Source organism: Squalius cephalus (assembly GCF_949319135.1).
Source record: "Squalius cephalus genome assembly, chromosome: 23".
Taxonomy (NCBI): domain Eukaryota; kingdom Metazoa; phylum Chordata; class Actinopteri; order Cypriniformes; family Leuciscidae; genus Squalius; species Squalius cephalus.
This window is the reverse complement of record NC_137144.1, coordinates 8,510,259-8,632,154: the sequence shown is the minus strand read 5'-3', so window position 1 is coordinate 8,632,154 and position 121,896 is coordinate 8,510,259. Positions and strand designations below refer to the sequence as shown.

The window sequence follows — 121,896 nt, the reverse complement described above, 5'->3', positions numbered from 1 at the left end:
CTGCAAAGTTTTAATTAGTTTACTTTTGTAATGATGTTACTCAGTTACTAACTCAGTTACTTTTTGTGAGAAGTAACTAGTAACTATAACTAATTACTTACCCAACACTGGTCATGACAACATATGTTTTTACATTACTTTAATTTCACAAATAATTTAAGCAATTTCCACTTTCTTTTAAAGTTAGTTTTAATTTAAGTTGAAATGACTTGAACAGCCAATCAATTATACTCAATTTAAAAAAGCAACAGAACTTAAGTTAAGTTGAAATAAGTGGACATTTTTTTACAGTATAGTTTTTATAGGTCGTTTGTTGTTGTTTCCTGTTTTGAAACTTTGACCTTTAAACAGTGCTGTTATATGTTTTCCTGGTAATTTGCCGTGCAGTTTTCATACTCTACACTTTGCCCTTCCTGTTTTATGAAGGCCCAGCCCCTTGAACATGTCTGGCCTCGCCCCTGACTGAGACTAGCTGTTTTCACATTCCTGTGTCAGACTGAATAGGGTTTTTGCCAGTTTTGACAAGATAAAGTAACTTAAAAGTAAGTATAAGTTATGTATTTACATTTATAATGTATTTTGTAATTGTTTTATTTTTATTTTACAGTCATTGTGCCATAATCATAATATGTTTACTTCTGTTTTTCTTTAAAAATTATGATTATTATGTCTTTGTGTATTATGTCAATAACTTTGAAGTATCTGAGGTATCTGTTTTGATTCAATCTAAAAGTATTTTGGAGGGTTTGTAAGAAAAGTTGGGCTCTGCTTTAGAAGTACCTGTTATATAAGCTTTTAAATACAAAGACACAAGTGTACAAAGGCTGGAAAGGATTACCAGGACAAAGTCAACAAAGAAGTCTAGATTACTCCTTATAAAATGTTTAGGCATGAAGGGAAACATGATTTTTAGCTGATGATGTGCTGCAAATGCAGTGGCAAGCTCAAAATGAAAGGAGATTTCTCAACGAACTTCCTGTTTGTGGTTTCTGCTTCATGCGATTGTGAAAGTAACTTTGGTTTACTGGGTTTCTTTTCTCATTTTAACATGCAGTAATGAAGTAGTTTTCAATGATAGTTAACTTTCTTCAATTATTTTTTGGTAGTATACCTTTCATTGGAAACTAGGGGAGCGCGGGGCACAACGTAACACGGGGCTAGTTGTAACACGCTTGTTTTAAATACTTCCGCACATGCTAGGATGACGAAACTTTGTGTATTTACTAGTTGCCATATCAACACTATATAGAAAAAAAAAAAAAAAATTTGGAAGATATCCATAGACATTTATTAAACCATAGCAAAAGTAAATTTCTTACTTAAGTTAATTTTTCATCTCTATTTTTTGTGTTTATTTAAAATAAGACAAATCTGATATTATTTTAATCTCCAAGATGTCATTTAACAGTTGAGATAGTTATTTAATGCTTCGCTAACTAGCAGAAGACACTCGCAGGGTTTAAATCCCATTTGTGCAGGCGGGGCATGTTGTAACACTGCGTTACAATGTGCCCCTATTAGAAATATGCTATTATATTCTATACTTTTATTAATTTTATTGAGAAAACGTGAGAAAAAGGTGAAAAAAGACTGAGAATCAATGTTCAGAAATTACTAATTATTTATTTGTTTTGAACTATGTTGTATAGCTGTGTTTTCATGTGTTCGTAGTCAAAACTCAAAAATGAGTTTATATTTAATTATAAAAAATTGCCATTATTTTATATGAAAAAGTTTTTTAATTGTATTTTATTTAGAAAATATTTTAGTTTGTTTTGTATATTTTTTTATTAGATCAGATAACATTTTAAGCTGTCATATGTTATGTTACAATGTGCCCCTCACATGTTACAATGTATCCCACCTATGGGGCATGTTGTCACATTTCACTTCCATTCTTTCAGGGTATATCAAGAAAAAAGTATATACTGTATTAATAAAACAAAAACACATAATTGTACTAGACATGTGGGAAATTAATGTGGGAAAAAATAAATACTCTGAACCATAAGTAGATTTACACAAACTGAGAAAGTCAAAAAGCGTTACTTTGTGCCCCGCTCTCCCGAAACATTTATTATGACAAGAATAGTGCTTCTAACAGGAACGAGAAAATGGTGCACATTGATTTGATTTTTTAAGTTTCACTTCTCCTTTCATTATAATGCATATGAGGAATAGATGCCATAAACGTTCTACGTTTTTGACATGTATTGCCTTCACTTTCCTCTGAAGTTTGTTTTTCCATGATTGCATTTGTTTAATTTCTTCATTCAGAAGCAACAATGAAAGCCATTAAACAGGTATTTAAAATTTAACCTGCTTTGATGCCTCCTGTATAATAAAACTGTAAAACCTTTACACCCTATGAACCTCTGTTAGCTATATAGACTGAAGCTGTCATGTGAAAATATAGCTGTAGAAAAGCAAAGGAGAAGTAGGTTTAAAGGTAATCTGAGAAACATTTGATATCTGGAAAAAAAAAATCTCTAGTTATTTTCACTTGGAGGAGACCAGGTCTAGTTGTCATGGGGAGATTATCATGATGGATATATTTCCGTATATTCAGTTCCCTATCAGTCAGTCACGTTCGACGTTATGTCAGAACTGAACTGAAGAATTGAGAACTCGCCTGAGAGCCCAATTACCTTCGAGTGTAAACTAATGAGCCATCATATTGGCGTGCGAGATTTGCATTACGCACCATGTGAAGCGGGTATGTAACGAAGCACTGACAGTCACGATCGCTGCCTAATGTGTCTGGGCTTAAAGCACACTGAGGTGGATTTTGTGGATGAGTCATGTACTGCGGGAAGATGACCATCACAATGTTGCGGTCGAGACTCGATTACCTCAGACGAGGTGGAGTCCCCTCTGATATGCCCCGATCTAGTTCCTCTGCTGGCCAACAAAGGGGCTACTTCAAAGAATACACAGGGTGACCTGAGGATTACAGTGGGGGCTCTCCCGCCGAGCCAATCTCTGTGGGCCCCCCACTCCTCTAGCCCCCTCCCCCTTCAATAATTATCTATTCTATATAAAATCTATCTATATATAACCTAGTCTATAATCTGTTTTTAATGATAGATAGATAGATGGATAGATAGATAGATAGATAGATAGATAGATAGATAGATAGATAGATAGATAGATAGATAGATAGATAGATAGATAGATGAGAGAAGACAATTTTAGAGAAAGAACTAGAGATTCAAGAGTGCACAGGACAACGTTCGAGTGCGCACACATAATATCTGAGTGAGAGCCATGAGACCACTGCATATTTGCGAGTGCACGAGTGAAAGAAATCCGCCTGCGAGTGGAGAGATTTGTTACATGGGTGCTCTCTCGCGTTACATTAATGCGCTCTTGACTTTTGTCATTAAAATAATGCCATAGAAACAGCTTCAAATTAACTATAAAAAACAAGAAGAAAGTCGTGTCTAAGGGTGTTTTCACACCTGAAAGTCCGCACCAAGGTCCGAACCAAAGTTCATGTTTTGATACATTTTATACATTCGGTAAGTTTTGGTTTGGTTTCACATTGCAGTTATGTGAGCGCACTAAAGAACTTTACATGACATACTTGCGTAATGTCATCATCATCTATGTGGGCTGCTTCTTGACATTGATTTGTAAACGGACGTGCGTCTGACGTCAGCGTATTGTCAATTCGGCGGGTAACTTTGACAAGAATGAATGAACAGACGCATATCGTTGCCACTATACTGTTATTATTACGGCATTACTCCCTGAAGCACCAACTATACTCGAGGCTACTTCAAATTCTCCAAATGAACGTCCTCGTTGTACAAACATTTTATCGTCGCCGGCAGGAAAGGAGGAGAAGACTGCAAGCAATCCTGCGAGAACCACCGGAACTTCCTGTAAATGGTCTGAAAATGAATGGAGAATATCTTGTGTTTTTCCGTTGGTGCTCGACCATTTCCATGGGTGCTCAAGTCCCCGAGAACCCACGGGATCACCACCTATGTCTCTGACCCAAACAAATTAACTGAAATCCTCACTGAAGTAAAGGCCTTATTGTTGTTTCAGTCAAGTCAAGTCATCTTCATTTATATAGCACTTTTAACAATGTAGATTGTTCCAAAGCGGCTTTACATTGATAATAGGAAATTAAAGTAACAGAGATTGTTTTGGCTTTATAGCAGCTCTAGAATAAAGTTATTGTCCAGCTAAAGTTAGTTTGATTGATTCACTTCCGTCGCAACGTTCATTAGTTATTAACTTAGGGGCCGCTAACACGACACCGTTGTAACAGAAAACACTTTAAGTTCTTTCTGCGCAAACTTCAAAAACGCGAACCAGTGAGAATGCGGATGGCGTGCACATGCATATTATGAGTTCAGTCTATAGGTATGCGAGTTTGAATATATGTTCGCAGACGTGTAGTCCTTCCCTACAAACCAACCCTCAACAAACTACTTGTCTGGCCTTAAAATTTATAATACAGAATTTTTATCGGTTCCGTGTAGCCACGCGAACCGGAATTATCCCGACAACGTTTTATCTGTAGAGAGGTAAAGGGAGGGGAGGGAGGCCTTCACAGGGGAGATACTAGTTGACATTTCAGGCCTGCGCTGTCGTCGCGTCCAGGCGCAGGTCCTTCATCAGATCTGGATACAGCCTGGATCCGTTGGACTGCAGTAAACCTCGGGATAAACAGAGAGACTAATATTAGCGTAGACGCCATTCTTCTTTTGATGTAACGAGTACATCAGGATTTATGGGAAGTGTTCCCGGTTCCGGCTAACCTAATCTATGCAGCCTAACATTGAATTATACAAGTCTATAATGTGTTATGTGTATGCTAGGTCAAAGAGATGTGTTTTTACTAGTCTAGCTTTGAACTGACAGAGTGTGTCTGCTTCCCGGACAATGTTAGGAATACTGTTCCAAAGTTTTGGTGCTAAATAGTAAAAGGATCTACAGCCAGCAGTCGATTTTGATATTCTAGGTATTATCAACTGGCCGGAATTTTGAGATCGCAATAGACGAGAAGGACTATAATGCGTTAAGAGCTTGCTCAAGTACTGCGGAGCTAAACCATTTAGGACTTCGTAAGTAATCAGCAATATTTAAAAATGTATACGATGTTTAATCGGGAGCCAATGCAGTGTTGACAGAACTGGGTTAATATGGTCATACTTCCTGGTTCTAGTAAGAACTCGAGCTGCTGCGTTTTGGACCAGTTGTAATATGTAGCCATAATAGCATTACAATAATCTAGTCTTGATGTCATGAACGCATGGACTAATGGTTCCGCATTTGTCAATGAGAGCATCTCATTTACAGATACTAGACACGTGACTTTCAAATGAAAAATTGGTATCAGAGAGCACACCCAGGTTCCTAACCGAAGACGAAGACTTGACAAAGCAGCCATCAAGTGTTAGACAGTATTCTAGATTATTACGTGAGGATGTTTTTTGTCCAATAATTAGAATCTCTGTTTTTTCTAAATTAAGTTGTAGGAAATTACTAGTCATCCAATATTTTATATCACCTATGCATTCCATTAATTTTGTGAATTGGTAAGTTTCGTCAGGGCGTGAAGAAATATAGAGCTATTATCAGCATAACAGTGAAAACTAATTCCATGCTTCCTAATGATTTCTCCCAAGGGTAGCATGTACAGAGTGAAAAGCAACGGTCCTAGTACTGAGCCTTGTGGTACGCCATACTGAACTTGTGATCGATGAGACATATCTTCATTTACTTCTACAAACTGATAACGGTCAGATAAGTATGATTTAAACCATGCTAATGCAATTCCACTAATGCCAACATAATTTTCGAGTCTATTTAAAAGAATGTTGTGGTCAATAGTATCAAATGCAGCACTAAGTTTGAGTAACACTAATAGCGAGATACAACAACGATCGGATGATAGAAGCAAATCATTTGTGACTCTAATGAGAGCAGTCTCAGTACTATGGTATGGTCTAAATGCTGACTGAAAATCCTCGCAGATATCATTTCTTTCTAAAAAGGAACATAGTTGTGAGGATACCGCCTTTTCTAGTATCTTTGACAGAAAAGGTAGATTTGAGATCGGCCTGTAATTGACTAATTCTGTATGATCAAGTTGCGTTTTTTTAACAAGCGGTTTAATCATAACCAGCTTAAAAAATGTTGGTATCCTAATGACAAAGATAAATTACTGATATTAAGAAGAGGATCTATGACCTCTGGAAGCATCTCTTTCAGTAGCTTAGTCAGTATAGGGTCTAACATACGATTGTTGTCGATTTAGATGATTGAACGAGTTTAACGAATTCTTCCTCTTCTATAGCAATAAATGAATCAAATTTTTCCTTAGGGAGACTACAATGCACTGCCTGATGCGATACTGTAGTAGACGGTTGCATAGTAATAATTTTCTCCCTGATGTTATCAATCTTATAAGTGAAGAAGTTCATAAAGTCATTACTGCTGTGCTGCTTGGAAACTTATGGGCTTGAAGCTTTATTTTTCGTTAGTTTAGCCACTGTTTCAAATAAATACCTAGGGTTTTGTGTATTTTCCTCTAATAGGGTTGAAAAATAAGCAGATCTAGCAGCTTTTAAGGCCTCTCTGTATGCAACCGAGATCTCTTTCCATGAAATGCGAAATACCTCTAGTTTTGTTTTCTTCCAGTTGCGCTCCATTTTTCTGGCTGCTCTCTTAAGGGCCCGAGTGTGCTCGTTGTACCACGGCATTGGACTAAACATTGTTCAATGCCCTTGTTCCGATGAGGGAACATGACATTCGCATTCTCAACTATTTTGACGACTGGCTCATACTGGTCCACTCGCGAGAGCAGTTGTGCAAACACAGGGACCTGATGCTCCAGCATCTCAGCCATCTAGGAAAAGAACAAACTCTCACCCGTGCAGAGGATCTCTTTTCTCGGTATGGAGTTGGACTCGGTCAACCTGACAGCACATCTCACGAACATACTGAACTGCCTGAATTCGTTCAAGGTCAGGAGAGCTGTTCCACTTAAATGTTTTCAGAAGCTCCTGGGGCATATAGCATCCACAATCAACCTCTCACATTGCTTCATATGAGATTGCTTCAGCACTGGCTTCATGGCTGAGCCCCGAAATGGGCATGGCAACGTGACACGTACTGGCACATCAACTGCCTCGATTTGCTAGCAGTATGGCTTGCTCTGCGCCACTTCAAATCGCTGTTACAAGGCAAGCACGCTCAGATCGGAAAACACTGCGGCCGTTGCGTACATCAATTATCAGGGTGGTCTATGCTCGCGTCGCATGTCGCAACTTGCCTACCATCTCCTCCTTTGGAGTCAGAAGCATCTGAGGTCGCTTTGCGACATTCACATCCCGGGCGAGCTCAATCGTGCAGCCGACGAGCTCTCACAACAGGCCAAGATCCCGGGAGAATGGCGACCCACAGACAGTCCAGCTGATTTGGAGACACTTCGGGGCTGCAAAGGTAGACCTGTTTGCCGCTCTGGACACATCCCATTGCTAGTTGTTTTACTCCCTGTCTGGGGGAACCCTCGGCACGGATGCGCTGGCACACAGCTGGCCTAGGGGCCTACGCAAGTATGTTTTCCCCCAGTGAGCCTTCTCGCACAGACACTGTGCACGTTCAGGGAGGACGAGGAGCAGGTCTTGCAACCGGACCTGGTTCCCAGAACTAATGATCCAGTAACACTTTGCAATATGGTTCATTAGTTAACAACAACATGAACTAAGAAGGAACAATACGTCTTCAGCATGTATTAGTCTTAGTTAATATTAATTATAACATTTACTAATACATTATTAAAATCAAACGTTGTATTTGTTAACATTAGTTAATGCACTGTGAACTAACATGAACAAATAATGAGCGGCTGTATTTTTAACTAATATTAACAAAGATTGATAAATACTGTCACAAATGTATTGGCCATTACACTTCCCATAACACCTGATGTACTTGTTACATCATAAGAAGAATGGTGTCTATGCTCATATTAGTCTCTCTGTTTATCCCGAGGTTTAGCATAGTCTTCCAGATCCAGGCCGTATCCAGATCTGATGAATGATTCCAATTTTTAAAGAAAAGACTATGTGCCTGCGCATGAATGCGCAAGAAAATATGCATGTCTACGCCGTCACCATTTTCACAGATTCACATTTTTGAAGTTTACACTGAGATGATAAAAGTTTTCAGCATTTTTCAAAGCGTACACCTTGGAACGAGCCACCAAACACTGTTTTCTGTTTTCAGTTAAAACTATGTTGTGTAAGCGGCCCCTAATTTAATAACTAATGATCTTTGCAACAGAAGTGAATCAATCAAAAACTAACTTTAGCTGAATAATAACTTTATTCTAGAGCTGCTGTAAAGCCAAAACAATCTCTTTTACTTTAATTTCCTATTATCACTGTAAAGCTGCTTTGAAACAATCTATATTGATAAAAGCGCTATATAAATGAAGGTGACTTGACTTGACTTTTTACCAATGATCCTTGTGACAGAGCTGTGCTTTCCTTACTGCAAGAAGGGCTGGAGCGAAGGCTTTCTCCCTCAACCCTGAAAGTGTATGTTGTCCGCAATCGCCGAACATCATGATGCAGTAGATGGTCAGTCTATGGGAAAACCTGACCTGATCATCAGGTTCCTGAGGGGCCCGAGAAGGTTGAATCCTACCCACCCTCACCTTGTACCCTTCTTGGGACCTCTCCTTGTTCTTAGCAGCCATGCAGGGAGCACCCTTCAAACCACTGCAGTCAGTAGAGCTTAAAAGCCTGTCCTTTAAGACAGTACTAGTGACTGCATTGGCTTCTTTTAAGAGGGTAGGGGACCTGCAAGCATTTTCGGTCAACGAATCGTGCCTGAAATTTGGACCAGCCAACTCACTCATCTTGAGACCCTGGCCCAGATAAGTGCCCAAGTTTTTTGTGCCCAAGTGCCCAAGTGCCCAGCCCTTGCTGTGTCTGTATGTGGACCGAACACAGACCTTCAGGACCTCAGAACAGCTCATTGTCTGTTATGGAGTACAGTGGAAGGGAAAGGCTCCAGGCTACCAAGCCCAAGATCAGCTATACCCCTTGGGGGTGAGAGCTCATTCGACCCAGAATGTTGGAGTCTGCATGGCGCCTCGCTAGTAGACATTTGTGGAGCTGTGGGCGACACACAACACATTTGCGAGGTTTTACACCCTCCGTGTAGAGCCTGTGTCCTCCGGTGTACTTGCCACAAGTAGCCAGTAACGCTTTGGACCCGCTCGGTGTCTCGCTTGCAGCGCCATTCCCCTCTTAGGACCGGATACGTGCACTTATTTGCTCTACAGGTGAGTTCCCTGGCGAACCCAGCATGGAGTTCCTCCAGCACCCTCAGCGGTCAGACATGGCGGAGGCATCCGATGCTAGTTCTAACACTCATGTGTATGCCCAGAAAGTCAGCCCCTGTGCTAGACTAGGTGCCCATGTGTTGTGATTCCCCTACAGGCGATCCCACATATGTATTCTTCCAAGGAACGGCTTCCCAATCAGCAATTCTGTGTCTTTCCCTTGGCAGAGCACACTCTTCTGTCTCTGCTTGGTATTGACTTCACCCTAGCTAGGCTGAATCTACCACAGAGACCTTCATATGTAGCACTCCATATGTTGAGTATCTACACTCTCAGAAAATAAAGTACATAATTGTACCTTTAGGGGTACAATGGCTTGTCACTGGGGCTGTACCCTCAAGGGTACAATATTGTACCCTTGGCATAGGATACATATTTGTACCCTTGTGATTTGTACCTTAAGAGACCAATCTTGTACCTGTGGTGACAATTTTGTACCTTTATTTAACAATACAAAAATGGACCCTTCAAAAATGGTACAAAATTGGCTTTGACAGGGTACAATCGTTGACAACAATGATATATATATATATATATATATATATATATATATATATATATATATATATATATATATATATATATATATATATATATATATATATTTATATTTATATATATTTATATTTATATTACACACACACTGAATTAAAATCAGAATTTATTAAACCCTTTTCATTTTCACATTTTCCAACATTTCATTTTAAACTCAATGTCTAACTGTGACATATAAATTATTATCATCCGAGTAAATGTCATTTGCCTGAAAGTCCATTTCATGTCCTTTCATCTCTACGTCGGTTACTTCTATGCCTGCTTCTGGTATTTTCTGAAGGACCTCCTCGGTTGAAAGTCCTGTAAGAACCATGAATAACCGTGCTATGACTTCTTCTCCACCGATGGCCAAAGAAAGAAAGACCCGGAACTGGACATTCTTTTAAATTGAGATTCAAGCAGCCAATCAGGGCTGGCTCTACATACACTCTCAGAAAATAAAGTACATAATTGTACCTTTAGGGGTACAATGGCTTGTCACTGGGGCTGTACCCTCAAGGGTACAATATTGTACCTAAACCTTTAAAAGAAACGGTACATATGTAACTTTTAATGCTTTTTGATCCTCAAAAAGTTACATATATGTACCTTGAGGTCCAACAGCAAAAACTCCAGTGTTAATTGAACTCTCCTGGGAGTTTATATGACTCCAGACTCAAGAGTGTTAAAGTTAATGATCTAATTAAGTGATTCATTGAGTGATGATTGACCATTATTGAAGACACCTGATGTTAACAAGCAGAATCACGGAAGGAGAAAATTGAATTTTTTAAGACACCGTTATGGAGATAAGTGTTTGCTTTAGTTGGGCTCTTGACCCTTAAATCATTAACTTTAGAATTTGTTTGGCTGTTGTATCTGAGTTATAACTGCCAGATGAACAAAGAGAAAAGTTGATCAGGTGGTGTTGGTTATGTTTTGACATAATCATAATTTAACCTGAATCACTGAACTCATTTAGAATCTAATCTCAGGCTTAAATGTATATTGTTGATTACAGCATCATTGTGATTCTACAGTTAGAGGTTTTTAGCGCAATTTTCCACCGGACAAAATTGCGATTGTTAACTCATGATTTCTGTTCTGTCTGTGCGCATCAATCTTGCACTTCTATCTACTCCTCAACCAGACCACCTAGAGACTTCGGGTTTTCGGCATTATGTTAAGGAAGGTCTAATCTCGGGAACGCACAAAAAAAATCCAGGAAAAGATTTACTATCTCTTAGTGTTGTGATCCCATGAGGTGAGAAAATTGCGCTAAAACACTCACTGAGTTTTTATTACTTGTTTTTTTCTTTATCTCTTCCATTTTTGTTTAACAAATTGGTTGTGTTTAATTTTTACTGTTGACATTATTGCAAATTTACCAGTTAAATAATCTGTACTGGATTTGTTTGCTTTAGAGCTTATTTTATATTTCAAAATAAAGCATCTTTCACAAATCAGTCAGTAAACAGTAGATTTACATTGTGAAAACTTGACATCATGCTTCCGCCATCCAAGACACTTAACCTTAGAAATATTTATTTTTAAATTTATTTTATTTCCAGCTACGATGGACATCATAGAACCAATTCTGGCCATTGCAGAAAAACTGTACGCCCTGTGTGGGGAGGTCCAAGCCAACAAGAAGCGCTGCAAGCGTTTAGCCAACCGCGTGTCCACTCTGGCTAAGCTGGTGGAAGCTGTGAAGGTTCATGGCTTTGGGACTGAGCCTGAACACGTTATAAATGGACTTAAACAACTTAAACTCACTCTGGAGTCAGCAGAGAGCGTGGTAAGGAAATACACTTCCTTCAGCTATATTAAACGTATCACGAAAGCGTATGAACTCGGCGAGGAGTTCAACGGCCTAAATGAAAGGCTGAACGATGCGGCTCAGTTACTTTCTCTAGCGCTTCAGGTCGAGCACAGAGGGAGTATAGAGAAAGTGTTTCAAGAAGCAACGAGGCGACGGGAAGATGAAGACGACAGGCAGAGTGATTCTCTGGAATTTCGGAATTGTAAGTTATAGGCTACTTAAAGTTGATGTTGTATGGATTTGAATTGGATTGAAATGGCTACTTTGTAGGATACAACTACGTATTACATGGTATAAATTTTCCTTCTAATAGTGCTCCAGTCTTTAGTCCAGGAGAGCAACAAAATGAACACAACAGTTGATGCTGTGCAAAAGACAGTTGACCAAACGCAAAGAGATGTTCAGGGCATTAAAGACATCCTGGAGTCATGTAAGTACAAACAAATTGGTCAATACAACTGTCCACAAAAAAGAAAGAAATGTATGTATGTATGTATGTATACACTGTATATCATTAATTATTAATTCATAAATATCAATTAAGAGTCGGACTATATTTTATTGTCATAAAATATGTTTCAGCAAACTTACTGATCCAGACACACATAATTTTATATTTTGTTACTTTTGTTTGCATGTTGGTTGCACCACTTGACTTTGATTTGGGAGGTTTTTTTAAGAATTTCAAGGCGTCTATGAAACTTTCAGGAATGTTTAGCATTGTTGAATTAATATTTAGAATGGTTGCTAAACTGAACAGTTTTATTTGTCATTTGTTGGCAGTTAAAAAACCCTCCCTTCATCTGCAGGACATTAGAGAGATTAAACCAGAAGAGCTGACCTACAGTTTCCCTGCTAAACCACTTCTGAAGTGCAGCCATTCTGAACTATACAAAGGGATGTACAACAAGTTCACTGTGGCTATCAAAAGATACTCATGCCCGCTGAACACCAACCCCAGCCCCAGGTAGATGGTAATGGCAGACTCTGGTTATGGGAAACTGTTCCATAATAGTAATAAAATTCGACTCGATAAAATTTTGTGGTCAAATGTTATCATGTCATTACATTTTTATTATGAGTGAGACCAGTCTATAGGGGCATTCGCATTTGAGGAAACTAACTCTATGGACACGGAAAACAGTGATAGATGGGCCTCTTAACCTTTACGCTGAGGATAAAATTCAACGCAACTTTGAGGGGACCAAGCTAAACATGATAATTTATTTCTGCTCAACTAGCAACACTAGACATCAACCACATGGCATCCACTAATAACTTTTCATTTACTATCTACTTTCTATGTATAACAGTTCTATCTAATAACGTGTTAGACAGATCGTAAACTAATGAACACGGAGAATGCGAGCACTGTTTGTTTGCTCAGGCTCAGTCATTCTCAGCGCCGTCAAAATAAAAGTCACAACAACGAGCGCGGCTTACGTCACTTCAGAGTTCCTACTGGCAGTGAGAATGCAACCAGAAAACGTTCCTGGGGGAACCATTAGTTCTTTCTCGGGAAACCACTCCGGGTGGTTAGTTCCTAGAACTAAGTTCCTTGAACTATCGGGTGCGAAAGCCCCTTATATGGTTGCAATCATCATCTTGACTGATTAAAAAACTAAAATTTATTTGTTGTATTTGTTCATTCTCTCCAGTGATTTGAGGAGTCTCTTTAACAAAGAGGTGGAGACCATGAAGCGCTTTGAGTCACCAAATATCTTAAGAATGTTTGGTATCTGTGTCCAGGATGAGAATGGTATGCTAATCTAATTAAAAACTATTTTCAAAGATCGAACTTTTGAGTTAAATACATCTGATTGTCATTGTTTTCTTACAGGACCAAATCCAAGTTACTTGATAGTCATGGAATACTGTGAGAAGGGTAGTCTTCGACAAGTCCTGGACAGTAATAGCAATCTGCCCTGGGATAGAAAGACTCAAATGTGTCTGGATGCAGCACAGGGGCTCTACAGGTACAAATCTAGTTAATTTATTCTCATTTATGTCTCTTGACTAAAAACAAAGTTCTTAAATACTATAGTGAAGGAACTCAATCACATTATGTGGTTATCCTTTGCACAATACAGATTGCATCAGTCAGAAGAAAAGTTTAAAGTGCATGGTTCCATCAGCAGCTGCAGTTTTCTAGTGGCAGCTGGCTACAGAGTGAAGGTAATTTATTTTCTCTTTCACAATGTTGCCATAATATAACCACAACATGTTTTTGTTAAACATAACTCACATCCCACTTTAACCCTGGATTTAACCCAAGTCCGCCATTACCATCTAACTGGGAATGGGATTGGTACTCAGTGGGCATGAGTATCTCTTGATAGCCAGAGTGAACTCGTTGTACGTCCTTTGTATCGTTTGGAATGGCTGCTCTTTGGAAAGGGTTTTAACAGGGAAACTTTAACCGCTGGATGTACACAATAGCTAGGTAAACTGGCTGCGTCTACGACACTTTGGGGAACGCCCTTAGCGTAACGCATCTGAAGTATGAATGAAACTAATCCAATCCTGATTGGTGCTGCGTCATGACGTAACATATAACGGCATACACGGAAGCTACAAAGGGACGCCGACACACAACAGAGTTAGCTTTTTGCTCTTCAGCAAGTGCTCTGTGTCAAACTGTCTGTCCTATTTGGTGTTGTTTGTCCCATAAGAATTGTCCCAACTAAAGGTCAGCATAGCATTATTTTTTGACAGATATTTATTCAATCAAACTCTAAGTGTGCTGGACACTTAACATAACCTAACCTAAACCTAAAGGGAATATTACTTGTTGGGGTTTCATCCTAATTTTTATGTTATGTGTATTTGCTCATTTGTATGTTTCTAAAGTTGGGAGGTTTTGAGCTGACAAGAACAGAAACTTCTCTTCAGAAGAATAAATCCAAAAAGAACAGTGCTTTCCATTACAGCTCTCCACAACAGCTTCAGAATATCAACCATCCTTACGACAAGGCATGTGAGATCTACAGGTATGGCACACTAACTCAAATATCAAATGTGTATCTTATTAAAATAAAGAATGACTGTTACTTACTGTACATGCTCTTTTTAGTTTTGGCATCGTCTTGTGGGAAATTACAACACGAGAAGTTCCTTTTAAAGGTGTGTATCACTACTACAATCAATTTTGATAAAAAAATAAATAAACTCTTCTGTTTATCTTTTACATATTTGTGTTTCCCTATACATGACTTAAATGTTCTGTGCCTGTGTTTTTAGACTGTTCTTCCCACAGTCAGATCTATCAAAAAGTGTGTGTAGAGAAGGTCATGGAGCCACTTCCTACAGATTGTCCCAAACAGCTAGAAGAGCTCATCAATGCATGCCGTTTATTTGAGCCCTTCCAAAGACCAACGGCAGGAGGTAAGACCCTATCACACAAATAAAGTTACATAAAACAAGTGGGCCATCACCTCATCCTTTAATTCTGTGATTAGTGATGCGTAACGTTACATGTAACTTTACATAAACAGACTTTTAGGAAGTAGTGAAAAAGCAGCATCACTTTCCCTATACCAGCAATGGGCAACTCTGGCAACTCGATATCCACTTTCCTGGAGGCACGACGCAAATGTTTTTTGCTAGTTTCAGCCCGGCGCAGTTGTTTAAATAGCAAATGCATTCACGCCCATCTGTTCGCCCATGGGCGTGCTGGTCTGAAAACAAGGTGTGTTCAGGCTCATTGTTGGCGCGTTGCTATTTTGAGGCAACTGAAATAGACTGAGGCATTGGCCAACAAAAACCTGGTCTAAAGTAATTGGCGCAGTATTATTATTTTTTTTGTTATTTAAAGGGCGCACAATATGCGTACACTCTGCTTATTACACACACAGGGCCGCTTGAACCTTGCGCACAAGCAGATCCGTTTCCTCTCTGGAGAAGTACATGCGCTTTTGACCATGCGCTTAGATCGTTGAAATAGGGCCCTTAGTGTTTGTCAGTTCTCGTTAATGATAGCGTCAGTGTATATGTATGTTATGAGAGGACACACAATGTTATTTAACAACTATGTCTTTATTGAGCGGACTGCATCAACTACACCCTTTTGTGCACTTTGAACTTCCTTTTCTAAAACTCCCCACTCCCCTTTTCCCAGGCCCCACCTACATCCGTTCATGGGGTCCAATAAGCCCATACACAATAAGGCTGATTCACACATCTCCCCCCTTTTGAAAAAGAACATTTTCTTATCTCTTTTCATTAACACATAACAAAATAAAATGTAACACAATGAAACTACCTCATTATGGTTGTTTGTTTTTCTTATACTAAATGAAGACATTAAAGAACAATATGTGATATAGCATTCATTGTCTCGTTTTCTACATTAACTATCTTCTTTCCTGTTTGTTTTTAGAAACCAGAACAATAGAACAAAACCACATTCTTATCAGACTTTGTAAACTGATTTTAGTCTAAGTATCGTGTTGGTGTTTTCACAACTCTTCTGCTGGAAGTTACAACTGGTGTTGCCTTCTCAGGTGCAGCGGGAGCAACTGCAGGATTATTTAAATGTACAGTCTCTGCAACAGGAGGGCCTGAATTCCTCCCTCCTTGAGGTTCACTGCACCCAATAGAATCTGGCTGCAATGGCATCGCTTGCAGATGTTTACGGTTCCTGCGTAGGACAGCTCCATTCTGTGTTTGCACCATGTAAGATCTTGGTTCAGATGTTTTGTTCAGCACAACAGCTGGTGTTTTCCAGCCTTTCTCACTGTCCATTTTAAAAAGAACTTTCTCCCCAGGCTGAAGTTCTGAAAAAACACGAGCTGAGTGTCTCCGATCATAGAAGAACTTGTAGGATTTCTTTGCAGTTTGATCCTTCATCTCCACGGCTTTATAATCAATGGGTTGAGGCTGGTGTTTTTCCTCAAGCATTGGCAGGTTGGTTCTGATCTGTCGACCTGTCATTATCTGGGCCGGGCTTAGACCAGTTGCTGTAATGGGTGTCGCCCGGTAGCACATCAGTGCCATATGAGGGTCAGGTTGGCTGAGAATCCGTTTTGCAGTTTGAACTGCTTTTTCAGCAGCTCCATTGGCTTGGGGGAAATGAGGACTTGAGGTTGTGTGTTGAAAATCGTAGTCTGTACTGAACTGCTGAAATTCAGCCGAGGTGAACTGAGTCCCGTTGTCAGATATAAGCTCTCTCGGAATTCCCCATCTTACAAACATGCTCTTCAGTCTGCTGATAACTTGGAAGCTGGTTGGCGGTTGAATGTGGGCTATTTCGATGTCACGCGAGTAATAGTCTACAACTATCAAGTAAGCTTTACCATTCAACTCGCATAAATCAGCTGCAATTTTGCACCAGGGACCAGCAGGCAAGGGGGTATTGATTAAAGGTTCTTTCCTTTGTGTGGGTTTGTGGGCCAGACAAAAGGTGCACATTGAGACCCTCATGTTAATGTCATTACCTATTGCAGGCCACCAAACTGACATCTTTGCCCTCTGACGGCACTTGGTTAGACCTTGATGTCCTTCATGAATTTGAACACTTCCTCCCTCATCGACTCAGGAATGACAATTCTGTCCTCATACAGGAGCAGCCCATTGACAACTGCCAAGGAAGCCCTAGCGGTATGATAGCCGCTCAGCCGGAAGGGTATCTTGCTAGGCCAACCCTTGTTGAGAAATTTTATCACTTCCTGGAGATCTTCATCTTCTTCTGTGGCCTCTCTAATAGCATCTAGATTTGAATGTGAGACCTCTTTGGATGTGACGACTGCTTCAACATATGCTTTCACCTCATCCTCCATCTCTGAGTGGCAGTGCCCTTTCAGAGGATTCCGAGAAAGTGTGTCCGCCACCACTAAACATTTACCAGGGACATGAACTGCTTTCACATTGAAGCGCATGAGGCGCATTAATAACCGCTGACACCATAATGGGGCACGATCAATATCATAGGAGTTAATGAGTGGGACCAAAGGCTTGTGGTCTGTTTGCAGGCAAAATTCATCCAAGCCTTGAAGGTAGCGGACAAACCGCTCGCATGCCCACACACCAGCCAAGCACTCCTTTTCTATTTGGGAGTATCTGCGCTCCACTTCAGTCAAAGTTCTGGAACAGAATGCGACGGCACGTGCTGCATCACCATGGACTTGGAGCAAGGCAGCTCCTAACCCGAAACTACTCGCATTTGCACTAACTATAGTGGGTTTCTCAGGATCGTAATATGCGAGAGCAGGAGCTGTGGCTAGCTTGCACTTTACTTTGTCCAGAGCCTGCTCGTGGACTTCTGTCCAAAACCAGATAGCTTCCTTCTTCAGCAGAGCTGTGACTGGCTGAAGCTCTGTGGAAAGATCTGGCACAAATTTGCCTAAATAGTTGATCATCCCCAGAATTTGCCTAAGCTCTGTCACATTAGTGGGACTAGGCATATCAGTGATTGCTTTCACTTTGGTTGCATCAGGCTTGATGCCTTCATGGCCGATTGTGTGGCCAAAGTACTGCAGCTCAGATTTGTTAAAGTGACATTTATCACGGTTCAGTTTCAGTCCTGACTCTCTGATAGTTCTCAAAACAGCCTCAAGATTCGCATCATGCTCGTTTTGGTCCTTGCCATAAACAAGTATGTCATCCATGACAACTGCAGTGCCTTTGTGTCCAATTAGAAATTTGCTCATTTCTCTTTGGAAAATTTCGGGCGCCGAAGTAACCCCAAACGGTAGTCTATTAAAACAGAATCGTCCTACTGGAGTTATGAATGTGGTCAGCTTCACGCAGCTTGAATCCAAAGGGATTTGCCAAAACCCTGAAGATGCGTCCAAAGTAGAAAATACACTGGCTCCTGAGAGTTTGGGGGCAATATCCTCTAATGTTGGGAGAATAAAGCGCTCACGTTTTACAGCTTGATTCAAACGTTTGAGGTCAACGCAAATCCTGACAGAACCATTCTTTTTTACAACGGGAACCATTGGGGCACACCATTCCGTTGGTTCGGTGACTTCAGAAATTATCCCTAAGGACAGCATGCGCTTCAGCTCCTGTTCGACTTTAGGCAACAGGGGAAAGGGAATCCTACGAGGGCTGGCAAGACTATAAGGAGTGGTATCTGACTTAAGTTCAATTTTCACTGGTTCACAGTTGAGCAAGCCAATGTCTCCATAGACATCATTGTGGTCTGTGATTTCATCCACTCTCTGTACTAGGCCCATCTTACAAGCCGTGCTTCGACTGAGCAAATTGTTAGCAAATGGCCCATCTACAACAAAGACCCACAATTCAAAAAATTTTCCTTTACTTTCTGTATTTGCTAGGAATTTTCCCATACAGCTCACTTTTCCCCCAGGACTTTTCACATTTATACTGGTTTTGACCAGTGGAGGGCGCCCTTGTAAGCTCTCATATGTAGAGCGTGACATGATGGTGATGTCAGCCCCTGTATCAATTTTGAACTTGACTGACCTGCCCTGTATGGGGAGAGTAATGCACCACCTGTCCTCGGAAGCAGACTCATTCATTACAGACCCAAGGAAAAATGCATCACTAGTCTCAGTGTCACACACTACCAGTTCTTTGACATTTTTAGTTTTGCATGCAATGGCAAAATGTCCCAGTTTATTGCATCTCCTGCATCGCTTATTTCGTGCGGGGCAATTATTCTCTGTGTGTGTGCGATTACAGCGTGTGCAGTCTATGGCTTGTTTCCTCTCACCAGCCCTTTCCTTATTTGGTGGTCCCGTAAAGCGCCTCGTGCCTTTCCGGTGTCCATGAACTGCGTTCACTTCAGCAGCCGTTCCCCCGCTCGCATTTTGGGTCTTAATGAGCTCAGACTGCCACGCGATCTGGACCGCTTTGTCCAAAGTCAATTCAGGTTCCATTTGTAACCTTTGGGAAACGTCACGATCTGCAATCCCAATGACGACTCTGTCCCGTATTTGTTCCTCTTTGCTCGCACCGAACTCGCAGTATTCAGCCAATTCATAGAGGCATCTCACAAAAGCCTCAACCGTCTCTCCCAATCTCTGCGCACGCTGGTGAAAACAGGCCCTCTCATGTATGACGTTCCTCCGGGGAACGAAATGTACATTACATTTTCCAACAACAGTCTCGTAATTATTTGCATGCGAAGCTTCGGCAAATGTGAATGATCCGAATATCGCTTCGGCATCTTTACCCATTGCATAAAGCAGGGAATTGACTTGTACTTCACCGTTTTCCTTGTTCAGCTTCGTTGCGATGCGAAAACGGGAGAATTGCTGGATCCACGCAGGCCAGGTCGCAGGCTGTGCGAAGTTGAAAGCCTCAGGTGCGTTGAACTTGGACATTATACCACTCAAGACGAGCCGAACTTGTTCGTGGGTGAAACTTGCTCTTCTGACACCATGTCATGAGAGGACACACAATGTTATTTAACAACTATGTCTTTATTGAGCGGACTGCATCAACTACACCCTTTTGTGCACTTTGAACTTCCTTTTCTAAAACTCCCCACTCCCCTTTTCCCAGGCCCCACCTACATCCGTTCATGGGGTCCAATAAGCCCATAAGGCTGATTCACACAATGTGTATTTCTCAGTTTCTCATACTTAGTGGTGCACATACATTACTGTCGGATCCAATATAGTCGGCACAGCATCGTCTTTTAGTTTCAATGTTTCTGAAAATCCTGCGTCGAATTGTGCCTTGTTTGTAAACGAATCCACAGTCTGGAACTTCATTAAAAATAAAGTTCATCCACTCTTTCCTAATGTTGGAATCAGAAGGAAGGCAATGCAAAGACTGTTTTTTTAATTTCTCAGTTCTGGACCCCTTTAAACATACATCACTCAAAACATGACGTCGCAATCTGTTAAAATGCAGGTGAGAGCCAGTAAGCATTTTATATCACTGCCATCAACTGGATTTTACGTTTGTGGTTTTTACTGAGAATGGAGATGAAGATTGCTGAATAAAGAATTAAATTTTGGTCTATTCCTCACAATTATGGATTCTGAAGACGTGGTTTACAGCGCACGAATATAAATGTATTACTTTTGTGAATTTATGTTTTTGGCATATTTTATGATTCTATTGTCAGTCCCAGCATAGGACTATACTGAGAAAACGCCTATTGTGTTCCACAGCAAAAAAAAAAAAAAAAAATATATATATATATATATATATATATATATATATATATATATATATATATATATATATATATATATTCATGATAAACAATGGTTACACAATTACAGAAATGCTATTCATTTTAAGGTTTTAAAGTGTAGACTTTTTTAACATGTAATCTTTCAAAACGAGTTTGCAGCAGAAGTCACAGAGCGGAGCGAAATGTTATTTTTATAAAATTAAACTGCATTTAATAAATGTGATTGAAAACAATTTAATTTATATACAACAATACAATAGAATCAAAATAGTACTGTTACGATTTTAATATTGATATTAAATAAGGATTCATACATAATTTTGTCTAAAAGTTGCTCATACATAAATAATTTACATTTTAGTAGAGCCCGACCGATATGGATTTTTTGAGGCCAATACCGATATTAGGGAGTAAAAAAGCCCGATATCGATATCGGCCGATATTATTTATTTGTATATTATAATACAGTAGCAATATTATTTATGTGCATATTATAGTACAGTACCAGTCAAAAGTTTGGACACACTTTCCCATTCGTGTGTACAAACTTTTGACTGGTACTGTATATAGAATACAGTATAGATACAGAATATAAAATATATAAACACATTTTTTGCAATGATCACTCAAATGTGGTGATCAAACACTTGTGTGACAAAGATATATAATGGAGGCAGGGTGAATGATAGAACCAGAATTATACATTTGAGCTATAACCAGACTAGTTTGCATTAAATACTGTTGCATAATCTTCACTAATGACTTTGTCTTTTTATTTAGTCACGTTATATAAAAATAACTTGTATCAATAAATATATCAAAAGTGTCACTGGCAAAACCTTGTTATCTTCTATTATTAGTCTTAATTCCTCTGGTCTCTACCAGTGGAGGAAGTAGGCTACTCAGATCTTTTTACTAAAATAAAAGTAATAATACCATAATGAAAACATTAATTTTATCATCATTTAATTATATATGTACAGTACTTTTACTTAAATACTATTTTAAATAGGCCTAAGTAAGTAGTCAGCAAAATGTACTAAACGTGAAACTACTCATTATCCAAAATGGCTCGTGTTATAATTATATAAATTATTGGAATATTGCTTTGTGTTGTATGTTATATGCAGCATGGGCTCACACTGTGTTTACCCTGGATGTGAAAAAGTGTCCTTTACAAAGCAGAATGAGGCATCAGTTTACTGTCTGAGATTTGTTGCTCGCGTCGTGCCGCATCCAGTGTTGACAACATCACTGATTATAATGGATTCAACTGTCTTTTGTCGCATCACGCCGCTCACGTCCGGTGTCTTGTTCAGGCAGCAGCAAGAGCGGTGTCTTGTAAGTAAGTTGCTTTTTACCAGTGCGGTGGTGGCTTGAGTCTGTTGAATGGTGATTTAACGCTACGTTGTCACCTAGTTGGTGAGACGCTATGCTATAGAGTAAATAAACAATGTCCCCGTCTTTTACTCTCACAACGTTTTCTACATTAGCTAGCTAGCCATGTTTCATACCTGTCAGTGGGAGTGGAAGCTAATGTGTGCGCATCTTACACCGTGTCTGAAGAGACCTCTTTACTGAAGTGAAAGGGTTGGCTGATGTTACTACAGTAACCTGGGTCGCCATTAGCAAACAATGGAGCGCCCTCTGCTGGACAAACTGGACAAAAATTCTTATCGGCGGCATATCTGCGTCATCAACACCGATACCGATATATCTGCAACAGGCTCATATCGGCCGATTAAATCGGCAGACCGATAAATCGATTGGGTTCTACATATTAGTGCTGTCGAAGAAACAGCGATGTGTTGAAAACATAATAAATGTACATATGGTAGAACCACACTTTATGTAAAAACACATTGTCACGATTACTAGAAAGCTACAGGCAAATGAGTCTGATCACAGTTATAAAACTAAACAGGAAAGTGGATCTCGAGGGCCAGAGTTGCTCAGGATGTGTTTTTCTGCAAACAACTTTAAAACTGCATATTGTTACTTTATTGAGATTTTTCTATATTTCTCATTCTATAAGCAACTTAACACAAAGAATCTATTGTTATATCCCTTTCTCTGTGATATGGGCCATTAGTTTAGCAATTAGTTTGAATTACCAGATACAATTAAAATTGGCCCATTGAAAGTAAGTATGATTGTGTTTGTTGCAGAGGGAGAATAAATCTGGTCTGACTACAGAACCAGCTGATACAAAAAAGGGCAGTGAGCTGTTGAACATTTAAATGTTTGACTCAAGACAGGGCACACATAATGGCTATAAATATTTATGATTATACTGTATACACAGAAATGCTAATTAATAAGCAATGAACCAGTAAATAAAAAAACAAGAAGGGGAAATGATGACGAGAGACAATTCAAAATTAAATACATGAACAATATGACTCATTAAAGCAAACCAAAGGTCAACATATCTGTTACACCTACACAAACTTTTGGTGAGATATTTCAAGAAAGGACAAACAGCCTACAATGGGCCAAAAAAGGCATAACCTTACAGCTAATCTTTACTCTTACTCAAAAAGCACAAAACTTACCTCATTATAAACAAGATGATTTAAATAGATAATGTGAATATGTGAAAAAGAACATACAAATTATAATTTTTGATGGTAACAATGGGAAATCTGAATTTTAAGAAAGCGTTATTTATGGTCTCTTTTTTTAAGTGTTGGTGGACATGCTCCTTAAAATGGTGGAAGAGGATTGATGGAGCACCTCTGCAACTCTTACCAAGCCTGCATGCTGGCAAATTGTCCACATCAGATTCTAACGATACAATCTATTACCATCTACCTGGGGGGTATTTCCAGAAAGCAGGATCAACTTTACGTCACATAAACCCTGAACTCTTGGGGAATGCCGGTTCCAGAACACCTGTGAGGAATTCAATCAGCGTCCTATTGGTAACCTAGAGTTAACTCATGCACAAAAAGACATTATCTATGGATTGCAGATTTCAGGAGTCAGCATGGAATCGGAATTTAAGAAACATTCTATACTTTTTTTTTTTCTGTTTAAAGTCGACATGAAATGAAAATTCACTATTTCTATTTTATAAATACATATTATGTATCTTATTGTGAACGATTCATTCTTGCATGTTTCACTTTTTTAAAAACCTTGTAGCTTTCCTGGCCTTAAAACAAACCCATTGTTTTCTGTTTCTGTTTAAGAATTTTAGATTTACTGTAAATCTTTAAGAATGTTAAAATTGAAAAGTGGAAGAAGAATACTTGGTTTATTGAAGAAATTTAAACTATTAGAAGACCCGGATGTATATATTTTTTCCTCTTTTTTTTCAATGGCAGCATCCGAAATTGAATACTTCCCTACTTAAGTAGGCAAAAAACAGTATGTGACAAAAGAAGTTTGTCCGAATTTACAGTACTCATAAAAGAGTAGGCAAAAAGTACCCGGTTGACCTACTTTTTCCGACGAGATTCTGAAGTGTACATATGATGGAGGATGCTAGATCCTTTACTAGAGGATTTTGAATGCCAGTGAAAGCAAGGTAGCTGACGCTGGTAGATCATATGATAATGGCGGATGTAGTACGTCCGGATTACAATCATACATAGGGTTGGAAGGGTTACTTTTAAAATGTATTCTGTTACAGTTACAAATTACTTCATGAAAAAGGTATTCAGTAACGTAATCCAAGCACCACAATATGAAAGTAATGTAATCTGATTACTTTTGGATTCCTTCAAGGTCACACATGTAAATAAAGTTAAGTAAAAGCAATATTTACTGTTCTAACGTCAACTGATTTGCTGTTAATATAAATCATCCAATCGCGATCCACTCGAATCCATGATTTTCTCTGATTTAGATATCCGCACCCGATCATCACATTACAATTACAATTATTCAAATTCTCAGCGTTAAGCATAATAATATTGTAACATATTACACTAAAGTAGGCTGATTTAAAGTTAACAATTAGCCATTTCAAGTTAACATTCTTCTTTGGCAAAATTGCATTTCCTTAATAGCCTGAACACAGGCTTTACTCCTTTCAAACATAAATTGACACTGTTTCAGTCACTGCAACTTCCTGAACACAAGCAAGAATTTAAATACGTTCATCCGGGGTTATTGTGTCAAAATACTAAATTTAAAGTGAAACCATTGTAATCCTGAAAATATTCCTGTATTCCCTTAATTCCTGTTTTCCCTTGTTGCATTGTCTACATTATTTATTTCCATAGTTACCCTCATTTTGATCAGCCCCTTTTTAGCCTGTTAGCCTTTATGAATTTATAGCCCAGTGTTTCTGATGTTCGAGTCTTTTTCCTACATGGATGTTTTGTTTGGTGCACTTACCTGGTTCTCTGTTCTTTGTGTTTGGTGTTTTTTTTTTTGTTTTTTTTATCAATAAAACTCACTGAATTTGGATTCAGCTCCCCTTTGTTTTTGAGTTCAAAATATTCAAAATACTCGAGAGGATGCGATTTCTGTCGCAGCCCCTGTATATTTGTTTTCTGTTTTCTTTTTATAGAGTTGTGCTCTGTTATTTAGTAATTTTAGGTGATTTTTTATTGCCTTTTTGTAATTGTGTTTTCCTGCAAAAAAAAAAAAAAACCTCATGATGCTTCCTCGTTTTTCACTCCTACGTCAGCGATGAACAAATAAGAAATGAGAAGCACCCTAAGAATGCTAGAGAGTGCAAGTACAAGTCTGCAGCCAGACTCTATTGAATGAGCTAGTGAGTGACGCTCTGCCGCCATTTAGTGGCTGTTCTTGAAATTTCATGTTATTTTACTTTTAAATGTGTTTTTTTTTCCAGTAGATGGCAGCAATCTTCCACTAAACATTGAGTGATATTACTGAGAGTGATGTTTGTTTGTTTTTTAAATACATTAGGCCTATTTTAAGCTGCAAACATTCCAAATAGTTGTGAGCTCTTCAGTTAGCAGAAATAATTTGCACTTGCATTCAATTGCAGAGAGCAGCTTCTTGGTGTAGCCTACCTCACACGCACACACGCACTCTTAGTGATGTCATTAAAAGGCAAGTGGGAAATGTTATGATGGACATGTTATTATGGTCATGTTTATCATTGATTTTTATATCCAGTCCTTGTTGCCCATTCAGTAATAAAACATATAACTTTTATCCAGAGAGACGCATGAAAACACAGGTAGGACCTACATAATGTATACAAACTCTGTGTTATACTGTAGGCTACATGATCTCTCAAGTGCTAGCCGAAGCTTCTTTTGCAGCAGCACTAATTATGTGTCCAGCAACATATTTATGCTATAAAAGTCAGAGTGGTGGTTCGCGTGGTGAGATTTGGCAGTGCCGTACTGACTCTCTCTACCTGACAGAATATAGGCTGTAGGCTACTAAAGATGAAGCGGTTTGACCAATCAGATTAAAGGGGTGTTTCAGCACCGCCCACATGTGCTGATAAAATATCAAACCATAAATCAATTTGCAAACCACAAACGAAAAATGAGAAATCGAGCCAAAATCTCATTTTTCTGTTGGTTTGTTAAACTAAACTAAACGAATAGACGAGCTGTCCTTTAATTTCTTATTATTCCATTCGAAATAGGAAATTAATTCATTAAAATGGAACCGGGTCCGTGTAACGCTTCACAATTCACTTATCAGACCATACAATGCAAATGCAAAAATGAAAAATTGAAACCAGACATTCATTTTTCTTGTTTTTCCAGTTACATTATCAATGGATATTTGCCTTTTTCTCCCCTTTTTCAATTTTACTTTTGCTAAATTGTGACTTCAGAAACAAACATTTGAATAAATGAAATCTAACCGATTTTCTATTTTTCCATTTTTCGTCTTGTAATTTGGACTAACTTTACTATCATTTCATTGATGTAATAACTGCTTTATTTACACTGCATGCACGTTTGAGGAGAAGTTTAAAAGACGGAACACGGGACGACATTTTTCACCATCATTTTTATTATTAATAGTCTGTGCTAATTTATAAGGCAGTCTCGGACCGGCCATCGGGAGCAGCCGGGAAAAGTGAAATCCCGGTGGCCTGGGTATGATTTGGCACATTGCCCTTGTTTGTATTTACCTATTCATTCTTACTTTATTTTATTAATATATAGCTATATCCTTGTTGTTGTTCATTTTACATGGTAGCCTACAGCCTTGGCAGCCACAACCACGAGATCCCAGACAGTTCATTTTCAGTGCAGCAGAACGGGGGTGACTCGCGAGCAGCAGCGCTTAAGATCCTTCACGGGAATCTAGAACAACGATAAAAATTATAGCCTACTAAGCAAAAATATAGAAAAAAATAAGCATATTTTCCCCCCCAATTTTTTTAAAGGTTTTTAGCTCTCGTTTGTAGGCTAATACAATATTTAATGTCTATAGTGCTGATTCATTATCGAATGGCGAATTTAATGTGCTCGAATAAATAAATAAAAAACAAGCTGGGCAATGTGCCAAACGTAGCAAGGTATTTCTGTTTATTTATTGAAAATAAATAAATATTATTGCTCTTGATTTGCAGCATAGTTAGCTATAGCCTAGTATCGCCTCATATCCCGGCGAACTGCTTCTATTGTAGCCTAATGAACAGACTAGAGTTCTACAACTGTGCTAGATTTAAGGGCACGGGAACGAGAAGCGGTGTAGAGCTAAAGCACACAGAAGCTCAAGCGGATGCCGTGGTAACGAACAATGCCCGCTATAGTGAAAACATCTGCATCTTTATTGTATTGTAGGCTATTACAAACAAGAGCTAAAAACCTAACAAAAAAAAGAAGCTTTTTTTCTATATTTTCACTTGGTAGTATTTTTATTAATAAGGTCAATACAAACAGGTAGGGCAATGTGCCAAATCATACCCAGGCCACCGGGATTTCACTTTTCCCGGCTGCTCCCGATGGCCGGTCCGAGACTGCCTTATAATTTAGTAGCCTACACGTAGACTATTAGCCTAATAATACAAGTTATGGCACTTCGGGTGAAAAATGTTATCCTGTGTTCCGTCTTTTAAACTTCTCCTCAAACGTGCATGCAGTGTAAATAAAGCAGTTAGTACATCAATGAAATGATAGTAAAGTTAGTCCACGGCCACACCCCCGTGCTAATGGTACCGCCCACGGCACAAATTACAAGACGAAAAATGGAAAAATAGAAAATCGGTTTTCATTTATTCAAATGTTTGTTTCTGAAGTCACAATTTAGCAAAAGTAAAATTGAAAAAAGGGGAGAAAAGGGCAAATATCCATTGACAATGTACTGGAAAAACAAGAAAAAAGAATGTCTGGTTTCAATTTTTCATTTTTGCATTTGCATTGTATGGTCTGAAAACTGAATTGTGAAAGCACGTGCAAAACCTGATTTTACCAAATGCAACATGTTCCTGGATCAACATCTTTGTTAGCCTGACTTCGTCATACTCCGGTATATTCTAGTCAGAATGTGAGTCTGATACTGCTCCATAGAGATTTGATTATGGGGCGTGTCTCAACCGAACCAGGAAAAAAAAAAAACTCTGCACTCAATTGGATAGACCTACAACCAATCAGAGCAACGGAGTAAATGAGCATGTTCTTCATTCATATTTTCAACCAACAAAATGTCCCGGCTCTCTGTTCCTCTTTTAAAATGAATGCGCTGTGGATATCTTCTATAATAGACGCGATAGCGGAATCTACACATGATGTTTCATAAACAAAGTTCGGGAGGAGCACGTACAAATAATCAATCCAATATCAACTTGTCATCAAACAATAGGCCTACCATGTCTAACGTTACCCTATATCAGCATGAGGAAGCATATTCACTCTGTCAACTTACCTAACACTCCTTGACAGTTTTTCAGCATCCCTCCACCACCCTGAATCCTCACTCTTGTCTTGTTCTCTCACAACCAGGAATACGGGGGGAGTATGGCTACCGAGCCCACAGCCCTCTCCTCGGACAGCACGTCTATACGCATATCTGACTTATTTGTGTGAACTCGTGAAATCTCATATACGCATTTATTCTATCTGACTTATTTGTAAGTGTGAACTCGTGAAATCTCAATTCTCCACCTGCAGTCGTCTTTGTTGTAAACTAATTCAAATCAAGCGCTCTTTGGTGACGTGGGTGATTACGTAACCGCAGATCATCTGTCCATCATCGATTAAAGCCCGCCCTGGCAATTTGATTGGCTCGGCCTTTTGGGAGCCGGGCATAATTACTCCTCAACGGATCGAGTCCAGACCGAACTTCCCGACCAAAAAATGTTGTGGGCGGGGTTCGGGCTGGCACCCAGGCTACATCTTTGTTGATCCTGGAACAACAATCCAATCAACCAATCAGATTTGAGGGTTTACAGTGTATGTCCAGTGGGAGCAAAATACAACATGCTTCCATAATTCGTCTCTTGATTGCAACATTTGTTGGTGGCCGCGAACGAAGCGAGACATTGATGATTACTGTAGTGTAGGAGATGCTTGATCTGCATGAAAGCAAATGTGGGGAATCCTGTAAAGGTGCGAATGTCACATGCACCTAGACCACATGGACACATGTCCAAATTGATTTCACAGGACCTTTATCACCCAGTGGAGGGTACAAATACATTATAGAAATCATGGAATGATTTACTAGGTGGGTGGAAGCATTCCCTACGAAAACTTGCACTCCTGAAGCAGCAACACGAGTAATAGTGGAAGAAGTTTTTCCTCGCTGGGGTCTTCCATATGAAATTGATTCTGACAATGGAACTCACTTCACTGGAAAACTGATCAAGGAAGCAATGAAATTGATGGGGATTAAACAGAAGTTCCATTTTCCATATATAAGAACAGTTCACTGAAAACAGCTCTTACCAAAGCCATTCTGCAGACTGGCCAAGGTCGGCATAAATTATTACCTGTTATTTTGTGGAAGACAAGACCGAGTCCAAAAAGTTTGAGTCCGAGTCAAGACCGAGTCCAGGACAGGAAAAAAAAAAGTCTTATGCATGACATAATCAAGACAATCATTTTTGGTTATTATTTGTTGATCTAAAAGCAAAAACAGTTTCACAACACCCAGGATTTTTAAGTATAGACATTCCCCTTGATATCATATAATCTTCTAATCAAAAGAAAACAGAATGATGACATATGGTGATACCTCATAATAGCAACTTGGCATCTCGGAATAGGCATTTAAAAGAGAGGCAGATTATGGAGTGATATGACTCAGAAATTACATCGGTAATGTTCAGATGTCATTCAGCGAGATGTTCAGAAGAACGCAAGAGCTAAACTTCTTCAAGCTCAATAACATCCACATCACAAAAAAAAAAAAAGAAAGTAAGAATAAAAGTCGGAAAACTTTGCCCATTAATTAGATGTGCAAGGCAAGCAGGCAAGTTTTCGGGTTGTTATTTTTTTAACCCTCTACTGCATGCATTTTGATGGCACATGAGAAAAATTATTTCACATCATTTCTTGGCTCATTTGGGAACATTTTATTGATTTATTGAAAAATATCCCTCCCCCAACCCCCCCACCCCAAAATATTTTTTTGTTGCCTGAGGGCAACGTTGTGCAACAATGGTAAAGAATCATAGAGAAAATTATCATTATACAATTCTCAGAGAGCAATAAAAAAATAAATATAAAAATAAAAAAATGTCAAGAAATCATTTAAGTAAAAAGTAAAAAACACTTGAAACACATCAATATATTTGATTTAATACAGACATAGGTTTGTATCATGTAGTGCGTCATGTCATATCATGTACTTCATGTATCCTAATCAACCCCATATACACTACTGTATATTGACAAAAGTATTGGGACACCCCTCCAAATCATTGAATTCAGGTGTTCCAATCACTTCCATGGCCACAGTTGTTTAAAATCAAGAACCTAGGCATACAGATGCTTCAACAAACACTCTCAGGAGCTCAGTGAATTCAAGCGTGGTGATAGGTTGCCACCTGTGCAATAAGTCCATTCGTGATATTTCCTCACTACAAAATATTCCACGGTCAACTGTTAGTGGTATTATAACAAAGTGGAAGCAATTGGGAACAACAGCAACTAGGCCACAGAGTGGGGTCAGTACATGCTGAGGCGCACAGAAGTCGCCAACTTTCTGCAGAGTCAATAGCTACAGACCTCCAAACTTTGTAGAGAGCTTCATGGAATGGGTTTCCATGGCTGAGCAGCTGCTTCCAATCCTTACATCACCAAGTGCAATGCAAAGTGTGGGATGCAGTGGTGTAAAGCACGCCACCACTGGACTCTGGAGTGACCAATCACACTTCTCTGACTGGCAATCCAATGGACGAGTCTGGGTTTGGCAGGAAAACAGTACTTGCCTGACTGCATTGTGCCAAGTGTAAAGTTTTGTAGAGGGGGTATTATGGTGTGGGGTTGTTTAGTGGAGGGGGGATTATGGTGTGGGGTTGTTTTTCAGGGGTTGGGCTTTGCCCCTTAGGTCCAGTGAAAGGAATTCCTAATGCTTTAGCATACCAAGACAATTTGGACAATTTCATGCTCCCAAATTTGTGGGAACAGTTTGTAGATGGCCCCTTTCTGTTCTAACATGACTGTGGATGCTGCAAATTAGTGTCACTTTGGTGACTTTGGGCGTTCCTGTGCACCCAGGAACCCTACATCTTCCCTACTTGTAACACATTATTTGCCATATTGTCCAAGACATCCTTGAAAAGTACCCCTTATCGCACAACGTTGCCCTGAGGCAACAAAAAGAAAAACTGAATTTGTGAACATGCAAAATAAAAAAAAATTAACAAAACCTGCCACAAGGCTTCTCTACACCTTCATACACACACACATATTTTTTATGTACAGTTCATGTCATTTTAAATATGATTACTAAAGCAAATAATCTTGCTTTCATCTCACACCATGTGCTCCTGTGACCATGTGTCAGAAAAGGACATCCCGCCTTCAAATGTTGCTTGATAGTGACTCCCAAACCTTATTGGACTGTTCTTTGATACTTTTTCAAACATTCTAATTGGTTGCAATCATTTAAAGAAAAATGTACTGAACATAGGGCTTAAGAAAACTTTCCGTTGCCTGGGGGCAACGCTATGCAGTAGAGAGCCGTGTGTGAGTCAAAAGAGCCGGCTCTTTTCAGTGAGCTGAGTCAAACGAGCCAGCTCACGAAAAAGAGCCGAAATGCCCATCACTAGTTATTAGGTGGCCAGTGTTTCACTTTCCCTCCAATATCATTATGCTCCAACTGTTCTGCTGGAGATATTCATATATCATAGTTCATATATCGTTTATCTCCTCCATAACATCATTTGAGCAGAGGAGGACTTGTATTTTATTACTCTCAGTATTATCAGTGAAACTGTCATTTCAACTGGATTTGATTTAATTTATATAAGATTTTGATTAAATTTTTTTGCACTTGTCTCATACACGTCATGTGTTCCTGAAAAGAGATCGAAAGTCTGAAGCTCAACAGACGCTATGTGAACAAATGCAAATGAGTTGAGAGAAAGTTTCTCCGCAGCAGGTGCAAAATTACTTCAAACCATGAGAAACTGCACAAATTGAGCTGTTGCTTACTTACAACAGCTGTTGCTACACTTACATACACAGACACACATATCGATGCGCATCAAAAAAGTCACGTGACTTTGAGACAGGATGGCATAACTGGACTAACCAGCGGGCCGATCTCGTGGCACAGAATCTGAAATGCCTGAGCAAAAGTCTGTCATCAAAGTTGCTTGGTATAATTCCCTCCAGAACTGTCTTACACGACTGCGTTCCCAAACATGCATCCGCCTCCGAAAGCAAGATAACTTTATTGTACTTCGACTGCACGAGGTGCAAGCAATTTATTATAAACCCAATTATTATATATAGTGGCTTCTCCTTCTGCACCAAATTCAATCTTTCACGCACACATACGTCGCCGCAACGTATGTGTGCTTACTGGGAACATAATAAAGACACCTGGACTCGGTCGAGACCAAAAGACCAGTGGCCGAGACCGAGACAAGTCCCAAGACCGGACTCGAGTACTACAGTGTGTAATGTTGCTGTTTGAGCTTGAAAAAGCTCCAGTTCTTCTCTATATCAGTGTCAGTGTTTCTGAACTCCCTGAAACGCCTCCATTGTAGTCTTGAGTTTCTTCCGGGAACGAACACGTCACAATATTCCTCATTATAATAATTCATACGCAGAATAAAGGGGCGGGGCCTGGTTGAGTTAGTTAGTAGTGTGTTAAACTGGTGGTTATGGTAAGACCGGTTCCCAAACACACTCGAAGCGCTCCACTAATCACAACACACTGATCCATCCAGCCGAGCAATCAGAGCACAGTGTGCTTTTCAGAAGGAGGGGCTTCATAGAGACAGGAACTAAACGAAGCGTTACTGACCGACTGGGAAGAGAGGAGCTGCAACAAAGTTGTGAATTTAAACTTGTGCGCAAAATTGGAGCCATTGAGCCAAAGTGAACAAAACTGTTACTTCCTGATAAACTGGCGCTAAATATCACTAAGAAAGATTGAATTTGGTGCAGAAGGAGAAGCCACTATATATAATAATTGGGTTTATAATAAATTGCTTGCACCTCGTGCAGTCGAAGCACAATAAAGTTATCTTGCTTTCGGAGGCGGATGCATGTTTGGGAACGCAGACGTGTAAGACAGTTCTGGAGGGAATTATACCAAGCAACTTTGATGACAGACTTTTGCTCAGGCATTTCAGATTCTGTGCCACAAGATCGGCCCGCTGGTTAGTCCAGATGTGTGTCTGTGTGTGTGAGTGTAGATCTGCAACAGCTCAATTTGTGCAGTTTCTCATGGTTTGAAGTAATTTTGCACCTGCTGCGGAGAAACTTTCTCTCAACTCATTTGCATTTGTTCACATAGCGTCTGTTGAGCTTCAGACTTTCGATCTCTCTTCAGGAACACATGACGTGTGTGAGACAAGTGCAAAAATTTTTTATCAAAATCTCATATAAATTAAATCAAATCCAGTTGAAATGACAGTTTCACTGATAATACTGAGAGTAATAAAATAAAAGTCCTCCTCTGCTCAAATGATGTTATGGAGGAGATAAACGATATAAGTAGTATATATGACGGACCTTATGTCAAAATGATTGATGGCTTCCGGTTGTCATTGCCCTTCCGGTTGACCTTTCCGGTCGCCCTTCCGGCCTGTATTGTTATGGATTGACCTATTGACCCTCCCTATCCATCGATCATGTGGTTTTGACAGTTAGTTTTGACCTACTGACCCTTCCTATCCGTCGATCATGAGTTTTTGACAGGTTGGTCTTCCGGTGTCTTTCCGGCATATGTTGTTATGGTTTGCCCTATTGTCCTTGCAAGTCTTTGATCATGTGGTTCTGACAGAAAGTTTTCCCCTATTTGAACCTTTTTATCCCTAGATCATGTGTTTTTGAAGAGGATGTTAAAATAATTTATGTATTTGACAGAAAGTTTGAAGGCGCTGTTATATATATATATATATATATATATATATATATATATATATATATATATATATATATATATATATATAGGATATGTGTGTCAGCATTTCTTCCACATTCCAGGGTCCATTGTGGGCCTTGTGGAAAGTGAGAAGAGTGCGTGTGTGTTTGTGTGTGTGTGCGTGTGTGTGTGCGTCCTCTGACATGATACCCTCCACATTCCTGAGGTAACAGTGAAAGTGAGAAAAAGAGAGTTACCCTAATAATGTTTTATATTTCACACAAATAATATACAATAATATCTTACTAAAAATCTACTGAAACCATTTAATTCAGTTTTAGTTAAACAAAAGAATAAAAAATCATATTACATAAACATTCCGTTCTTTAGGCCTATAAGTGTATAAAATAAAATAGTTATCTTGCTAATTTAACTAAAGTTGAAAACCATTCAGTTCTTTATAAAAGTATATAATGAAATGCTTATAAAATAAATATCTTATTGATCCAATTGTTTTTGATAAACAAAAGAATAAAAATCATATTACATAAAACATTCCGTTCTTTATAAGGGTATACATTAAAATGGTTATCTTGCTAATTTAACTAAAGTTGAAAAACATTCTGTTCTTTAAAAGTATATAAAAAAATAAAAAATAAAAATCTACTGAAATTTCAGTTTTAGATAAAAATAAAATTAATCTAAGTCTGCTGACTGAAGATTTCATGAAGCACCAGACAAATGGTATGTGTGTGTGTGTGTGTGTGTGTGTGTGTGTGCGTGTGCGTGTGCGTGTGTGTGTGCGTGTGCGCGCGCGCGTACGTGTCTGTGACAGGTTCCGGTAAATTAGCGTGCCGTCATCTTTCTGAATTTATTTCAAAACATAATCGTAAAAGTTTAAATATGATCTTTTAAAATTAAAAGACTTTTATAATTAAAATCTTTAAAGTTTGAATACATTCATATCTTCTATTTATCTTTTAGAAGATTACTGTAATGATTTTGTTTAACGGTGACCTAAAGTATAATTGTTATTAAACAATGTCTGTCTGTTCAAAAACTTTAGATTGTAGAAAAACTGTACTTTTTAGTCATCTTAAATCTCATTTATTTGAAAAGATTCATTTTTTTGTCCATGCGGGGTTTCAATTTTTATGGTGGGGGCTTTCCATAGCTATAATGAATTTTGTACCGTACACCTAAACACAGAAAACTACATTTGTACATTTTCAAAATGAAATAAATAAATAAATAAATCATTTAATAGCATTTTGTGCACACACACGGTTCTAAAAAATGAACTAATCTCTATTTTAAATGAAATTAATAACATATGTTGCTAAAATGTAAACAAAGTTTTAGCTAAATAAATATATAAATAAAAACACCTTACAGCCCCAGATCCTTCAGAGATAAACCACAGTGTGAACTGAAGCTTCAGGAAAACAGAGTATCAGACCAGATGAGTCTCGGGGACAATGTCACAGTAAATCTAGTCTGCTAACGCCTTTTCAGAGTACATCCAGAGTTTATACTAAATTCATTTAAAAGCATAACCTTAAAAGTTTAAATCAAATCTTTAAAGTTTTATTAAAATCATATCTTCTATTTATCTTCTAAGAAGACTTATGTATTATTTTTACTAAACAGCGTCTGTTCAAAACGTTAGATTGTTGAAAAACTATGCTTGGGCATCTTAGATCTTTTGTCCATACAACATGTTGTCAAAGTTTTGTTGTTGTGTTGTTTTTAAGAAATCCGAGGACTCCACGTTGCTCTTATTTAGACATTGCTAAGTTGTATCATTTGGAAAATCACTGACATGGCATAAGTAAAGTTGGTCTTGAGCGAATATTTAATTTTACTCGTCTTAATTCAAAGTATAAGTATAAGATCGTATAAGATCATTTTTACTTGCATCACCCGAACTATCCTTAATCAGTGTGGAAACACACAGGGTGAAACCCTTTTCTGAGAATATCGGTTATCTACTCAAAATATATGTAGAAGCGTAAATCGGTGTTTAAAATCTGTCTGGTGGCCGCATGAATAGACTTTGGGGAGAGCTGATGATACTATCTATAGCAGGAAGCATGCCCTTTGACCTCCTCGATTGTGGAGGCTTTTTTTTTTTGTTGTTGTTGTTGTTGTTGTTAAAGACCCAACTACAAGTTAGTTCTCCCAAAAGAATTTCTCCCATCTAGTGGTTCTCCCATCTACTCGCTTTTTCAAATGCGTGTTGCAACTGCGGTAGCCGTAATGTGTCAAGAAGCTATGACAACATGGCTTCCAATAGCGCTTCATTGAGTTTAATGATACATGTTCTACTGTTATGGCAGCTATATAATGATTTACACAACCAAGCAATGAAAAAAGCTTGTAATTTAGACCATACCTTTGACTTACCTGTCGAGAAGAAATCAGGCAACTTCCCTTTCAAAGTCTTTCTCCTTCATTAGCTCTTTCCACATGGGGAAAAGCTATCCCGATATTTATTTACATACCGATAAATTAAATTTTAGCTTTTAGGCGATGAGGATTCCTTCTCCCGTGGCTCGGCATAAGTATGATCCTGCATTATAATGTACTGTGCAGTGCAGCCTTTCAAATGTGCCGGGGCAGTATCATTGCCTCCCATATGGTCTAGCGGTTAGGATTCCTGGTTTTCATCCAGGCTGCCCGGGTTCGACTCCCGGTATGGGAAGACAATTTTTTTTTACATTGTCAACAAAATTCAAGTTATTCAATAATCATTTTTAGTTATCCATAGTCTTAGAGGCCTACACGAACTGCAGAAACAAGCAGAAGATACGTAAAAACTCATAAATGCTGTTTCAGTACTGAATCATTTTCACAAATACAATTATATAGAATTCAGAAAATTTCACTATGGAATATTTACTTTATCTATCATAATTTCAATTTAGTACATCATCATTTAAACTTTTCATCTCATAATTATGACGCATAGTCATAATTGTAATTTCAACTTTTTGTTATACTTATTTCTTAATTCAGAATTACAATTTTTGTCAATTACGCCTTTTTAATGTAATACTTAAAACGTTTTTAAGGCATAATTTGGTTGTTGACTATAGTAGTGTTGATGATGAAACGTGTTGAGTTAGGCTAGCGCTTTTTGTCCCTCTCTGGTATTATAGTGTTTCAAGATGGCGGAACGACACGGAAGCATCCTTGGACTTACCCGCCCCATGTAAATAAAGATAAGAAATGTTTCGCTTACGAGGATAAGTCAGATCATTGGCAGAGGTCATTTTACACCCATGAGGACATATTTTATGAATACAGACAATGATTTTAGCTAATAAAATAAAAAAAATTCACAGAGCGAATCTACACATGAGAGGGCTTCAGAAGTCATAACTTCAGGGGTCAACGGCTTAGGCCCATTGGTTCAGGTATTTGTAAAAATCAAATACTGTATTACACTTTTCAAAGTTACAATAAAAAGACCTGTTGTGTTCTGACACAAGGCCATTAACTTGTTTTTATAAATGTATTTTGCTTATTTCTACAAATATCGACCTGAAAAATGAAAATCAGAAAAAAACGAAAAAAAAACAGTGTTTTAAAATACAACTAAACCATGATAATGTTTAGTTTAGATGTTGATGACTAAGCTTCTGGCATATAGTGCAACCACGCAACAAGAAATCTAATATTGGTGTAATCTTTGCGAGGTCTCACTCACGACGCACAACTTTAATTAAATATTATGGAAGTCATTGTACTGTAATTTAACCATATTTTTTTATTGATTAATATTATGGCTTCATGTTGATTTAAAGTTTTTAATTGTTATTAACTAATACCTTTATCTTTTAACATCCGGCACAAAATGAAAGAGATGTATTATTTGAAGAAAAAAAAAAAAAAAAGGAAAAAAAGGAATGTTCACAATCACTATGTGTCAAAAACAGTATGTGTGTAAATAGTTGTGCAAAGTTCCACACACTATGGACTAACTTTAAAAAACAAAACAAAAATACACATACAGTAAATAAATATATATATAACATCCACAAATCATTTCTTAACTAAGCAACTGTTTCTTAAATTATCAGACACTCACCGCACTGATGTTACCATCACCATATATTGTGTTTTCTACCATGATTGTAGTAACTATTGTCCCACCATTCTTCTGGGCAATTGTTAAGTTAAGCTGATTAGGGTTCTGAATTAATGGCTGTCCGAATGATGTAGAAATATTATGCTGTCGTCGTTGTGGAAGGTTGTTAGGCTGTTGAACGTCAACATCTGTTAAAAAAATTAGCAATTAAATACACAACCAAAACCATGTAAACATTATAGTAAAGCTTATTGAAGATTGAGAAACATATTGACTACTAACAAAGTAAATTATACATCTTTCCTACGTTTGATATTCTTTTTTCTGATTTTTTTTCACTATGGACTTATATTTATATGGACCATATTTATTCTGTAGTTCCTCTACTGTGTCTTCCAACTTCCCTGTTGTTCTTCTCCAGCTGGGCTAACCAAAGACAAATAGTTAGAAGAATAAAATGTATGTACAATAGCAAAAATAAAGTTGGCCATTAGTTGTTAGCGTTAGATACACCTGTAGACACATTCATACACCCGTTCGCCTGTTTTCATTTAGCATACACCAGAGTTCAAACATTCACTTTTTCAAAGGCCGAAAGATTGCGCGGTCAAAATTTCTCTTTTTAACGTAAGAGTTAAAAAAATGTACATGAGTCACGACGCATTGCATTATGCACCTGACCTGCCGGCTGATGAAGTATTTATTACATCAAGAAAACATGAATACAACACACTGTACTTGGATGAATACATTTATTAGATTTATTTAATAATATTATATTATCTTTATTAAAAAATAAGACAATAAATGATTTTATTTTTTAAATTTGACTGCATTCTTTACTTTTTGATTTATGAATTATAACAGACTGATGGGAAAAACATTATTTTGCTGTTACTTTTTAAAAATTTGTTTTATTATTCAACTATTTCTTTCTTTTTGTTAGTTTTTATTAGTTGTAATTTTATATAAACATTTAACTTTTAAAATAAAGGTTTTACAACAACATCACCATCTTCTGTTATATTTGGGCCTCCATGCTCATCTACTGTACAGTATATGATATTGGTGAAGGGGGGCCCGCATGAATATATTTTTTAGGGGACCCCCCAAATTCTCTAGCTACGGCCCTGTTCACATCGCATCGTAAGCGCATAATATCACCTGCTCAAGTACGTCTTGACGAGTTTCTTCTGTATTAAACAGCGAATCTTCTCAGTCAGATCGTCGCAAGATCTCAGGAATCCTCTCACACTGCTCGTGTTCACGCGCTACATCGCTAACGATTCAAACTTCCATAAAGTGCGCCAAAACAGCAGCGCGGAGATGTGACGTCACGTGTCGAGCGGACGCTCGTAAAAAGCACATCTTTGCATTTCTTCTGAAACAACAATTTTTAACATCACTAGCGCAACACTTATCGTATCGCCGGGTGTGATTGTAATGTTTTGTATGCCGTTTTCTTTACACTCTCCCCGGATATCTGTTTCCTACAGTTAGCTGTAATGTTAGTGAACTCTAGGTCTTCTCTTTGTTCATATACGACAGTATTCGAATGAATTGGCTTGATTTGATAAAATTATGTTTTAAACCATCATCTTCACTTGAGACATTTACATTATATTATATACCGTCCTATATACCGTTATACCGTCCTAGTTTTTAAATAGCGCTAAAATGTATATTTTAACCCTTTATGCGGATATGCCGCACAAGGTTCTCTGTTCTCTGGTTCTATGTTTTTAAAAATAAAGACAAGGATGCCTCTTTCTATAAGCGACCCTCAAAATCTGTGCATACAACAAAACACGTGTAGGTGTACGATGATTTATCAGAAAATTACTTTTGTTTGAAGAAAAACTTAAATCAGCTGGTGCTTGATAACTATTGAAGTTATTAAACACCCCTGAATTCGGTAATGATCCGTTTAATGCGATATGGATATCACGTTTTAATCTTAACTAGCTTACTTTTCAAATAACATCTTAATAGTTGGTCAAATTAACTTAAAGCCTGCGTAAAATGAAATACATCCTAGCTATTTTCTAAATGTGTGTTACAGAACTTATGGTGAACAATTCACCCATATGTTTTAAACAGATTTTGTTACTGGATTGAGTGAAAATAATAAACTTCTCCTTTGTTTTTATTATTTATTAAGTTAAATGTAAAAACTGTTGTTACTTGGATGATGAATATCTTCGTTTTATGATAGGAAAGTACGGACAGCGCCTTTGACCAATCCTCTACATATGGGGCACTTGCTCAGAGAAGGCGCACATTCTTTGCACACAACTAGGTGACCACAGGGGATGAAGACAATGTTCACTTCCTTATCCATGCAAACTTTGCATGTGCGCTCCTCTTGAAGTCTTCTTAACTGTTCCTCCATAGGCAAGTCTGAAAGATCTTGACTCGGGGATGCAGCTTCATTTGTCTGGGGCGTCGGGCCACACTCAAATTCCATCTCTAAAGCAGACTTCACCACAGGATTGTTCTCTTGTTCTCTCACAAATTCTCTTGAGTCGCTGTCTCCATTAGTCAATAGCTGCTCAAATAGTCTTGGCAATCTTGCTTGAATCTGATGAACAAACTCTTGGCCCTTTTCTTGCAAGAGGTATTCACATCTTGGAAACCACTTGGCATGTTCTACCCATGGATCATCACCAGACTCCCAACATCCGAGTACACCATCGCAACAAAAGCACTTCACGTCAACATTACGACTAACATAGTAAAAACCAGCCTTACCAACCAATTGTTCTGGTCGAACAGTTATTCTTGAGGGCCAGTAGACAAATGTGAGCAACCTTTCTTCACACCGTTGCATTGCCGATACATTGAAAGGGCTAGATAAAGGTACATTATCTGCACGGTCACCTCGAACGAAACGGCAGTTTGGGTAATGCCTCTGGTGTTCTGATACTGCAAGATCTCCCGGTTCCCAGTTGCTAAGCTGACCTCCACAACTGAAGCAAGCCACTCTGTCGCCCTGGCCAAGGTAGTAGAAACCAGCTTTGGCAAGCTCGGCCGGAGATAATGCAGCAGGAGTCCAATTCTTAAAGGTGTCAAGGCGTTCCTGTTCCCGACGCATGCCCCGATTGTGACAAGCCGGAGGGCGCTGGTGAGACATATCCATGTAACCCACCCGCTCCTCCGTTTGGCCTGAAACGGATGCCGTGGTGGTCGATGTTACGGCTGTCACAGGGGCGGAATGAGGATGGCTACGTTGCGCAGTGGGGGAAAAGGCACTTTTGATGAAGGCTCTGGATGAAGACATAAAAATGTGACCACTAAAGCCCTTCTCTCTGCCGGACATCCCATGACTAGTGTCTAGTCGTCAGAACACATAATCTTATTAAACTTATTAAATACCCTCTATGATCCAAGACCCGATGCTAAGAACAAAATCAAATTTTGTTCAACACCACAAAATGTCATTTTTTCTGTTCTGTACACAGCAGGCAATTTAGTTGTATCATTTGAAAAATCACCACACAATTTCAGGTATTCACATCGTGGAAATGGTTGCCGCCTCGGGAATACGGTAATTAAAAAACAAATATTTAAATATTTAATCTTTTAAATCATGTAGTATTTTTTATTATTCTAAATATTATTATTTTTATGTATACTATTTTATGACCTCAGACATTTTTTTTTTAAACCAGAAATTTTTTTATTTCAACATTGTACTTTCAACATACATTGAAGAAGAAATTTGAGTGAAAGACATTTACAGATGGTCTAACCAGAATAGAAAATCTCTGCAGGTGATCATGTCTTTCTCTAGGCTATAGTTGACCAGAATTTCAACTATTTCACCAACGTCTGTTTTTGCATTTTTTGACACCAGTGACACACAGAGATCCGTTACAAATGTCCATATAGCGAGTATCCCTGTGATTCCGAATTCGTCACTACATGCACTCAACACATACAGAACTTTTCTGAGGATCACACCGATCGGCTCTTCGCCGTTAAAAAACATGGGCGTTACATCAGTCCATGACTTTATCAAGCCTCTTACGACATCCATTTCATTTTTGAGATTTGTCACACGTTTGCTATCCTGCGCACAATCTTTTTTCATACCACACGCAGCGTCGATAATCCTGTGCATCAAGCCAACCATTTGGCCTCTAAAATGATCTTTAAACTCTCTTTAAACTTTATTGTCTAGCATGTCTCTTAACCTGTTAACCTTTGCCAGTGCGCCGGCGCACTGAAGCGTTTTTTTTCCCCACTAGTTTAATGTTTATGAATGGATTTAACGTGAAAGAACATCATTAATCTTGGCAAACTATATATCATTTTAAAGGTCTAAGCCTCAAGCATCGATGATAGAGCTCTGTTTTACGATGAAAAGCTTATAACGAATGTATTTCTTGCATTTATGTAAGCAGTACAGATCAAAACACACGTAATCAAAAACGGAGTACATACCATTAGTGTCGTAATAACGAGCCACACACGCATCCACTGCTAAAAGTTCCAGATTGAATGGAAAGGTGAGGGTCCACTGAATAACATCCCATAGAGCATTTTTAGTCCAAAGAAACAATAACGTTGTAATATCGATGTTTATTCCTTTGTTTACATCGAGTTTCTTCAGGGTGAAGTATCATACTTGTCGGTTATGCAATAAAATTATGCATAAAAAACAGACTCCCGGTAGCCAAACGTTATATGGGTGTGTTGCTTAGAGTGTAATGAACAAATTAAGACCGCACACACACACACAAATACAAAGATAGGCAATATATAGGTCAAAATATCCAAACACTGCGGTCAGTTTTTTTGACGTCATGATATGCTGATCCTATTATTTTGTCTTTACAACGAAAGCCAATGAAAGAATTGAAATTATATGACTAATAGAAAATGTAGCCAATCAGTGCATGATTCCAACGATACCCGGGAAGTTTAAATTCCTCGCGAACAAGATGTTTATTTATTTATTTGAATCAGTCACTCTCCATTCCGCTTGAGGAGCTAACCTGCGACGTAGGCTGTGACCACACCCCCGTCATTTGACAGCTAACTAGCCATAGCAAAAAGACGGTTCCCCAGTCAACATCTGTTTTCGCGTCTTTCTTACTGGACGGATTATCTCATCAAATGGATCGTCAGAAGAAGTTTTTTTCTGCTGAAGATGTTTTATTTGAGATCACTCGAAGCAGCGATGACGAAATTGAGGAGAGTGAAGACAGCGACGACGAGGGTGATATGCTTGAGGACGGAAAAGATGATCCAATTTTATATCGGTGAGTTGCTATATACATTATGTAACATGCACACATTATACATGTGTGTGTGTGTATGTATGTGTGTGAGAGAGAGAGAGTGAGTGTGTGTTTGTTTTCCCATTTGTTTTATAAGGTAAATGCATTGTGGTCTGAAAAGATAATGCTACTTTATATGTATTTATTTATCTATTTATATTTGTATATATTGGATAATTGTACAGGTGTTTAGTTGTTTCTGTCATTTTTCCTAGCACACACACACTAGGCTATATATCTATATAACGTTAGTGTATGTGTGCTAGGGAAAAAAAACAGAAACTACTAAACACCTGTACAATTGTCCTATACAGTATAAATATAAATAGACTTGACATTTTTTCTGTAATTTTTCCTAGCACACACACACACTATATAGTGTGTTTGTGCTAGGAAAAATTATATATAGTGTGTGTTTGTGCAAGGAAAAATTACAGAAATAACTAAACACCTATACAATTGTCCAATATATACAAATAGAAATAAAGTAGCATCATCTTTTCAGACCACAATGCATTTACCTTGTAAAACAAATGGCCTGTCTGATGGCCGGCCATCAGTGTGATTGTTGGTTCTATGTCTGACCATCCATATGAATGCTGTCTGTATCATTGGCCATCACCAGCCATTGATTGTTGAATGGGCGACTATCAGTATGAATGCAGTCTAAACGACTGCCCATCAGTTTGATTGTTGATTGAATGGACAAGTTTTAGTATGAATGCTGTCTAAATGACTGCCCATCAATTTGATTGTATGGACGACCTTTAGTATGAATGCTGTCTAAACGGCTGCCCATCAGTTTGATTGTTGATTGAATGGCCAGCCATATAAAAACTATACAGAATTATTTACTTGACATGCGGTGCTAATTATCTTTCCATTCTTTCCCATGCAACAGCCATCAAGTTGAATCTTCAGATGAAGAGTGGCATCCAAGCACCAGCCAACCAGCAGAAAAGAGATGCAAGCTCTCAGATTCTTCAAGATCTGCACTTGCTGTTTTAGACCTGAGTGGCGTGAGTGCAGGATTTGTTCCAAAAAAACTCCTGTTTTTTGCAAGACTTGTTCAACACCATTGTGCTTTCAGCCAAAGCGTGACTGCTTCGCTGTTTGGCATGACCAGCACTGACTAAACAGGACTTAGCATTTTGCCGGAGACAACAGCATTGTTGATTTTTTTTTCTTTGCCTTTTCTGTTGCAAAGAAATTCAGTTATTTTTTATATATTTATTTTTTTAAATATTTCATAATATTTTACTTATATTTTTATTGTTCTGTTGTGCAAATAAATCACTTGTATAAAGTCTTATGGTTGTGTGGATTATTTTATAATTAAAAAAGCATGGAGCAGTGTATATGATGACTAAAATAGCTTGCAGTACCCTTCATAACATTTGGTCATTAGGTTGCTTTTTGAGGTATCCAAGGAGGCTTCTTGGTACCTGGACATAGTCTTGGAAAAAATATTGCAGAAATCTCATTTTTCATAATATCTTCCTCAAATGTGAAATATAAACTGATGAGACTTGTGGCTTTCAATCAATTACCTAACTGGATTCCTCCAGGTTTGTTTTCATTTATTTTTTCATAATATAATAAAATGTTACTTGCAGTAAAAATTATTTTCAAGACACTTTAAATTCTATAAATTTTTGTCTGTGTAAGTTTTTTCAACTTTTACATTTGGGTAATAAACTCTAAAGTGTCTTCTTTTAAAATATGTCTAAATTGTGCATGTAGAGCAAATTGTTCAACAGCTACAATTATTTTAGTTTGGGGATGTCATTTCTGGGGATGTGCCTCAGGCAGGGGGAGGGAGAAAGGGAACTTGACATAGTCTTGGAAAAAAGCTTGCAGGAACCCCATTTTTCATTATATCTTCCTCAAATTTGAAATATAAACTGATGAGACTTGTGGCTTTCAATCCATTACCTAATTGGATTCCTCCAGGTCTATTTTTATATATTTGTACATGAAATAATAAAACATTATTTGTAGTTCACATTATTTATGAGGCACTTCAACTTTTATAACTTTTTATTTGTTTGAGCATTATCAACTCTGATTGATTGTTAGTAGAGTGCCAAGTGTCTTCTTTCCAAAGAGACCTTAATTGTGCCTGTGGTACACTGTTCTCAGGAGCTATATTTATTTTAATTCAGGTATGTCATTTTCAGCTGTGAGCCCCTGAGTGGGGGGTGCAGGTTAACAGGTTAAACGACAGTCTTTGCCTGTGGCGCACTCACACGCCGGATGATAGGTGTGTCCCACATCGCCAGAACTGGACGGGGAGTCGCTCTCCATCAGGTTTTGCTTCGCCATTTTTTCAACTTTTCGAATTTTTTCAAATTTTCCTGGAATGTTCCTGGAATCTCCTGAGTCCTTGCGGCACAATTATCCAAGCCTTGTGTTTTTGGGTCGGAAGTTTGCGTCAGGTTCAGGCAAACAGGACTTTCAACTTTTGTCGCAGTAGCACAGCAGTCCGCGGCTAGTAGAGCTAGAGTAGCACTAGATCGTGCGATGTCCTGAAATATTTATCAGGACAACAGCTCAGCCCACCCTGTTTTGTAGGATGCACGGGGGCTGTCATTAGGAAAGCCGTAAATAACTATGTAAATTAAAGCCACATTGCATCAGAAGTAGCGTCATGGAAAAGTTATGCATATGCCGCCAGAGAGAAGTTTATTATTTTCACTCAATCCAGTAACAAAATCTGTTTAAAACATATGGGTGAATTGTTCACCATAAGTTCTGTAACACACATTTAGAAAATAGCTAGGATGTATTTCATTTTACGCAGGCTTTAAGTTAATTTGACCAACTATTAAGATGTTATTTGAAAAGTAAGCTAGTTAAGATTAAAACGTGATATCCATATCGCATTAAACGGATCATTACCGAATTCAGGGGTGTTTAATAACTTCAATAGTTATCAAGCACCAGCTGATTTAAGTTTTTCTTCAAACAAAAGTAATTTTCTGATAAATCATCGTACACCTACACGTGTTTTGTTGTATGCACAGATTTTGAGGGTCGCTTATAGAAAGAGGCATCCTTGTCTTTATTTTTAAAAACATAGAACCAGAGAACAGAGAACCTTGTGCGGCATATCCGCATAAAGGGTTAAAATATACATTTTAGCGCTATTTAAAAACTAGGACGGTATAACGGTATATAGGACGGTATATAATATAATGTAAATGTCTCAAGTGAAGATGATGGTTTAAAACATAATTTTATCAAATCAAGCCAATTCATGCGAATACTGTCGTATATGAACAAAGAGAAGACCTAGAGTTCACTAACATTACAGCTAACTGTAGGAAACAGATATCCGGGGAGAGTGTAAAGAAAACGGCATACAAAACATTACAATCACACCCGGCGATACGATAAGTGTTGCGCTAGTGATGTTAAAAATTGTTGTTTCAGAAGAAATGCAAAGATGTGCTTTTTACGAGCGTCCGCTCGACACGTGACGTCACATCTCCGCGCTGCTGTTTTGGCGCACTTTATGGAAGTTTGGATCGTTAGCGATGGAGCGCGTGAACACGAGCAGTGTGAGAGGATTCCTGAGATCTTGCGACGATCTGACTGAGAAGATTCGCTGTTTAATACAGAAGAAACTCGTCAAGACGTACTTGAGCAGGTGATATTATGCGCTTACGTTGCGATGTGAACAGGGCCGTAGCTAGAGAATTTGGGGGGTCCCCTAAAAAATATATTCATGCGGGCCCCCCTTCACCAATATCATATACTGTACAGTAGATGAGCATGGAGGCCCAAATATAACAGAAGATGGTGATGTTGTTGTAAAACCTTTATTTTAAAAGTTAAATGTTTATATAAAATTACAACTAATAAAAACTAACAAAAAGAAAGAAATAGTTGAATAATAAAACACATTTTTAAAAAGTAACAGCAAAATAATGTTTTTCCCATCAGTCTGTTATAATTCATAAATCAAAAAGTAAAGAATGCAGTCAAATTTAAAAAATAAAATCATTTATTTTCTTATTTTTTAATAAAGATAATATAATATTATTAAATAAATCTAATAAATGTATTCATCCAAGTACAGTGTGTTGTATTCATGTTTTCTTGATGTAATAAATACTTCATCAGCCGGCAGGTCAGGTGCATAATGCAATGCGTCGTGACTCATGTACATTTTTTTAACTCTTATGTTAAAAAGAGAAATTTTGACCGCGCAATCTTTCGGCCTTTGAAAAAGTGAATGTTTGAACTCTGGTGTATGCTAAATGAAAACAGGCGAACGGGTGTATGAATGTGTCTACAGGTGTATCTAACGCTAACAACTAATGGCCAACTTTATTTTTGCTATTGTACATACATTTTATTCTTCTAACTATTTGTCTTTGGTTAGCCCAGCTGGAGAAGAACAACAGGGAAGTTGGAAGACACAGTAGAGGAACTACAGAATAAATATGGTCCATATAAATATAAGTCCATAGTGAAAAAAAAATCAGAAAAAAGAATATCAAACGTAGGAAAGATGTATAATTTACTTTGTTAGTAGTCAATATGTTTCTCAATCTTCAATAAGCTTTACTATAATGTTTACATGGTTTTGGTTGTGTATTTAATTGCTAATTTTTTTAACAGATGTTGACGTTCAACAGCCTAACAACCTTCCACAACGACGACAGCATAATATTTCTACATCATTCGGACAGCCATTAATTCAGAACCCTAATCAGCTTAACTTAACAATTGCCCAGAAGAATGGTGGGACAATAGTTACTACAATCATGGTAGAAAACACAATATATGGTGATGGTAACATCAGTGCGGTGAGTGTCTGATAATTTAAGAAACAGTTGCTTAGTTAAGAAATGATTTGTGGATGTTATATATATATTTATTTATGTGTATTTTTGTTTTGTTTTTTAAAGTTAGTCCATAGTGTGTGGAACTTTGCACAACTATTTACACACATACTGTTTTTGACACATAGTGATTGTGAACATTCCTTTTTTTCCTTTTTTTTTTTTTTTTTTCAAATAATACATCTCTTTCATTTTGTGCCGGATGTTAAAAGATAAAGGTATTAGTTAATAACAATTAAAAACTTTAAATCAACATGAAGCCATAATATTAATCAATAAAAAAATATGGTTAAATTACAGTACAATGACTTCCATAATATTTAATTTTATTTTATTTACAAAGTTGTGCGTCGTGAGTGAGACCTCGCAAAGATTACACCAATATTAGATTTCTTGTTGCGTGGTTGCACTATATGCCAGAAGCTTAGTCATCAACATCTAAACTAAACATTATCATGGTTTAGTTGTATTTTAAAACACTGTTTTCTTTTCGTTTTTTTCTGATTTTCATTTTTCAGGTCGATATTTGTAGAAATAAGCAAAATACATTTATAAAAACAAGTTAATGGCCTTGTGTAAGAACACAACAGGTCTTTTTATTGTAACTTTGAAAAGTGTAATACAGTATTTGATTTTTACAAATACCTAAACCAATGGGCCTAAGCCGTTGACCCCTGAAGTTATGACTTCTGAAGCCCTCTCATGTGTAGATTCGCTCTGTGAAAAAATTGTATTTTATTAGCTAAAATCATTGTCTGTATTCATAAAATATGTCCTCATGGGTGTAAAATGACCTCTGCCAATGATCTGACTTATCCTCGTAAGCGAAACATTTCTTATCTTTATTTACATGGGGCGGGTAAGTCCAAGGATGCTTCCGTGTCGTTCCGCCATCTTGAAACACTATAATACCAGAGAGGGACAAAAAGCGCTAGCCTAACTCAACACGTTTCATCATCAACACTACTATAGACAACAACCAAATTATGCCTTAAAAACGTTTTAAGTATTACATTAAAAAGGCGTAATTGACAAAAATTGTAATTCTGAATTAAGAAATAAGTATAACAAAAAGTTGAAATTACAATTATGACTATGCGTCATAATTATGAGATGAAAAGTTTAAATGATGATGTACTAAATTGAAATTATGATAGATAAAGTAAATATTCCATAGTGAAATTTTCTGAATTCTATATAATTGTATTTGTGAAAATGATTCAGTACTGAAACAGCATTTATGAGTTTTTACGTATCTTCTGCTTGTTTCTGCAGTTCGTGTAGGCCTCTAAGACTATGGATAACTAAAAATGATTATTGAATAACTTGAATTTTGTTGACAATGTAAAAAAAAATTGTCTTCCCATACCGGGAGTCGAACCCGGGCAGCCTGGATGAAAACCAGGAATCCTAACCGCTAGACCATATGGGAGGCAATGATACTGCCCCGGCACATTTGAAAGGCTGCACTGCACAGTACATTATAATGCAGGATCATACTTATGCCGAGCCACAGGAGAAGGAATCCTCATCGCCTAAAAGCTAAAATTTAATTTATCGGTATGTAAATAAATATCGGGATAGCTTTTCCCCATGTGGAAAGAGCTAATGAAGGAGAAAGACTTTGAAAGGGAAGTTGCCTGATTTCTTCTCGACAGGTAAGTCAAAGGTATGGTCTAAATTACAAGCTTTTTTCATTGCTTGGTTGTGTAAATCATTATATAGCTGCCATAACAGTAGAACATGTATCATTAAACTCAATGAAGCGCTATTGGAAGCCATGTTGTCATAGCTTCTTGACACATTACGGCTACCGCAGTTGCAACACGCATTTGAAAAAGCGAGTAGATGGGAGAACCACTAGATGGGAGAAATTCTTTTGAGAGAACTAACTTGTAGTTGGGTCTTAAACAACAACAACAACAACAACAACAACAACAACAACAACAAAAGCCTCCACAATCGAGGAGGTCAAAGGGCATGCTTCCTGCTATAGATAGTATCATCAGCTCTCCCCAAAGTCTATTCATGCGGCCACCAGACAGATTTTAAACACCGATTTACGCTTCTACATATATTTTGAGTAGATAACCGATATTCTCAGAAAAGGGTTTCACCCTGTGTGTTTCCACACTGATTAAGGATAGTTCGGGAGATGCAAGTAAAAATGATCTTATACGATCTTATACTTATACTTTGAATTAAGACGAGTAAAATTAAATATTCGCTCAAGACCAACTTTACTTATGCCATGTCAGTGATTTTCCAAATGATACAACTTAGCAATGTCTAAATAAGAGCAATGTGGAGTCCTCGGATTTCTTAAAAACAACACAACAACAAAACTTTGACAACATGTTGTATGGACAAAAGATCTAAGATGCCCAAGCATAGTTTTTCAACAATCTAACGTTTTGAACAGACGCTGTTTAGTAAAAATAATACATAAGTCTTCTTAGAAGATAAATAGAAGATATGATTTTAATAAAACTTTAAAGATTTGATTTAAACTTTTAAGGTTATGCTTTTAAATGAATTTAGTATAAACTCTGGATGTACTCTGAAAAGGCGTTAGCAGACTAGATTTACTGTGACATTGTCCCCGAGACTCATCTGGTCTGATACTCTGTTTTCCTGAAGCTTCAGTTCACACTGTGGTTTATCTCTGAAGGATCTGGGGCTGTAAGGTGTTTTTATTTATATATTTATTTAGCTAAAACTTTGTTTACATTTTAGCAACATATGTTATTAATTTCATTTAAAATAGAGATTAGTTCATTTTTTAGAACCGTGTGTGTGCACAAAATGCTATTAAATGATTTATTTATTTATTTATTTCATTTTGAAAATGTACAAATGTAGTTTTCTGTGTTTAGGTGTACGGTACAAAATTCATTATAGCTATGGAAAGCCCCCACCATAAAAATTGAAACCCCGCATGGACAAAAAAATGCCGGTTGAATCTTTTCAAATAAATGAGATTTAAGATGACTAAAAAGTACAGTTTTTCTACAATCTAAAGTTTTTGAACAGACAGACATTGTTTAATAACAATTATACTTTAGGTCACCGTTAAACAAAATCATTACAGTAATCTTCTAAAAGATAAATAGAAGATATGAATGTATTCAAACTTTAAAGATTTTAATTATAAAAGTCTTTTAATTTTAAAAGATCATATTTAAACTTTTACGATTATGTTTTGAAATAAATTCAGAAAGATGACGGCACGCTAATTTACCGGAACCTGTCACAGACACACGTACGCGCGCGCACACACACACACACACACACACACACACACACACACACACATACCATTTGTCTGGTGCTTCATGAAATCTTCAGTCAGCAGACTTAGATTAATTTTATTTTTATCTAAAACTGAAATTTCAGTAGATTTTTATTTTTTATTTTTTTATATACTTTTTTTATTTATTTTTTAAAACAGAATGTTTTTCAACTTTAGTTAAATTAGCGAGATAACCATTTTAATGTATACCCTTATAAAGAACGGAATGTTTTATGTAATATGATTTTTATTCTTTTGTTTATCAAAAACAATTGGATCAATAAGATATTTATTTTATAAGCATTTCATTATATACTTTTATAAAGAACTGAATGGTTTTCAACTTTAGTTAAATTAGCAAGATAACTATTTTATTTTATACACTTATAGGCCTAAAGAACGGAATGTTTATGTAATATGATTTTTTATTCTTTTGTTTAACTAAAACTGAATTAAATGGTTTCAGTAGATTTTTAGTAAGATATTATTGTATATTATTTGTGTGAAATATAAAACATTATTAGGGTAACTCTCTTTTTCTCACTTTCACTGTTACCTCAGGAATGTGGAGGGTATCATGTCAGAGGACGCACACACACACGCACACACACACAAACACACACGCACTCTTCTCACTTTCCACAAGGCCCACAATGGACCCTGGAATGTGGAGGAAATGCTGACACACATATCCTATATATATATATATATATATATATATATATATATATATATATATATATATATATATATATATATATATAACAGCGCCTTCAAACTTTGTCAAATCCATAAATTATTTTAACATCCTCTTCAAAAACACATGATCTAGGGATAAAAAGGTTCAAATAGGGGAAAACTTTCTGTCAGAACCACATGATCAAAGACTAGCAAGGACAATAGGGCAAACCATAACAACATATGCCGGAAAGACACCGGAAGACCAACCTGTCAAAAACTCATGATCGACGGATAGGAAGGGTCAGTAGGTCAAAACTAACTGTCAAAACCACATGATCGATGGATAGGGAGGGTCAATAGGTCAATCCATAACAATACAGGCCGGAAGGGCGACCGGAAAGGTCAACCGGAAGGGCAATGACAACCGGAAGCCATCAATCATTTTGACATAAGGTCCGTCATATATACTACTGATATATGAACTATGATATATGAATATCTCCAGCAGAACAGCTGTCTGTCTCAAATGTTATACATTACATCAACATGTTTAATAATCCAAATGGCATTTAATGCAGATACAGTCTATAAGATGGAGTGAACATCAGTACAACTGAAGAAACTGATGCTGTCATTCAGTAATATATTTCAATTTATTTTTTAGATAGACCACTTCAGCCATGGATGTGGTAGAGCAATGCTCTACTTCAACCACCCACATTTTTCCTACCAGTCGGGGATCAAACCAGCAACCTTTCGGTTACAAGCCCAAAGCCCTAACCAGTAGGCCAGTAGGAAACAACACACATAATGCAGAGTTTTTCCCCTGATTCTTCAGATATTTAATAGTGTGTGTATGCAGTGTTAGACACTGAGTTCTATCTATTGTTTAAGTGCACTCTACTGTTGGAGTGTCACTGTTATACTTGCATCATAAATATTGTGCATATTTTCAATATTTAAATTACTTCAGGAAAGATGTCAATAAAACAACAATAAATCTAATAATTGCACTTAGTGTTAGGTACGTGCCACCTAAATGGCCTAATAGTCCTAGGAAAGCAACTATCTGTTATTTTACATTGCAGTCATTTAAATGTAAGTACAGTATTTATTACAGCTGTGTGTCATAATACAGTAGTGAAATATGGTAGCCTACTGTTGTGTATTGGGGAAAAGGTAGAGGAATTACTATGATCAAAATACATTTTCGATCCTTCTTTAGCAAGCTAAACATTTTCTGACCATATATTTTGTCATATATTTTACATTACATGTTATAAATGTAAATATATTTCACACTTATGTATATTTCACACATATATTTTTGTTATATTTCAGAATATATTTCAAAATGATAAATATAAGTGGACAACGTCAATGTATTTGGAATATATGCCAAATATATTTTTGACACTATAAAATATATTTACATATATTTCTTTTGTGTATGGGCTGTGCGTAACATTCGGAAAGGAAGAGACTTTAAGAACACGTTTAGGCGCCTCAGGTCCAGAACTGGACGAAAACTGCCATCTTTCTTTGGAACAAGGAAGTACGTGGAGTAAAACCCGTCCCTCTGATTGAGGGGAAGAACTTTTTCTATGGCTCCTTTCAGTAACAGTGAATGAATTTCTAAGGAAAGGGCCATTGAACTGGTTACATCTTTGACAACTGTCGGAAAGATTCCTGAAAACTTGGGAGGCCGGCGTCGGAATTGCAGAGTGTATCCCCTGCTCAAAGTCGCCAGAACCCAGGGGTCGGACACTGAATTTTCCCAGTAATGTAGATGCTGCACAGTGAAACGACTGACCGCCGGCCCCATAGCTTCAGGGTTTTTGGCCTCTGCCTTTAGGACCTGTGGGGGGGGGTGCTGACGTGGTCTCCCCTGCTGGTGACGGTGAAAAGGGCGGCGTCCCTGGGCCTCCTTAGCCCCTCTATGCCGCTGTGGAGCCTGAAGCTGAGAAACGTTCTGCTGTCGCACTCGATGCTCCGAGCTCGGATAGCGTGGGTGAGCCGGAGTCAGAGGCATTCTAAAAGGTGGTGTTCGTGGAACCTGAGTCAGTTGTCGTGTGGCTTCTGACAACTTCATTCTCTTTTCCAATACCTCAGAAACATTGGGGCCAAAAATATGTCCTGGTACAATTGGCAGTTCTCTCAGTGTCTTCTTACAATCTTCAGGTAACCTTGCCTGAGCAAGCCATACCTGACGCCGAGCTGTTAGAAGGGTCGCTGAAAGTGTCCCAAGTTCCCGAGTCACATGACCCAAAGTCAACAGAGCCGTCTGTAAGAACTGAGATGCAGAAGCGTCAACGCTCGCTGACTCTAATGTGTTATTGCAGGCAAGAAGCAGCTGGCAGATAGTATTCTCAGCTCGAGTTATATAGGCTACTGCCTTCTTCAAGAAAGTGTCAGTACGTCCACATTGTGCACTCGTGATACCACCAAAGCTGCAACCGGCTGTTCAATTTCAGGTGCCCGTCCTACCCCATTGGAGTCAGCCTCAGCCATTGCTGCAAGAGTGCGGGCTGTCTTTGACCTCCTCCTAGGCACATTGGGACTGGTAAGTGCACTGGAGAATTCTGTCACAAAATCCTTACACGGTGCCATTGCGAACACATTACTATCAGCAGCTTGTCTGAAGAACACATTGGTTTGAATGGGTTGGACAGGTGATTTGTCAAGACCCAAACGAGCCACCGCCATCTGCAGAACCGATAACACATCGTCTGGAGCAGATGGGCCTGCACCCGATGAATGTACAGACCCACCGCTTGAACCACCTGTAGCATATAGGTTAGAAAAAACATTGTTTGGGAGGGTGGGTTGTATGGCAGGTTCCACCGATTCTTCATCGAGAAAATGAGAATTAGACGCGCTCATGGAGAGAGCGTCAAAATCTATATCATGTGGGGGTTGGAAATCACTTTCATCCACTGGTGTGTTCTCAGTATGTGGGGCCGACACTGGGGATTGTAGAGACTGAAGAAGACGTTTCATCTCAATCATTTCTGAAGAGAGAGAAGCTACAGTCTTCGATAACAAGTGTTCTGAACTGTCTTTGTGTGGTACAGATTTCTTCTTGCCAGGCGGAGCGCCAGCAGCTGCTGACGCGCAACGCTTTTGAGCGCGTCGCGGCTGTTGTGCGAGGGTAACAGGCGAGTTACTGTCTAACTCAGCAAGGCGAAGCTGTCTCTCTGACATCGGTAGCATACTACAATGCAAACACGAATCAGTCAGGGCCTCCTTCAGATGTTGAGCGCCTAAACATGATGGGCATCGATCGTGTCCGTCGTCGGGAAGAAGCATATTCGGACACAATTTGCAACTTGAAACGGAGATGAGAGAGCTATGATCCATGACTCCGTCAATAACACGTCCTCGGTTAGCACCGTAGCCACTTAAACTGTAATAGCACCCACTGAGCAGTTCGAAAAAATCTTCGGATAGAACCGAAAATTCTATAACATGACACGCTCTCACAAGAAATGTAAAAGTCAAATCTGCCTTCGGATAGAACCGCGAGGCATTCAATGACTAGCACTATGGCGTGTAACTTATGCGATGAATCGAAGATGATAATACAAATATATATTTATATAAAACAGATATAACGTCATAGGTTTGCGGTCGAAACCAGCCACCGAATAGTACCGTGAAGCACAGAGTATCGCCGACGCAACAACAAATAATCGTATGCACTCACCTAATTAAGAAAAATAATCCAAGATATCCGTCCTGATGATAGTGTAGAGCGCGCTGTCACAGCTTGGGAGGGCGAATCCTCGCAACTCAGGTAAGCTGCACGGGACAGCGTGAAAACAACGACCTATCAAAAGCGAGAAAGCGAAAGAGGCTGGGCACCGAGTCGCTGTGGGTTATATCCTCGCGTCTCAGTCTGCGTCATGACGTGACTTTGTTGTTATATTCTTCTCGATCTATCTAGCTGGCGCAGCGATTATCCACTAGTGCTTTGCACTGCCTCTGGCAGTCAGTAGGAATGAAACAGAACATGTAAATAGGAAAATGTTGCGTTATTTTGTCACTTATTGGGACCAGTATCCTAGCTGGAGCCGTTTACCTCCAGTCTTTGTGCTAAGCTAGGCTAGCGCTGGGTGCGTCAGACAGAGTTAGGGAACGCACAGAGATAAAAAGGTATGTATGGACTTATCTAACTCTGGGGGATACAGTGAATAAGCTAAAGTCCCAAAAAGTCGGCGTGTTCCTTTAAGCAGGAGCAAGAAGAAGAGACGTCACTAAATCAAGAGGCTTGTTTGAGATGCGCCTTGCCTCGCCTGAAATGTATGCGAGAGTAGGCGGCTGCAGTGAGGGGAGGAGTGAAAAAAGAGCAGGCAAGACGGACAGTTCTCTCTTCTCGTAGTGGATCTGACACCTGTGAGATCAAAGATGGATATCGCGGGATTCACGCTCGTGCACAGTGTTGCTAATAAACTGGATGGAATTTAAGTTCTGTTGCTTTTATATTAAAATAAATATAATGAACAAGCAGAACAACACACCAAAAGTAGCCTACTTAATTAATTCCATTCCAAATACATGTTTATCAATCTTTTTTTCTTTAATACAGACATATGTGTTTTTATTATTTATTTATTTTTAAATAAAAATTACATTGCATAACCCATAGAGATCGGACTGTCAGATAGTTTGGGAATATTCACACATAACATATACACATAAAACATGATATCAGAGCTTTAAAATCAAACATTTTAAAAGAGAACAATACATCACGGTTGTTTAAACCAATTAGAATTAAGCTGTGTCGTCAGTAAGTCGTTTCCCATCATGCTTTTGATCAGCGCAGTCAGTGGAGAGCAACTGCGCGCGACTGCAGAATCCGACACGTGCGCCTTGCGGTCGCGAGAGTTTTTTGACATACGTCAGCATGACATCAGAGCAAGGCGGACCGCACTCGGACACATTTATTCTCGCGCTGATCACCGGTGATCGATTCTGCGCAGATTTTGCTCATCTCAAACAAGCCTATTATTGAAGAGGCGCACATAATGGACGACATGACACATATAGGACAGAAATTTGTCTTACTCAAAGTATGAGCTGATTGAACGGATGACAATTGTTTACATAGACCTATATGCTTACAGCACTTGTAGAATGTGACTGTGTTTGTGATTTATGTTGAACATTTTAATGTTCACATGTAAAAGTGTAATGAAGGTGCTCGACTTGTGCCTAATTATTGTTACTTATCAATCTCTTAATAATTTTGAAGAATGCAAAAAGATTTTGTAGTATCGCTATGTTTACAGCAACAACTATAAAATGTATCTGAAAAATGTGAAAATGAAATGCCTAATGTGGTCATTTCATGGTGCAGTGTAACAGAACATGAAAAAAGCACCGAAAGTAAGTGAACTTAAAAAAAAAGTGTATTGCCCTATATTTTGGACTGCTCTGGTTATTGTATTGACAGATTGCAACCTTTTCAATGCCTGATATTTGTCGCTGTTTGCCGCTCTATTGCCTCTTTTTCTACCTCTGTGCTTCACTTTTCTCAATCTTTGCATGTTGTTAATGTGATCTCTCCCGGTGCTTTAATAAACTGAACTCTTTTTTTTTTTCTTTTTTTTTTTTTTGAGATCTCAAGCCTTTCTTTGCTCTCAAGTTGATGCTTCTATTGTTAGCGTTTATACTATTTGGCAAATGTTTCATGTTAAGATTATGCTATTGTTTGTCTCAACCTAAATTGTTCCAACAGTGGAGGATCTTGAACGCAATGATGGCACAGTGGACAGACCATACTTCATGCCAGAGAGACTGCTGTCCATCCTCAAGAAGTCCAATGAGGGGCTGAAACAGACAAGATCAAAAGATTGATAGAATTTTGTAGGGAGAGAAAAATAGAGAGACCTGCCATAATTGCACTGATTTCATGCACCAGTAAATGATGCCATGTCATTACAGCCAAATGTAGGATATTTGTAATTTGTAGTGATTACAATTTAGCTCAAAGGAATTATTAATTAATGTATAGGGAATTCAAAAGAGTCACTTATTACAACCGAGCAAATGACTCGTTCGCGGTTCATTTGAACTGGCTGTAACTATCAACTCTGCAACGGATATAAATATCCGAACTATAGTGAAACACTATATAGTTAGCAAGGTAACTTAGATCAGAAGTTTAAGACATTAAATTTGTAAGCAAAATAACACAAGTAATATTTCTCTTTAGAATACAAACAAGACTTTATTGATTATTCTAACACATAACTAATATCTAACACAGACACACACACATTCATACGCGTTGCAGAAAGAAAGAGAGTAAGGAAAGATTAAGTTTTAAGAGTGAGTTTAGGAGTGAGATGATGTAATCCCAAGTTTCTATGCACTTATAAAACACAACCTGAATGAACCATCAATCATTAGTTTAACCCTTTTATCGTTTCCTAGGTTATTAAATCTGTATCAAATACACCAGTTCAGTTTAAGAGTCTGGAGGCAGTACTTGCTTGTCTTTGCTTTTGGGGATTCCCTTTTTGTTGCGTGAAAGGGGTTTTCCTGGTCCGTTCGTTGGCTGGTCTCCGAGTGCCTGATGTCTGGGTCACGTGGTCAGTCACGTGGCGTGCTGGCGGAATGAAAGTCTTTGTTTGAAGCTGGCTTTGCAGAAGAAACGTGGCTCGAAATCTTGTCGCAAAACTTAACTTAGAACCGAGACTCACAACGGAAAAGAAAGGAAACTAAGAAAAGAAAGGAAATTGAGAAGAGTAGATGATGGCTTGAATGAAGCTGTTTAACCCATGTTCTCAAGATCTTGATTTGGGTTGTTTCGTCTGCGCGTTTACATGGTTCCTAGTCGGTCTTAGATCTTCATCTCCCGCTGCATTTTTGGTTCTGCACTAAAAACTCTAAACTTTGTTCTGGTGTTAAGAGTTTAAACTCAAATGTCCGCCCAGCCTCCTGGATCAGTTCTAACCAATTAGACACTGTCTTTGTTTAGGAGGTGGCGTTCTCTTCACTTCTTATCATAAATCAAGCTTATCTGTGCTCTCCTTACTCTCTAAGCTCTAGCAAAGAGTACAGAGGCCACAGCTAAGACATTATTACTATTATAAGAATCCAAAACATTTTCCACAGATTTCAATCAAGCCATCCTTTGAATTAAGAACATACGATAATATTGATATGAAACACAACACATTTTCATTCAAACATCTAACAATAATAACAATTACATGAATTGTATGGCATCTAAGCATATCAGATACACCCATCTATTGTAGGAACAATATAGAATCATGTCGTTGCATGATGCTTGATCTATAAGTCCATTGAAAATTGTTCTTGAATGATTTTATGTATGTTATAGGTAAAATCTCAGTTCTGTGGTTTGAAACGATTTTACACCCTGAGGTCTATCAGAGGTCCTTAAGGAGGGGTCTGGAATGTTGTGGGCTCGAGCAGCTTCTGCTGTTATCTTGATCGGGCTGAATTGTGCTATCTCTGAGCCAATCATTCTTTTCCAAGCTATCTTACATTGACCAGTTCTTTCTTTAGTTGGGCTCATCTTCTTTGAAGCTTGCATGGCCATAAAGTTCTTAGCTGGGGGTTTTCGTTGGTCAACGGAGACTGGCTGGCTGGAGCCTTCTTTTATGGCTCTGGGGTTGGTGATTTGGTGTCTGGAATGTTCAGTTCTGTGAGAAATTATGTTTGAACAATTCACCTGGAAGATTCATTTGTGTTTGTTTCGCACTCAATCCTACATATCCCCTCTTCGTACGGCGATGTGTTAAGATGAAGACATCGGTGAACGCTGGAGAAACACGGGTAGAAGAAACAGACACATACAAAGCAAACAACAAGACAACACCTCCATGACTGGTCACTGTACTGGTGCAGGGCATTAGATTACTTAAGTATTAAAAGTTCAAGTTCATTCTCTCAATATGGTCTATTATATTGAATAGAGTTTAAATTTTGGGATTGTTATTCTAATTTGTTTCAGTACGGTGATTATTTGATCAAATTCTGTGATTACGTTTGTTTGTTATCTTCTCTTCTAAGTTGTTTTACGTTAAGACGTTTTACCTTTTATTTTCTGGTGACATAATTTGTGGTAACAATTATGTGACCCATCATGCATGGAGCTCTCTGGCTCACATTCGTTTTAAGGCGGCTTACAAGTGTCAGGCGTGGTGCGTCAATCCTACTACCATGACCTTGACCCTTAAGGGGGTAGACATGCATTTTACCTAATAAATGAAGAAGGAAAGTTAAGGAAGAGGTAGAACAAAACAGAGCAATTGTATGGCTTATAACTACTGTTGCGCAGCTAAGGTGTCAGGTATCACAGTGTAAGGAGAGGTGTTCTACTTGTTGGATGGATAGCTACCATGTTTCCTATGATAAGTGTAGCTAAGTTGTTAAGCTAGTTTCTGAAGTTAGTTTCTACTTGTGGGAAAACATGTTTGCTGAATGTTTTCCATGGTAGATGTGGTTAACCTCTACGTGTTAGTGAGCATGTTAGTGGCGTAGTGTAGTGCATGTATGTATGTATGTATGTATGTATGTAGGCATGTATGCATGTATGTGTGTATGGTCAGATCTGACTCAGTCTGTTTTGCTCCCCCCTTTTCTTGAAGGCTTGCCCACGTGCTTCTTGGCTTAGCTTTGATGAGCTTAGATGAAGATTGGCTTGTTGCATCTTTGCCTTAGAAAAGGGATCTTCTATGATCTGCTGGGGGTCAGTCCAGTAAGGCAGGAAGTTCTCTGGCAGACATTGGGAGGCAGTTTGGCATGGATGCGTGAAGCTGTGGTGCAAAACTTTGTCTCCGCTGTTGCATTCCTCTTCTGATGCCTTCTGGTTGTGACAGACTTTCTGACCTTCTGTGCTTACTGTGGTTACTGTAGCACACACGTGGTTCTTGAGTTTGGAGCTTGTGTGATGGTTTCTTTGTGAGTGATGGGAAGCCAGTGTGGTGTTTTCTGGTACCTCTGGGTGTTTGTCAGTGGTTGGCTTTGAGAGACCCCTCTGTTCTGTGTTGTTGTAGAACAGGTGGTCGTCATCTTCATTATGAAGGTGTACCAGATGATCATTGGTCTTCCGTTCCATCGCTAGTCATAGTGAATTTGACTCATCTTGTTGGTCATTCGTGTTCAGCTTGTTTTCTATGAACACTTTCATTTGCCTCATTAGTTGCTCCATGTCTTCTGAGGGTAAACTGTCTTGTTCTTGGGCACACTCAGTGTTGTGTTTGACTGAGTAGTGCCGAGGTGAGTTTCGTCGTCGATTACTCACATTGAATGCTTTTGGATGCGTTGGTTGACAGCCTTTGGATGTCCAGTTAGGATTCCAGTTGTTTCCTTCTTGTGGGTTCATTGAGAAGCGTGGCTGGTCCCATGGCTTTTCCATGCAGTTGGTGTGGTAGCTGTCATTGGCCTGGGGGTCACGTTCTCTGTGCACCTTGTGAAGGACTGTGGTGTTGTCATGCCACTGGGTGTCTTCCAGTGCATAGCTTGTGTCTTGGCTGAAGGAGTTTGACACTGTGGATGTTTTCAAACCTTTCTTTGAGGACATCTTTTGTTTGATGTAGGCTTTGTGCGTCAGGTCACGTAGCTGTTGAATTGTCATTGTGTCTGCGCTGGCCATGACATGAAGATGATGACTCAATCCGGGATGCAGGTTCCTCAGAAAAAGGGTTTTGAAATTCACATCCTCTTCATGTTCAGGTGAGTTATGTGCACCAAAGAAGGCTTGTCGAAAACGGTGGTAGTAGGCTTGAGGAGTCTCTTGTCGACCTTGTTTGGTTTCCAAAGCGATTAACACACCGTGTTCCAACTCTGGGCCTGTGAATTCTTTTATCAGTATCTCACATAGTAGCTGGTAATTTGACTTGACATGAGCAGGTTGTCGGTCTAGGAAGCTTTGTACCTCTGAACTGGATGTCGATCTGAGGAGGTAGAACCTGTCTCTGTCAGTCACATGTGGTCTCACCTCTAGGTGGAAGTTGATATCTCGGATGTGGGACTGGATGTCTGGGCATTCCGTGGAGTTCGGGTTGAACTGAGTGATATTCTTAACCAGCTGGTTGAGATCTTTAAAGGTCATCCCCTGTGCAGCTTTGGAGTCTGCCTGGATGAGTTCTCGTTGCTTGTTGGCAGTGAACGGTTCTGTGGTGAAGGCCTGTGACGTTTTGGATTGTGGCCATTCACTTCTTTCCCTGTATGCCAGTTCTTGGATGGAGGACTCTGTTCTGCTCAGCAGTGGTGATGCTGAGGGAGGTCTCTCCCTTCTTGGCTCTGGTTTCTGTTGGAAAATGTGCTGGAGTTCATCTCTGACCGCGTAGAGCTCGTCGTTGACGTCATCTCGCTGTTGGGTCAAATGGTCAATTTCAGCACTGCACCTTTCCAGGTGGTCTTTCAGAGCATTAATTTTAGAGTTCTTGTCTTTAATGTCAGCTTTAGCTTTCTCTAGCTGATGTTCAGCAGCCTGGAGTTGGTTTACCAGGTGCATCTGGGCAGTCTTTAATTCTTGTTTGTCACGTTCAGTGACTGCAAGGGCTTCTTGGAGCTTGTCAACTTGCTTCTTTGTTTCTTGCTCCACTACATCAGGCATGAGTTTGTCTTGAGCTTTCGTTTTGAGCTGGTCTGCGCAGCGTTGAGTGTGCATCAGCTCTCTCAGGAACTCAGTGGTCTGACGCTTGAAGTCGTCCTGGACTTTCACTTCCAGCTTGTCCATGCGGCTCTGGGCACGTGTCAGCTCCTCCTGAAGGTGGGTGATGTGCTTGTCGCTTAGTGTCAGCTGGGCTGTGAAGGCATTGCTTAGGGAACAGATGATCTTGGTTAGTTCCACGTGGTTGTGGTTCTGATTCTGGCTTGAATCATGTGTCAGGAGTCTTCTCAGAATTATGATTATTATTAAAAATAATAACAGTTCAATTGTCTTTGGTGTGAGGCAGTCTGTGATGCCTCTGAGCCAGGCGTCCATGTCAGAGGGGTTTGTTGTCCGCGACATGTTGGCACGCTGGGGTGAAGAGACTGACACAGATCTGTGTGGGGTGTAAGCCTGTATGTGGTTGAACAGCTAAGTGTCGTTTCAGTGACTGTACAACAATAGTGAAGTGTTGTAATGTCTAAGTGTTGGTCTCAGTGTAGACAGGTAGGCTAGTGATGTGGACACTTCGTCACTCAACTGAGCGAGGGAAAGAGAGAAAAAGGTTAAAACAAATCTCAATTGAAAGGATTTTTTTTTTTTTTTTTTCAGTGGGAGAAATATTTTTATAAATATTTTCTATCAATGAAAAGCTGGTTTAAACTCGTGATGTGTCACTCAACTGAGTAAGGGGAAAAGAGAGAGAGGTTAAAACCAATTTCAATAAAACAAGAAAGAAAATTCTTAAGAAGGAGAAATATTATTTTTCTCGTAAATGCTTCCTATCGGTGAGAATCTGTTTCCAGAAAGGTAAACAATATTATTGTTTATGTTTACAAGGAAAAATAATACAATAATAATGCTGATACCTTTTTTCTAAGTTTGACAGGATTGACACACCTTCAGTTTGGACCGCTTACAGCTCTGCTGGGATGCTTTGAAGGCGACGGTTGCTCAACACTTGTCTCTGTTAATTGATCTTGGATAAGATGTCAAATTGTAAATTGTGTTTACAAAGACAGAGAGAGTATGGAGAACAAGAGAGGGTTTGATTACCAATCAAATACCTAATAATTGTTTTCTTTGGAAAAATTATCTTTCTCTTTCTTTAGACTCGATTGATGGTTCTTCCAGGTTTGTTTCCCACAAATGTGAAGGATGGGAACGCAGGACAGAACAGGAAGGATGTAAGAAGGAAAGGAGGGAAGGAGATTGGATCCACAAATGGCTCTGGAGCCTTTGTCGAACTACGAGTATAGAATTGATAGTTGCCAACAACTAAACATTCAAAAATAAAACTTTGTAAGAGAGGGTTCTCTCTGATTTATTTGAAACTTGTAGTGAGATGCCAATGTCTCCTATTGAGGCTCAGGTGTTTCACTCCCAAGCTAGGAATCAAAAGAAAGGAAAAGGTAATAAAGATGAAAGAAAGTAATAATGTGATGGACAAAATAAGAAAAAGGGGAATTAAATACAGAGGTAAATAAGTAAAATAGAATGGTTAAGGTTATAACCACAACTGGAAAAGGAGGATATACCGCAATAATAAATGAGCAAGCATGAGTCTAACAATATTTGTAATAGGGAAATGTTGGTTGAATAAGTTTACTTAACTTCCAAAGTTTAAGACTTATTCACCTGAAGTGATTAAATCTAAAAGAGAAATTTAGAAATTATGAGAATTATGAAATTAGATTTATTAAAAATAAATCTAGAAATCGTTAGAAATTACCTGTTTAGAAAAATAAAACTTCAATCTTGATTTAATATTTCCCTTTTTTAGATCAAATTAGAATTTGACAATTAATAATCATAAACCAGTATTTTCTTTTCAAGTAAAATGCAGGTAAATTAAATTAATAATTGTGAACCGAAATTTCCTTTTCACAGAAAAATATGGGTAAAGTATGAGACAGGTAAAGTAGGAAAGAAGAAAAGACCAACAGGTGTAACTTAACAGTCGAGGTGTTTAAATGGTTAAATCACTTTAACGTTGTTCAAACAGACACGGTATTTAACCACTGATGTTAATATTAATGATAACCGTAAATAATGCTTAAGGCTTTAGCATAGGTTAGGCCTCAATGGTAAACAACTACTTAGCTTAGCTTTAGCTTAGCTAGCCTAGCCACCAAAGAAGTTTGTTGGGTTCAGAGTTCTTCCGGAAGCGTTGGTTAAGACTTCCGTGTCACGATTGTAACTATGGCGACAAAACAAACTCTAGTGGCAAACATGTGAATTACAGTTTGTAACAGTAATGCATGTTACATGAAATGTCGGCGCATTTCAACAATGTTCAAAGAAATATGCACGTACAGTTGATAATATTACGTGAAACGTCGGCGCATTTCAACCTGTACAAATGGGACGCCACTCGTAGCTGTTTTACGACGTGGGGCTTCACTCAGTTTTTCCTTTTTTTTTTTTAGAGTGAGTTTTAACTTTAAAGGAAGCAACAGCAGCTTTTCGCTGTATAATAGATGGAATAACGATCTCAGTGGATCGTCTCTGTGCAATGTTATCTGAGCACACAAAAACAACAGGGTTTTTTAACTGTTGGTTGAGTTTCAACGTCAAGCTTTACTTGAACACAACTTTAAATAATTCCTATTCAACTATACTCGGACATACGCAGTGTTTACACGAGAATTAATTGAACAGACACAGATAAGCTTATAGTTTATCACGGGATTGCCGTGGGACACGCACAGACAACCTGAGAAACAAAGACTAATCTGTGAGGAGAATATTCGTCCCAGTGGAACACGCACTGAGTGACGATCAGATAAATAAGGACTAACGTTCACGTTAGACGAGGGACACGCTCGTCCGTCCTTTACATGGTTATTTTAATTACTGCAGTTTTAATTTCATTCAGCTCTCTGACTGATACAAACACGCCTAACGTTATAGCTATTTGAAAGACTCTGGAACACGCAGATGTCTTAGCTATAATTAAAGTATTTCAGAATCGAGGGACACGCTCAATTGTTACCTTATCGTTGCGTGGGATCTTATATCTTGGGTTATTTTACTGCAGTTTAAAATAAAATAACACGGGAAGGGAGGCAGACTAGACTAGAGTAGCAGCTCAAGCAGCAGACATCCATTCAAACAGCGCGCGGCGCGCGCTGCATACGTCATACACAGACTCTCAGAGGTTCGGATCTCTCATCCGCATGAAAATGAAAATATAAATTACTTCGTATATGCTTACAATTTAGGTTAAACTGCCCGCATTCTCCACCAATATAATGTAGGATATTTGTAATTTGTAGTGATTACAATTTAGCTCAAAGGAATTATTAATTAATGTATAGGGAATTCAAAAGAGTCACTTATTACAACCGAGCAAATGACTCGTTCGCGGTTCATTTGAACTGGCTGTAACTATCAACTCTGCAACGGATATAAATATCCGAACTATAGTGAAACACTATATAGTTAGCAAGGTAACTTAGATCAGAAGTTTAAGACATTAAATTTGTAAGCAAAATAACACAAGTAATATTTCTCTTTAGAATACAAACAAGACTTTATTGATTATTCTAACACATAACTAATATCTAACACAGACACACACACATTCATACGCGTTGCAGAAAGAAAGAGAGTAAGGAAAGATTAAGTTTTAAGAGTGAGTTTAGGAGTGAGATGATGTAATCCCAAGTTTCTATGCACTTATAAAACACAACCTGAATGAACCATCAATCATTAGTTTAACCCTTTTATCGTTTCCTAGGTTATTAAATCTGTATCAAATACACCAGTTCAGTTTAAGAGTCTGGAGGCAGTACTTGCTTGTCTTTGCTTTTGGGGATTCCCTTTTTGTTGCGTGAAAGGGGTTTTCCTGGTCCGTTCGTTGGCTGGTCTCCGAGTGCCTGATGTCTGGGTCACGTGGTCAGTCACGTGGCGTGCTGGCGGAATGAAAGTCTTTGTTTGAAGCTGGCTTTGCAGAAGAAACGTGGCTCGAAATCTTGTCGCAAAACTTAACTTAGAACCGAGACTCACAACGGAAAAGAAAGGAAACTAAGAAAAGAAAGGAAATTGAGAAGAGTAGATGATGGCTTGAATGAAGCTGTTAAACCCATGTTCTCAAGATCTTGATTTGGGTTGTTTCGTCTGCGCGTTTACATGGTTCCTAGTCGGTCTTAGATCTTCATCTCCCGCTGCATTTTTGGTTCTGCACTAAAAACTCTAAACTTTGTTCTGGTGTTAAGAGTTTAAACTCAAATGTCCGCCCAGCCTCCTGGATCAGTTCTAACCAATTAGACACTGTCTTTGTTTAGGAGGTGGCGTTCTCTTCACTTCTTATCATAAATCAAGCTTATCTGTGCTCTCCTTACTCTCTAAGCTCTAGCAAAGAGTACAGAGGCCACAGCTAAGACATTATTACTATTATAAGAATCCAAAACATTTTCCACAGATTTCAATCAAGCCATCCTTTGAATTAAGAACATACGATAATATTGATATGAAACACAACACATTTTCATTCAAACATCTAACAATAATAACAATTACATGAATTGTATGGCATCTAAGCATATCAGATACACCCATCTATTGTAGGAACAATATAGAATCATGTCGTTGCATGATGCTTGATCTATAAGTCCATTGAAAATTGTTCTTGAATGATTTTATGTATGTTATAGGTAAAATCTCAGTTCTGTGGTTTGAAACGATTTTACACCCTGAGGTCTATCAGAGGTCCTTAAGGAGGGGTCTGGAATGTTGTGGGCTCGAGCAGCTTCTGCTGTTATCTTGATCGGGCTGAATTGTGCTATCTCTGAGCCAATCATTCTTTTCCAAGCTATCTTACATTGACCAGTTCTTTCTTTAGTTGGGCTCATCTTCTTTGAAGCTTGCATGGCCATAAAGTTCTTAGCTGGGGGTTTTCGTTGGTCAACGGAGACTGGCTGGCTGGAGCCTTCTTTTATGGCTCTGGGGTTGGTGATTTGGTGTCTGGAATGTTCAGTTCTGTGAGAAATTATGTTTGAACAATTCACCTGGAAGATTCATTTGTGTTTGTTTCGCACTCAATCCTACACAAAAGTGTTACAAATCTATTAATTTTGTTTTTGCTAATTATAGATTATTGTGTAGCCTATTTTTTGTTGTCATTTGTATATACAGTATTATGCTTTATCAGACTGTTAACTTTTTGAATATCTAATTCTGTGTTACTGAATAACTTTTTGTGTTTAAAATTGTGATATTTCTTTACAATAATGATAACCATTGGCTATAGCTATCTAACAACGTTTATTTATTTATTTTAATAGAATGGAAGCCACTCGTTTTTTATTAGGCCTACAGATTTCGCCAATTAAGCTGAAACATTTAACGTTAAGTTAAAACCTGCTTAAATAGTCAGTAATATTGCGGCAGTAGTGGAATAATAAGTATTTCAATTGTTTTCTTATTATTGTTCTTATTAATCATATACTCTCAAGGATGGCAATATACTGCTCTCCTTGTGTGTTTCCATATGTGTGAACACAATTTAGCAGCAAGCCAAACTCCCTTCAAATAAAGACTGGAGCCAGGATGTAGTTTTCAAAACTCCTGATGTTTACTCCAATATGCTTCAAAGGAGAGTGAAACTATCAAAAACAATACACAAATAAATTGCTTTTAGTAAAAACAATACAAGATACACAATATAAAGGCTGACAGAGCAGAGTTACCAGTTGAGCAATTGGTGTATAAAACAACACTTAATTATTACGAAAATAGCATAGGAAATAAAGGAAATATTCTCAATTTACACATTTTACAATAATTACTTACTGACAATGCTTTCGAAGGCATGAACATTAAAGAAAACTGGAGCGGCAGTCACATGGAACTTAATGCTAGAGAGAGCTGAGCAAACTGAAACTAAAATGGCTGCTCCCTTGCTTAGTCTGGTAATTTTCAAAATAAGAGTCCCAAATGTGAAACCTAAAACAATTAATCCAATGAACATAACACTCCCCGCCTGACATCTATAAAGATGTCATCTATACCAACTGTTTAAAGGAGTTTTCTTATTTTCTAAGCAGGAGAATGACTTCAGATATAGGCCTCAAGAAAGTTTTGCTGGACCCTTCTTTAGTTACTTTAAGTTCAACCTTTCGAACCTTTCCATCTTGACCAGGGAAAACACTTGTGACGAGTGCCATAGGCCATTCATTTCGGGCCACTTGATTGTCCTTTAGTAGTACTATGTCACCCTCCTGGATGTTTGAGTATGGCTCCTGCCATTTGTGACGAACCTGCAGTGTTTGCAGATATTCCTGTTTCCAGCGACACCAAAATTGGTTGGCTAGGCTCTGTACTTGCCGCCATTGGCGTTTGTAGATGTCCTTTTCAGAGAAGTCTCCTGCTGGAGGTGAAAAACCTGCTTTTTGTGTCAAGAGCATTGCAGGGGTAAGAATCAAGGGTGAGTCTGCATCCATAGAAACAGGTACGAGAGGTCTACTGTTAATAATTGCTGTCACTTCCGCCATAAGTGTACAAAGCACTTCATCTGAGAGGTTAGAGTGTCCTTCCCGCATCAGCATTGAGTCAAGAATTCTACGAGCCAGACCAATCATTCGCTCCCATGCACCTCCCATATGGGAGGAGTGTGGTGGGTTGAAAACCCATGTGCATTCCTCGTTATTGATGTATCTTTGCACCTTTGTTTCTTTAATAACTTTGTGGAATTCAAGCTCGTTGCAAGCACCAACAAAGTTGGTTCCACAGTCTGAGTGCAGTTGTTTTGCAGGGCCACGGATCGCGAAAAACCTGCGAAGTGCATTGATACAACTCGAAGAGTCCATAGACATAATGACTTCAATGTGAACTGCACGGGTGCTCATGCAGGTGAAAAGCACCGCCCAGCGTTTACTGAGAGCTTGACCTCCTCTTGTGCGGCGAGCTACCACTGTCCAAGGCCCAAAGACATCTAAGCCAGTGTAAGTAAAGGGTGGTGACACGCTTAGTCGTTCTGGTGGCAAGTCTGACATTTTCTGCATTTCTAGTTTACCACGAAGTTTACCACAGGTTACACATCCATGAAGTATACTGCTTATGCACCTCTTGCCTCCAATAAGCCATAATCCAGCAGCACGAATGGCCCCTTCTGTGAATATGCGGCCTTGGTGCTCCACACGTTCATGGTAGTGCCTTATGAGTAACGCAGAAACGTGATGCTTGCCAGGTAAGATGACTGGGTTTTTCTCTGGGTAGCTTAAATCTGCCAGTTTTAATCTGCCTCCGACTCGGAGTAGGCCGTCCTCATCTAAGAAAGGATTGAGTTTTGAGAGTGGAACTTTGCTGCTCAAGTGTGCTCCCTTAGAGAGTGTTTCGATGTCCTTGCTGAATGATTCCTTTTGCACAGAGCGGATTATCACATTCTTGGCTTTTAACAGCTCACTTACAGTACGTGCTTGTGAACAAAGGTGCCAACCGCTGCATGTGTTGGATTCATTGGTGGATCTAGAAGAGCAAGCTACATGGATGAGCGATGCAATGGCTCTTTGTAAGGATTTCCAAGAGGAGAACCTCTGAAACCTGTCAGAGGTGAGTTGTTTATCCTTCTTTCCTGTGGTGCAAGCTGTCACGATTGGCCTGATTTCTGTATCTGAATCTGGGTCCACAAGCGCAAAGTTGTCTGTCATAATGAAGTCATCTTCATGTGGCTTATGCAGGAATGCCGGACCTGTAAACCAGTTAGATTTCACGAGTTGCGATGCATGGATGGACCTGGAAGCAATGTCAGCAGGATTGTGCTCTGTGGGTATGTATCGCCATTGCTTTGGTTCTGAAAATTGTCTGATTCTCTGCACCCTGTTGTGGACATAAACGTAGAAACGTTTAGTTTCGTTATAGATGTACCCAAGTACAACTTTGCTATCACTGTAGAAGGTAATAGCATCCGGTTTGAAGTCAATCTCTTGAACAATGAGTTCTGCTACCTCCACTGCTAAGACTGCGGCACAAAGCTCTAATCGGGGTATGGTAGGCTGGTTTTTTGGCGTCAGTTTTGCTTTTCCTAAGATGAAGCCAATGCTGATCTGTCCATCTCCATCTACTGCCCTTAGATATGCTACAGCTCCTATGGCTTTTGTAGACGCATCAGAGAAAACACAGATTTCTTTGTGAATTGCCTTTGAATGAGAGATGGGTGTGTAAGGACGAGGAATGTGAAGGTGTTGCAAGTCTTTCAATGAATGTCTCCATGATTCCCTCTCACCACGTTTCTCCTGTGGCAGTGGTTCATCCCAGTCTGTTCCTTCAGTGGATAGCTCTCGAAGTAGAAACCTCCCCTGTATAGTGACAGGAGCCACAAGACCGAGAGGATCAAAGAGACTATTGATTATGGATAGGACACCACGGCGGGTGAATGGTTTGTCGTTGACTGATACTTTAAATGTAAATGTATCAGTCGCAGTTTCCCAATTCAGACCAAGGCTGCGTTGTGTAGGCATAGTTGTTCCACTGAGATCGAGGTCTTTGATGTCTTTTGCGTGATCTTCAGTTGGGAATGCTTTGAGTACTTGTAGACTGTTGGATACAATCTTGTGCAGCCGCAGGTTTGATTCGGAGAGGGATGCTTGTGTTCTCTTTAGTAGGTCTATTGCTTCCTCTTCAGTTGGCAAGGAAATTAGTGCATCATCCACATAGAATCCACGTTCCACAAAGTGCCTGGTGTCTGGACCGTGTTGCGGCGCACCCTTCTCTGCTGCTCGTCTTAAGCAGTAAATCGCTACTGCCGGGGAAGGGCTGTTGCCAAAGACATGGACTTTCATCTTGTATTCGACAATGTCCTTGTTAAGGTCGTTATCACGGTACCATAGGAAGCGTAGGTAATCTCTGTGATCTTCTCTCACCATAAAACAGTGAAACATTTGTTGTATGTCTGCCATCACTGCTACACACTCTTTCCTAAAGCGCATCAGGACACCAATGAGGCTGTTATTAAGGTCTGGTCCAGTGAGGAGCACATTATTGAGAGAGATACCTTCATGCTGTGCGCTGGAGTCAAATACTACCCTGATCTGATCTGGTTTTTTGGGATGATAGACTCCGAATAGTGGTAAGTACCAGCATTCATTTCCCTTTGGTAGCGGAGCTGCAAGTTCTGCATGGTCACTGTCGAATAGTTTTTGCATGAAAGTTACAAACTGTTCTTTCATATCTGGCTTCCGTTCTAGGGTACGTCGTAAGGAAGAGAGGCGGCTCAAAGCTTGATCTCTGTTGTTTGAAAGAACTGGCCGTGGAGACCTAAAAGGAAGAGGTGCCACCCAACTGTTGGAATTATCTTGGAAAACGTCTTTCTCCATAATCTTTAGAAAGACTTCATCCTCGATGGAGAGTGCAGGCTTATTGTCATTCTCTGATCTCTTAAATAGAGTCTGGCCGAGATTGTCTTTGCTCATGTTCCAGTGGGTTTCGAAGTCATGAGCTGTATGCAGAGCTGTTAAGTTACTGGTGATCTTTTCTTTAATGTGTACGTGACTTGTACAAGGAATAAACAGTGAGGGTCTTCCATTTTCTAAGATGTTTGTCTTGAAACTGGAAACACTGGGCTTGTGCACATCTCCTAGGCATACTTCACCGACCAGAACCCATCCTAGGTCAAGTTTTTGGCCAAAGGGTGTGTTATGTGGGCCATTAATTTGTTTCCTCACTTTATGAACTCTGAGTATGTCACGTCCAAGCAAAAGGAGGATGTGGGCTTCTGGATCCAGAGCTGGGATTTCGGCTGCAATATGCTTGAGGTGAAGTTGATGGAAAGCAGCTTCAGGTGTTGGAATTTCATCACGGTTGTTGGGTATTTCATCACATTCAATTAATGTTGGAAGCGCAAGACTAATTCCACCATTTGCCGCTTCAATCTGATAGCCGTTTGCTTTTCTTCCTGAGCACTCAATCAACCCAGCACATGTCTTTTAGGCTGTAAGGCAGGGGTGGGGAACGTCGGTCCTGGAGAGCCACTGTCCTGCAGAGTTTAGTTCCAACCCTAATCAAACACACCTGAACCAGCTAATCAATGTCTTTAGGATCATTAAGGCTACAATCAGATGAGTTTTTATCAGGGTTGGAGCTAAACTCTGCAGGACAGTGGCTCTCCAGGACCGACGTTCCCCACCCCTGCTGTAAGGAGATGCTTTGCTATTGATGTTGAATATGTCGAAAAATCTTGACCTGGCCAGAGATCTGTTGCTCTGATCATCGAGCATAGCATACATCTTTACTGCATTCTCAGGATGTCCCACAGGATACACCTTGACAAGACATATTTTGGAGCAAGATTTTGTGGAAAGGCCGTGACAAACTTCAGTGCAGAGGGAGCTCACCTCTTGTGTTGTTGGATTTTCTCCTGCATCCTCCCCGCCATGCTGTAATGGAGGACTTCGTATTTTGGGTGCCCATGAGGGTGGACCAGGATGTAGAGCTGAGTTGTGACTGTTACTGTTGCACTCATCACACTTTAGAGTGATTTTGCAATCGCGAGCAAGGTGTGATGATGATGAGCAGCACCTAAAGCAGATCCCATGCTCTTTTAGATATGCTTTTCGCTCATCGATAGTTTTCAACCTGAAGCCTCGACATTTCCTTAAAGGGTGGGGTTTGTTGTGTATGGGACAGTATTTGGCTAGATCATCTTTAGAAGGCGTTTTGTCTTGAAAATGCACTATGAGAGATTTCAGTTTTGTGTACCAACACTGGTGTCTTGAAGTTAGAGCAGTTTACAGTGAGTCCTTCATACTGTGAGCGACAACTACTAGAAAAGGCGAAGCTGGGATCGTTACGTGTTTTAGCATGATTGCAAATGAACTGAGTAAAGAACGAGAAAGGAGGGTAAGTGACACCAAATTCTTCTTTGAACTTTGAGCCTTGAGAAATCCATTTCTCTTGTAAGGTATATGGCAGTTTTTCAACGATGGGCCTAATGCCGCGAGCAGTGTCTAAGTAGGCTAAACCTGGTAGATAGCCGTCTTCTTTGGCTGAGAGCAGCTCCATTAAAAGATCTCCAAGCTCTCTTAGTTTGAGGTTGTCTTTACCTGAAATCCTGGGAAAACTGTCTAACTTCTTAAACAACGCACTTTCGATTACTTCAGGTGAGCTGTAGCATTCATCAAGTCTGTTCCAGACCATTTTCAAGGCTGTGTCTGGGTTTCCTATGTGAACTGCCCTGAGACGTCTCACGTATTCTGAAGATTCTTTACCAAGCCACTTTGACAACAAGTCTAGCTCCTCACTGGCTGTAAGACCCAAGTCTTTGATTGTGTTGATAAAAGAGGACCTCCAGGCTCTGTAACTTTCAGGGCGATCATCAAAGCGTGTTAAACCACTGCTCACCAGCTCACGACGTGCAAAATATTTCACTAGGTCCATCATGCCTGAAGTTTCTGAGTGTTGTGGCAAAGATCTGGATACACCACTACACTTAGCCTGTTGCTGCCATTTTTTGCTGAATGGTGTTTCTATCGACTCCTTTTTCATGTTTCTTGGGAGTTTTACTTGTTGCAGTTTTGGTACTCTTAGAGATGAAGATGTAGAACATGCATCAAGTACGACATACTGGTTATCATTCACATGCACTATACTTGGTTCATTTTGAAAAGTAAACTGGTTCTGATCCTTTACTTGGTCTGGTTCAGATTTGCGATCATGAGACTGATCAGCGGCTAAGTCGGCCTGCTCACTGAGATATGTAGCTTGGTCCCTGACATAATCACAAACACGTTTTTCTGTGCTTTGTGCTGATGAAGAGTGACATTTCCTTTCATATGGCTCCTCATCCTCTAACTCTGCTGCTGCTTCTAATATATCTGCTTCTGCACTAGCAGCTGCAGCCTCTTTTTCCAGATGTAGGGCTTCCAAGTTAGCTTGTAGCCTGGCTGAGTCCACCTTAATTGCAATTTCTCTCTCTGAAAAGGTAACTCGTGCACGTGCTGCCTCTGCCTTAGCTCTAGCACGTGCTGCAGCAACACCAACTGAAGATCTTGAGGATCTTGAAGTTCTTATGGAACTTTTAGAGGATGTGTCAGATGTTCTGTTACTTTTACTTTGTATCTTTCCTAATGTGGTGTGTTCTGGATACCTTTCAGCCATGATGCTCACTACTTGCTGCTGTATGCTTCTGCCAAGATGTTCGGCCAGCTGAGGCTGTCATTTCACTATACTGCTCTCCTTGTGTGTTTCCATATGTGTGAACACAATTTAGCAGCAAGCCAAACTCCCTTCAAATAAAGACTGGAGCCAGGATGTAGTTTTCAAAACTCCTGATGTTTACTCCAATATGCTTCAAAGGAGAGTGTAACTATCAAAAACAATACACAAATAAATTGCTTTTAGTAAAAACAATACAAGATATATACACAATATAAAGGCTGACAGAGCAGAGTTACCAGTTGAGCAATTGGGGTATAAAACAACACTTAATTATTACGAAAATAGCATAGGAAATAAAGGAAATATTCTCAATTTACACATTTTACAATAATTACTTACTGACAATGCTTTCGAAGGCATGAACATTAAAGAAAACTGGAGCGGCAGTCACATGGAACTTAATGCTAGAGAGAGCTGAGCAAACTGAAACTAAAATGGCTGCTCCCTTGCTTAGTCTGGTAATTTTCAAAATAAGAGTCCCAAATGTGAAACCTAAAACAATTAATCCAATGAACATAACAGGCAATGTTGTGTTGTAATGTCAGCCTGGAGTTATTATATAGCAAAGTTGCTTCTACAGCTGTTTAATACATTTATATTACTTTTAAATTGAATAAAGAGCTCAATAAAATTGTCTACAGAAAGTTAATATTGCATGACATTACACCCAACTTCGCATGGCCGCTGAATGTTTCTCTCTCTGTCCACTAGAGAGAGACAGAAGCGCGTATTTCGAAAGCTCTCAGTCTGTCATCGAGAAGAACAGAGAAACCATCTTTAAGCTAAGACATGAGAATGAAAACCTGCTCAAGAAACTGGCTGAGGTCAGACATTATGAACACACACACACATATGTAATGTTAAATTTCATTAACATTGAATGTAATGTCCCATATCATTTAAGTCACGTTATATCTGTATTTGATGCATATCTTGTTCTGTTCTTTAGACAGACAGACGAACACCAGCCGCTGCATCATCACATAACTTTATTGTACTGCCTTCAGTAACCAAAACATACCCCCGTGACTCTGGATGTCATTATATCAGATGACCACTAGATGTCCTCATAACCTCATATATGTATAACATACATAATATGTTACATCCCCCTTCTTAAGTACATTCCTTTATACTGATGCATAGAACTTTTGCACAAACTTTTAAACACAACATTTGAGTTTCATTTACCAAACTTTCAGCATAACAACAAAATTATTTAACACATTTTTACAAATGCATTTTTACACAAACTGTTGCATTTCAACTTATTGCACATTTAACAATGCACATACATTGTATTAACTCTCAGTCTTTGTATTTTTCAGGTATTTTTACCCTTCTTCCAGACCTTGTATGGTAAGCTTGCTCTTTCTCTGCACTTTCACTATCATTTCTTTCATTTGAAATGTCTTTACTGTCAAGTGCATTGCTCTGTGATGCATCAACCGACTGCTGACTACCAGTATCCATGTCAACGCTTCTCTCAAATGTTGAAGAGTCTGTTTCTCTTGTTTTTCTCAAATGTCTGCGATTTCGTCTGAACAGCTTTCCATCAGGAGTCTTTACTATAAAAGAACGTGGCTGTTCATGCTTTTCCAGAACAACAGCTGGCTTCCATGAATCTCCCTTTTGCATCCTTATTCCTTCTCCAGGCTGCAAATCAGGTAAGTATTTAGCCATCCTGTCGTAATACTGTTTCTGTTTCTTCTGTCTCTGCTTAAGTTGCTCATGCACTTGCAACATTGTCTCCGTGGTAAGCAATGCAGATGATGTTGGTATCTTCGTCCTGAGACGTCTCCCCATCAGTAATTGTGCAGGTGATAATCCTATCCCTTCCATTGGCGTGTTCCGGTACTCCAGTAGTGCTATGTACGGATCACATTGACTACTCTGCGCTTTCTTTAAGAGATTTTTCAATGTTTGCACTGCTCTCTCGGCTTGTCCATTAGACTGTGCATAACCCGGACTTGAAGTCACATGCTTGAATCCCCATTCCTCTGCAAAACCTGAAAATTCAGCACTTGCATACTGAGGTCCATTGTCAGATACTACTATATCTGCAATTCCATGTCTTGCAAAGATGGACTTCATTTCCCTGATGACTCCACAGCTTGTCGTGTCCCTGAGTAGTTTTACCTCAGTGTACTTTGAAAAGTAGTCCACACATAGGGCAATTCCGCGCAAAACTGTCACATCCATAACACCAACACAATGCAATGGTATTTAGTTGGCGTTATGGATGTGACATTTTTGCGTGGAATTGCCCCATAACAGAAATGCTGAACCACTATGGTAAAAAATGTCCGTACCTATTTTTTCCCAAGGTCGCCCTGGCACATCATGTTGGAACAATGGCTCTTTTTGATTGTTGTTCCTGTTTTCATTGCAGGTAGCACATCTGGAAACTGCATCCTCAATTTGTGTCGACATACCTGGCCAGTACAAAATGTCTCTGCCTCTTGCCTTACATTTGACAATTCCCAGGTGTGACTCGTGTATTTTGTTGATCATTTCCTGTCTTAGCTGATTTGGAACAATGAGCTTATGTGCTTTAGACCATCTTCATGACTGATTTCCTCTCGAAATGTCCAGTATTGCTGTATTGATCTTGGCATCATAGATCGTTCTTTCGCCCATCCATTCAGCACTGCATTTTTCAACATTTGCATTTCTGCATCCTCTGCTGTTGCTTTTTTGAAAGTATCCAGTTTCTGTTCTGAAATAGGAAGTTGTGGCGTAATCCAGTTCACTGCAAGATCCTCTTCCAGCAGATTTTCCTTCTGTTCGTGTAGATAAGCACGACTTAGAGCATCTGCTATGTATAGTTCCTTACCAGGTTTGTACATCACCTTCAGACTGTATCTCTGTAGTCGTAGAAGCATTCTTTGTAATCTCATAGGAGCCTGATGCAGTGGCTTCTTAAATATGCTCTCTAATGGCTTGTGATCACTTTCAACCGTGATTTCCTTCCCACACACATACTGGTGAAATTTCTCACATCCATAAACTATGGCTAACAACTCCTTTTCAATTTGTGCGTATCCACGCTGACAGTCATTCAGAGCTCTCGAGCCATAAGCCACTGGCCTTCCTTCTTGCAGAATCACAGCTCCTATTCCTTCTGAACTGGAATCTACCGACAATGTGACCGGTTTGCTCACATCAAAGAATTTCAAAGTAAGACTTTGAGTAACCAAATATTTCAGTTTTTTGAAACTTTGCTGTTGAGCATCCTCCCAGTGCCACTCTGTCTCTTTCTCCAGCAATTTCCTCAAAGGTGCACTTATGTCAGACATATTGGGAATGAACTTTGCCAGATATTGCACTACTCCAAGAAATCTTTGCAGTTCTTGCTTGCTTTGTGGTGGTGGAATTTCAGCCACTGCCCTTACCTTTTCTTCATCTGGCTTAACTCCTTGAGCACTCAGTATGTGTCCTATGTATTTGATCTCCGTCATTCTTATTTTGCACTTGTTCCTGTTGAGCTTTAAATTGTTTTTTCTTGCACATTCCAGCAGCTTTGCTAGCCTTTCATCGTGCTCTTGAATGGAGTCTCCCCACACCAGCAAGTCATCGATGATATTTACCACACCTTCCAGTCCTTCTATCATTTGCGCAATGGATCTCTGAAAGACTTCTGACGCTGAGGAAATACCGAAAGGTAACCTAAGAAAACGGTATCGCCCAATTGGTGTGTTCATTGTGCAAAGCTTTGAACTTTCATGATCCAGCTTTATCTGCCAAAACCCTTGATTCGCATCTAGTACAGAAAAGTACTTTGCATTCGGCATTCTTGAGACCACATCTTCTACTGTCAACATTGGATAATGCTCTCTTTTTATTGCCAGATTGAGATCTTTAGGATCCATACAAATGCGCATTTTCTTCGATGTTACTACAGTAACCATGCTGTTGACCCATTCAGTTGGTTCAGTTTGCTTTGCGATGACCCCCATCTGCTCCATTCTTTGTAGTTCTTCAACCACTTTCTCTCGCAGAGCTACAGGTATCCTTCTTGGCGCATGCACAACTGGTCTGATATTTGGATCAATTTGTATGTGGTGTTCTCCTGGTAAACAGCCTAATCCTTCAAATAGATCGTCAAAATCCTTGAGAATGTCACTGCTCTTTTCAATTTCGTACAGTCTTTTAATCATGCCCATTTTCTGACATGCAGATCGTCCTAGAATGACAGGTGCATCATGCTTCATTATTTCAAACAGGATTTTATATTTCTGTCCTTTGTACACACAATTCAGTGCTTTCTTGCCCAATGGCGCCATCTTGTGTCCAGAATATGTAACAAGTTTGCAGCTTGATCTCTGCAGTCTCCCTGCTATGTTTAGCAACTTGTACACTCTTTCTGACATGACATTACATTCAGCACCTGTATCCAGAGTCACTTTTACATCATTCTTGTTTATCTGGATTGTCTCGACCCATTGTTCATCCTCCTTACTTGAGTTGATGGAGAGTACAGCTCTTTCTTTTTCCACTGTTACTGTACCGATAAACATGTTACCATCTTGTTCAATCACGTGCATTCTTTTGCTCTGACTCTGCAGGTCTTTGGTATTACACATCTTTGCAAAATGATTTTTCTTCTGACAAGACTTGCATGTTTTCCCGTAGGCTGGGCATTTTCTGTACTCGTGCTTGTTGCCGCATCTGCTGCATTCCTTTCTCATCACTGACGTCTGCTCTGATTTGGTGTCTCTTTTCCTTGGCTTTATGGATTCAACTTTGTGTACATTTACTTCATCATTGAGTGCTTTCATTTGACTCGACGTGATCTCGCTGGCCCTGCAAATGTCTCTGGCCTTTTCCAATGTGAGATCCGTTTCTCTTAGAAGTCTGCCTTTTAGTTGATCCTCTCTTATGCCACATACAATCCTATCTCGAATTAAAGAATCGTGCAGATCACCAAACTCACAGTCTTTTGCTTTGCTTTTCAGATCAGTGACGTACGTGTCGATTGTTTCTGCAGGCCCTTGCGATCTCGTGAAGAAGACATGTCTGATGTACGGTAGGTTTTTTCGAGGCTCACAGTAATTTTTAAACTTGTCTTTTAGTATTTGTATTTTATTTCTCTCCTCTGCTGAGAACTCAAATGTATTACATACTTTTATGGCCTCTTCCCCCGCCACGTGCAGAAATGTAGCACACTGCACCGTCTCAGACTTCTCTGCTACTCCACTAGCTAGCGAGAAAAGTTCGAACCTCTGTATCCAGTTCTTCCAATTTTCCGAGAGATTTCCTTGCAGAATCAATGGCGGTGGTGGCTGTAACTGTGCCATCCTCTTTTTCTGCGTTTTTATCAGTTTTTATTCTGACACCATGTTCTGTTCTTTAGACAGACAGACGAACACCAGCCGCTGCATCATCACATAACTTTATTGTACTGCCTTCAGTAACCAAAACATACCCCCGTGACTCTGGATGTCATTATATCAGATGACCACTAGATGTCCTCATAACCTCATATATGTATAACATACATAATATGTTACAATCTTGGTCATGGTTGTCCAGGGAGAGGAACAAGTAATCAAGGATGTTTTTCAAGACCGTGGGATGGAGAAAGCATCATTCAGAAACATGTCTGTTAAGGTCTGGTTAAATGAACCTTTATATCAGTTATTTAAAAACCTTTTTTCACTTCTTTCACTTGTACTATCCAGTTGAATTCATAGGAAAAAATAGGGGCGGCAGTGGCTCAGTGGTTCATGTAGGTTGTCTACAAACCGAAAGGTTGGTGGTTCCACCTGACCAAGTGTCGAGGTGTCCATGAGCAAGACACCTAACCCCAGCTTCTCCCGACGAGCTGGATGGCGCCTTGCATGGCTGACACCGCCGTCGGTGTGTGAGTGAGTGAGTGAATGGGTAACTTTGTAAAGCACTTAGGTGGCCATAGGTCTGTGAAAGCGCTATATAAATGCAGTCCATTTCCATTTCCATTAAATTGCCCATGATTACAGAATCACCTGCATATCAGATGTGGTTGACAGTAATTTTTGTTGTGCAGTCAGCTCAGACGGTGCTGGAGAAGGAGGTGTGTGATAAACTGAAGAAGCTGAATGCTATGAAACACACCACTGACACAGAGGACAGTTTGGAGGACTTGAAGCTCCAGTACGAGAGCATGAAGCCACAGAGTAGAAACCCTCTGCCTGACAACCAGAAACTAGAGGAGGAAAAGGTAGAAACTGTCTTTTTTTTTTTTTTCTGTGCATTTTGAATGAACACTGGTGAATCTTACAATTTAAGAATCGTCCAGGTTTCCTCCCAAAATCAAAAGGAAAAAAAGCAGTAAGAATATTGAGCCTTTATTCCAGTCAAATCATTTTTGTCCCAATTTCGCCTTACTGTAATTTTTTTTAAAAAAAACTGAAAATTGTCCTGTCCAAAACCATGCCCACAGTTTTATTATCACCATTATTATTATACAATCTAAACAGTTCACAAGAATAAGATTTTTTTTGCACATCATAATGAGAATTAGAGTAAAGAAGAGAACTCTGCCATAAGTTTCCCTAAGCTGTCATTCTTCCTATGTAAATTCTCTTCTTCCTTCTCTCAAGTCTTTCGTCTTCCCATCTGTCTTGAAGAGTGTTTACACCCTGTATTGATGAGCACAATTAAATATGTTAGTTCAAGCAAGAAAATGAATGAACTTGTGTGCTTGTTTTATAGAAATTGCTCATTCTGGAAAACCGATTGGAGAAAACGCAGATGAAACATCATGAAGCAGAGAACATAATGCGAGGATACCTCAAAGTGAAGGGCCAACTACAGGTATCTGAGAAAGAACAGATGAACTGGATTCATGTACAGACTGACACAGCACACACACATAAACCCACACAGATGTGTATTATAAAGCATCATACCCCATATATGTGATGGGGAAAATTTTAGCTATCCAATGTATCCAATGACACTACCATTCAAAAGATATTCTTATTCTTATAATAATAAGAAAGGTTTCTTGAGCACCAAATCAGCATATTAGAATGATTTCGGAAGGATCATGTGACACTGAAGAGGAATAGCTGCTGAAAATTCAGCTTTGATCACAGGAAAAAATTACATTATAAAATAGTTCAAAATAGAAAACAGTTATTTTAAATTGTACAGGTGAGCATAAGAGACTTCTTTCATTAAAGGGTTAGTTCAGCCAAAATTGAAAATTCTGTCATTAATTCTTCATCTTCGGAACACAAATGAATATTTTTGTTATGAAATCTGAGAGCTTTCTGTCCCTCCATTGATAGCTACGAATCTACCACTTTCAAGCCCCAGAAAGGTGGTAAAGACATCATTAAAGTAATCTATTAAAAATATGAAAGAGTGCTTTGTTTGCGAAAAAAAAAAAACCCATAATTTACCACCTTAATACAAAATATTAATCTCCAGCATGCGTTCATGCAACAACGTCTGCTTTTGCGTCAACACAACACACATGCTCTCGTGAACGCGCAATGGAGATTTATATTTTGTAAATAAAGTGGTAAATTGTGTTTTATTGCGCAAACAAAGCACTCGTGTCGCTTCATTAAAGGTAGGGAAGGTAGGAATTTTATAAAAAACTTTTTTCCAACTTTGTTTAAACTTTCTATATATATCAATACATAATTAAAATGTAAGTACTCTGAAAAAAAAGAGTATAAAAATCGCGAGTGACTCTAGACCGTTTAATCTGCATTAAACACAGCTCATTATTTCCATTCGGGACGAAACAAAGGATTGGCTTGGGCGACTGTCACTCTCTCGCAACCATGGCAACCACCCTTTTGCCACAGGATCTGCCCACTTGCGCGAACCCGTTTGATTTGAGGAATTCAAGAGGCACGGAACCTAGGAATAGCAAACCAATGGCAGAGAAAGAGCAATCAAAATTCACATTACCGGCATATGCAGTTAGCGAAGGCAAACAAGGCAAAAAAGGAAGACAGTACTAGAAAAGGTAATGAAAAAAAAGTCTTTGGATAAACAAAGAAATAAAACGCGTGTCAATATCCTCGGACCCTAGTTGCACGGTCTCTTGCACGACCTCATCTGCTTCGCCCTCGACCCCGGACCTGTCCTCGAGCTGACGATGCGGTACTTGTCTCTGGAGTGTAGTCCTCATTAGAGTCAACAATGCTTTCATCATGGAAACTCTTACATGCAGAACACCATATATGTTATGAATCTTACACGAAATTCATCTTCATCACAGTGTAACTGATGGTAATGGAAAAACGTGTATCAATACAACCTGTTTTTAGCTTTGCCTTATAGATATAACTAGCTCGTTAGCGAATCAAAAAAAAAATATTTTAAACTTTACCAATATCAATATGCTAGCTTGATAGTGAGTACTAAAATACATCTTATTTGTTTATATTCATAATGATAAAGTTAGATTTTTTTATTACATGTGATTCTGACATGATGTCACTACATGCACTGTGCTCCTTCCTCTCCGCTCGTCTCAGGTAAATAATGCGTCTTCCAGCTCAGCGGTCGGAGTCGCGCGTTCATGTGTTTTGGGGGTGTGGCTTTGGAAGGAGCCCAGAAGGGAGGGGGTGGAGTGAATGGAAATAATGAGCTGTCTTTAAAACAGTCGTGAGAGGTCTACAGACACTCGATTTTTATACTTTCTTTTTCAGAGTACTAACATTTTAATTATGTATTGATATATAAATAAAGTTTAAACAAATTTGGAAAATAAGTTTTTTAGACAATTCCTACCTACCCTACTTTTAAGTTGCGGATAAACCACTGGAGACACATGGATTACTTTAATGATTACTTACTCCCTTTCTGGGGTTTGAAAGTGGTAGTTGTATAGGCTGTCAATGGAGGGACAGAAAAATATCTTCATTTGTGTTCCAAAGATGAACGAAAGTCTTATGGGTTTGGAACCACATGAGGGTGAGTAAATGATGACAGAATTTTCAGTTTTGGGTGAACAATCCCTTTGAGATTAAAACTCTTAGCGACCCCAATCTTTTGAACAGCATGGTAAATAAACATTTATGATTATCCTCTTATTTGTTTCTTCAGGAAAACAGTCTTACATTTCAGCCACAGCTGGACAGGATGGAGGCAGAGATCCACCGGCAGACACAAGTGCTCAAAGAACTGCAGGTCACGAACAGTGACGCTCACTTCTTAAAGGATGCAGCCATGGTAAAGACAAAGCATTTAATAAATGATAAATATTTATTTTAATGAGATAATAAAGCAAGCATACGTGTAAGTGTGCCATGGTAAAGGTTGTGCAAGTAATGCTTCTCGTAAAGGGTAGGGGTGTAACTCCGGTGTCCTGCCCAAATTCCCTCCATTGGCCTTTATCAATCATGGCCTACTAATAAGAATCCTCATGCTTTCAATTGGCTTTATCACTCTCTCTCCTCTCCACCTATAGCTGGTGTGTGGTGAGAGTACTGGCGCCATTGTTCTGACAGTGGATGCTGCACACTGGTGGTGGTTGAGGGGAGACCCCCGATCTGATTGTAGAGTGCTTTGGGTGTACACACATCAGCTAACAATGTAATACTCTAATAAGCATAAAAATGTGTGTGTCATACTAATAGTACTTCTTCTGTGAAGTGCGCAGGAGACTGGACTCGATGTTAATAGAGCTTGGTGTTAGCATGCTGCAAAGCTCACAACAATAAAATAAAATAGACAATTCAATGAACTATTTATAAGTATATACACTACCGGTCAAAAGCTTGGAATAATTACGATATTGTAAGGTCTCTTATGCTCACCAAAGCTGTATTTATTTGATGAGAAATACAGTAATATTGTGAAATATATTATTACAATTTAAAATAACTGTTTTCTATTTAAGTATATAATTTATGCCTGTGACGCAAAGCTATATTTTCAGCATCATATACAGTCTTCAATGTCACATGATTCTTCAGAAATCATTCTAATATGGATTTGGTGCTCAAGAAACTTTTCTTATTATTATCAATGTTGAAAAATAGCTCCCCGATGAGCTAAGCAGCGAGGCCCAGAGCAGTGCCAGCGCAGTAGAAGAAGTGGAAGCCATCTCTCCTTTTGAGGAAGCTTTCCAGCAAATCAAAGAGGCCACTGGAGTCACAGACTCACGGGTGAGGACAGACAACATTCAGTTGTTTTCAGTGTGTTAGGGGGTAGCAGTTTAGGACACAAGGACCAGAATGTTTGAAAGAAGACCCCGGAGTCAGAATTATAATAAATTGAAGAAAAGTTTTACTGAAGATAATTTGCAGTTTCATCAGCAGAAGTCAGTTTAAAGACTCACACAGGAGTTCGTAGGCCGCCCCGCTTACAGTTACAAAGATCACAGCAGTTATTCCCAACACCACACACACACACACATACACACACACACACACACACACACACACACACACACACACACACACACACACACACACACACACACAGCAGTTATACCCTTCACCAAGGTCTAAGCTACGTCCTTTATTCAGGTTGCAGTTTCTGATTGGCTAAGAAATAGATAAACATAGTAATTTTCCACACATATACATATAGACTGAAGCATATCTCCATCGATTATGCAGCTGACACTCAGACCCTGAAGTTAGGCACGTTGTGACCTTCTAGGTCTTAGATCTGCATTGCTGGGCGCCAGCATGTCCAGAACAACAACTCAGTCAATCTCCAATAATGCCAGTGGTTCCTTAACCTGTAACCAAGAAGACTTCTCTTCTTGAATCTTCTTCGACACACAGCTTCTCTAAGGTTGGATTTGGCCAGGCTCTAGCTATAAACAGGAGAGTCCTCTCAAAACATCAAGATAATACGTTCTTTCTCTCAAGGAGAGCTACACTTTAGTCTAACTGGAAAGTAAGGCTTTAACAAAAAAATGGTCCCTTAAACTATTGGCTTCAATGACCCCTATATGTTTTAACACATTGAAGATCTTTCTCAAACACAAAACAAGCCCATATTTCATTTCTGGAAGCCGGGCTAAATGAGCAAGCACTGTTGCTGCATTCAGATATTAAATACAGACATTAAAGAATACATGAAAAGAACATTTCATCACACTGGTAAATTCTATAACAAAGTAAAATCCCCAGAGAAGTCATTCAACTCATTTGATATTTACATGATAACTTTACATGGTATCTTGTTCACCATGCGCTAGGGATCTGTCGTGTAACATTTACAAGCGCCAAAACGGTATTTATTGTTTGAATTGTGTAATAAAATTGACAGAATCTGAGAGCTGAGATTTTTTTATATCATAACTAACCTGCTCTGTCTAGTCTGTCGGTCTCCGTGTCCTCTTTGCTTCGCGATTTTTCTGTGCGTGAGAAAATTGATGTGTGGCGTGAGAGCATGTGAAAAGTGTCAATTGCGTGTCTCTCACGGTGAATGCGTGAGAGTTGGCAGCTCTGGTTACGTTGGCCCTAGCTTGGTCAACATCAGCGAATGCTGTCTGTCAAATTAATGTAATTCAAACTAACAATAAAAATGTAATATGAACAAAATGAATATGAACATATTCACTGGTAAAGGTGAAGGGGAGTAGCTTGAAGATGTCATATTTCAAAATCACTTGACATCAACCAACGTTCCTCTGGAGTCAAAACGTCCTCTATTAGGAGTTGGCTCGGCTTCGGCTATGGCTATAGGGTCATTGTGAAGGTAGGGGCGGAGCATAGAGACTATGCCGTTTCTCGGTTGTTACTCTAGAGTAGACCAACTCACTTTCTGGGGGTATACTGCCCCCATCTGGTATGGAATGTGGAGTATGAATAGATTTTTTGGCGGGCATTACACAAGGCACCTTTAACTGAACTTTTTTAAAGGGATGGTTCAGAGTAAATTCAACCTAGGGTCCTTTGCACCATGAGCTTGAGCCAAACGACGGAGTCGAGGTCACTTCCGTGATTTGGGAGAAGCCCGTAAAAGTCCCTAATCCCTAATTTTATGAAGCGATGAGAATACTTTTTGTGCGTCAAAAAACCAAAATGTCAACTTTATTCAGTCAACGTGCATCAGAGACTGATACATAGCGTAGGTAGTGTATTAGAATGTTGTGGGGTTTTTTAGTAAAATTGAGTAGAAACTGCATAAGAAAAATTCATTAAAATGTGTCCAGGGATGTTTTCTCTGTAGTTAGTGATTAAGGAAACGTTTTTACATTCAAACGATGCATGCATGAAATGTCTGAGCATTCCTCTTGGTCTCTGGCAGATGAAGGGTCCGACACCACAGCTGCCTTCAGACTCAGAAGAACAAACACTGCAGCTGATGTCTGAGGTTGAGCAGAAACTAATGCTGCTGAAGTAGGAACTACAGGGCAAAGATCTGGCAACCATCCTGAAGGAGATGGAGGAAGAGGAGGTGAGGAACAATGATTATTGTAATGACATTGACTTTTTTGTTTACTTTAGAAATATATGTCATATTTTACTTTTTTGGAAGTTGTAAAATAACGCTTACTAATATTACAAATATGTTGTTTATTTCATGCCCCTTTGCAGTTCCTTGCCAGGATAGCAGGAAAACTGCCCCAGTATAACACGCGCATTCAGATGAATGAAGAACATATTGCTCTGATTGGTTGTTGGTCTATCCAATTGAGTGCAGAGGCATTTTCTTTCCTGGTTCAGTTGAAACACGCCCAATGGAGCAGTTTCAGACTCATATTCTGTCTAGAATCTGAGTATGACGATGTCAGGAAATAGCAGTCTCGATATGAATTAGGAATTCATTAAATCTCAGTCCCAGTTCAATGCTGCTTGCACGAGATCCTTCTTCCGCAATTGAGTTCTGAGCAACACAGTTCAGTCAGAAAGGGAGGAAAAAACATATGAACAATCCTACCACTCCATTCATTCCTTGATCCACAAAGCTTGGTCCTTATATTGGCATGGCTCGCCAGTTCCTGCTCGCAATAGTTTTTCCGATGTGAAGCAGGGACAATACACATACAAAACATTCTCCAGAAATCGTCCAGTGTCCAGGAAATGTGCAGCATCCAACTCAGGAAAAATTGGAAAAAGAAAAGACCCAACCTTGCAAAAGACAAGGCCAAAAATACAATTAGACATTCCTTTCAAAAATATACATCCTTACAGCAGTTAATCTGCATACCAAGAGAATTCGATTTTTCATGAAAGGTTTCAGAAAGGCAAAACTTAAACTTTAGGCCTGTATTTTCCCTGTAGCATTCGCACTAATATTCACCCGTAATCATTGACTGATAACGTTCAATCCACACTTTTATTTTAAAATCTCTCTGTTATTTCTCTGATACAACTGTTCGTACTAATTCTATTTTTTCTTCTCTTCTCTTCAGGATCGCGCCAGCTAATTCTCTCTCTCGCAAGGAGTGTTGCCTCGTCTGAGTCTTGGCTCCACCCGTTAATGCAGGGCTAACTCCCCACTCGTCTAATTGGATCTTATTAAATTAAATAACTTTTCTAAATTAGTTTTATGGTTTTAATTTATGTATTTTCTTATTTTCCCTTCACAGATATTAATAAAATAAAAAAGCTTTTATATTCATTCATGAGTGTTAGTTTTTTTTTTTTTTTTTTTTTTTTCTTACATCAACAGGATTTCTTTAGTGACCTTTAGACACCAAACTTCTTGTTGAACATAAAAGCCATATGAAATCAACATGGAAACAAAGATTACATACAGTAGCCTATATATATCTAAGAACTTGGCATACTGTATGTGTTTAAAACTTTTTTTCCCATTATACTTCTTTATCTTGGGCACTCTGATTTCCATTTTGCACCAGTGATCACTGGTTTATGAACTTGGAAAGCTCTTGACCAGGAACGCATATTCAAACAAGACATTTCTGTGTGTTTTACCCATTTTAGACAACTCACATGCATTTTTAAAGAAATATACACATTATGAACTAATATAAGGACACATTTAAACATGTTCACCTTCAATCAACACTGTAATGCAGCATAGCTACATATCATCCAATAGGCCGTTTTCAGCAGAGCAGGTATGACATGCTTTTCAGTACCACAGGAACCTCTTTCACATGAAATGTAACCTGATAATAGAAACATGAAAATAAGTCTTTGCTCACAACAATTTTACATTGCATTGGAGTAATTGAACAAACTTAAGGATTAAAGCAAGTCTATGAACTTTGAACACCAACTTTTTTTTAACTTATAACAGAATATTTCTCAGCCTTTATTGTCCCCAAACAACCCTCTTCTGTTTTTAAATGTAAGATTGTCATCTAGAGTTTGGCACCACACACTCATTGACATCAGGCTGAGAAACACACTGAACCACAATGGAACTTTGTGGGATACTGCAAAGTCTGCAACCGCAGCATAACATGAAAATCAGAAAAAACTGAAGGTGATGAGCCTCCGCATTTTTCCTCATGGACCTGTGACAACGCCCTCTCACTGTCACCTCATCGACAACTACATTCGAAACTATTCCAATGCAATGTTTTGGCGAAAGAGCACAACATTAACCATGAATGTGTTACTGACTTTTATCTAACAATACACAATCTATAGCTAAGTAATAATATCAGTAATAAACATGATTGCAACAGGAGTTTTCAGGTCTGTATTTCAGTAAATTAATCAAGAATATGGACTTTCTCTGCAGAAGAGAAAGCTAACAACTACCGTTATCCTAACTCCTCCACTAACGTAAGTTGGGCGGGACAATACAAAATGCTTACCTTCATACGCAAACAGGTACAATGAAGAATTTGTATCCTTTGTCAAGTTACAAGTCCTTTGTCCACTGTAGGATTGAAAATAATCCAAGATATTTTAAATGAACAAAGATATTTGCTTGACTGTCTTTCTACCCCCTCTTTCTACCACAATGACCATTTGGAGTTCCTAAGGCACAGAGGGGCTGATAGTGATCTAGGCATGCAGGCCAAATGTTTGTACTTTGGGGGGTTGATGAATTGTCACACCTTTAGTACAGTGGTGGAAGTGTAATTATCTGATTGGTCAGTTTGAATGTCTCACATTTGGGTTTTGGTCACATGGTCAAGGAAAGGATAAAACAAGATTGAAACTGTTGCTCTGTCTCTTTGATGCTCTGACTATCTTCTTCTCTGGGTCCCTTTCTTGGGGCCTCCTCTTCTCTCTCTCTCTCTCTCTCTCTCTCTCTCTCTCTCTCTCTCAGGTAACATTTTTCATATATGCTGGGTACAATTAATAATATAAGTTATCATCATCTCATATATCTATTTTGTAACTATTTTAAGTGTAACCATAACCATAATTTGTCATTAAACCTTTTCAATTGCAACTAATGTACTAACTAGTTTTGATTTGGTATTGACTTTGAAGTGCTACATATTGCAATACAATATCGTCACTATCTATAGCAACGCTCTCCCACAAATATTAAGCTATTGCAACTGCACTTATTTCCGTCGTTGGTATAAGTGGCAGTGGGTGGTTAAAGACAAGAAATGTGCAGTTTTCTACCATCTTGCCAATAACGTTTCTTTAGTCATTCGGCAGTTCTTGCAGCTTGAACCACTGCAGGAATTCCACCCTTACAGATGGTGCCGAAACCCGGGATCCCTTGCAGTGAGTTTTCTGAAATTCACTTTGATCAGAATGAGGACATTTTTTCACAGTTGATTTTGTGAATGGATTAAAGCTGACCTTCTGACCATGGAATGGGTAAGTCTGTTTTCATTGTTTAATGGTGTGATAGGAAAAGTCTCCATTTGCATGAATTGAATGAAACAGAATTTAGAAGGTTTTGAATAGCTTTAATAGTCCCATTACTGTATAATTTGTAAATATTGTGAATATTCAGATCTCCTCGGGGATGGAAGGGAAAAAATCTGATAACAGTGATGTATTGTTTGCTTTATGGAGCAAAAAAGTTGAGCCTACTTTGTGTAAACTCAAGAAAGAGTACATTGGAATTAAATGTCCAGATGAGGAAATGCTCCAATGGTGGGACACAATTGGTAAACATCAAAAGAAATCAAAACATGCTGAAATAATTGAGGCTTTAAACTTCATAAGTTTTACACGGCTACGTGAGTTAACAACATATCTATCTTCAAGTATAGATGCTAAATGTAAAAAAGTGCAATCTAAGAATGCAGAGGCACAAAAGTCTGAGGCAAAGATTCAAGATCTTCAAACACAGCTAGATAAATTACTAGCTGAGCAGTTAGCCCTGACTGAAAAGTGTAAACATCACAAAGAGACCATTGCAGAACTCAAGGCTAAGCTAAATGCTAAATTGTCTCCCAAAATGCTTAACAGCGATGGGACTAAGAGGCATGTTCACTTCTTAGAGGAGGTGACTTGCTCTAATGAATCTGAAACATTTAGTTCAGAAAATGAATCTGAAACGTTTAGTTCAGAAAATGCATGTGGAACTGACCAAGAAAGTGTGCCTTCAGTTCTTAAGGTGATGCAACACCGTAATAGCGCAGAGTCATGTACCAGAACGCATGGTGTACAAGCATTAGAGAGTCGTGAAAATCCTCAAACTCCAGGAGAACATAGCAAACATCCCTATGGTAAAGAAAGCAGGTTTTGCAGTTCCTGTCAGAAAATAGGCCATAAAGAGGGAAAATGCTGGTCACTGGGAAGGGGCAGACCTCCACCTTATTTTCAGAAAAATAGTAAACCACTTTCTAAGAACAAAAATCTGCGATCTGCACGTACAGGCAAAACTCTTAGTGAGTTAACTGCTTTGTTCATGCAAGGCCTTCAGCTATTAACTTCACTTGCTAGTGGGTTAGTAGCCCAATAGCAAGAAGTTTAATATCCAAATTGCAATGATCCTGTTTGTATTTTCAAATTTGTAATTGTGTTTAACACATTGTGCTCATAGAACACACGTTATAGTTGTTTGTGCTACATGTGCACATAGGCTAATTAAGTTAATTCTTTAAAACACATGATTGCTTTACTGTAAGTGTTGGATGAAACACTTAGGTTAAAAGGCTGTAGATGCTAAGAATTCTAGGCCATGTATCTTGTGTAAATTGGAATAATTGTTTTACTGGAATTGCATAGCAATTTTAAGTTGCACGTGTGGCTATGTTGAATTTGTTTGTCTCCTTAGTGGAAAACTCTGCTATTTTTCCATATAGCTGCAGTAAAACCACGTAAAGGAGCAAAGAATTGCCATGTGGCCACAATGTTAATCACAATTTGCATTAACCATGAAAATGCTTTCCTCACAACAGGATTCAGTAACTCTGTACTTTGCACTTTTATCATGTTCCTTAACAAAAACATTGGTGTGGGAAGATTGAGCCAGATCACACCTCATACTCATACTCACATTCTCATGCTGGCTCCCTGTTACAACAACAGGACCAAATTTGCATCACAATTGTAAAACCTCCTCACCTTTGTTTTGGGGCATGATGAATTTACACATAGCCACAGCTAAATGCAGCCACATCATTTGATCTTCACACAAAGTCAAATCTGCATCTATCTGATTCTGCCTCACACAATTAATGCATACAATGTTATTTAAGTCTTTACATCTAGACTGAATTATAACTGTGAATTGCATCCAGTAATTGTTTGTTTTGTTTTGTTTTTCTTTGGATTTACTTTATCACTTAAGTAATCATTTGTCTCACCAAGTTCAATTTTAAAATGTATATCAGTATTTCTCATTTTTACCCAAGTACAAATATTTGTATTCTCATTAATGCATTTGAAACAATTTCTGCTTATTTGTATTTTGTCCATTTTACTTGCAACAATGTTTTTGGACATTAATTCAATTGAATCTCTGTGTTTGGTTACACTGAATATTTTGCTGATACTCTTCATGAAATGGGGTTTTAAACCAGCTTTTGTTGTTTTGTTGAAATGCAATTTATTTAAATGTTTCCAGAAACAGTGTAAGAGCGTGTAAGATCTTCTTTTATTCTCCTTTGACCATCTTTTTAAGTACATCAATTTAAGGGCTTTTTGCCTGAGACTAATTTTAATCTGACCATATCAAACCTCTGACCAATGACAAATGCCATGTGTCTGCTTTTGCTGTTTGTTGTTATGCTCTTTTAAGACCACAGGATCCCTGCAACCAAAGTTCACATCCTGTGACCCGTCTCATAAAGAAGAACCAGCGTTCCCAGATTCAGTGCCTGTTCTTGTGCAGGTGTGAAGTGTTCAATGGATGATTTGCATATCTATGAACGGTGCAACACCATATGATGGAGCTTCCTCATGCAGGGCTGAAGGAGAACAAAGACTGAACATTAACCAACTGAGATTGCAACAAGCTTGGACGAAAAGTCTGAAGATACAACTAAACGCAACAGAAAGCATGTCTTTATGGATTGTGTCACCTTTGGACTCCATGTGTGTGGCCAACGGTGCCAAGGGGGGAAATTGTAGGATTGAAAATAATCCAAGATATTTTAAATGAACAAAGATATTTGCTTGACTGTCTTTCTACCCCCTCTTTCTACCACAATGACCATTTGGAGTTCCTAAGGCACAGAGGGGCTGATAGTGATCTAGGCATGCAGGCCAAATGTTTGTACTTTGGGGGGTTGATGAATTGTCACACCTTTAGTACAGTGGTGGAAGTGTAATTATCTGACTGGTCAGTTTGAATGTCTCACATTTGGGTTTTGGTCACATGGTCAAGGAAAGGATAAAACAAGATTGAAACTGTTGCTCTGTCTCTTTGATGCTCTGACTATCTTCTTCTCTGGGTCCCTTTCTTGGGGCCTCCTCTTCTCTCTCTCTCTCTCTCTCTCTCTCTCTCTCTCTCTCTCTCTCTCTCTCTCTCTCTCTCTCTCTCTCTCTCTCAGGTAACATTTTTCATATATGCTGGGTACAATTAATAATATAAGTTATCATCATCTCATATATCTATTTTGTAACTATTTTAAGTGTAACCATAACCATAATTTGTCATTAAACCTTTTCAATTGCAACTAATGTACTAACTAGTTTTGATTTGGTATTGACTTTGAAGTGCTACATATTGCAATACAATATCGTCACTATCTATAGCAACGCTCTCCCACAAATATTAAGCTATTGCAACTGCACTTATTTCCGTCGTTGGTATAAGTGGCAGTGGGTGGTTAAAGACAAGAAATGTGCAGTTTTCTACCATCTTGCCAATAACGTTTCTTTAGTCATTCGGCAGTTCTTGCAGCTTGAACCACTGCAGGAATTCCACCCTTACACCACCATCCACTCAATGTATTTTCACATACAGTGATAATATTATTTTCATCAACATGTGAGTGGAGACAGGTATGGTGCTATGTCTGAATATTATCTGTTAAAGCTTAAACAAAACAGAGCAATGATTTTAGAACCAAAACAACAAATGCTTTGAAACTGGTTAAGAGACCAGGTAAAACCTGCAAACAAAATGTTAACACCAAAAGCAAACCTTTAAAATGAACGGTTCATATTCATATGTGTCTAGTGTGTGATGGTGACTGCATTTTATTTTTTTTATATGTTAGTTTGGGGTATTATTCTGTCCCCATTGTGTGTATATTGTGCCACTAACCTCTGGAATGAGTGTTTTATCATTAAAGATGGGTTAAGTGAAATGATAAACTTTAAAGAATCTGATAATTCTGAGTGAATCTGATGAAAAGGACATGAGAACATGGGACAAGCTTTAATTGTATTGGTTATCCAGCTCTGTCTGCTAGTGGTAATTATGACTTTTATTGTCATTTATGATGTTGATTTGAATTACTTTCTGGATTAGTATGTTTAAGAGTATGTAATGAGGTGTGTTGTTATAGGAAGAAGGAGGTGGGAACCAGCAAATGTGTAACACACTTTCCAAAACTAAACACTCAAAACGAAAGTAAAGGCGGCAGCCCCTCACGGACAACTGCCGCACACACATAAACAAAACATAACGTAAATAGTCCAGGCCTGGTCCTCTCTCGTCCTTCACTGTCGTCGCTCCTCCTTTTATGCTTCTGTAGCTCCTCTGTGAGATACGCAGTAATCATTAGTAATCATGCCACCGGTCTCGCACCGTTCTTTTGCGGCCTTCTGTCTCGCCCTGCTTGCCCTAGAGTATTTATGTAAATTGGAATTCTGAAGTTGAAGATTGCCATCCATCATGAGTTAAAAACCCTTGTCTAAATTCAACTGAGGGTCTAAATGTAAATACCATCAGCTATGCGTGATCAGAATGATGAATGTAAAATAATAGACTTGACAGCATAGAAAGAGTGACAAATTGGCTAAGTCACCATCCAAATTATCCAGAGAGCCCCCTCACATTTATGAACAGCCGGTGGGTGAACAAAGGAGGAGGGTGAGGTGGAACATCAATGTCGTTTGACTGACCTTGAACAAATCTGTACGACCTGACTTGCTAGACACACTACTCGATAACTGTGAGAACGTGCTGTTTGTAGATGGCTCTGCCTTCAGAGACAAAACAACAAGCCTGAATTGGATTGGTTTAGTTTACGAAGACCACTGAATTTGAAATGTTAGCCTCAAGGCTGTTGCCCTCCAACTCTGCTCAAGCAGCTGAGCTCGTGGCTTTAACTGAAGTGAAGTCTGAAAATTGATGGCAGGAAAATGTGTGACGATTTACACAGACTCTCGTTATTCGTTCAGGATGGCTCATGATTTTGGGGCGCTTGAAATTTTTGAAGTCAGATGGTTGCCCTATCCTTCATGCTGAGGTTAGTGTCAAATTTGCTGGTTGCTATTTTGTTGCCTGATCGAATTTCTATTTGTAAATGTGCCGGACACACTAACAAAACATATTCTATTTCTGTAGGAAATGCCACAGCAGATGCAGCTGCAAAAGTTGCTGCCACACAAAGGAGATTGTGTACCATGTTATCTGAAAGTAACCTTGACTCTTCTTACTCTTTACGAGCATGCAGTCTTTTGCTTCAGAGGCAGGGAAGGCTGTTTGGAGGAAATCTGGCTGCAGCATTAAAGATGGCGTTTGGTTTAGTCTTGATGGCAAACCTTGTTTACCCCCCCAAAAATTCAACCATTATGCTAAATTGATGCATGGTTTGGACCATGCATCGAAAGGGGCTATGGTAACTCAATTAACAAATGTATGGTTTACTAAGGGGTTCATAACATTTGCTAAAAATTCAAGACCTTTTGGATATTGTTTGGAAGACCCCATTTATGGGAATGGAAGAGGTTAAAGGAGCATTGCGTAAGTTCTGAAATTTCTAACCGTTACTGACACCAATGGCCGTTAGAGAAACTGCAGCCAGTCTCATGCTCGTTCTCGGTGCGCACACTCGTACGAGCACGACCACAGCAACCAGAGAGTTGCCGCAGCAACCACAGACGGCTCATCGAGATTCACCAGCATGTTTACAGAGGTAAGAAAAGTTACAGTACTGTAAGGTTATTGTTTGACAGACCATATTTTAGTAAAATGTTGCAGTGCTACTTTATATTATCAACTGAAGTCTACTTCTAAAAGTTTTGTAACACTACACTGTAACACACACTCCCGACAATTGACTATTGTAGAGTAATGCTAAATTATATAACTGAGTTGAAGACGTTATGCTTATTTTTAGATACAGTACAATTACTACTGTAGTTGTACTATACTATTTGTAGAATAGCAATAACATTATGGTAAGGTAAAGGAACTCTAACCTTGATGTATGAACTTGTCATACTTTATGACAACGCTCCGATGTTGACTCTTGTCTTTCTATTCACTCTCTATTTTGGCCGCACTAGATAAGGCTTTTTTTTTTTTTTTTACGAGGAGTTTCCATGGGGGTCTGGATTGTGCTGGAGGCTGGTCGCTTCTTTCCGTCCGCAGAGTCCATTTGAAACACTACTGCTAGCGATTGCCGCTGCTTACTAATGGCTGCCGTACGGATGTAAGCCCAAGTAGACGAGAACGCGCATGACTTCACATTTTGTGAATTTTCGCGCCAATTCGGACCCGACTCCTCCACACACAATTGAGCCTACAGGCTGATAGAGGCAACCGTGGTGGACAGTCAAGGTGTCATTCTTTCTATTACATTATGGTTGGCTCATAAATGTACAAATGAAACCAATATCTTAAAGATGTTTTAAGTAAACCCTACACATAGCCCCTTTAAACAAAGAGCACCATCTACCGAGTTGCGTGAACATGACATGTTGAACTATTGTTAAGAAATGTCTTCTCTCATATCTAGCATTTGTGTGCAGGTGAAAGCAGCTCAAGGAAAGGCAGCTGATACCTTACTGCACTGCACAACATCAAACCAGGGGATTTCGTGGTGATAAGGGATCTAAGGAGGAAGAGCTGGAAGGCAAAGAAGTGGCTGGGTCCGTTCCAAGTGCTGCTAATAACGCACACAGCAGTGAAAGTAGCAGAGAGAGCCATGTGGGTCCACGCCAGCCCTTGCAGAAACATTACACTCACAGAGCAAGGAGAGGGATCAGAGGAGTAACCATTCCCATAAACAACAGATGTCAGTGGCAGCCAACATCTGTTTCTCACATCGACTGGCGTTATCTGAAAACAAGAACAAGGATAGCCTAGAGGAACAACTCTGAAGCAACCAATGTACCGACTCGATCCTATTGTGCGAGGACAAGCATGGGTGGTAGTGAGACAGCAGACTCTGAGAATTAACCAAGAACTGGTGGACAGCGACTCAATCACAGCAGTCTGCTTAACTGGGGGTATAACTTTTCCGGACGGAAGAGGGGGCTAGAGAGGATATATAATTCTGACTGCACAGACAATACGAGGAAAAAGGAAATGAAAGCTTTAGCATAAAGTTCTGCCAGGAAGACTTAATTGTTACGTCACTTTACCTTTCATCTATCCAATCACATTATCACACTCGTGGTATAAAAGATCGGTACTTACTCATGTTTGAGTTCGCAGATGCTGACGCTCCAATTCACCACCATCCTCCCCACCACCTCCAAGTCTAATTCTTCCCTCCATCCTCCCCATCACCACCACCAGGATGGTCCCTTCCATACTTCACGGGGGTCGGCTGCGCCTCTGCCTTCATCTTCAGGCAGGATATGCAGAGTCCGGACCCTCAGATTGCGAGCTACGGACGGGGCCTATGCCAAAGTACTTTATTGCTTGCTGGGTTGTTAATAAATGGATAATTGTCACAGTATTTATTCTCCCGAGTCTTTCTGGTAGAACTTTCAGTACAGCTGGAACACACCTTTTGAACAACACTTTCTCAAGCTGCGCTGTTCATCAAGCTAACTAAAATGGAGCAGGGGAGAACACCAACAGCAACTAAAACAATGTGTGGTGTACAAGTGTACATGTGTCCATTTGTTCAACAAAACCAAAATTGAGAGTAGTATAGTCTGGATGCAGAATCAAAATTGATGTGAAAAAATAAAAAATCACCACCGTAAATTGTTCACTGACCACCGGCACCCATACCATCACCTTTACATGTCCCTTCAACAGACCAAGTGACACTTCAGCAGTTTGGGTATGCGGGGACAGGGCTTATTATGTTCTACTGAAGAAGAGGTCAGGCTGCTGCTAACCAGTTTTGATGAATGTGGGCACATCAGTGTATTTGCCGGGGGTACAACCATTTGCCATGGTAAGACAAAAGAGACATCAACATTTTGCCAGGAAACCTGCCAAGAAATTCTGTTATACAGAATAGATTGGTGTTAGACATGCTGACTGCTGAGAAAGGATTGGTGTGTAAAATGTTGGGTACATCATGTTTTTACATTCCAGATAGTGACAGCATAATCAATATCATTGAGCACATGGGAATGGGTGTAAAAGAGCCACCCAGAAGTGATAACTCATGGTTTGAATGGTTCACCAACCTCTGGCCATACAGTACTGCCAGTGAGTTTTGGTGTTGCTGTGTCTGCCATGTGTAATTCAATGTATTTCAGCTACAGTGGAGAGCATGGTGAAAGTTTCATATCAAATGCTTTAAATGTCTAATTATGATGATCAATTCCAAGATGTATATCCAAAACCACAGAGGTTTGATGATGGCGTGACCAGCTGAAGTTACAGTGAAATGTATTAATTGAGCTTTATAAGGGGCCCTTATAATTTCTCTGCAATTTAAAGCAAACTCCTTTTTTGTTTTTTGTTTTTTTGCCTTATTTCGAACCCAGACTAGCTCCCCTACTGAATAATACTGTAACTGGGCCTGAATAATACTGTACTGTAATCTAAATACTTTTTCTGCTGAGAAGAATTCTGTAACTGATGTTGTTGTACTGCCCCCACCGCAGTGGACAAAGTCTCAGCCATGTGTTATACATCACTTGGAGATTCAAAAGCCTCTTCCAAGTTCACATTCAACATAACATCCAATCTCCCTCCCAAACACAACTTTATGGGGGGTAAAGCCTGTAGTGGCATGGACACTACTACAATTTTCCATGATCACATAAGGTAACAATTAATCCTAATTCTGTTGGTTCTTATCCACAAAAAGTGACAGCATAGTCCTAACAGCATAGACAGCAAAGTCCTATTAAAATGGTCAATGCACCCATCTGACTTAGGGTGGTAGGGGGACCCAGGACCCTTATTTATAAATTATATATAATTTATTATTTTTAAATTGAAAATAATAACAAGTAAAAATAAACATGGAGAAATCACTTCAATCCTCTGTCCCAGAAATATAACACAATTGCTTGAGTTGTCAAAAGTAAAGTTTATTGAATTTCACAAAAAAGAAAGGTAAACAAGAAAAGGAAAGCAATATATATATCTTCAGGGGCCTGTTTCAATAAGGACGTTCAACCAACTCTGAGTTAAAACTTGAACTCTGAGTTGATTTACCCTGAGATGGGAAACTCTGAGTTTTCGGTTTCAGAACAGCTGAATTGAGTTAGTACAATCATCTCTGAGTAGGTTGACTCTGAGTTAAGCGCGTCCACCATGACTGTGAAAAGCCACGATCAATGGAGCTCCGAAATTACGATTCACCATGGCAACAGAACTCGACAAAAAGACTTCTGCATACTTCAGAGTCAGTACACAAGTATAATTCTCAATCACTGTTATATTATCAGGTGAAAACTGGCAGAAGTTATTGAACTAATACTCATTTTCATGGTTTACCACAGGCAAAAAAAAAAAAAGATTGTGGCAGCAACTAAAATTGAACAATAAAACCATATTTCAATCAGTTAAATCGTTAAGCATAAAAGGTTCATGGCTGTAGACTACATGACTTTACAAACATTTGACATATTAAATAAATATAATTCAGTGTCTATTTCAATGTGCCGCAGCTATTTGCATGTAGTATAATGCTCTTTTCACATAATTAAATGTTCTCTAATCCAACCTGTTACATTTTTTAATTAGGCTTATGAAATTAACATGTGAGTTCTCCTCCACCAACAACAAGAAGGCAGAGGACCTGCACCACCACTGATAGATGAAGAGGAGATACACAATACAGAATATTAAAATCCAACAGGAAAAATAATTACTGTTGCTTTTGTATTTGTAGGAAATAAAAATGACCAAATAAATTGTGAATAATTACTGTTTATTTAACAGCTGGTGGTGATTACAGCATTCTCTACCCTTCCATCTGGCATCCTCCCATTCCATATTTTCGGCAGGTGGATGATGGGAATATGCATCCAACCACACTGGAAATCCTAAAGGAAATTCTAATTATTCGGTTACTTTCAGAGGTCACAGCAAGATGTTATCAAGTGAACATCATTTATCAAATTAGCCTCATTTAAACCGATTTCTCCACCACTGACCAGCAATCCTGTGAATCTCCTCTTTGATGGATCTCATGGGTTTGTGTCCAGGAAACAACGCAAAAACTCTCAGAAAGAGCATGAGTGAGGCACGCTTTCCCTCCCGCTCTGATCCAGTGGCCTTACTAGGCCTAATGTGCTCTGCATCTCCGATGTTATATAGAAAAATGTGCAATAAATAAATGTACTGCACTGCAAAAATGCTTTTCTAACTTGGCCTTTTTGTCTTGTTGTTTCCAGTCAAAATATCTAAATTCTTAAATCAAGATGCATTTACTACATAAAAAAACTCTAGGTTTACAGAAGAAAACCTGCTCCCGACCAGGTTAGGTTCACAGAGTAAGTTACCATGGTAACTGACTCAGAGTATAAGTTACCTCCCATTCTGAAACGGAAAACTCTGAATTCCCTGGTGTCTGCTGTGAGATGGCTAGTGAGATTCTACCCAAGTTTATTTCTTTGCTTTATATTGGGCCATTGTAATTTTTCTTTAATGTTTGGAAGCTGTAAGGAGAGGATGCTGATTTCTTTTATATCTAATGTTTATCCTTGTTTTTATCTAGTAAGGGAGTTGAGGAAAGCTTGTTTATTTTTTCTTTCTTTTACCTGAGTAGGTTATTTAGTAGCCTAGCCTACTCTATTAGTAAGCTGCTGTTTTGTTTGTTGTTTTGGCCTGGCCCTCTCCTGTTTCAGAAAGGAGGTTAAGTGAAAACTCTAAGTATTTTAACCCTGAAATGAGGGAAACGTCACTGAACACAGCAAACATCGTCACCACGGATCTCTTGCTATATAATACAATTCAATACAATACTCCCACCTTGTGGGAATTTACCGTATGACACAAGTAAACCTGCATCAACACAGAAAGCACAAGATACATAACGTAATGTAGGCCTACCTATCAATGTCATTAATGCCAGTTAAACTTTTATTACCTTGTAAGCTTTTTCAAATTAGCCTTCACCTTTTTTCACTGGGTCTGCCTTGATTCTGAAACTTTCTTATCCGTCACGTTTATTTGTACTGTTTTTCACGTTTCTAATGTAAAATTCCATTGTTCTTTACTCATGTCTTTTCAAAATATCTAATAAATAAATTCAGACCAGATGTTTACGGTTCTGTTTTTATTGAACCTTGCACTTCAGTTGATCCGTTTTGCAACATGATTCAATTAAAATCACAGCGCCTACATACATACATAGGCCTACATGCTGGAGACCTTTTACTATATGAATCCATCCAGATATTGTTTAATAATCTCTGAAGTAATTCATTCAGAAGTTTTTCTTTCTTTGACAACAAAAGCAGGATACAGTTGTTAGCAGTTAGCACTAAACATACCTTATACGACGATACCTATTGTAATTTGACTTGTAATAAATTACTTTTAGACAGCCTATCTACAAATTATTTTGGATATCTTTAAAAATGATGAATTAAAGATAGGCTATCTTCTATTGATTATGACTAGTCAAAAACCAGTTAGAGATATCTTGAATTATTATTTGTATTGCAGTAATTCAGTTAGAGATAGGCCCTCTCTCAAAATTAACCTGTTAACTTTCACGCCCATTTTTGAGTGTAGACCCACAAAGGTAATGTCAAAATTCAAATGAATGTAATTCTGAAACGCTTTGGAATATAAACCAAAATATAAGAATATAAATGGTGTCTGCAACAAAAAAGTTAAAGCTGTTTAACCTTTAATCAGTGTTTGGGGTCAAAATGACCCCAATGGACTTTTCCTTCATTTTTTAAAAGTGTTACCTTCATCGCAGGGGCATGAAACTCTGTGACATTTCCTAAATAATCTATCTAAACATGCACAAAAAAAACTGGGCTTGATTTGGTTGTTCTAAAGGTGTGTAAAAAATTTTTTACCATTTAAGGTGTTTGGGGTCAAAATGACCCCACATTGAAAATGAATGGGAAAATGAAAAAAATGACTTTTTTTAATTTTGTTTGTCAAAAAAATAAAAGTAAATCCATTATAAATCTGAACATTTTTACAAATAAACCAAGGTCTGGTCCTAGAGCATAAATAAAAAGTAGAACGAACTTTCTATCTCATACACACACACACACACACGCACACAAACACACACATGTATGTGACTGCAACAGAGAGCATTTTTACAGAAATTGGCAAATAAAATAAACAAAACTGGCATAAATCGAAAAAAATTTACATTTAAATCAAGCTCTGGTCCTAGAGCATAAACCCAAAGTGGAATGAACTTTCTATCTCATACACACACACACAAACACACACAAACACACACACGTATGTCACTGCAACAGAGAGCATTTTTATAGAAATTGGCAAATAAAATCAACTAAACTGGCATAAATCTGAAAAATGTCACATAATGATGCAACATGGAACAAGCTTGCCCCCCCCCCCACCCACCCACATACACACACACACACACACACACACACACACACACACACACTACAGTCATGTCATAGTGGTGACTTGTAAATGTATGTATAATAATTTGCAAAAGCAAGATAATTCAAAATATATCAGAAAACAACAACAAATTATAACTCTGACAAAACTACATATTTTTTATGTATTTCAAAATGTTTAAATAAATATTCACAAAATATATATCATAAAGTTGTGAGGAGAAGTTTAAGCATCAAGAAAAATGAAGTGAAAATGAATGAGTCTCTATGGCCCTCTATTGGATATATGTGGCCATTGCAATTTCTTTCTTTAATTATAATTTCTAAAGTTTTTCCACAAACCAGCAGATGTCAGTATTCTATCCCTAACACATAGAGCAATGTCCAAAAACTATTTAGATTTAATTAAGATCATCATTTAAGTGATTTTTTCTTTAAAATATCTTTTTTCATGAGCCAATTTATGGCCTAGTTATGTAATTGTGCAGTAAATAGTTAAAAACTTCAAAATTTCCACAAAAACACAGCATAAATGTATAGTTGAGAAGTAAATAAAAAAAATGATATATAGTTTTCCATATAAAAATTTATATTTCCTTATGTAATCGCTCTTTAAAAGTTTGGGGTCATTTTGACCCCAAACACCTTAAGTGTTGTCCTTTTTTAACACTGATTAAAGGTTAAGTTTATTGTACTAAAAAATTGCTGCAATAAAAGAAAAAATATTTTATTAAAATAATATATTTAAAAAAAAAAAATTGAAATGAAAGCCATAATTCCAAATTCCAAATCTGTGACTGATATCACAAAAAAAAAGTGCTTTTGTGAGCTGCTATACCAACAAAGGCCACTAGGTGACACTCATGCTCCATTGATGATAACGGACACTTGTTTACCACTTGACCTCACAGCACAATACAGATTGATATCTTTTTTTATTCAAAACATTGTGTACAGGATGTAAATTATTTTAAAACATTAAACAGTGCATTAACATCATAAATTATGTTTTTATTGGCTTTTCATAACAAAGGCATCAACTCCTGGTATACGTTTGATTTTTTTGCCACCTTCTCTTGTCACAAATTGATAAATTACTGTCACTGCATAATGTCTCCTGCAAAACAGTGGAATGTGAAAACTACACACTTTCCAATATAGTTTGTCAACATTAGATCAGGTTATAGGATATAATTGTTTTAAATATGCATTGGTAAATGGGCCCACCAGTGGGCCAGTGACTAGTAAAATTCGAGATATCTCTAATTAGAATTATGCCTAGTACAAAATCAATTAGAGGTATCTTTAATTACAATTTCTACTAGTCAAAATTTCTTTGAAGATATCAGAAATATTTTCCAATGGAAGTCAATGGAAGAATATGACTAGACAAAATAGCATTGTAGATATCTCAAATATAAATTATGACTAATCAAAATAACTGTAGATATCTTCAGTGCATATTATGACGAGTCAAAATTGGAATTAAGATATCTGGAATTGGAATTTTAACTAGTCAAAACTAAATTATGACTAGTAAAGCCAGGGGTATTGGCTTGTCATACACTAGTGGAAATTGCATTTCTGATATCAATAATTGAATTGTTGAATTTTTCAATTTTTTGTTTTTGTTTACTTCTCATCTATACATTAACCCTTTCATGCATAGTGGTCACTACACAAAACAACTATGGACAGCTATTCAAAAAATATTGCAGCATCAAGCAATATCTAATGAGTCATATCACAGTTAAATTTTCCAAGTTTTGATTTTAGATTGGGAGAAAATTCTGATTAATCATCTGTCCACTATAGTGGACCTCAATGGCTATATTTCAGGTACAATTCATACTTATTCTGTGAATGTTGTTTTTGAAAATACTTAATCTGCAGTAATATTTTTTGACTGTAAATAAATGTATTTGTATTATTAGAATGTAATTTTCATTTACATCAAAAAAGTAATGTGATTACATAATGTATGTGACTTGTAATGCATTACTTTGCACAAGAAGTGCATAGCCTATATGTTATTCTTCAATGCAGGTTAGATCGTTTGTGCAATGCAATGCAACAACACATATGTTATCTCTTTAATGAACATGGGAATAAATTAGTTCTGGTGTGTAATGCAACAAAAAACACATGGTATCTCTTTAATGAACATGGGATTGAGTTTGTTCTGGTGTGCAGAACAAGATGCAAGAAGTGCAGAGCCTATATGTTATTCTTCAATGCACAACGTTAGATCGTTTGTGCATTGCAACAACACACATGTTTTCTCTTTAATGAACTTTTGATTGAGTTAGTTCTGGTGTGCAATGCAATGCAATGCAAAGAAGTGCCAAAGCCGGTTATTCTTCAATGCACAACGTAAGATCGTTTGTGCAATGCAATGCAACAACACACGTTATCTCTTTAATGAACTTTTGATTGAGTTAGTTCCGGTGTGCAATGCAATGCAATGCAAAGAAGTGCATAGCCTATATAACTTTATTCAATGCACAACGTTAGATCGTTTGTGCAACGCAGTAAAACAACACACATGTTATCTCTTTAATAAACATGGGAATGAATTAGTTCTGGTGTGCAGTGCAATGCAAGAAGTGCATAGCCTATGATATTCTTCAATGCACAACGTTAGATCGTTTGTGCAATGCAATGCAACAACACATATGTTATCTATTTAATGAACATGGGATTGAGTTAGTTTTGTGTGCAGTCCAATGCAATGCAAAAAAAGTGCATAGCCTATTTTATTTTTCAATGCACAACGTTAGATCGTTTGTGCAAGGCAATGCAACAAACATATATGTTATCTCTTTAATGAACATGGGAATTATTTATTTCTGGTCTGCAATGCGAAAAGTGCATAACATTTATGTTATTTTTCAGTGCACGTTAGATCGTTTGTATAATGCAATGCAACAACACATATGTTATCTCTTTAATGAACATGGGAATGAGTTATTTCTGGTGTGCAATGCAATGCGAAAAGTGCATAACCTCTATGTTATTCTTCAGTGTACAACGTTAGATTGTTTGTGCAAGACAATGCAACAAACATATATCTCTTTAACTAGATGTACCGCATGGCGGTACAAAATATGACCGCCGCTCAGGCCTGCAATGGCTTTCCACAAAAATAAATGACGTGGAGCAATTTGGCTGTATTGCGTGTTTATGTATATAAGTTGTATATTTTAAAAGACTGTCTGGAGTATTCCTGTGGATCATGGATAATTTAGAGTTTTGTAATTATTTGCCATTACTATTTAAGTTTTATATCAAAAGTCATTAGTTTAGACACTTAACATCCATAATGTGAAAACGTCATCTGACTTTGGCATGGGTTTGTTGTGTTTTACTGAAATAAAAAACATTTTTTTCCCAAAAAAGTGGTTTTATCTTGTAGCCCTGGGGCCGTATTCACAAAGCATTTTATCTTAGCACTAGGAGTACTCCTAAATCGCACTAAAAGATTTTAGCTAGGAGTTTTCTCTTAAAAGTTATTCACAACGCCTTTCAGACCTACTCTTACACTGTAAAATATTTCCAGGATTTCACAATATATAACTGTAATATTTCACAGGTAATTACATTATTACCACTTCACAGGCTTTAACTGTGATATTTCACAATATAATACCGTATTTAGACTTTTACTGTGAAAATAATGCAGGCGCGGGGCTTTTACAAGAAACTACTGTGAATTCCGTCATTTTCGCGCTGCAACTGCGTCATCTGAGCTCCCTGGTCTGATCTCCTCCATGTCTCACTCGACGGATTCAGTGCGGTAAGTGTTTAATTTCATACTTTGTCAATTTGATGACTGTTTTTAATATGAAATTGCATGTTATTTAAAAGTATGAACCAAATTAGCGTTAGTTAAGTTCTGTTTCATGTTTTTGTAACTTAGCTGGAGCAGATTCGCGTCTAGGTTTGAGCGCGCAAATTTGAATGATCAGACGTTGGTTGTGTTAATAAGTGTATTAGTAGTACCGTATTAAGTTATTAACTGTGAGGCTTCACGTTAGCTACACCGTCAAAATTGAACTTTAGCTTTGCTTAATGCTTTTCTTAGTTAACGTTCGTTACTCTAACAGCGTTCTCTCTTTTCCCACAGCATTTTTCTACCACCGGGAAATAAAGTTATAAGGTAAGCTGTGGCCTTAATGTGTGTATTATGACAGTTATGATCAACTAGATACATTATAGTGTTGTGGATTTGTGCAAAGGTGGAATAAATTAATCTCAAATTAGTAACGTAAGCTAGCTGGGCGTCGTCCATATTTTTCTGCCGTGTGTGAAACGGAGCAGCCGTTGTCTGTCTCGTCAACAGAAAAAATAAAGTGCATTTTATTATAAAAAAAGATATAGGAAAATAAATGTGTTTATCACTGAATTAGTGGAGCTTCGTTAGCTGTGCTATTCTAAAGTAAAACAGGTCGACATCTGGAGATATTAGGAGCCATTTTGTCTGTGAACGGGTAATAATTCTAGGAGGAAGAGTGCAAGCAGAAACAGCCACATATGGACTGGCAACAGGCTCTTCCTCCATCCTCTGCAAACAGTACGTGTAAATGATGTAAATTGTTGTGTGCAAATGCATTGCCTGGGTAAATCACACACATCTAACTTACTTTGTTGCAGGACTATTCTTGACTATGTGTTTGTGATGTAAATGTTTTTCAGTTGCTGTTAAGTTATTTAAATTGTTGCTGTTTAATTGAATCCAAGTAATGTCACCTTGTTAAAACTGAGCTAACTTTAGTTTTGCTCAGTACTGCAACAGCAGTGACCCACTGAAGGTGATGACTGGGAACTGAAACCTTTTTAATCCCACTTGAATTAAACTAACATCTTTCTTCTGTCTTTTTGTTTATATGTGCTTCTTGGGCATCAACCCAGAGACAGGTACAAAATCAAAGAGGCAGAGAGGACACATAAACCAGCAAGTCTGTACACTGATCAGGAAGCTCATTGACTTTGAATGGATGTCAGTCTAATGTAAGTTGTGTTCCAACTTCAGAACAGACTAACGAAACACTGTCTCTGTTTTAAGCTAGAATTAGTTATGCAGTAAGATGTTTACTTAAGCTATTAAACTTTAATAATTAAAGGGTTAGTTCACTCAAAAATGTAAAGTCTCTCATTAATTACACTCCCTCATGATGTTCCAAACACATAAGAATTTTGTTCAACACAAATTAAGATAATTTTAAGAAGTCCGAGAGCTTTCTGATCCCGCTTATAGACTGCAATGTTATAACCGCTTTCAAGCCCCATAAAGGTAGTAAAAACATTGTTAAAATAGTCCACGTGACTACAGTGGTTCAACCTTATTGCTATGATGCGACGAGAATACTTTTTGTGCGTTCCGCACTATTAAGTATTTTTGCATCGCTTCATAACATTAAGGTTGAACCACTGTAGTCACATGGACTATTTTAACAATCTTCACTACCTTTCCGGGCCTTGAAAGTAGTAATAAAATTGCTGTCCATGGAGGAGTCAGAAAATATCTTAATTTGTGTTCCAAAGATGAACGAAGGGCTAACGTGTTTGGAATGAGGGTGGGGTTTTGGGTAAACTATCCCTTTAATCTGTTCTATGAGTTTAGACAGGCTGCAAAATGTCTAAAATTCATTGTTCTTACGTTTATTTGAATTAAACATGCCTTTTCAATGTTATAGGTTATTGATAGGTTAGAATAAAAACGTCAAATTTACAGACGTACTTTACAATAGTTTTAAGTGTAAATTTACATCACATTACTGGCTTACTGAGTTGCATTATGTACGCATGTCATGTAATTTTTGCTTAACCTCAATCATGTTACTTTCAGAGTCCTCTGGTTTGTTGATTTAATATTAATTGATATAGTACTATTCACATGATTTATCTGATTTATCATGAGTTTTACAATTGTAATTTCTTAAATTGTACACATTTTAGGATTAGTTTTACAATGCGAGTACCATACTTGCAGGTACTTGCACCACAGAGTAACTTAAACTTTTTGTCTTTCTTATCTTTTGTAGATAGTGGACAGAACCCATACTATGCAGGTGCCTGCTGCAAGGGAAGGAGCGAGACACCTGCAACCCTCTCTTTTCCCACCTTTTTGTCTTTTCTTCCCTCTCTCACTCTCTCTTCTCTCTCTCCTTCTTTCTCTTTTCAGCTCCTACGTTGTGAAGTACCATTATCACATAGTAAACACATGCACAGTGCACACACATAGACACACATTCCTGTTACCCAGTGTTCATTCCTGTTACCCAGTGTTTATTCCTGTTATTAAATTGTATTTTTCAAGTACCATTATCACATAATGGTAAACACAGTAAACACATTCACACACATATTGACAGACATTCATGTTACCCAGTGTTCATTCATGTTACCCAGTGTTCATTCATGTTACACAGTGTTTATTCCTGTTATTAAAATGTATTTTTCTTCTAAAAAAATAAAAGTTAAACCATTGTTTTTATCAGTTTTGTTTGGTCCATCATTTATGCTAAATCACAGTATAGACATGGTTAAATACAGTAATTCTACAGCAGCTTACTGTTAAATTGCAGTAATATGATAGACTAACTGTAATTGCACAGTAAAATACAGTAATTATACAGCAGCTTACTGCTAAATCACAGTAATATGACGGCATAGTTATTGTGAAGTCACAGTAAACGGCTGTCATTTCACAATTATTTACTGTAAAAATGATACGGTAACTTACTGTGAAAGTCATGCAATTATTAACCTGCAATTTATTGTAAATTTACAGTGAAATAATTAACAGTGTAGTAAAGAAAAATGACAACTCCTAAACTAAGAGTGAGTCTTCGTTGCTATGGATGACGTCATTACTCATGCACGAGCTTGACTGAAGTGACCACTTTGATTGGCTGATGATTGCAACGCGGGAATGATTCCAAACACCTCCCCTACGATGATGAGTGACAGGTGACAGGTCTGAGAATGCGTGCGCTACACAAGTAGTGCGAAGGACGGAAGATGATGAATAACTGAATAAATAGCCTAAATGAATAAAGAGTAAGGCTAAACAAATAACCTAGTAGCCTAATGAAACATATGGATTGATGCAATATCTTTGCAACATTATTGAATTAATCTGTCACTATATGCCTCTGCCTACGTTTGCAAAGAGAAGAACATTTTAATTTAATTAACAATGATACGTTACAATTAGTTTACATGCAATGAGTAGCCTAGTTTTGGTTGTTGTTGGTGGCGTTATTGCATCCCTAGTTATGCCTACAATCAAAATTGTTCCCTCGCGATTGGAAGCTCCTGTAGCCGCCGCATACGCATTTCAAAACATCGCAACGTGAAATGCCACCAAAAGCGGTTTGTGAATAGGTCTTAGTGAGTTAGGAGTCCTCTCGACTTCTTTTAAGCTGTCCCAGACTTAGGTGCTACTTTTAGGGCTAAAATGCTTCGTGAATTACTCTTAGTGAAAAAAATTAGGAGTCCTAAAGTTAGGAGTGACACGCCCATTATTTTTAGGAGTTGCTCCTAAATTCACCAATTAGGAGCTACTTTTAGCCTTAAAATTCTTTGTGAATACGGCCCCTGGTCCCAGAGTTTTAAAAAAAAACAATGTTAACAAAATTAAACTCATTCCCACTGTACCTAGAACACTTAAGTAAATGTCCCATTGAAATTAATGGGATTTTATGGATTTAGGTGAAGAAAGTGTACACATAATACATTTTGGTGTGTCCCATGAAGAGAAATCAACTATATAAACTATATATTTTCTGAAAGCGTAGACTCTCAGGATGTGATCTAACATGGCATGAAACATGTCCCACCCACCTCATTAGTATACTGCCCAAGCATAACACATTGGGTATTGGTAAATCGGGTATATGGCTGATACCTAAAAAAAGTAGTAGTATGTGCATGTCTGTCTGTGTGTGTGTGTATGTGTGTGTGTTTGTGTATGTGTGTGTCTGTGTGTGTGTGTGTGTGTGTGTGTGTGTCTGTGCGTGTATGTGTGCGTGCGTACATGTGTGTGCGCATGTGTGTTTGTGTGTGTGTGTCTGTGCATGTGGATTTGTATGTGTGTGTATGGGTGTGTGTCTGTGCGTGTGGATGTCAGTGTGTGTGCATGCTTGCGTTTGTTTGTATTCCTGCATGTGTGTGTGTGACAGTATCATCCTAAACCAGCAACCCTTCGCTCAACACCACCATCTACAGGCCGATGAGTGTACAGTCACTAAATGTGCACATAAATGAATTTATTTTATACCCCCCCATGGATGAAATTCTACGAAACTTAGCATACCCCCAGAGGATGTCAAGTTAATCATACACATGAAATATGGTGCAGTTCTGAACATCTCAACTGAAGATAGGGGCGATTAAAGCAGAATAATATTGCATTTTCATTTTTTATGGGAGGGGCGCAAATCACAAATGAGTGATTATGGGCTAGGTTGATGTGGGCCCTTAAGAGCAACATACCATAAAAATTTATTCATCCTCGGTGCCACGGTTCAGGTAGTTATTTAGGAAAAACTGCATTTTTTGGGTTTGGGGGGGCCCAGCGCGGGGGGGGGGGGTGGCCCCCGGGGACCAAACGAAATTTTTCCGTAAAAGTCTAGTGGGGCTACATGCCCACCAAATTTCATGTTCCCCGGTGTTTCGGTGTACCTGGTATCGTTGACAAAAAAATTCAGTAGAGGACGGAAAAAAACAAAAAAAAACTTTGACAATCGATTATGGGCTAGGTTGATGTGGGCCCTTAAGACCAACATACCATAAAAAATTCTTCATCCTCGGTGCTACGGTTCAGGTAGTTATTTAGGAAAAACTGCATTTTTTGGGTTTGGGGGGGCCCAGCGCGGGGGGGGGGGGAGTGGCCCCCGGGGACCAAACGAAATTTTTCTGTAAAAGTCTAGTGGGGCTACATGCCCACCAAATTTCATGTTCCCTGGTGTTTCGGTGTCCCTGGTATCGTTGACGAAAAAATTCAGTAGATGACGAAAAATAAATAAATAAACTTTGACAATCGATTATGGGCTAGGTTGATGTGGGCCCTTAAGACCAACATACCATAAACATTTCTTCATACTCGGTGCCACGGTTCAGGTAGTTATTTAGGAAAAACTGCATTTTTTGGGTTTGGGGGGGCCCAGCGCGGGGGGGGGGGGAGTGGCCCCCGGGGACCAAACGAAATTTTTCCGTAAAAGTCTAGTGGGGCTACATGCCCACCAAATTTCATGTTCCCCGGTGTTTCGGTGTCCCTGGTATCGTTGACGAAAAAATTCAGTAGATGACGGAAAAAAAAAAACTTTGACAATCGATTATGTATGGAAGCCCATTCCCGCCACATAAGAAAAAAAAATGAGCATAAAAACTCGAAATTATGACATTCTTAATTCATTATTATGACATAAAATGTCGAATTTAGGATTTACTAAATCGAAATTATGACTTTAAAAGTCATAATTATGTGATAAAAAGTCAAACTTTTGACATACCAAGTCGAAATTCTGACATACTAAGTCGAAATTATGACTTTAAAAGTCGTAATTATGAGATAAAAAGTCAAAATTTTGACATACCAAATCGAAATTATGAGATTAAAAAGTCGAAATTATGACTTTAAAAGTCAAAATTATGACTTTAAAAGTCAAAATTATGACATAACTAAATCGAAATTATGACTTGCGGACTGGCACGCTCATTGATCTGACGCACGCGACCCGACACATGATGAATTATGAACAGATTAAGGAGTATTTCGATCGTGGTTTTACAAATGATGAAATTCTTGCCGTACTATCTGAACGGCATGGAATAGCTCTGAGCAAACGCACTCTTGAGAGGATTTTAAGCACTTTGGCGCAGAAAGAACAAAACGGAGGTGGCCGCTTTCATAGAACAACAACTTCAAACATCTGGGCAATGTCATGGCTATAGATGGATGCACCAAAAATGTTGGATGAATGGGACTGTAACTGATAGGGAGACAGTGAGAGTTCTGCTGTATGGAGCTTATAATATGACAATATGATTTGAATTTGAATTGTGTAAATTTGAATTATTTAGGCTACAAGACGTGTAATCTACACTGTAAAAAAAAATCCTAATTTTACAGAAAATAACTGTGATTTTTTGACGATCATTTTCTTTAATTTTAAATTGTACTCAAAACACTGTAAAATTACAAATAATATCTGTAAAATAAAAATTCAGCTGTTATTTTAGGTAATGTGACATTAATGACAAATTCCAGTAATTCACATTTTTTATACAGAAAATTGATTGTATTTTTCATACAGTATTTTTTCTGTTTTCTTAAATTACATAAAAATGTATGTAAAATTACAAATATAATCTGTAATTTAACAGTACAAAACCGTTGAATGATAAAATGGTCAAATGACTGTCAGCTCCCCAAAAAACTGTAAAACATCCTAAATTAAATAAACTGAAAAACACTGTTATTTTACAGGCATTTCCTGAATAATCACGATCATATACCTTCATTGTAAAAAAAATCGTAAAAAAAGGGTCAAATGACTGGCAGCTGCGGCTGCCAAACAAAAATCGTAAAATTAAAGTAAAATATTCTAATTTAAATAAACCGAAAAAACACTGTTATTTCACAGGTATTTCCTGCATTATTATGATCAAATACCTTCATTGTAAAAAAATCTTTAAAAAAGGGTCAAATGACTGGCAGCTGCGGCTGCCAAACAAAAACCTTAAAATTAAAGTAAAATATGCTAATTTAAATAAAGTGTAAAAAACTTTAAAATAAATTTGATGTCACCATGATTGAGATCAGTGTCTGCTTTAGTTGGGCTCATGACCCTTGAGTTGTTAACTTTTGTTTCTCTCTGGCTGCTTTAACTGTGTATTTAATACACATTTGTTATAGCAATAAATGCAGGAGACTATATCAGATAATCTTGGTCATTCATTGATGATGTCATAATCATCATATGATGATCTGATTCACTGATGTGTCAGTCAAATCTCTGAGTATATTAGCTTAGATTACACAATATGTAGATGGATTTTTAGCTTTATACAAAGTCTTTAATTAATGTTAGTTTTTCACATGGCCATTGAAATATTGTGGCATCAGTAATATAACAATCTGTAATTGAAAAAAAAAAAATATTATACAGAAAAAGTTTTGAGCTGGTTATTTTTTTTGTAATATAGAGACATCAAGAATCAACATATGAATCTCAACAATGGTGACAACCAACAAAGCCTTTTTGTGACTTTATAGTAGTTCAGATTTATTTTTCGTTGTCACCATTGTTGTGATTCATACGCTGATTCTTGATGTCTGAATGAGTCTACATGATCCTGTCAAAACATTTTCTGTATAATGACTTCATAAAATCTGAGTATCACAGCACTGCAGGATCTTCTATAGCAGTTTTATCATGCAAAATGAACCACTAGTATTTAACAACTTAAAACAGATATTACGCTTCAGATGGTATCAATGAAGCAGGACACAACATGATGACTATTATCACTAGAAAGTGACCAGCATCATCTGATCTGAGTTTCTCTTGGGTTCCTGCAATAACAAATATGCATCAGAGACACACAGTTAAAGCAGCCAGAGAAAAACTTAAAGAAAAATTAAAAGGCCAAGAGCCCAACTAAAGCAGACACTGATCTCCATCATGGTGACATCAAACTTTATTCTTTTCAATAAAACTTCAACTTCTAAACCTCTGGTAATTCTCAATAAGAATGTTAGTATGAAAGAAATAAAGTCTGGATTGTAATAAGTGAAGATGCTGAGATCCTGAGAGATCTGGTAGTGTTTAATGTTCTGTTGGGGTTTAAAGTGTTTCTGTATGGTGTGTTTCGTGTGTCACCATTGTGTTGAAGAGTAGAGCCTGAGCTTCAGTCCAGGATGAGCAGAGAAACACAGATGATATGCTACATGTTGCTTTATTTAACTGACAATAACTGTGTAGTTGCTGATGCGGTGATGTATAGTCACAGCAAATCATGCATGTAATTAATTGCATGTTTTCAGTAAAAAATTCAGAAAATAAATGTGAAATAACTGTTTTTAAACTGTGTGTTTCTGTTAAAAAAGATTAATGAAGATTTCTGTAAAAGTGTTTTGCACTTATTTAAATTAGGATATTTTACATTAATTTTACGGTTATTGTATGGCAGCCTTTGCTGACAGTCATTTGACTGTTTTTTTATTGGATTCTTTTACAATGAAGGTGTTTGATCTTAATAATTCAGGAAATAGCTGTAAAATGACAATGTTTTTCTATAAAACATTTAAGGAAAATTTCTGTAAAAGTTTTTTGCACTTCATTTAAATAAGGATATTTTACTTTATTTTGACGGTTTTTGTTTGGCAGCCGCAGCTGACAGTCATTGACCGTTTTTTTACAATTTTTATTTTTTACAGTGTGGGTTAAACTTTCTTTTGAAATGTGACTTAGATAATTTAAAAAAAAATTAGAAAATTTCAGTTTCATAAACAAGTTTGCATCATTGGAAGATGGTATCTACCCATAACTTTACCCCTCATTGTGCCACCTTGTGGAATAATAGAGTAATTTGTATCAAACAAAAAGTCTTTGTTCAACCAGCTTTGGTTTGACAAAGGCATTATCTTTGTACATGACATTTTAGATATAAACGGTGGAATCTTACAGTTAAAAGATTTAAAAAACAAATTTAATAATATTCAATGTTCTCTTAAAGAATATAAGAAAATCTGTAAATCTATCGATACAGCTGATTAAAAAACACAATTAGTTTTTCTAAAGTCCGAATCAAACTTCCAAACTAACGCTAGGAGAATTAAACATTACCGACAAAAAATGTTACAACAAATATTTAAATAAAGCTTTCAAAGGATATATATATATATATATATATATATATATATATATATATATATATATATATATATATATATATATATATATATATATATATCATGATTATGATAGGAAGATAAAACTTAAAATATTAGATAATCCAACAATTGCAGAAAAACATTGGAAATTTATAAAATGGCCAATTGCACCTAAAGTAAAAGAAATGCAATTTAAAATTCTTAACAACTACTATCCATCTGCGGAGACACTGAGGGGTAGATTTGGTTTTGAAGTTGACCTTTGCGACTTTTGTCATGAAAACCCAGAACGAACAGAACATTTATTCTTCCTTTGCTCAGTTAGTAGGAAGTTCTGGCAAGATGTCCATAGCTGGTTAAATAATAAAATTAGTGAACTTGAACAATTTACAATCGAAGATATTCTTATTTATAATTCTAAACTGACGAGGGACATTTCACTTTTGATTAACCTTATCATCATTAATGTTTGAACATTCACAAAAATAAATGGAAAAAACAATTGCCAAATGTAAACTGTTTTAAAAATGAATTTCGTATGTTATTATCCTCATTGTAAAAATGTCAACCTTGTAAAAAATTCTAAACAAACTGTAGAAGCTATTTATTATGCTGCTGAAATGTTTTTGGTCCTGTAACACATATTATTTTTTTGAGAACAATGCCTTATTTTATTTTAATTTTTTATTTATTTGATCTTTTTCATTGTCAAAACTGCATTTTGTTGATACCTTGCCTTTTCCTTTGCTGTTGTCTCCACGAGAGTTTGTAATAAACATTAATAAATAAAAAAAATAAATAAAAAAGACTTACTTTCCTCAAAAAATCCATTGACTTGCGTTCTCTGAGCAATGAAGGCCGTAATACTTAATGCTGTCCACTAGAGGGGGCGACAGGATAATAAGTGTTTTCTACTCTCTTTCCCTGTTTGCATCAGTTTAAATGACAAATAAATGCATGAATTTCATTCATAAATAGGCCATATCTGTGTATCCGCTCTCTAGTTTATTTTAAGATGTTGTTATTCACACTGGGTTTTGCAGTTAATGTTTGTCCATCTGGAACTTTTATTTGTCATGAGCTCTATATTTAAGAGGTACTAGAAAAAAATATGATTCAACAACACAAACTCTGTTTTTACTAGGCAAATTTGCATTGCATTGCACACCAGAACTAACTCAATCCCATGTTCATTAAAGAGATGATATGCGTGTTGTTGCATTCCATTGCATTGTATTGCACTAACGATCTAACAATGCAATGCAAATCAATGCAATGCAATACAATGCAATGCAACAACACACGTTTTGTCTTTAATGAACATGGGAATGATTTAGTTCTGGTGTGCAATGCAATGCAAAAAGTGCATAAACCTATATGTTATTCTTCAGTGCACAACGTTAGAGCGTTAGTGTAATGCAATGCAATGCAATGCAGTGCAAGGCAATGCAATGCAATGCAATGCAGTGCAAAGCAATAAAAATCAATATAGTGCAATACAATGCAATGCAAAAACACTCGTTATGTCTTTAATCAACATGGGAATGAGGTAGTTCTGGTGTGCAATGCAATGCAAAAAGTGCATAACATTTGTTATTCTTCAGTGCACAACGTTAGATCGTTAGTGCAATGCAATTCAATGCAATGCAATGCAATGCAATGCAACAACACACATATCATCTCTATAATGAACTTGGGAATGATTTTGTTCTGGTGTGCAATGCAATGCGAAAAGACATAACCTATATGTTATTCTTCAGTGCACAACGTTAAATCGTTAGTGCAATGCAATGCAGTGCAAAGCAATGCAAAGCAATGCAAAGCAATGCAAAAGCAATGCAAAGCAATGCAAATCAATGCAAATCAATGCAATACAATGCAATGCAACAACACACGTTATGTCTTTAATGAACATGGGAATGATTTAGTTCTGGTGTGCAATGCAATGCAATACGTGCACAACGTTAGATTGTTAGTGCAATGCAATGCAGTGCAAAGCAATGCAATACAATGCAATGCAAAAACACTCGTTATGTCTTTAATCAACATGGGAATGAGGTAGTTCTGGTGTGCAATGCAATGCAAAAAGTGCATAACATATGTTATTCTTCAGTGCACAACGTTAGATCGTTAGTGCAATGCAATTCAATGCAATGCAATGCAATGCAATGCAATGCAATGCAATGCAATGCAACAACACACATATCATCTCTATAATGAACTTGGGAATGATTTTGTTCTGGTGTGCAATGCAATGCGAAAAGAGCATAATCTATATGTTATTCTTCAGTGCACAACTTTAGATCGTTAGTGCAATGCAATGCAGTGCAAAGCAATGCAAAGCAATGCAAAGCAATGCAAAGCAATGCAAAAGCAATGCAAAAGCAATGCAAAGCAATGCAAAGCAATGCAAAAGCAATGCAAAAGCAATGCAAAGCAATGCAAAAGCAATGCAAAACAATGCAAAGCAATGCAAAGCAATGCAATGCAATGCAATGCAATGCAATGCAATGCAATGCAATGCAATGCAATACAATGCAATGCAACAACACACGTTATGTCTTTAATGAACATGGGAATGATTTAGTTCTGGTGTGCAATGCAATGCAATACGTGCACAACGTTAGATCGTTAGTGCAATGCAATGCATAACCTATATGTTATTCTTCAGTGCACAACGTTAGATCGTTAGTGCAATGCAATTCAATGCAATGCAATGCAATGCAATGCAAAGCAATGCAATGCAACAACACACATATCATCTCTATAATGAACTTGGGAATGATTTTGTTCTGGTGTGCAATGCAATGCAAAAAGAGCATAACCTATATGTTATTCTTCAGTGCACAACGTTAGATCGTTAGTGCAATGCAATGCAGTGCAAAGCAATGCAAAGCAATGCAAAGCAATGCAAAGCAATGCAAAGCAATGCAAAGCAATGCAAAAGCAATGCAAAGCAATGCAAATCAATGCAATGCAATGCAACAACACACGTTATGTCTTTAATAAACATGGGAATGATTTAGTTCTGGTGTGCAATGCAATGCAATACGTGCACAACGTTAGATCGTTAGTGCAATGCAATGCAGTGCAAAGCAATGCAAAGCAATGCAAAGCAATGCAAAGCAATGCAAAAGCAATGCAAAGCAATGCAAAGCAATGCAAATCAATGCAATGCAATGCAATACAATGCAATGCAACAACACACGTTTTGTCTTTAATGAACATGGGAATGATTTAGTTCTGGTGTGCAATGCAATGTAAAAAGTGCAAAACCTATATGTTATTCTTCAGTGCACAACGTTAGAGCGTTAGTGTAATGCAATGCAATGTAATGCAATGCAATGCAATGCAATGCAAAGCAATGCAATGCAATGCAGTGCAAAGCAATGCAAATCAATATAGTGCAATACAATGCAATGTAAAAACACTCGTTTTATGTCTTTAATCAACATGGGAATGAGGTAGTTCTGGTGTGCAATGCAATGCAAAAAGTGCATAACATATGTTATTCTTCAGTGCACAACGTTAGATCGTTAGTGCAATGCAATTCAATGCAATGCAAAGCAATGCAAAGCAATGCAAAGCAATGCAAATCAATACAATGCAATGCAATACAATGCAATGCAACAACACACGTTTTGTCTTTAATGAACATGGGAATGATTTAGTTCTGGTGTGCAATGCAATGTAAAAAGTGCAAAACCTATATGTTATTCTTCAGTGCACAACGTTAGAGCGTTAGTGTAATGCAATGCAATGCAAAGCAATGCAATGCAATGCAGTGCAAAGCAATGCAAATCAATATAGTGCAATACAATGCAATGCAAAAACACTCGTTTTATGTCTTTAATCAACATGGGAATGAGGTAGTTCTGGTGTGCAATGCAATGCAAAAAGTGCATAACATATGTTATTCTTCAGTGCACAACGTTAGATCGTTAGTGCAATGCAATTCAATGCAATGCAAAGCAATGCAAATCAATGCAAATCAATACAATGCAATGCAATACAATGCAATGCAACAACACACGTTATGTCTTTAATGAACATGGGAATGATTTAGTTCTGGTGTGCAATGCAATGCAATACGTGCACAACGTTAGATCGTTAGTGCAATGCAATGCAGTGCAAAGCAATGCAAATCAATGCAATGCAATACAATGCAATGCAATGCAACAACACACGTTTTGTCTTTAATGAACATGGGAATGATTTAGTTCTGGTGTGCAATGCAATGCAAAAAGTGTATAACCTATATGTTATTCTTCAGTGCACATCGTTAGAGCGTTAGTGTAATGCAATGCAATGCAATGCAGTGCAAAGCAATGCAATGCAATGCAGTGCAAAGCAATGCAATGCAATGCAGTGCAAAGCAATGCAAAGCAATGCAAATCAATATAGTGGAATACAATGCAATGCAAAAACACTCGTTATGTCTTTAATCAACATGGGAATGATTTTGTTCTGGTGTGCAATGCAATGCAATGCGAAAAGAGCATAACCTATATGTTATTCTTCAGTGCACAACGTTAGATCGTTAGTGCAATGCAATGCAACACGCACATGTCATGTCTTTAATGAACATGGGATTGAGTTAGTTCTGGTGTGCAAATGCAATGCGAACAGTGCATATTTTATTCTTCAGTGCATAACGTTAGATCGTTAGTGCAATGCAATTCAATGCAAAGCAATGTAATGCAATGCAATGCAATGCAACAACACACATATCATCTATATAATGAACTTGGGAATGATTTTGTTCTGGTGTGCAATGCAATGCAATGTGAAAAGAGCATAACCTATATAATGCAATGCAATGCAATGCAATGCAATACAATGCAATGCAACAACACACGTTATGTCTTTAATGAACATGGGAATGATTAAGTTCTGGTGTGCAATGCAATGCAATATGTGCACAACGTTAGATCGTTAGTGCAATGCAAATCAATGCAATGCAATACAATGCAATGCAATGCAACAACACACGTTTTGTCTTTAATGAACATGGGAATGATTTAGATCTGGTGTGCAATGCAATGCAAAAAGTGCATAACCTATATGTTATTCTTCAGTGCACAACGTTAGAGCGTTAGTGTAATCCAATGCAATACAATGCAATGCAAAAACACTCGTTATGTCTTTAATCATCATGGGAATGAGGTAGTTCTGGTGTGCAATGCAATGCAATGCAAAAAGTGTATAACATATGTTATTCTCCAGTGCACAACGTTAGATCGTTAGTGCAATGCAATTCAATGCAATGCAATGCAATGCAATGCAATGCAATGCAACAACACACATATCATCTCTATAATGAACTTCTAATGATCTTTAATGAACATATATCGTTTGTGCAAAGCACATAATGTTATAACAATGAGCTATACATAGGTACGCTTTTGACCTACTGAACATATTTCTGGCATAGAGTCCTTAAAGATGTTATATCATCCTGACAAAGGTCCAAATTTGACATACTGAATTTTTTTCTGGCCAAGGAGTACTCGAAACTTGACCTTTCCATTTATACTCGTTGACTTTTTCTGATG

At 38.2% G+C, this 121,896-nt stretch overlaps 3 protein-coding genes and 1 long non-coding RNA gene across 6 annotated transcripts; 3 read left to right on the top strand and 1 right to left on the bottom strand.

The window, feature by feature from the left end:
- Positions 1-460: 460 nt before the first annotated feature.
- On the top strand, positions 461-24,580 carry LOC307151316 (mixed lineage kinase domain-like protein). 3 transcript variants are annotated; one of them, XM_079859265.1, is made up of 12 exons: positions 465-542; positions 11,061-11,174; positions 11,482-11,934; positions 12,046-12,162; positions 12,516-12,699; positions 13,391-13,491; positions 13,573-13,708; positions 13,823-13,907; positions 14,583-14,722; positions 14,806-14,855; positions 14,973-15,116; positions 23,535-24,580. In XM_079859265.1, the coding sequence occupies exons 3-12, from the start codon at positions 11,487-11,489 to the stop codon at positions 23,573-23,575; spliced, it is 1,446 nt and encodes a 481-aa protein (XP_079715391.1). In that variant the 5' UTR covers positions 465-542; positions 11,061-11,174; positions 11,482-11,486; the 3' UTR covers positions 23,576-24,580. The 3 variants fall into 3 exon arrangements, with proteins under 3 accessions (XP_079715390.1, XP_079715391.1, XP_079715392.1); XM_079859264.1 differs by lacking the exon at positions 11,061-11,174 and having other exon boundaries at positions 461-542; XM_079859266.1 differs by lacking the exons at positions 465-542; positions 11,061-11,174 and adding an exon at positions 5,573-5,758.
- Positions 24,581-40,589: 16,009 nt separating this feature from the next.
- LOC307151637 (putative inhibitor of apoptosis) lies at positions 40,590-41,477 on the bottom strand (the record flags this gene model as incomplete). Its single annotated transcript, XM_079859751.1, has 1 exon — positions 40,590-41,477. One exon carries the CDS (start codon positions 41,475-41,477, stop codon positions 40,590-40,592), a length of 888 nt encoding a protein of 295 aa, XP_079715877.1.
- A 34,489-nt stretch (positions 41,478-75,966) lies between these two features.
- On the top strand, positions 75,967-88,824 carry LOC307151636 (outer dynein arm-docking complex subunit 3-like; the record flags this gene model as incomplete). Its single annotated transcript, XM_079859750.1, has 8 exons — positions 75,967-76,113; positions 80,825-80,902; positions 81,318-81,491; positions 81,986-82,087; positions 84,344-84,469; positions 85,282-85,407; positions 87,509-87,658; positions 88,617-88,824. The coding sequence occupies 7 exons, from the start codon at positions 75,967-75,969 to the stop codon at positions 87,602-87,604; spliced, it is 849 nt and encodes a 282-aa protein (XP_079715876.1). The 3' UTR covers positions 87,605-87,658; positions 88,617-88,824.
- Positions 88,825-106,976: 18,152 nt separating this feature from the next.
- On the top strand, positions 106,977-109,932 carry LOC307151498. The gene is made up of 3 exons (XR_013819890.1): positions 106,977-107,233; positions 107,564-108,447; positions 109,482-109,932. It is a non-coding gene; the product is annotated as an uncharacterized lncRNA (long non-coding RNA).
- Positions 109,933-121,896: the final 11,964 nt, after the last annotated feature.

What these genes read in the sequence shown, in the direction of transcription:
- LOC307151316 (XM_079859264.1), top strand. Translation starts at nt 11,487, where the DNA reads ATGGACATCATAGAACCAATTCTGGCCATTGCAGAAAAACTGTACGCC. An exon ending in AACACCAACCCCAGCCCCAG is followed by an intron (nt 12,700 to 13,390) that starts GTAGATGGTAAT and finishes CATTCTCTCCAG; the next exon opens with TGATTTGAGGAGTCTCTTTA. An exon ending in CCAAAGACCAACGGCAGGAG is followed by an intron (nt 15,117 to 23,534) that starts GTAAGACCCTAT and finishes TCTTTTTTTAAG; the next exon opens with TGTTGGTGGACATGCTCCTT.